The 144,179-nt window shown below is 44.9% G+C and overlaps 1 protein-coding gene across 3 annotated transcripts; it reads left to right on the top strand.

Moving 5' to 3' along the window:
- Window positions 1-25,882: 25,882 nt before the first annotated feature.
- GOLM1 (golgi membrane protein 1) lies at window positions 25,883-130,235 on the top strand. Of its 3 annotated transcripts, none has more exons than XM_073670947.1 (11): window positions 25,885-26,038; window positions 59,418-59,555; window positions 69,085-69,234; window positions 83,610-83,789; window positions 88,780-88,834; window positions 98,461-98,554; window positions 102,681-102,807; window positions 110,391-110,529; window positions 127,697-127,948; window positions 128,535-128,655; window positions 129,746-130,235. In XM_073670947.1, the coding sequence occupies exons 2-11, from the start codon at window positions 59,535-59,537 to the stop codon at window positions 129,750-129,752; spliced, it is 1,146 nt and encodes a 381-aa protein (XP_073527048.1). In that variant the 5' UTR covers window positions 25,885-26,038; window positions 59,418-59,534; the 3' UTR covers window positions 129,753-130,235. The 3 variants fall into 3 exon arrangements, with proteins under 3 accessions (XP_073527047.1, XP_073527048.1, XP_073527046.1); XM_073670945.1 differs by having other exon boundaries at window positions 25,886-26,038; window positions 128,535-128,651; XM_073670946.1 differs by lacking the exon at window positions 59,418-59,555 and having other exon boundaries at window positions 25,883-26,038; window positions 128,535-128,651.
- The last annotated feature ends 13,944 nt before the right edge of the window (window positions 130,236-144,179 follow it).

Raw genomic sequence — 144,179 nt, 5'->3', positions numbered from 1 at the left:
GTCACCGTGCTGGCCACACGAATTTCCCGCATGTGCTCCTGAACTCTCACTCTTAGCTCCCTTGTGGTCAAGCCCACATAAATTAGTTGGCAACCACAAGTCGCATAGTAGATGACGTGAGTAGAACCACACAAAATGTATTTCAAGATCTTAAACTCACGGGAGCCATCAGAGGAGGAGAAGGAAGCACAACGCAGGACATTCGCGCTGGCAGCACAGTGACCGCATGGAAAGAAATCCACTGTGGATTTGCGGGAGCCAAAAGGATTAGTCAGGGGAGGAATATAGTGACTTGTCACCAATAAATCACTCAGGTTTTTTGCCCATCGGGCCATCATGAGCGGGTATCCACCTAGGTAGTCACGCAGGAAGGATTACGGGGAGGTAATGGCAAACAAATTCTGGACCAAAAAGAGGCCAGATGGATTGTGACCCTAGACATTGTGGCTACGCGGGGCCTGAATGAGAGTCTGGTCTTTTCGTCATTCTTATAATTGTGTTCGCTTGGAATGTTCTCCCGTATGTACAGTTAGGTCCATATATATTTGGACAGAGACAACATTTTTCTAATTTTGGTTCTAGACATTACCACAAAGAATTTTAAACAAAACAATTCAGATGCAGTTGAAGTTCAGACTTTCAGCTTTCATTTGAGGGTATCCACATTAAAATTGGATGATGGGTTTAGGAGTTTCAGCTCCTTAACATGTGCCACCCTGTTTTTAAATGGGCCAAAAGTAATTGGACAGATTAAATAATTGTAAATAAAATGTTCATTTCTAGTACTTGGTTGAAAACCCTTTGTTGGCAATGACTGCCTGAAGTCTTGAACTCATGGACATCACCAGACACTGTGTTTCCTTGTTTTTGATGCTCTACCAGGCCTTCACTGCCGTGGTTTTCAGTTGCTGTTTGTTTGTGGGCCTTTCTGTCTGAAGTTTAGTCTTTAACAAGTGAAATGCATGCTCAATTGGGTTGAGATCAGGTGACTGACTTGACCATTCAAGAATATTCCACTTCTTTGCTTTAATAAAGTCCTGGGTTGCTTTGGCTTTATGTTTTGGGTCATTGTCCATCTGTAGTATGAAACGTCGACCAATCAGTTTGGCTGCATTTGGCTGGATCTGAGCACACAGTATGGCTCTGACTACATCAGAATTCATTTGGCTGCTTCTGTCCTGTGTCACATCATCAATAAACTCTAGTGACCCAGTGCCACTGGCAGCCATGCATGCCCAAGCCATCACACTGCCTCTGCCGTGTTTTACAGATGATGTGGTATGCTTTGGATCATGAGCTGTACCACGCCTTCGCCATACTTTTCTCTTTCCATCATTCTGGTAGAGGTTGATTTTGGTTTAATCTGTCCAAAGAATGTTCTTCCAGAACTGTGCTGGCTTTTTTAGATGTTTTTTAACAAAGTCCAGTCTAGCCTTTTTATTCTTGATGCTTATGAGTGTCTTGCACCGTGCAGTGAACCCTCTGTATTTACTTTCATGCAGTCTTCTCTTTATGGTAGATTTGGATATTGATACGCCTACCTCCTGGAGAGTGTTGTTCACTTGGTTGGCTGTTGTGAAGGGGTTTCTCTTCACCATGGAGATTATTCTGCGATCATCCACCACTGTTGTCTTCCGTGGGAGCCCAGGTCTTTTTGCATTGATGAGTTCACCAGTGCTTTCTTTCTTTCTCAGGATGTACCAAACTGTAGATTTTGCCACTCCGAATATTGTAGCAATTTCTCGGATGGTTTTTTTCTGTTTTTGCAGCTTAAGGTTGGCTTGTTTCACCTGCATGGAGAGCTCCTTTGACTGCATGTTTACTTCAAAGCAAAACCTTCCAAATGCAAGCACCACACCTCAAATCAACTCCAGGCCTTTTATCTGCTTAATTGAGAATGACATAACGAAGGGATTGCCCACACCTGTCCAGGAAATAGCCTTGGAGTCAATTGTCCAATTACTTTTGGTCCCTTTAAAAACAGGGTGGCACATGTTAAGGAGCTGAAACTCCTAAACCTTTCATCCAATTTTAATGTGGATACCCTCAAATGAAAGCTGAAAGTCTGAACTTCAACTGCATCTGAATTGTTTTGTTTAAAATTCATTGTGGTAATGTCTAGAACCAAAATTAGAAAAATGTTGTCTCTGTCCAAATATATATGGACCTAACTGTATCATGTTTGTATTCATCTAAGTTTTTATAAATTGACTAAATAAAATTTATCTTTTTTATGCCATTTTTACTCATGGTTCCTTTTGTTCTGAATATGACACGAGTAGGCTCTTCTGGCTGGTCTCAGTTATACAGTTGATCCAGCCTATTTTTTGTATGGATTATGTTGGTCGTTGTTTATATACTCATTTGTGTCTGTGCTTTCACAGCAGCTCTTTGGCTGACAATGGACTTCCATGCCTAGCACACTTCCTGGCTCGCTCAATTGAATGATATTTCTGGTGATAATGGTGCTAATGGACTGGGAGTGTTATGATCTGCTACAAGCACTAAGGAAAGAAAGGAGATCTGTCCCTACAATAGAACTAAGCTAGATCCCTACCATGTAACAGGGAACCTGATCCTGCGATCAGACCCGCTAAAGTCCTCGGCTAGTCTGTACGAAGACCTATAGATGCAAGGGAGGGATCCCTACAAGAACTAGGGACTGGGATAAAGTTGGGCACCTCCTAGCAGAAATTGTAGCAGTAAAAGACAAACACACAACATAAAACATAAAGGTCCGAAGACCAAGCTAAACTGACTGAGAAAGGTAACTAAGCAACAGGCTAACTTAAGAGTAGAAATTACAATGAAGTCCAGCAAGGCCAGGAGGGCGGAGCAGGATTAAATAGGCAAACAAGGTCATGTGACCAGCAAGATAGAAAAAACCTAACAGGAGAGTTCTAACAGGGAGGAGATCCGGACTTATGGGAGAGAATTCTATAGTTTAAAACTCTTCTCAGACGTAGAACACATATGTGGTGGAACCACGCTTTCCTTACAAAATATATTGACCAGGCCCTCATTCCTAGAGGTTTGAGGATTCAAATCTTCCCATACTTCAGTATTGAGGATAATGATTTTAAAATTAAGTGGGAGACTTTGGCTAACACCTGCTCACTTGGATTTCTTAAACTCCTGAGGGAATCTAATGCGGTATCCCTTAAAGAGATGGAGACGGAGATTGAGGTACTCCAGACTCAACTCAAAAAAGATCTAAATAATGATGACCTGAGTAAACTTAATGAGGAAGTGGATCTTGAATCTCAGAAGCTTGTGAGGGATATTCAACTAAATAAAATTAAGAGATTTCAGCGCGACATTCGTGACAGACAAATGAATGCGGTATATAAATGGAAGTTTCCATCTACAAGATCAAGATCTAGATCACGTCGCACCTCTGCTTCTCGGTCAAGGTCCACTTCCATCACATCTATTGTCTCTAATGATGATGCTATACCTTTGGAAAATCGTGGTTTGGGATTGGGGGTGCATAATCAGTCTGCACCCAAAACCCAGTCAAAACCCAACACATGCAGGAGGCTCAACAATCCATCCCAGGTTAGTATTGCCCAGGGGGGGCTCCATGTTATCAATCTCTCTAATCATGTACTGACAAAGAGACAGGTGGAGGTCCTGGGGCTTGGTTTATCCTTTGCTCCCACCAATGGGTTTGATTTCTTCACCGCCCTTAAGGACCTCCACCTGTTTTCTCGCAAACTAATTTTAAAAAAACTTCACTCTAGGCCACGCTGTGAGGATGCCCTCATGACAACGGCAGAGAGGGAGGCCCTACGTAATTTGGAGGATCTCCTCATGGAACAAGAACCGACTCCCACAGGTGGGTCACTAACACCTTGGGTCCCTATGTCAACTAAATCCCCCCCCTTCCCTGTCTCTGTGCCTGGCAGTGGAGATTTTTGTCCGCCTCGTCACGGAAGATTTGAAACACCTCTCCACATGGAGAAGAGGGGACAATCTCTCCTCTGCCCAGCGTATGGCAATACAACAGCTAATATTGATTGTTTTGTGACCCTGTGTGATGTATGAGAGGGAGGCCTTGCACCATTTGAGGAATCGGTATACCTACTCCAAACTTTCTTACAATCCTACAGCCTCCTTCTCTGACGCACTACGGGGCATCCTTGCCCGTGCATGTGATCAAGGTATCATCAATAAGAAAACTGTGAATGCCTTGACAGTTCGCTTTCCGAAGATGGCCACATTTTATTTATTACCCAAAATCCACAAGGACGCCCTCAACCCACCAGGGCGTCTGATCATGTCTGGTCTGGGTGGTCTGTGTGGACCAATTTGTCGATACATTGACAGCCACCTTATACCTTTAGTAGCAACATTGCCATCCTATATCAAAGACACGACGGACATCCTTGCACGGGTTGATGGCGTCCTTGTGATAACGATACTCTCATGGACACGGCTGATGTTGAGAGCCTTTATACATGCATCAGCCATGATCTGGGCCCGTCTGCGATCCGCCTCTTCCTCGGGATGTCCGACCTGTCGCATAATTATTTTTTGTTTAAAGATAATGTGTATCTGTAGAGGCGCGGCACGACCATGTGGGCGGCCTGTACGCCCTCTTACGCCAACCTCTTGCTGGGTGCGTGAGAGCGGGAGTTGCTTGGCAATGGGGGCGCGCCGGGAGCCACACGGGTCATGTCGTGACTCAGAAACATTGACGATATTTTGTTTTGTTAGCACGGGACGGTGAGGGAGCTCGAGGAATTTATGCTGCAGCTCAATTTTAACACCAGGGGCATTAGACTTACATATGTTTATCATCACAGACGCATTGAATTTCTGGAGTTCGCTCTGGAGGTGGATTCCACTTCCTTTCTCCAGACTGATGTCTTTAGAAAGCCAACTGCGGTCAATGCCCTCCTACATTCTGAGTCTGCGCATAATTCCTCCATGATTCGGGCCGTCTTGGTTGGTCAGCTCCTGTGGATGAGTCGCATCTGCTGTACGGATCTATCCTTTGAGAAACAAGCTGCAGATCTGGCTGAACACTTCCGACATCAGGGGCTATAGCAACAGATCCATCAGGCGTGGCTATGAGTGGGCGAGGAGAACTCCTCGTGGCCGTCTTCTTTACCCAACCTCTCTCAAAGCTGGAGAGGAGACAGAGAGGGTCCGCTATATATCCACTTTTAACCACCAGTGGGGAGAGATGCGGAAGATTTTTTCCAAACATTGGGATGTTTTTGGCACAGAGCCCTCCCTGCGCGACTACCTGGGTGGATACCCACTCATGACAGCCCGACAGGCATAAAACCTGAGTGATTTATTGGTGACAAGTCACTATATTCCTCCCCTGACTAATCCTTTTGGCTCCCGTGAACCCACGGTGGATTCCTTTCCATGCGGTCACTGTGCTGCCTGCGCGAATGTCCTGCGCTGTGCTTCCTTCTCCTCCTCTGATGGCTCCCGTGAGTTTAAGATCTTGAAATACATTTCGTGTGGTTCTACTCACGTCATCTACTATGCGACTTGTGGTTGCCAACTAATTTATGTGGGCTTGACCACAAGGGAGCTAAGAGTGAGAGTGACATTCACTTCCTCGTTACTCACCTGCCTCTTGACAAAGCTCCTGCAAGCGAAACGCACGTCGAGGTGCGTCCGCTACCATCTGTCCTCCGCGGCCTCCTTTGGTATTGGTGTCCACTTGTGGTAAGCACTTCTTCTATTCAGGGTATTGTCCACTTGGAATGTATGGCTTGATTTCATTAATAATATTTTACTAGACCTCTGGATGTGCCATGCACAATTTCTACATGGACTCCAATTGCCCATATTGGGTATAGTACATTTTTCCTTTGTGGGGCAGCGGTTTTCCCAGCACATAGCACTTTTTGTCCCATTTATATACAGTATGTAGCATGTTTGTATTAATGTAAGTTTTTATAAATTGACTTAATAAAATGTATCTTTTTTATGTCATTTTTACTCATGGTTTCTTTTGTTCTGAATGTGACACGAGTAGGCTCTTCTGGCTGGTCTTGGTTATACCGGTGATCCAGCCTATTTATTGTATGGATTATGTTGGTTGTTGTTTATATATACATCTTCATATACAATGTCCTGTCTCTGCCCCGACCCTTCAGGTCAGCCTGAATATGGTAATGAATCAGTGATTTAATTCTGTATTATCAGCTGAGGTAAGAAAGGCATCAGAGCTATCACCCTGTGGGAGGAGGGGGAGACCCTATTCAGCTAGGAGGCAGCACTATCCTTTGTTGTGGTAGTGTAAATAAACATGAATGGGATGGCTAGTAATAAACCAATTGTTCCATTCTGTCATATCAGCTGAAGTACAGGTAGTCGGTCACAGCACTCAGTCAGACAGGATCCAGACCCCATACCTGTCACTGCACACAGCCCCATTTCTGTTGAGTTGCTGGGTTTAGAAAGCCCAAGAGCATCCATCTGAACTCCAGCCCCATTGCAGAATTCCTCCTGTGACCGGACAAGCAATCGCAGACCTTCCCTGAAATACTTCCCCTACCTCGCTGAATATCCACTTAACCCCTGGTTCCTCTTATTCCTCTCATCCTCTAAATCCCAAGGTTTATTCCCCCTGTATCAACCTTTCTCCCTACACTAATCCCTCCCTCCTCCGCCTATAATCACATTTTATACCTCTCTGATAATCCCTATATCCTTAGTTCCCTTCTAGAGATAGGGATAGTCTGCATCGTTAAGTGATGCGAGAAGAAACGAGTGTTTGTGTGTGTTTCTGTGTGCATCTTTATAAGTGGGTGGGTGAAAGTACTTTTACTATACTGATTTTAATATACTGCAATTGTAAATAATTTTAGTATATAGATTTTATATTGATTCTTAAATGTATTGGCATGTGCTACTAAAAGTCAATATAAAGTCTTTTACGATCCTTGCCATATGATTTACGATAAAAGCCAAACCAGAATCTCAAATGGCAGACACATATTTTGTACTATTGCCTCTCCTCAATGCAAAGCATGAGATCTGATTTGGCTGTAAGGGAAGCCTTAAACTGGGGTCTAAAGGGTATTATCTCTCCTCGTGGAGAGTGACATTTATCCTAAGTCGTATGGCAAGGCTCGCTAAAGAATTGATATTGACATTTAGAATTGCTTTTTCCTATAGGTGGCACTAGAGATCAAGTCCTCTTCCTCTCTGGAGAGGTAATACTAAATTTCCCAGAAAAGCATTGCGTGCCCTATTAGTCTCCTTACACTGGTATGCCAAGCAGGTCATTCTCGACAAGGAGAGAAGTTACGCCTTAAACCTAAGTCAGAGGCCTCTCATACAGCCAAATCAGATCTCATGCTTTGCATTAAGGAGGGCCAACACCCCAAAACACGACTGAAAACTGAGATTCTGGTTTGGCTTTATCCTAAGTCATATGGCAAGGCTCATTAAAAGGTCGATATTGACTTTAAGGATTGTTACTTCCAGTAGATGGCACTGGAGTTCAAGTACTCTCCCTCTCTGAAGAGGCAATTTGCATAGACGATACTTTGGCACATTGCAAGAGGAAAATATGCCAAGGATGTCCAAGCTCATATAGACTAGGAACTACTGCTCTCTGAAGAGTCAAAGCCTGCTCATTTGGCAAAGTCAAGCCAGCCAGCAATCAGATCAAGCCTTAAGTTGTCCTCCTCCCCCTTCTTGCCAGACTGAACCTTGTCAGCCAAGCCGCTGGTAGGTGTCTTCATCACCACCACCAACCTCGTCATCCAAACTAATGCATGTTGTACGCTAAGCATGCCTCTCCCTCCTTCTCTGGCACAACAGTAAATATCCATCCCTGATTGAGTATTGAGGAAACAAAATTACTTTTTTTTTAGAACTTTTAAGTTACGAAAGTGATACGCTGCTTACTGGACAACTCTTAGATATGCGATAAGCTTAAAATTGTTACTATAATATTATATAAGGGTTTGTCATAAAAGTTTAGATTTGAGTTGCTGGAGAGCCAATAGGAGTCTAACTAGAAATTATCTTTCAGAGAGCAACATAAACATAGTTAGGGAGTTGGATAGTTCTGACAGATCAGCTTAAAAGGAAACGTTTCATGTAAAAAGCCGCTATCAACCTGCATATATGGGGTTAATCTGCAGGCTAATAGCGCTCTGAAGCTGAGCCGAATGTCATTCAGTGTTAGGGCGCAGTCAACACTGCTGCTCACTATGCACTGAGCGGTGACTGAAGCCAAGTCGACACGCCTATATGACTAAAAGCCAGAGCCGCAGTAGCTGGGTTCTCAGTGCAGGCACCAGGCAGCTTCAGAACGCTATTAGCCAGCAGATCAACCCCATATCTGCAGGTTAATAGCGTTTTTTTTACATGACAGGTTCCCTTTAAATTTACTGAATATTTACTCAACAATCTCACAACACTTCTTTAAATATAGAATCCATATGCCCTCTAGAGTTCAACCGCGGTATTACATATTCATGAGTATCAGATCTGCTGCAAAGAAACACAGCTCCAATTGTTTGTGTACACAAGGCTATCTTCACATCTGTGTCAGACAAAAAAATACTGCGCAGTGCTGAATCAGTCACACAACAGACATCAGGTGCCTGGTGGACTTCACTGCTTCAGAGAGGTGCCTATTAATACGGACTTTAACCCATTAAAGATGGAGCCAATTATGTCCTTAATGACCGAGCCAAATTTTACAATTCTGACCACTGTCACTTTATGAGGTAATAACTCTGGAACGCTTCAACGGATCCCACTGATTCTGAGAGTTTGAGAGTGTTTTTTTTTGTGACATATTGTTCTTAATGAAAGTGGTACATTTTTTTCGATATCACTTTTACTTTAGACCCCAATTTTTTATTTTCACAAGGGTAAAAAGAGAAAATGGACCACAAAATTTGTTGCGCAAATTCTCCTGAGCACACCGTTACCCCATATGTGGGGGAAAACCCCTGTATGGGTGCAAAGCAGGACTCGGAAGGGAGGAGCACCGTTTGATTTTTTGAACACAAAATTGGCTGTCGCGTTTTCAGAGCCCCTGATGTGCTTAAACAGTGGAAATCCCCCAAAGGTGACCCCATTTTGGAAAACAGAGCCCTCAAGGGATTTATCTAGATGTGTGGTGAGCACCTTGAACCCCTATGTGCTTCACAGAAGTTTATAACGTAGAGCCATGAAAATAAAAGATCAAACAAAAATTATGTTTTAGCCTCAATTTTTTTATGTTCACAAGGGTAAGAGGAGAAAATGGACCCTAAAAATTATTGTGCAATTTCACCTGAGTGTGCCGATACGCCATATGTGGGGAAAAACCACTGTTTGGGCGCATGGCAGGGCTCGGAAATGAAGGAGCACATGTGACTTTTTGAAAGCAAAATTGGCTGGAATTAAGAGTGGACGCCATGTCGCGTTTGGAGTACCCCTGATGTGCCTAAACAGTAGATATCCCCCACATGTGACCCCATTTGGGAAACTACACCCTTCAAGAATTTTATCAAGAGGCAAAGAGCATTTTGAACCCAGAGGTACGACACAGAATTTGATAACATTAGGTCATCATATTGAATAAATTGTCATTAGTGTTGAGCGCAAGTGCTTGCTACTTGAGTTTGCATCGGGTACTCGGGTATGCACCAAGTATCACGGGGGCTCAAGTGAGATGCTCGAGTCCCCGCCCCGCATGTTTCACCGCTGTTAGTCACCCAAAAAAAACATGCTGGGATTGCCTGGGTATGGCAACCCTAACACAACCCTAATCCTAACCCCAACCCCAACGGCAAAGAATGGGAAAAATATATATTTTTATTTTATCATTTTTATCTAGCTAAGGGGATGACAAAGGGGATTTGATTTACTATTTTTTTGCGCCTGTCATTTTTTTTTTTTTTTACAGGAAGATGACAGAGGGCCAGATCAGGAGATCCGGGAGACGGCGGAGGTACCGGGTGGGATTGGGGGGGCATTATTTTTCTCTCTTCTGACTTGTATATCATGTCAGAGGAGAGAGAAATTATTGTAACCGCGTGCACACTTTTTATTGTGAATGCCGTTATTCACTGCATAACGGCGATCATGTGATCGGGGGCCGGAAAAACTAGCCCTGATCATGTTCTCCAGGGTCTCTGCTACTCCCAGTAGCTGAGGCCCTGGATAATTTCGGACTCCTGGGGCCGCTACAGCTGTTAGAACCCTCCTGTTAGTTTTTTCTATTTTGCTGGTCACATGACTTTTTGCCTATTTAATCCAGCTCCACCCTCCTGGCCTTGCTGGACTTCAGTGTTACATTTACTCTTAAGCTAGCCAGGTGCCTTGTACCTTACTCTGTAGTTTGCTTGGTCTTTTGACTACTAGTACTTCTGTTTGTTTGCTTGTCTTTGCTCTGCTACAATTTCTGCTAGGAGGTGTCCAACTATATCTCAGTCCTTAGTTCTTGTAGGGACCCCTCCCTTATATCTATAGGTCTGCGTTCAGACTAGACGAGGACTTGGCGGGTCTGTTCACAAGGAACAGGTCCCCCGCTGCATCGTAGGGAATCAGCTTAGTCCTATTGTAGGGACAGTTTACCTATCTTTCCTTAGTGTTTGTAGCAGTTCATAACAGTATGTCCAGCCCAAAAATAAAACTCTCTAAGGAAAGAAATCCTGATTTCAGCATGGTGTCGGTTCAGGAGTTGGCTCAACGCCTGCAGGGACTGTCTTTGGAGGTGGCCGAGCTCCAACAACATGTGAGTAGCTGCCCTGGAGCGCATTTTGTCAAACCGAAGGTAGGACTGCCAGATTTTTTTTATGGTAAACGTCAAGATTTTTTTTCCTTTAAAAACGCTTGTTTATTATATTTTCGTTTAAGACCTAGATCCTCAGGGAATGAATCACAGCGCATTGGGTTTATAATGTCACTTTTGCGCAAAGAACCACAGGGATGGGCCTTTTCTCTACAACCTAATGATCCGTGTTTTAGATCTGTGGAAGATTTTTTTTCTGCTATGGGGTTGTTGTATGATGATCCTGATCGAGTCTCATCTGCTGAAACTGAATTAAGACGTTTGAAGCAGGGATCAGGTGATGTGGAAAATTATTGTACATACTTCAGAAGATGGTCAGCTGAAGTGGAATGGAATGACTCAGCATTAAAATGTTTGTTTCTTGATGGTCTAGGTGAAAGGGTTAAGGATCTGCTGATTGCCTTCCCAAAACCTGGAACCTTGCAGGAGGCAATGCAATTAGCCATACGTGTGGACAGGAGACTGCGTGCTAGGAGTAAGGAAGAGAAATCTACTGCTATGGCAGCTCCTAGTTTTCAGAGGGTCTCTTCGGAGGGTGGAGAACCGATGGAGATTGGGGCGATGTCACCCCACCCTCAGGAAAAAGACCTCAGGTTTGCTAAAGGATTGTGTTTTTATTGCGGTAAATCTGACCACTTTATTAAGAACTGTGTGCTTCGTTTGAACAAAGAAAAAAAAAAAGAGGTCAGTTACGCCCGCATAGCTTGTTTAAACTCAAAAGGAGTATTTCTTTCTGGAAGCACCTCATTCCAGGAGGAGTTGATTGAATTTCGGGTATTTGTGGATTGTGGTTCTACACTCAATGTGATTGATGAGGGTTTTTTGGAAAAATGTAAATTAGAATCCAAACTTTTGTCATCTCCTATTTCTGTGGTTGCTGTTGATGGCTCTCCCTTGAAAGGTATTACTCACAAGGTTTTTGAATTTCCCCTCACCATTAATGGTATCCACCGAGAGAATTTGGATTTGGCGGTATTAAATAATTTGCCTGCTCCAGTGGTTTTGGGGTTACCTTGGTTAAAATTGCACAATCCTGTACTGGACTGGTCTACCAATGAAATTAAGTCTTGGAGTCCTAAGTGTTATGATAGATGTTGCAACGGTCGCATTGCTGCTGTGGAAAGAGGGGAATTACCTGTACCTATTCAGGATTTTTGGAAGGTTTTTCTGAGGAGGAGTCGCAAGTTTTGCCTCCTCATAGGGACTATGATTGTACTATTGAGTTTGTCCCTGGAGCAACTCTTCCCAAGAGTCGCTTATTTAATCTTACTATCCCTGAGAGAAAGGCCTTGGAGGAATACATACAGACAAGCTTGGCCGCCGGTCACATTAGACCTTCTAAGTCACCTGTGGCTGTTGGATTCTTTTTTGTAAAAAAAAAGGACAGTGGTTTATGTCCATGTCTGGACTTTCGCGAAATTAATAAAATTACAGTACGCAATTCCTACCCACTGCCTTTAATTCCTGACTTGTTCAACCAGTTAGTGGGGTCCAAGTGGTTCTCTAAGATTGATCTCCGGGGGGCATACAATTTGTTACGTATGAAGGAAGGTGATGAGTGGAAAACTGCTTTTAACACTCCAGTGGGTCATTTTGAGAATCTGGTTATGCCCTTTGGTCTTACCAACGCACCAGCGTTTTTTCAGAACCTTATTAATGACATCCTAAGACCGTTGATCAGTAAGAATGTGGTGGTGTATTTGGATGACATTTTGATTTTTGCGCCGGATCTGGAGTCTCATTGGCAGAGCGTACGTGAGGTATTGCAGTTGTTAAGCGACAATTCACTTTTTGCTAAGCTGGAGAAATGTGAGTTCGCTGTGCAGAGAATTAGTTTTTTGGGCTACATTATCTCCAGCGAGGGATTTGAGAAGGACCCGGTCAAGGTTCAGGCGGTTCAGGAATGGCCTAGACCTATTGGTTTGAAACCAATACAGAGATTTTTGGGTTTCGCCAATTATTACAGAAAATTCATTAATAATTTTTCTATAATTGTTAAGTCGCTGACCGATCTCACTAGGAAAGGTGCGAATACGGTCCAGTGGACTACTGAGGCCATTGAAGCTTTTGTGTATCTCAAGGAGAGGTTCAGTTCTGCCCCCATCCTTATGCAGCCTGATGAGACCAAGCCTTTTTTGGTCGAGGTTGATGCTTCTTCGGTGGGGGTCGGTGCTGTTTTGTCTCAGGAAAACAAGGATGGAGTACATCCCTGTGCTTCTTTTTTAAAAAAAATTTCTGAGACCGAACTTAATTACGATGTCGGTAATCGGGAATTGCTGGCGATTAAACTCGCATTTGAACATTGGCGTCATCTCTTGGAAGGTGCTAAATTTCCCATTCAGGTTTTTACTGATCATAAGAATCTGATCTATCTTGATGCTGCCAAGCGCTTGAATGCCCGTCAAGCTAGGTGGGTACTTTTTTTTTCGCGGTTTAATTTTTCTGTTACTTACATTCCGGGTACCAAGAATGTAAAAGCTGATGCTTTATCTCGCAGTTTTTCTCCCATGGTTGGTACCGAGGAGGAGGAGAGCATTTTACAGGAAGGTGTTGTGATAGCAGCATTGGACTCCGTTTTGGAAGAATGTATTCTGAAAGCCCAGGAGGATGCCCCATCTAACACTCCCCATGGGAGGTTGTTTGTGCCTAGGAACTTTAGGAGAGATTTGTTTGTGGAGTGTCATGAGTCTCGGTTGGCAGGTCATCCAGGAATTTCGGAGACTAAGAGACTTGTAGGTCGCAGTTTTTAGTGGCCTGGGTGGCAGAAGGAAGTCATTAAGTGGGTGCGTCAATGTACTGTGTGTGCTAGATCTAAGTCTTCACATGCTCCTGCTGCGGGGTTGCTTTGCCCTCTGGAGGTTCCTAGTGCTCCTTGGACGCATCTTGCTATGTATTTTATTACTGACCTTCCTGCCTCTGAGGGTTTCACTGTTATCTGGGTGGTCGTGGACCGTTTTAGCAAGATGTGTCACTTGGTTCCCTTCATCAAACTGCCCTGCGCCAAGACACTCGCTAAGGCTTTTGTTAAAGAAATTGTCAGGCTCCATGGCGTTCCTACCGACATTGTTTCCGATAGGGTACCTCAGTTCGTGGCTCGTTTTTGGCGTGCCTTTTGTGACAGGTTGGGAGTCCATTTATCATTTTCATCTGGTTATCATCCTGAGTCTAATGGACAGACAGAAAGAAAGAACCAGGATGTTGAACAGTTTTTGCGTTGTTTTGTGGCTGACAATCAAGAGGGGTGGTCTGAGTTTCTGCCACTGGCTGAATTTGCTCTTAACAACCATACATCCTCTTCTGCTGGGTGTTCTCCTTTTTTTTGTTGTACTGGGAGACATCCGTCGTTTGGGTCATTCTCCAAATTGGTATCGGCTGTGCCGGAGGAGGAGAATTTTTCTGGTGATTTGGAGAGAGTTTGGACTGATGTACGTCGTAACCTTCAAGAGGCTAACAAAAAATCCAAGAGGTACTTTAACAGGAAACGTCAAGAGGTTTTGTTTACTGTTGGTGACATGGTTTGGTTGTCCTCTAGGAATCTGCGGTTGAGGATTCCTTCTAAGAAATTGGGCCCGAAGTTTGTGGGTCCGTTTAAGGTGCTTCAGGTAGTTAACCAATCTGCTGTTAGGTTGAAGGTTCCTACCTCCTGGAAGATTAATCCGTTGTTTCATGTTTCCTTATTGAAAAAAGCTCATGTTTCTGATAGGGACGCCACTGTCTCTGTTCCTCCGGTGGAGGAAGACGGTGAATATGAAATTTCTCGCATTCTTAATTCTAGATGGCATAGAGGGAGATTGCAGTATCTCGTCGCTTGGAAAGGTTTCGGTCCAGAGGATAAAACCTGGGTAAGGGCGGATGATGTCTCTGCTCCTAGACTTGTCGGAGCGTTTCACAGGAGGTTTCCAGATAGACCTGGGCCTGGAGGATCCGGAGGATCCTCATAGAAGAGGGGGTACTGTTAGAACCCTCCTGTTAGTTTTTTCTATTTTGCTGGTCACATGACTTTTTGCCTATTTAATCCAGCTCCGCCCTCCTGGCCTTGCTGGACTTCAGTGTTACATTTACTCTTAAGCTAGCCAGGTGCCTTGTACCTTACTCTGTAGTTTGCTTGGTCTTTTGACCACTAGTACTTCTGTTTGTTTGTTTGTTTGTCTTTGCTGTGCTACAATTTCTGCTAGGAGGTGTCCAACTATATCCCAGTCCTTAGTTCTTGTAGGGACCCCTCCCTTATATCTATAGGTCTGCGTTCAGACTAGCCAAGGACTTGGCGGGTCTGTTCACAAGGAACAGGTCCCCCGCTACATCGTAGGGAATCAGCTTAGCCCTATTGTATTTACCTATCTTTCCTTAGTGTTTGTAGCAGTTCATAACAACAGCCTTATTTCTGATTGCCGTTTTAAAACGGCAATGAGGGAATAAGGCCCCTTAACGGCCGCCGTTTTAATGCGTATCGGCAGTCGTTAAAGGGTTAAATGGGCCTATCGTACAGTACAGACCAAAAGTTTGGACACACCTTCTCATTTAAAGATTTTTCTGTATTTTCATGACTATGAAAATTGTACATTCACACTGAAGGCATCAAAACTATGAATTAACACATGTGGAATTATATTCTTAACAAAAAAGTGTGAAACAACTGAAAATATGTCTTATATTCTAGGTTCTTCAAAGTAGCCACCTTTGGCTTTGATGACTGCTTGGCATTCTCTTGATGAGCTTCAAGAGGTAGTCACCGGAAATGATTTTCACTTCACAGGTGTGCCCTGACAGGTTTAATAAGTGGGATTTCTTGCCTTATAAATGGGGTTGGGACCATCAGTTGTGTTGTGCAGAAGTCTGGTGGATACACAGCTGATAGTCCTACTGAATAGACTGTTAGAATTTGTATTATGGCAAGAAAAAAGCAGCTAAGTAAAGAAAAACGAGTGGCCATCATTACTTTAAGAAATGAAGGTCAGTCAGTCCGAAAAATTGGGCAAATTTTGAAAGTGTCCCCAAGTGCAGTTGCAAAAACCATCAAGCGCTACAAAGAAACTGGCTCACATGAGGACCGCCCCAGGAAAGGAAGACCAAGAGTCACCTCTGCTTTTGAGGATAAGTTTATCCGAGTCACCAGCCTCAGAAATCGCAGGTTAACAGCAGCTCAGATTAGAGACCAGGTCAATGCCACACAGAGTTCTAGCAGCAGACACATCTGTACAACAACTGTAAAGAGGAGACTTTTTGCAGCAGGCCTTCATGGTAAAATAGCTGCTAGGAAACCACTGCTAAGGACAGGCAACAAGTAGAAGAGACTTGTTTGGGCTAAAGAACACAAGGAATGGACATTAGACCAGTGGAAATCTGTGCTTTGGCCTGATGAGTTCAAATTTGAGATCTTTGGTTCCAATCACCGTGTCTTTGTGCGACGCAGAAAAGGTGAACGGATGGATTCTACATGCCTGGTTCCCACCGTGAAGCATGGAGGAGGAGGTGTGATGGTGTGGGGGTGCTTTGCTGGTGACACTGTTGGGTATTTATTCAAAATTGAAGGCATACTGAACCAGCATGGCTACCACAGCATCTTGCAGCGGCATGCTATTCCATCCAGTTTGCGTTTAGTTGGACCATCATTTATTTTTCAACAGGACAATGACCCCAAACACACCTCCAGGCTGTGTATGGGCTATTTGACCAAGAAGGAGAGTGATGGGGTGCTACGCCAGATGACCTGGCCCCAATCGAGATGGTTTGGGGTGAGCTGGACCGCAGAGTGAAGGCAAAAGGGCCAACAAGTGCTAAGCATCTCTGGGAACTCCTTCAAGATTGTTGGAAGACCATTTCCGGTGACTACCTCTTGAAGCTCATCAAGAGAATGCCAAAAATGTGCAAAGCAGTCATCAAAGCAAAAGGTCGCTACTTTGAAGAACCTAGAATATAAGACATATTTTCAGTTGTTTCACACTTTTTTGTTAAGTATATAATTCCACATGTGTTAATTCATAGTCTTGATGCCTTCAGTGTGAATGTACAATTTTCATAGTCATGAAAATACAGAAAAATCTTTAAATGAGAAGGTGTGTCCAAACTTTTGGTCTGTACTGTACATCTGACATATTGAAGATTGCACACTGTGCATGTAATGAAGTAAATAACATTAGTTGTGTTATAATTAATATAGGTGTTGATGTTATATAGATTTGCTGTGACTGAAGAAGTAGAAGTTTTGGTATTATACATATGTTTGCAACAGGTGCATACTGTATGACCACATTTAAAAGATCCCTTAGTTGATAACCATGTTTGATCCGGATTTAAGGTTTTATTTAAATATAGGCTAGGTGAGACCACGTCCATGATAGTTGGTGCTTTTTTAGCTACAAACCGCACAGGTTGGGACAAAATCTATTACTGACTGCTGAGAATTGTGAGCTATACGTAGAATTAAAAGTAAGTTGATTGTTATTCTTTTTCTGATTATGATCGGTTTCCGGTAACATATCATTGCAGCTTTTATTGTGGACAATAGTGTCGGCCCTTGTAATCATTGTGGATAGTTGCGTTCTCGCAATCTGGTATTTATTTTATAAGCTTCTTGTTGATATTGTGTATCTAAGGACATGCGTTTACTCTGATTTTTAAATGTTTTTATAATGGTGTGGTGGAGGGGTTTGCGTTTTTTGATTACCTTTTTGTACAATAAAATTATGGCTTTTCATAGAAGACCCTGATGCTGGAACCTATTTTTCCCTTTACATTTCCTGGTACATCGCAAATTTCCGTACAGTGGATCTCCATTTTGGTGAGCTGATGAATTTTTTCTCCTTTTTCTATGATGGAATATGAGCGCAATCTTGCTCCCCATATTCATGCAATATCTCATTTATAATATTTGAGATACCTATTGGCTGCCATATACACTGACCAGCAAAAGGTTAACAATAGACATGAGTGAGCACTAAAACACTCGGGTGCTCGTTACTCAGAGCGAGCAATTCGAAATGCTCTTTTTGAGTAACGAGAATAATGGGAGTCCATGGGAAATTTGAGAATTTTTCCGGCAGACCCTTCAAGGATGTCTGTGGGGCAGTGAAAATGTTCAAATGGATAGGAAAAGTGCTGAATGGAAGGAGAACAGCATGGGGAAGACTCCTGGAAGCATTTCTGACTCCCAGATCACTGCGGAGAACAATGCTGTCATACGTTTACTCCACTTTAGGGACAGACAATAAAACATTCCAAATCGACGAGAAATTGGAGCTTACAGGAAAAAAATGTTAGGAAACATTTTTCCTGTATAATGACTTGTATATAAGGCAAAATTTAAAAAGGATTTAAAAAAATTATAATTTAAGTAAATCAAAATTGATTTTTTTATGAAACAATGGGAAATTTCAGTGTGATTTATGAAGGAAGCAAGAAGTGCCAACAATTAGGGACTCAGAAGGACTCATATACACCCTGTATTAGACATAAAGGAAGGTCTCATACACATTCTGTTTAAATTGTCATGTACTGGTACTCCTAGATTTATAAAGGCTATGCAGTAAGTGCAAATCCTGCCAAAAATTACAAACAGGGTCATCCATACACCCTTGAAAGCACCAATTGTAGTGCCTCATTCAAATATTGTGAACAAAGTGCAGTTGTGGTACTCCTGCACTCAAAAAGGCTTTACATAAAATGCAAAGCCAGGAAAAAAATTATAAGTAGGGTCCTCCATAGACCCTAGAAGGCAACACTGGCGGGCCTCATTCAAATATAACATTATGCAAATTGTCTCTTCAGAGAGGAAGAGGACCGGAACTGTAGTGCCACCTACAGAAAGTAGCAAGAGTCAATAGTGACCCTTTAACGAGCCTTATCACATGACTTGGGATATAAGCCAGAACCAGAAACTCAATTTGCAGACACTGTATTTCGGGGTACTGCCCCTCATCAGTGCAAAGTGTGAGTTCTGGTTTGGCTGAGTGAGGGCATATTTACTATATACAGTCATATGAAAAAGTTTGGGCACCCCTATTAATCTTAAGCTTATTGTTTTATATAAATTGGTGTTTTTGCACCAGCTATTTCAGCTTGATATATGTAATAACTGTTGGACACAGTAATGTTTCTGCCTTGAAATGAGGTTTATTGTACTAACAGAAAATGTGCAATCTGCATTCAAACAAAATTTGACAGGTGCATAAGTATGGGCACCTCACCAGAAAAGTGACATTAATATTTAGTAGATCCTCCTTTAGCAAAAATAACAGCCTCTAGTCGCTTCCTGTAGCTTTTAATGAGTTCCTGGATCCTGGATTAAGGTATTTTTGACCATTCCTCTTTACAAAACAATTCCAGTTCAGATAAGTTTGATGGTCGCCGAGCATGGACAGCCCTCTTCAAATGATCCCACAGATGTTCAATGATATTCAGGTCTGGGGACTGGGATGGCCATTCCAAAACATTGACATTGTTCCTCTGCATGAATGCCTGAGTAGATTTGGAGCGGTGTTTTGGATCATTGTCTTGCTGAAAGATCCATCCCCTGCGTAACTTCAACTTTATCACCGATTCTTGAACATTATCGTCAAGAATCTGCTGATACTGAGTGGAATCCATGCGTCCCTCAACTTTAACAAGATTCCCGGTGCCGGCATTGGCCACACAGCCCCAAAGCATGATGGAACCTCCACCAAATTTTACTGTGGGTAGCAAGTGTTTTTCTTGGAATGCTGTGTTTTTTTGCCGCCATGCATAACACCTTTTTGTATGACCAAACAACTTAATCTTGGTTTCATCAGTCCACAGGACCTTCTTCCAAAAAGAAATTGGCTTCTCCAAATGTGCTTTTGCATACCTCAGCCGACTCTGTTTGTGGCGTGCTTGCAGAAACGGCTTCTTTTGCATCACTCTCCCACACAGCTTCTCCTTGTGCAAAGTGCGTTATATAGTTGACCGATGCACAGTGACACCATCTGCAGCAAGTTGATGCTGCAGCTCTCTGGAGGTGGTCTGAGGATTGTCCTTGACTGATCTCACCATTCTTCTTCTCTGCCTTTCTGATGTTTTTCTTGGCCTGCCACTTCTGGCCTTAACAAGAACTGTCCCTGTGTTCTTCCATTTCCTTACTATGTTCCTCACAGTGGAAACTGACAGGTTAAATCTCTGAGACAGCTTTTTGTATCCTTCCCCTGAACAACTATGTTGAATAACCTTTGTTTTCAGATCATTTGACAGTTGTTTTGAGGAGCCCATGATGCCACTCTTCAGAGGAGATTCAAACAGGAGAACAACTTGCAAGTGGCCACTTTAAGTAGCTTTTCTCATGATTGCATACACCTGGCTATGAAGTTCAAAGCTCAATGAGGTTACAAAACCAAAAAAGGTGCTTTAGTAAGTCAGTAAAAAGTAGGTAGGAGTATTTAAAACAAGAAAATGATAAGGGTGCCCATACTTATGCACCTGGCAAATTTTGTTTGAATGCAGATTGCACATTTTCTGTTAGTACAATAAACCTCATTTCAAGGCAGAACCATTACTGTGTCCAACAGTTATTACATATATCAAACTGAAATAGCTGTTGCAAAAACACCAATTTTTATAAAACATTAAGCTTAAGATTAATAGGGGTGCCCAAACTTTTTCATATAACTGTAGTAAATAGTGTAGGGATGTGCCAGTGTATATTGTATTGATTCCACACTATATACACTGCACACAACTCTACATTATAATTAAGACTGAATTATACTGTATACTATATTATTCTGCATGCATCACATAGGAGACACACATATATATATCACATAGGAGACACTGAGGCTGATGTACGAGTGGGGGGAACCAAAAGTTAGGGGAACCATGTAGTGGGTGGAGGGTAGAACACACTTTTAGTTTACACACATAGTTTCATATATAATTGCCAGCCATCTTAAGCACAAGGTTCTTGATTCCTGGTTCTTGGAGTGTGATCTTGACAGCTGGCAGCGGCCATGTGTTGGAGCCTGCAGCATGTTGAAGATGCACGGTCCTCATGCTCTGACCTTGACACGAGGAGCGGGTATGAGTTAACAGTGTCTCTACCCCGGTCAAGTTCCCTTGCTTAAGAAGGTCGGGAGCTATGGTGACAGCTCCACAAGCAAAAGGATCCCAGGGAGCACGGACGGAGCGGCGTACGCCACCTGTACTCTCCATTCTGGCCCAGCCAGAGGGACTCCTGCTGCAAGAGGGGTACCGGCCCCCGACATCTGACTTTGCCACTTCATGTCTCTGTCAGAGAAGCCCGGTAGGCTACAGTGGATCCCGTCGGGTGACGGGCAGAACGGAATTGCCGCCTTACCCTATATCTGTGCATAGTCCAGAGGGAGACCCAGCCTTTGCTCGCACACACAGGAGAGGTTCAAAAGGGACTGTTAGGAACACTCTGAGGGTCCTGATCCAGGCACCTGAAGCACCTGGGTGCGCTGAGCCCTCATCCCTGGTGGCCACAGTGATCCGTGAGGAGCAGGGAGAAGCCTTGCGGCTGAGCCAAAAGAACTGTGAGTAAAAACCCTGGAAGACTATCCCTATGGCCTCCGGACGCTTTATTACACACTGTACCACACTGCGCCTAGGTGACCAGGACTACTCCCCCCATCCTCTTGCCCCATCTGCCCTGAGGCACAGCTCCGCCTGTGGGGAGTTATACCATCGCAAGCTGCCACAACACCCGGCCTCAGAGGACTGCTAGCAGCGCTGGTGGCTCATCACCAGACACCGCAGGTGGCGTAGTCGTCAAAACCACTCAAGCCTGAATGCCCTAACATCATTTTTAATGTGACGGCCCTGGGCACGGGACGGGTCCGGTCCACGACTGCATCCCCCAAACATCTGACCCGGTTCCGAGTACCCCCACCATCTTTTCCCAGGGCAGGGCTGCGAGCGTCACAAATACACTGTGTTCCAAATTATTATGCAAATAATATTTTCTCAGATTTTCCCAAATTACCTATATGAATTGCAGTCATTGTCATTTTCCAGTCAAATAACTATTAGAGTACAATTGAAAGGTTTTTGTACAAACTGCCTAAGATAACAGTATATTTTTAAAAAAATAAAAAACTCAAACTGCACTCAAAGTGCATGTTCCAAATTATTATGCACAGCAGAGTTTTCAACCTTTTCATTTTAATAAAGAACAAAAAAATGGTCATTTTTGAAATTATAAGCATTAGCAGGTTATTACAAACTGAAATCAAACAGTTTTCAACTCAAAACTTTATTCTAGGTGATGTTACATTTGCACATAGGACCCCTTGTTCGAAAGGAGCTTCTGAACTCTCTCGTCCATTGAATTTGTCAGGTTTTGGATGGTTTCTGCTTCAATTGTTTTGCATGAGGACAGAATACCCTCCCAGAGCTGTTGCTTAGATGTGAACTACCTCCCGCCATCATAGACATTCCTTTTGATGATGCTCCAAAGGTTCTCAATGGGGTTGAGGTCAGGGGAGCATGGGTGCCACACCATAAGTTTGTCCCCTTTTATGCCCATAGCAGCCAGAGATGCAGATGTGTTATGTGCAGCATGTGTATACTGCAGTCGCTGCATCACCTATATAGTGTGTATACTGCAGTCGCAGCATCACCTATATAGTGTATATACTGCAGTTGCAGCATCACCTATATAATGTATATACTGCAGTCTATATACATTATACAGGTGATACTGTGACTGCTGTATATACATTATATAGGTGATACTGCTACTTCTATGTATAATCACAGTATCACCTATATATTTTATATACAGTAGTCTCAATGTGATATATACACTGTGTTCCAAATTATTATGCAAATAATATTTTCTCAGATTTTCCCAAATTGAGACGGGGCATTATCATGCATGAAAATGATCTTGCTGAGGAATGCACGGTTCTTCTTCTTGAACCATGGAAGGAAGTGCTGTTTGAGAAACTCAACGTACATTATGGAGTTCATCTTTACCCCTTCAGGGATCCTAAAAGGGCCAACAATCTCTCTCCCCATGATTCCAGCCCAAAACATTACTCCACCTCCTCTTTGTTAGCGCCGTAGCCGTGTTTGCGTGGGGTGTCCATTAACCAGCCATCCTCCACTCCATCTATCTGGACCATCGAGATCATTTCATGCATGATAATGCCCCGTCTCAATTTGGGAAAATCTGAGAAAATATTATTTGCATAATAATTTGGAACACAGTGTATATATCACATTGAGACTACTGTATATAAAATATATAGGTGATACTGTGATTATACATAGAAGTAGCAGTATCACCTATATAATGTATATACAGCAGTCACAGTATCACCTGTATAATGTATATAGACTGCAGTATATACATTATATAGGTGATGCTGTAACTGCAGTATATACACTATATAGGTGATGCTGCGACTGCAGTATACACACTATATAGGTGATGCTGCGACTGCAGTATACACACTATATAGGTGATGCTGCGACTGCAGTATACACACTATATAGGTGATGCTGCGACTGCAGTATACACATTATATAGGTGAGGCTGCGACTACAGTATATACATTATATAGGTGAGGCTGCGACTGCAGTATATACATTATATAGGTGATGCTGTGACTGCAGTTTATACATTATATGGGTGATGCTGTGTATATAATATATAGGTGATGCTGCATCTGCTTTGTATACATTATATAGATGATGCTGCGACTGATGTGTTTAAATAACATAGGTGATACTTAGATTGCACCTGGGCCTGGACGCAGGACACTGTTTACAATACACAATATTGATGCGATTGGTGACTTCAGGGAAAGGAATGCGATAGTCATTGTCCACACCTCTTACATAATCAAAAACTATACAGTCATTTTTTAAACAATGGTCTGCAGTACTGCAAGTGTGGTTGTAAATATGGCCACATTAAGGCTATGTGCCCAAGATGCAGAAATGAAGCAGAAAATTTCTGCAGCATTTCTGCATCTCCCTGGCAGAAAAAACGCATGCAGATTGTGCATGCGTTTTTCCTGCAGAATACATGCGGATTCACATGCGTATCCACATGCGTTAACGCATGTGTTTCCACATGCGGACTGACAAGCGCTTTCCAGGCGATAGCATCACTTGGAAAGTGCTTGACAACTAGGTCACACTATATAAATCCATGCAAACGGCATGCATTTATACAGTGTGACCGAAAAAATAAAAAAATAAAGCTATACTTACCTCCGATGCCGCCGCGTGAGCTGTCGCGCTCCTTCCTGGTTCCATCCTGGCTTGCCGGCATCTCGCGAGACAGCCTGCGGTCACATGACCGCGACGTCATCTCAGGTCCTGGAAGGAGAAGTGCTGCTGGGGCCGCCAGACAGGTGAATATAAACTTTATTTATTATTTTATTCTTTTTTTTACAGGTACAATGGTACCCAGGTCTGGATGAGAGTCTCCTCTCCTCCAGAACTGGGTACCATTCGCACAATGAGACGCATATTATCCGCTTGTACAAATGTACAGACACGGATTCTATGCGTCTCAATGCAAGTCAATGGCGGTGCTTCCGCTGCGCTTCCGCAAAATTAATGAACATGCTGCGGATTTATGAGCGCTGCAGAAACGCTGCGGAAAAATCCGCAGCATGTGCATTGACATTGCGGAATGCCATTGGGGACCATGGGGTGCGGATTACCATGCGTTTTTGATGCGTTTCCGCTGCGGAAACGCATGAAAAACGCATTGTGTGCACGCAGCCTATAGGTCTCAGGAGTAAGGAAGTGACTTTTAGAGCACAAATCTTGCTGGAATGGTATTAGTACAGTGCAAATCTTCCATAAGTGACCCTAGCATAGCTGGCTGACCCAAAGACCACTGTCAGGCCTTCAGCTGCCATAGCAACAATTGGTACCCCGTAATGCTATTGGGAGTACCCTGGCCATGGTATCTATGGGATTAAAAAAAAATCAAAGCATGTATAGGGTTACAACTGAAGCACTTCTGATGGAACTGCTCAGCTCCTTAGCTTATACAGCAGAGTACAGTAATAATACAACATTTTGGCCCACCCACCTGTGATATATTAGAATGTAATGGGATGAGAAGCGCATAATGAAGGTTTTGTTTATAACCAACTCTATAACAAATGCATTGCCAAGGGTTCATAATTGCAGTGTGTACAATACCTTGCAATTTGAAATTGGCTGAATTTTCAAGGTTTTTAACTGGATGAGTCTTACATAGGCAGAGACACAGATAACAGCTCTCAGCCTTTGTCATCTCAGTCCCTGACTATGAAGAGCGCAGCAGCTGATGACAAACTCTCCTGGACTGCTGCGCTCTGCATGGGCAGCAACTGAGATGACAAAGGCTGCACTGCGCTCTCCAGCATCTCCCTCCTGTCACTTGTCATTTTGTAAAGGGAGAGCCAGGGATCTGTCTGGGGGATCTGTCTGCTGGATTGGTCCTCAATGTAAAAAAACAACAACCCACTAATGTTATAATAAATCTTAATTTTTACATACGTTTCTTACCCTAAGTAGGTTTTCCACTAGAGTTAGACCCCGGCCCCACTATCAGTATTTGGTCAGTATTCAGTCAGTATTTTTTCTCAGGAGTGGGAGCCAAAACCAGGTGAGGAACAGAGAAAAGGTATAATAGAAACAAGTCACCAATTCTGCATTTATCACCCACTCCTGGTTTTGTCTCCCACTCCTGAGAAAAAATACTGACCGAATACTGATAGTGGGGCCGTGGCTTAAAAGAGAAATACAACAACGTAATACAAATATATATATGTAGTTATAAACATTTTAAACTTTATTTTTAATATATTTTATCTCAAGCTCCACGGCTTAGGGGGCAAGAAACACAACCGAGTTCAATGTGATTTTGGTGTCAGTTTCCTAAAAACTTTCCAGAAAATAACGACTGTGCCCCGACCCCTCTCCTGTACTACCTACTGCCTGTCAGAAGGGGGCGCAGCTGAGTATTACTCTGTGCAGCACTGACTCCGGAGCAGCGCAGACTCCTGCTTTCCTGCCTGTCCGGGCACATATGACGTGGCCGTCCCCTGCCATGGCCTCTCCCTGCCTCGTACCTGAGCTCGCACCTACCGCCCGGCTCCCCGCCCTCCTCCAGCACCATTACTTCCTCTTCCTCCCCTGCCCGCACAGCTCTGGCTGGTTGACTGCTGGTTGCCTGGCAACGAAGTCAGCAGCCGCTGCTGGCGCGGAGTACACGTTTACATTGGTGTTGTCACTGAGGGAGCCGGTGGTGCAGAGAGCTGGGCGCCGAGGACGTCGGCGGAGGTGAGTGCTGCGGACTCTCCTGGCACAAGTGCGGCCATTGGGGGTAATAGGCGGCCTGTGAGAGATACAGAAGCGGCGTAACCCCCTCCTCATTACTGTGTGCCCCCCCCCGTCCTCCTCATTACTGTGTGCCCCCCCCCGTCCTCCTCATTACTGTGTGCCCCCCCCCGTCCTCCTCATTACTGTGTGCCCCCCCCCGTCCTCCCCATTACTGTGTGCCCCCCCCCGTCCTCCCCATTACTGTGTGCCCCCCCCCGTCCTCCTCATTACTGTGTGCCCCCCCCCGTCCTCCTCATTACTGTGTGCCCCCCCCCGTCCTCCTCATTACTGTGTGCCCCCCCCCGTCCTCCCCATTACTGTGTGCCCCCCCCCGTCCTCCTCATTACTGTGTGCCCCCCCCGTCCTCCTCATTACTGTGTGCCCCCCCCGTCCTCCTCATTACTGTGTGCCCCCCCCCGTCCTCCTCATTACTGTGTGCCCCCCCCGTCCTCCTCATTACTGTGTGCCCCCCCGTCCTCCTCATTACTGTGTGCCCCCCCCCGTCCTCCTCATTACTGTGTGCCCCCCCTCCTCCTCCTCATTCCTCCTCCTCCTCATTACTGTGTGCCCCCCTCCTCCTCATTACTGTGTGCCCCCCTCCTCCTCATTACTGTGTGCCCCCCTCCTCCTCATTACTGTGTGCCCCCCTCCTCCTCATTACTGTGTGCCCCCCCGTCCTCCTCATTACTGTGTGCCCCCCCCGTCCTCCTCATTACTGTGTGCCCCCCTCCTCCTCATTACTGTGTGCCCCCCTCCTCCTCATTACTGTGTGCCCCCCTCCTCCTCATTACTGTGTGCCCCCCTCCTCCTCATTACTGTGTGCCCCCCTCCTCCTCATTACTGTGTGCCCCCCCTCCTCCTCCTCATTACTGTGTGCCCCCCCTGTCCTCCTCATTACTGTGTGCCCCCCTCCTCTTCATTACTGTGTGCCCCCCCTCCTCTTCATTACTGTGTGCCCCCCCTCCTCCTCCTCCTCATTACTGTGTGCCCCCCCTGTCCTCCTCATTACTGTGTGCCCCCCCTGTCCTCCTCATTACTGTGTGCCCCCCCCGTCCTCCTCATTACTGTGTGCCCCCCCGTCCTCCTCATTACTGTGTGCCCCCCCGTCCTCCTCATTACTGTGTGCCCCCCCGTCCTCCTCATTACTGTGTGCCCCCCCGTCCTCCTCATTACTGTGTGCCCCCCCCGTCCTCCTCATTACTGTGTGCCCCCCCCCGTCCTCCTCATTACTGTGTGCCCCCCCCGTCCTCCTCATTACTGTGTGCCCCCCCCGTCCTCCTCATTACTGTGTGCCCCCCCCCGTCCTCCTCATTACTGTGTGCCCCCCCGTCCTCCTCATTACTGTGTGCCCCCCCCCCGTCCTCCTCATTACTGTGTGCCCCCCCCGTCCTCCTCATTACTGTGTGCCCCCCCCGTCCTCCTCATTACTGTGTGCCCCCCCCGTCCTCCTCATTACTGTGTGCCCCCCCCGTCCTCCTCATTACTGTGTGCCCCCCCCGTCCTCCTCATTACTGTGTGCCCCCCCCGTCCTCCTCATTACTGTGTGCCCCCCCCGTCCTCCTCATTACTGTGTGCCCCCCCCGTCCTCCTCATTACTGTGTGCCCCCCCGTCCTCCTCATTACTGTGTGCCCCCCCCGTCCTCCTCATTACTGTGTGCCCCCCCCCGTCCTCCTCATTACTGTGTGCCCCCCCCCGTCCTCCTCATTACTGTGTGCCCCCCCCGTCCTCCTCATTACTGTGTGCCCCCCCGTCCTCCTCATTACTGTGTGCCCCCCCCGTCCTCCTCATTACTGTGTGCCCCCCCCGTCCTCCTCATTACTGTGTGCCCCCCCCGTCCTCCTCATTACTGTGTGCCCCCCCCCGTCCTCCTCATTACTGTGTGCCCCCCCCCGTCCTCCTCATTACTGTGTGCCCCCCCGTCCTCCTCATTACTGTGTGCCCCCCCCGTCCTCCTCATTACTGTGTGCCCCCCCGTCCTCCTCATTACTGTGTGCCCCCCCGTCCTCCTCATTACTGTGTGCCCCCCCGTCCTCCTCATTACTGTGTGCCCCCCCGTCCTCCTCATTACTGTGTGCCCCCCCCCGTCCTCCTCATTACTGTGTGCCCCCCCCCGTCCTCCTCATTACTGTGTGCCCCCCCCGTCCTCCTCATTACTGTGTGCCCCCCCGTCCTCCTCATTACTGTGTGCCCCCCCCGTCCTCCTCATTACTGTGTGCCCCCCCCGTCCTCCTCATTACTGTGTGCCCCCCCCGTCCTCCTCATTACTGTGTGCCCCCCCCGTCCTCCTCATTACTGTGTGCCCCCCCCGTCCTCCTCATTACTGTGTGCCCCCCCCGTCCTCCTCATTACTGTGTGCCCCCCCGTCCTCCTCATTACTGTGTGCCCCCCCCGTCCTCCTCATTACTGTGTGCCCCCCCCGTCCTCCTCATTACTGTGTGCCCCCCCGTCCTCCTCATTACTGTGTGCCCCCCCGTCCTCCTCATTACTGTGTGCCCCCCCGTCCTCCTCATTACTGTGTGCCCCCCCGTCCTCCTCATTACTGTGTGCCCCCCCGTCCTCCTCATTACTGTGTGCCCCCCCGTCCTCCTCATTACTGTGTGCCCCCCCGTCCTCCTCATTACTGTGTGCCCCCCCGTCCTCCTCATTACTGTGTGCCCCCCCGTCCTCCTCATTACTGTGTGCCCCCCCGTCCTCCTCATTACTGTGTGCCCCCCCGTCCTCCTCATTACTGTGTGCCCCCCCGTCCTCCTCATTACTGTGTGCCCCCCCGTCCTCCTCATTACTGTGTGCCCCCCCGTCCTCCTCATTACTGTGTGCCCCCCCGTCCTCCTCATTACTGTGTGCCCCCCCGTCCTCCTCATTACTGTGTGCCCCCCCGTCCTCCTCATTACTGTGTGCCCCCCCGTCCTCCTCATTACTGTGTGCCGCCCCCCGTCCTCATTACTGTGTGCCGCCCCCCCGTCCTCCTCATTACTGTGCCGCCCCCCCCGTCCTCCTCATTACTGTGCCGCCCCCCCGTCCTCCTCATTACTGTGCCGCCCCCCCCGTTCTCCTCATTACTGTGCCGCCCCCCCCGTCGTCCTCATTACTGTGCCGCCCCCCCTTCCTCCTCCTCATTACTGTGCCGCCCCCCCTTCCTCCTCCTCATTACTGTGTGCCCCCCCGTCCTCCTCATTACTGTGTGCCCCCCCGTCCTCCTCATTACTGTGTGCCCCCCCGTCCTCCTCATTACTGTGTGCCCCCCCGTCCTCCTCATTACTGTGTGCCCCCCCGTCCTCCTCATTACTGTGTGCCCCCCCGTCCTCCTCATTACTGTGTGCCCCCCCGTCCTCCTCATTACTGTGTGCCCCCCCGTCCTCCTCATTACTGTGTGCCCCCCCGTCCTCCTCATTACTGTGTGCCCCCCCGTCCTCCTCATTACTGTGTGCCCCCCCCGTCCTCCTCATTACTGTGTGCCCCCCCGTCCTCCTCATTACTGTGTGCCCCCCCGTCCTCCTCATTACTGTGTGCCCCCCCGTCCTCCTCATTACTGTGTGCCCCCCCTCCTCCTCCTCATTACTGTGTGCCCCCCCTCCTCCTCCTCATTACTGTGTGCCCCCCCTCCTCCTCCTCATTACTGTGTGCCCCCCCTCCTCCTCCTCATTACTGTGTGCCCCCCCTCCTCCTCCTCATTACTGTGTGCCCCCCCTCCTCCTCCTCATTACTGTGTGCCCCCCCTCCTCCTCCTCATTACTGTGTGCCCCCCCTCCTCCTCCTCATTACTGTGTGCCCCCCCGTCCTCCTCATTACTGTGTGCCCCCCCCGTCCTCCTCATTACTGTGTGCCCCCCCGTCCTCCTCATTACTGTGTGCCCCCCCGTCCTCCTCATTACTGTGTGCCCCCCCGTCCTCCTCATTACTGTGTGCCCCCCCGTCCTCCTCATTACTGTGTGCCCCCCCGTCCTCCTCATTACTGTGTGCCCCCCCCCGTCCTCCTCATTACTGTGTGCCCCCCCCCGTCCTCCTCATTACTGTGTGCCGCCCCCCCGTCCTCCTCATTACTGTGTGCCGCCCCCCCGTCCTCCTCATTACTGTGTGCCGCCCCCCCGTCCTCCTCATTACTGTGTGCCGCCCCCCTTCCTCCTCCTCATTACTGTGTGCCGCCCCCCTTCCTCCTCCTCATTACTGTGTGCCGCCCCCCTTCCTCCTCATTACTGTGTGCCCCCCCGTCCTCCTCATTACTGTGTGCCCCCCCGTCCTCCTCATTACTTTGTTCCCCCCCCGTCCTCCTCCTCATTACTGTGTGCCCCCCCCGTCCTCCTCCTCATTACTGTGTGCCCCCCCCGTCCTCCTCCTCATTACTGTGTGCCCCCCCCGTCCTCCTCCTCATTACTGTGTGCCCCCCCGTCCTCCTCCTCATTACTGTGTGCCCCCCCGTCCTCCTCCTCATTACTGTGTGCCCCCCCCGTCCTCCTCCTCATTACTGTGCCCCCCCTCCTCCTCCTCATTACTGTGTGCCCCCCCTCCTCCTCCTCATTACTGTGTGCCCCCCCTCCTCCTCCTCATTACTGTGTGCCCCCCCTCCTCCTCCTCATTACTGTGTGCCCCCCCTCCTCCTCCTCATTACTGTGTGCCCCCCCTCGTCCTCCTCATTACTGTGTGCCCCCCCGTCCTCCTCATTACTGTGTGCCCCCCCGTCCTCCTCATTACTGTGTGCCCCCCCGTCCTCCTCATTACTGTGTGCCCCCCCCGTCCTCCTCATTACTGTGTGCCCCCCCGTCCTCCTCATTACTGTGTGCCCCCCCCGTCCTCCTCATTACTGTGTGCCCCCCCCGTCCTCCTCATTACTGTGTGCCCCCCCCCGTCCTCCTCATTACTGTGTGCCCCCCCCCGTCCTCCTCATTACTGTGTGCCCCCCCCGTCCTCCTCATTACTGTGTGCCCCCCCCGTCCTCCTCATTACTGTGTGCCCCCCCGTCCTCCTCCTCATTACTGTGTGCCCCCCCCGTCCTCCTCCTCATTACTGTGTGCCCTCCTGTCCTCCTCCTCATTACTGTGTGCCCCCCCCCCGTCCTCCTCCTCATTACTGTGTGCCCCCCCCCCGTCCTCCTCCTCATTACTGTGCCCCCTCCCCCTCTCATACTCTGTGACTCTTATGTGCTGTGCCTGGAAGGGTGGGCTATTGTTCCCTGTTATCAGCCACTTCGGTGGGGGTTGCTGACAATAAGGCTCAGCCATTAGCGGCTCTATATTAGCTGGTGTATGTGTAGGTGTGTCAGGTGCAGGTGATATATAGGGAGCCTCTGCTGGAGCCATATATACAGGTAAGGGTTTGAGTGGTTGTCCCAGTTTACAGCCAGTTAATGTTTAACCAGGATATGTGCTGTCCGCCTGTTATGTCGCTGGTGTTTAGACACTTACATTCTGTTTCCACAATAACACCCTCTGTGCTCCTAATCTGGCCGTGGAAGGATCACGATTTAAAGGGGTTGTGTGGGATTAGAGGAATTGTAAAAAAAAAATTCTCATTGGCTAATTCCCCCGCTGCTTTAGCGGTTCCGCACCTCTGGTGTCAATGGTCTTGGTTTACTTTCTTGATGCAATGACGTGCCGTACATCAATATGACCGCTTTGCCAATCACTGAGGGGTGAGGCTGGCACGTGTAAAACCTGCGTTAAAGATCAGCTGGAGGTTTGCCAGAGGATTGTGGGTTTTTTTGCCGTTCCTTCTGTTGGATTACATTTTTCAAATCTCAGACAACCTCTGTAATGAATGCCTGATACTAGGTCAAAAGTGGCCAGTCTTAGCTCTTATATCCTCGCTGTACCCCTGAATATTCAGTTTTGGGTTTTTATTTTGTATCCACCCTAAGGTGCAAGTGCTATTTATTATTTAGTGCTTAGTTTATGGTATTTACCAGGAGGGGTGGCTCACAGGATTCTCTGGGGGAGTCTTTGGGCTGTTCTACATTTTTAACCTGTTAGCCACACTCCCACAATCCTCGCATCACATGATTCTCCGCTGCCGGTGGTGAGACAGAGCAGTCATATGATGGTAAGTATGCAATACGCACACTTCCGGCCACATTCCGAATAGACGTGAGCTCAATTCACTGCAAACTTTTGTGATAAGCATGGACAACCCCTTTAAGTAGTGATCATCTGATTTTATACCTACTTGGGTACATTGGTATATGTTAGTGGGTGCTACACAGCAACTTGGTCTGGGACATAGGTCGCACAGCCATAGATCACTGCAAGGTACTGCAACAAGCAAGTCAGAAAAAATCCATCTTGTTCTGACTTTTTGCGACTTTGTTGTGTTACCTGCACTTGCATTATGCTGAGATGTGGCAGAGGAATACAGCGAACTTTGGCCACACTACCTCTGTTGCTGCCCAAGACACCATGTTGCCCCAGCCTAAATATTAAATAGTAACTAGGAACAGACATCTGCTGAACTAATGTCAGTAATTATTACATTAAAGGGGTTGTCCAGGCAAAATTAAAATGTTACCAGTGGCTTGGTAAGTTAAAAAAAAAAAAAATAAAAGCCATACTCTCCTACTGGCACTTACTTGGCCGGCTGCTCCGTGGTCCAAGTTTACACCGGAAGATAGTAGTCGCTGTTCAAGCAGCTTCAGGACTGATGTGGCATCTGATTGGCTGAGGTCAATGGCGCGTCATCACTGACGTTATCGATCACGCGCTTCTGAACTCACTTTTATGGGGTTGCGTATGCAAAATTGAAATTATGTTCTCGCATGATGGCAAATATCTGTGTGGTTTTGCTGTAGATTTCACCCTATGCAATGCAAAAGGTCAAATCCATAGAAAAAGTTGACGTGCTGCATATTTAAGATTCCCCCGCTCAGGTTCTGCACATGTCCCCCCGGCAGGTGCAGTGGTGCAGACATGACGTCATCGATGCGGCTCACTTCATAGTAACATAGGTTGAATAAAGACCTAGGTCCATCCAGTTCAACCTTTCTCCCCCCATTGTAGTCCCTACACTACACTTACTGGGACTAGGCCTCACAAATGTATTATCATTTTTATTATTGCTGCACTATTACAATTAAAAATGAACCAGTTTATGATTTTTTAATTCGTTTTATATTTTGTTTTACTCTTGTGATTCTAATAATGGTATTACTAAAATCCCTATGCCTAAATCTGTTGATCCAGAAGAAGACAAAAAAAAACAGGACACATTCAGCCAATTTGCATCACGGGAAAAAAGTCCTTCTTGACCCCGAGAAAAGGTGAACAGTCCTAGAACCCTGTATCAAACCTAATTATGATATTAGTTATGTAAATACTATTATCATATTAAATGTACTACTATAGGTGTAACATTTTATCTAATTTAACTGTAACCCACAATGTTATTTGTATCGAGGAAATCATCCAGTCCTTTTTTGAAAGCTGTTAGTGTCGGCCATTACTACCTCTTGTGGTAGAGCATTCCACAGTCTGACTGCTCTGACTGTAAAGAACCCTTTCCTGTTTAGCTGCCGGAATCACCTTTATTCCACCCGTAATGAGTGCCCCCTGGTACTTAGCTAAACAGACTAAACTTTTTCAACCTCTCCTCATATGAGAGGCCTTCCATCCCTTGTAATAATCTAGTTGCCAGCCTTTGAACTGACTCTAACTTCTGAATATCCTTTTTTACAATATGGAGCCCAAAACTGGATCCCATATTCCAGATGTGGCCTCACCAGTGATTTATAAAGGGGTAACAGTACATTGGGATCACGGGATTTTAGTTCTCTTTTTATACATCCTAAAATCTTGTTTGCTTTTGCGGCTGCTGCTTGACATTGAGTACTGCTGCTCAGTTTACTTGTAACCGGAATACCCAAGTCCTTCTCCTGTTCTGTAGTCCTGAGTATACTCCTATTTAATGTATATGCAGCAATAGGATTACTCTACATTTATTTACATTAAACCTCATTTGCCAAGTGTTTGCCCATTCAGTCATCTTATCCAGATCGTTCTGCAATATCGTAATGTTAATATCCTACATAGTTCAGTGTCGTCAGCAAAAACTGACACTTTACTCTCAATCCCATCCCCCAGTTCATTAATAAAGAGGTTAAAGAGAATCGGTCCTAGCACAGATCCCTGCGGTCCCCACTGCTGACTATATCCCATTTAGAGAACGTTCCGTTTATGACTACTCTTTGCTTACTGTCATTTAGCAAATTCCTTACCCATCTACATATAGTTCCCCAAGTGCTTGCTTCAGTATAAGGCTGCTATGTGGTACAGTATCAAATGCCTTTGCAAAGTCCAGATAAATCACATCAGCCGCATTACCAACATCCAGATTTGCACTTACCTCCTCATAGAACCCCAACATGTTGGTTAGACCTCTTGATGATGGAGGCCCCCATTACACTACACATTAGATAACTATTGGCAAAACTGCGTTATCAGGATCAGTTAACCATCTAATGTGCTTATGGGGGGGGGGGGTGTCACCAGATAGGATGGGGTAGATTGGATTTCAACATGCCAATGGATCTGTTAAAAATGGCTGGCAAAAATCGATGGAATTCTTAACTGGTCTCTATAAACCTGAATTATCGATTCTGATCCACAATAACGGATGTGAATAGAACATACTGAACCAGCACATTGGTTCCAATAAACTGTAAGGGTCAGTGTGCTGTCTGTTTTAAAAATGGGCATCACACAAGTGTGAGAAATTGTGTCCATAGGCTATGCTGACACACAGTCTTTTTCAGGAATCTTTGAAGCCAAAGAACTCCAAAACCACGAGAGAGTTAAAAACCCCTAATTTTGATCGGAGACTTTCTGCTCCATACACTCCTGTAAAAACTGTGTGAACATAACCTTCCACATGTTGACACTTTGGCTGCTATAAGTGTCCTGTATTTTAAGGGTAGGGATAAATAGTGCGGCTGGCCGCATGTAGCTGGAACTGCCCACCGTGATGGCCACTTTCCCTATGGATCTTGCTTCACAATAGTGCGGCCAATGACACGTCGCAGAGCTCCAACTGCCTATACATTTAATTTGACCCTAGGCTTATTGATCTAATAGAAAAGAATTTTGTGTTCTGCTGTTTGTCTGCCAGTTACCATCTAGCTGGTAGACCGCGTCTGAAAGATAATCCGTTATAGAGGTTAGACGCAATTCTTGTCTCTTGTAACTAAGTATAGGTTTGTGGAAACTTCTGACTGACTGTTAGGGCTTGTTTATTCGAGCAGATAATCGTATGAACAATGTGATCATAACTAGCAAACAATATCAAAGTGTTTATACAGGACGAGAATTGTGAATGAAATGACTGACTAACATCGTGCACTGTGATCACGCAGACAGATGCCTATTTAGGACTCAAATTTCCACTTCTCTTTTCTGTCAGTCCATTGAACGAGCAAGCAATATTCACTTACCGTATATACTCATATATAAGCTGAGACACCTAATTTTACCACAAAAAAATGGGAAAACTTATTGACTCGAGTATAAGCCTAGGGTGGGAAATGCAGCACCTACTGGTAAATTTCCCCAATCCTGGTATGTGTGGCACCCCTCACCCCCCTCCCCAATCCTGGTATGTATGGCACCCCTCACCCACCTCCCCAATCCTGGTATGTATGGCACCCGACCTCCCCAATCCTGCTATGTATGGCACCCCTCACCCCCCCCACAATCCTGGTATGTATGGCACCCCTCATCCCTGTCCTGGTATGTATGGCACCCCTCATCCCTATCCTGGTATGCATGGTCCCCTCATCCCCCAATCCTGGTATGCATGGCCCCATCAACAGGCATGGCACTGAGTATGATTTTTTAATGTGTGGGGGATCTCCAATCCTGGTATGTATGGCCCTCCTATCCTGGTTTGCATGTTCCCCCCCCATCACTGCACACATTAAAAAATAAACACTCATACTCGCGTTCCTCCTGTTCTGCCAGCAGCAGCTCGCCTCCGCATCTGAGCAGCGCATGACGTCACTGCCATGTGCCCTCAGACGCCGAAGTGAGCTGCAGGGATATTCACATATTCATTCCTCTCCACACCGGTCTATTTGCATGGAGAAGAGTGAATATCCCTGTTCTTTAATGGCGTGCACACAGTGTCAGCAGCGCCGCAGCTTCCGCTGCGGCTCAGCTATCTTGTGTGCCCGCTACTAAAGAGAATGCATATCCACCCTTCTCCACACGGTAGCTGTGGCGCTGCTGACACTGTGCGCACACAATTAAAGAAGTGAATATTCACCCCTCTCTACTCCCATGGGCGTGGAGAAGCATGAATATTCACTTCCCTTTAGCAGCAGGCACATGTTGTAGCTACAGCATCCTGCTACTGCGTGTGCTCCGCTCCTCCGCCGCAACCCCCCCCTCCCCCCACTATCCACCACCGGACTATGTATATAAGCCAAGGGGGCTTATTCAGCCTAAAAAATGGGCTGATAAAGTCGGCTTAGACTCGAGTGTATACGGTACATTACACAATTTTCAAAGTTTGAATGAAAATTTTTTTTGCTTGTCTAAACGATTTCATTCACAATTGGGTGTAATTACTCTTCTGTCCCTGCTATTGACATCTGACCATCATTGATGTGTGATTATGTAAATGTCTGAGGTTATTTGTTCAGAAGGAGCTAGAAGTGAAAGGAAATTGAGTATAAAATGACCTCTGTGGCCCTACAAGGTGTGACTAACAGATAACGTGGAGTTCAGCGACCTTGGATAGTGCTTCTGAGTAGGGAGCTATGTAGTGGCCCTCTTCCTTTTGCCCAGTTCACACACTGTATACAATGTGCACAGTGAAAGTCTGAAGTTCTGATATACAACCAGGTGATACAGAGAAAGTTCTTGATTTCATAGTACAGTGTTTTCTTAAAGGGGAACCTGAGACATTGAACATGCCATGTATGGCAGGAGTGGGAAGAGTTGAGCAGATTATCCACTGCTAGGACAACCCCTTTTTGAACTAAATGTTTGGCCCCGATAAAATAAAAAAACCTATACTCTGTTCAAGAATCAGTGATAAAGTTGAAGTTACGCAGGGGATGGATCTTTCAGCAAGACAATGATCCAAAACACCGCTCCAAATCTACTCAGGCATTCATGCAGAGGAACAATTACAATGTTCTGGAATGGCCATCCCAGTCCCCAGACCTGAATATCATTGAACATCTGTGGGATCATTTGAAGAGGGCTGTCCATGCTCGGCGACCATCAAACTTAACTGAACTGGAATTGTTTTGTAAAGAGGAATGGTCAAAAATACCTTCATCCAGGATCCAGGAACTCCTTAAGGCTGAGTTCACACGATGTGTTTTTCATGCGTTTCCGCGGCGTTTTTGCAGTTGCGTAAACGCCGCGGAAACGCATGAAAAACGCATGGTAGAAGGGCAGCAATGTTCCCCAATGGAAATCCGCATGTGCTGTGCCCATGATGCGGATTTTTCCGCAGCGTAAACAAGTTGACAAGCACTTTCCAAGTGATGCTAAAATCGCTTGGGAAGCGCTTGTCAACCCGCATGCGGAAATGAAAGTGAAGACCGCTTCATTTCCGCATGTCCCTGGCAGGAAACCGCATGTACAATCCGCATGCGTTTTTTCCTGCCAGAGAGATGCAGAAACGCTCAGGAAAAAATCCTGAGCATTTCTGCATCGTGTGCACATACCCTAAAAGCTACAGGAAGCGACTAGAGGCTGTTAGGCTATGTGCCCACGTTGCAGAAATGAAGCAGAAAATTTCTGCTTCATTTCTGCAAGTCCTCTCCCGGAAAAACGCATGCGGAATTCCGCACGCGTTTATCGCGCGTTTATCACGCGTTTTCCACATGCGGAATTGCCTTGCGTTTTTTATGCATTGGACAAAGGCAATTCTGCTTGCGGAAACGCAAAATTAATTGACATGCTGCGGATTTTTGAACGCAGCATAAACGCTGCGGAAAAATCCGCAGCATGTGCATAGAATTTGCGGAATCCTATTGGGGACCATGGGGTGCGGGTTACCAAGCGTTTTACAAGCGTTTCCGCTGCGGAAATTCCGCATCAAAAACGCTTGAAAAACGCTACGTGGGCACACAGCCTCAGGCTATGTGCCCACGATGCAGAAATGAAGCAGAAAATGTCTGCAGCATTTCTGCATCTCCCTGGCAGAAAAAACGCATGCAGATTGTGCATGCGTTTTTCCTGCAGAATACATGCGGATCCACATGCGGATTCACATGCGTTTCTGCATGCAGATTGACAAGCGCTTTCCAGGCGATAGCATCACTTGGAAAGTGCTTGACAACTAGGTCACACTGTATAAATCCATGCAAACAGCATGGATTTATACAGTGTGAACCGTAAAAATGAAAACAAATAAAGCTATACTCACCCCCGAGGCCCCGGCGTGGCTGCAGCGCTCTTTCCTGTCTGGTTCCTGGATGCCAGCATATCGCGAGACAGAGCGGTGAAGGGCCTGCGGTCACATGACTGTGACGTCACCGCAGGTCCTCAAGCGATGCCGGCATTCAGAGCGAAGCCGCCGGACAGGTGAATATAACTTTATTTGTTATTTTATTCTTTTTTTTACAGGTACAATGGTACCCAGGTCTGGATGAGAGTCTTCTCTCCTCCAGAACTGGGTACCATCCGCACATAGAGACGCATAGAAGCCGCTTGTACAAATGTACAGTCGCGGTTTCTATGCATTTCAATGCAAGTCAATGGCCGGAGTTCCGCCGCGCTTCCGCAAAATTAAATGACATGCTGCGGATTTTTGTACGCAGCATAAACGCTGCGGAAAAATCCGCAGCATGTGCATAGAACATGCGGAATCCCATTGGGGACCATGGGGTGCGGATTACCTAGCGTTTAACAAGCGTTTCCGCTGCGGAAATTCCGCAGCATAAACGCTTGAAAAACGCTACGTGGACACCCAGCCTTATTTTTGTAAAAGGAGGATCTACTAAATATTAATGTCACTTTTCATACTTATGCACCTGTCAAATTTTGTTTGAATGCAGATTGCACATTTTCTGTTAGTACAATAAACCTCATTTCAAGGCAGAAACATTACTGTGTCCAACAGTTATTACATATATCAAACTGAAATAGCTGTTGCAAAAACACCAATTTTTATAAAACATTAAGCTTAAGATTAATAGGGGTGCCCAAACTTTTTCATATAACTGTACATGCTATTCTTCTTTAACTGGGTATCCACGATTGCCCCGTCCGCACTGGACAACGTATTTTATTATACATTATGCACAGCATCATGTCTCCTCCTATCAGCTGTGACCCTGGGTCCACAAGCAGATCAGAGTAGTTGGAGGAGACCATGGGAAGAGCAAGGAGCCTGGAGAAGAAGCAGGTGGTTGTGGGAAATTGTGTTTACAGTGGTTACATGGGCAGGACTTAAGGATTCGTCCACTTTACACTGCACACAGCAATAAAATAATAGAGGAGCTGTAAGATGGTTTGAAAAAATAATTGATTCTGCTATATCTTTTACATTTTTAATGGTATCATTTTAGGATAAATATGACGTTTTGATCGCTTTTAAATTTTTTAGGGGGGCTGGAATAAAAATATAGCAATTCTAGCATTGCTTTCAATTTTCTTCTTTCACTCAAACATAAAATTTATACCATGCATTATTTGTGCAAAATAAGCTTTGTTTTTGTGGTCTTTTAGTTTAGGGGAGGATACTTAGAATAGTTTTTTGTTAATTTTTAATTATTGCAAGTTTTTAAGAGGTGGGATAAGAAAAAGCAGCAATTCTGGATTTGTTCATTCATTATTGTGTTGGTGGTCACAGCAACCCTTTGGCATCCAGTGTTATTTCAGAGCTGATGGGTGACCCAGAGCTCCCTCTCCTTAACTACAGTGCCGGCAAAAAAAATCTTTACAAGTTCAATGAAACAACAAAATCTTAATATTCAAGTGGATTCAAGTGTTTTATTTTGGATATTTTATTACAATTAGTATTTTGTCATGTCACCCTTACATTTTATCACCATCTGCAGTTGTTTTGGCATGGACTCATCAAGGCTGGCTAAGTAGGTGGAGTCCATGTTTACCCATAGTGTCTTCAGCACCTCCTTTAGATTGTTGATGTTGCTGGGTCGTGTCTCTTGAACCTTGTTTTTCATTAAATTCCAGGCATTTTCTATGGGGTTAAGGTCAGGGGAATTACCTGGCCACTCTAAAATGTTAATGTTATGGTCACTGAGAAACTTTCTCACGGCCTTGGCTTTGTGGACCGGGGCTCCATCATGCATAAAGTAATCACACTGATGTATGACCCAAAAAGTAAGCATGTGTTCTTCCAAAACAGTAATATAATTGCTTGCTTTCATAGTTATAATCTTGGGAAGGAAGTACAAACCTGCCCTGCCCATGCTTCCACTGAATGCACCCCACACCATCACACTGTCAGGGTGTTTAACAGTCTTAACTGTATATTTTGGGTCATAACGTGACACTGTACTCGGGCGACGCACAACCTTTGAGCCTCCCCTGACCAGCCTGAAAGTGCTCTCATCACTAAACATCACTTTCTTCCACTCTTCAGATGTCCAATCTTGATATTTCTTACAAAAGGCAAGCCTTTTCTTCTTCATTGCTGCTGTGAGCAGGGGCTTCTTTGCGGCACGGCAACTTGGTAGACCCAGGTCCTGCAGGTGGTGATGAATTGTCCTAGTTGCGATGTTCTGGAGGAGCATAGGGTACTTATTTTTTATTTCAACGGCAGTTATAGAAGGATGTGACATCACTTCACGCTCCAGAAGCTTATCAGTCCTTGGTGAAGTCTTCTTAGGTGCGCCAGAGCCTGATTTCCTCTGCGGTACCATCCCAGGAGGCAATAATGCCGCCAACCGCTTCAGTTGAAAATTGCTTCTCTTGACACTCCCAGATCTCTAGCTACAGCAATCACTGAATCCCCCTTCTCGAGCAGAGTCAAGGCACGGGATTTCTCTTCCATTTTAAGCTTCTTTCGACCCATTGTGGGAGATAATATAAAACTGAGGGAGATAATAAAAGACTGCCTAATAGCAAAACTGGCTGAGCTGCACATAACAACCAATCAGAGTGCAGCTTTCGCTTGACCAGAGAAGTGAAAACTGAGCATTGATTGGTTGATATTTGCAACAAAGCCAGCTTTAATATTAGACAGTTTATTATCTCCCCCATTGTGTACACTTTTAAAAAGTGAAATTATGATGTGGATTTTATATGTAAAGTTTTTTTTTGCTGCGCAAGTGTAAAGATTTTTTTTTGCCGGCACTGTACCTTGATTCCATGGTTGTAGTGGGGCTTTGACTGATTTCATATCCATGGCTCCTTTGCGTCTATAGCACACATGTGCCAAATCTGGCTCGCAGAGTGGTTATATTTGGCCTCCGACACCAGAACCGTCACCCCTATGTGGTGCCATTATTTTGTATGGATGGCTATGTGGGGCCCCTTATACTATATGGAGGACTATGTGGGGCCAATTATTCTGTATACTGGTTGGCCCGCGACTTTGCCCAAGTTTTTCATTTTGGCCCTCTGTGTTTAAGTTTGACATCCCTGGTCTATAGAGTAGGAGATGTAAAGGGTGTATGTGTGTGTGTGTGTGTGTGTATAAATATAAATTTTGTCTTCTGTAAATGATCATGGGGTGACCACCTTGCTTAATCTGTTTAGAGATCATCTTTAGCACAGTCACATGGACCATAGGAAGTTGTAGTCTGGAGATGTAAACTGACCTGTGCAGATAGGGAGGAGCACATATCTGCTTACACTATATATGACATGTCATCAATACTAAAGGTTATTTATGTATAAGAACAAACAACCAGCTGAACAAACGAGAATGGAGAGTCTTCTGCCAAGATCTGTCAAATGGCAGTTTGACTTGTCCATTTAGCCCTGTAAATATGGCATTGTGTTGTCAAACCACATTCCTGGCAAGTATTTGTTACAATAAATGAGCTTTATACAGACCAGACCTGCTTGTTCTGTCGTTGGGTGGTTTAGTGACTATGCGTATAGGAGCACATTGTCTCTAATGGCCTATTATTTCTAGTTTATTATTGCGCACCCTCCAATTTGCTTGTGTGTCACTTTGACCTACACATTGAGCCATTCTCTCTGTGCTCTCTGCATCAGTTTACGTCCAGCTAGTTTGCTTGATGAGTTACCAGTAATTGATTTTGAAGGTACCTTAGACTAATGGCCCTAATGCACATTAGACTATCGTCATCCAAACTGCCAATATGGAAGGGTTCTGCTAACAGTTTAATGTACAGGGTTGGCCATTTATATGGATACACCTAAATTAAATGGGAATGGTTGGTGATATCAACTTCCTGTTTGTGGCACATTAGTATATGGGAGGGGGAAAACTTTTCCAAACGGGTGGTGACCATGGTGGCCATTTTGAAGTCGGCCATTTTGGATCCAACTTTATTTTTTTCAATGGGAAGAGGGTCATGTGATACATAAAACTTATTGAGAATTTCACAAGAAAAACAATGGTGTGCTTGGTTTTAACATAACTTTATTCTTTCATGAGTTTTTTACAAGTTTATGACCACTTATAAAATGTGTTCAAAGTCCTGCCCATTGTGTTGGATTGTCAATGCAACCCTCTTCTCCCACTCTTGACACACTGATAGCAACACAGCAGAAGAAATGCTAGCACAGGCTTCCAGTATCCGTTGTTTTTCTTCCGTTGTGATCTGGCCTAGAGCACCAGGATAAGACCCTGCCTACAGTCCCGCCCCGGAGCACGGGCATATCATTAACTCAAAAGTCCAAACACTTATTACACAAGAACCACAAGATGGATTTCTTCACCTCGGGTATCATATTAATCAGTGCAGCTGCCCCAACATGACACTGCCTGTAGTTTACTTACCAAAATCCCACTGACCAGTTCTCTTTAATGAACTACTTGTGGAAAATGAGACTGGTACCCTGATGTGCACGGGTCCTTTTATCCCTTTAAATACTAAATCACATTCTACCCCTTCCTTCTCCATGTATCCATCTATTGCGAAATTTGTAGATTCTGTAACAAGAGACTTGGAAAACATGTGTTACTACTCTACAAATCAAACCGTAAATGTTTTCCCTGATGAATAGAAAGAAATTGAAACCCTTTGTAATAATAACATAATTAAGGCGGCGGACAAAGGGAATAACATTGTCATCATGGATGAAGAGTTTTATATTCTCATGGTAGAAAGCTAAATAAAATGATACTTTATCTATGATCTAATCTTTTATTCCTGGAATATCCACATATTCCTTAATATTTAAACTAGCTGTTAAGGTCTGACATGGAGAATCTGCCTCCAGAGCTTATTTTTAAATAAAGGGGGCATTACCAGTGTGAGGTATGTAATCACTGACGATCTGCTTTCCTGATCTCACTGCAGACCTGTGTGTGACTAACACAGTACAGCAGATTTTAACCTTGTCTCTTTATAAATACATTTGCAGTTGTCATCTCAGTGCTGCCCTTACTCCACACACTCGCTGTCTGTGAGATGAAATCTGAAACACTATGAGGGGACCTGCAGAGGCAAATGTGTTTGTAATGAGACAAAGTTCAGCTCCACTGTATTGTTAGTTATAATTACACACAGCTCTGCAGAGAGATCAGAAGTAGCAGTCTGTCAGTCATTACATAATAATAAAGACCGTCTCACTTCACTATGTCAATACAGGAAAGAATATCTGTTACAGTGGTGGCCAAAAGTATTGGCACCTCTGCAATTCTGTCAGATAATACTCAGTTTCTTCCTGAAAATGATTGCAATCACAAATTCTTTGGTCTTATTATCTTCATTTAATTTGCTTGCAAGGAAAAAACACAAAAGAGAATGAAGCAAAAATCAAATCATTGATCATTTCACACAAAACTCCAAAAATGGGCCAGACAAAAGTATTGGCACCCTCAGCCTAATACTTGGTTGCACAACCTTTAGCCAAAATAACTGCTAACAACCGCTTCCTTTAACCATCAATGAGTTTCTTACAATGCTCTGCTGGAATTGTAGACCATTCTTCTTTGGCAAACTGCTCCAGGTCCCTGATATTTGAAGGGTGCCTTCTCCAAACTGCCATTTTGAGATCTCTCCACATGTGTTCTATGGGATTCAGGTCTGGACTCATTGCTGGCCACCTTTAGAAGTCTCCAGTGCTTTCTCTCAAACCATTTTATAGTGCTTTTGGAAGTGTGTTTTGGGTCATTGTCCTGCTGGAAGACCCATGACCTCTGAGGGAGACCCAGCTTTCTCACACTGTGCCCTACAGTATGGTGCAAAATTTATTGGTAGTCTTCAGACTTCATAATGCCATGCACACGGTCAAGCAGTCCAGTGCCAGAGGTAGCAAAGCAACGCCAAAACATCAGGGAACCTCCGCCATGTTTGACTGTAGGGACAGTGTTCTTTTCTTTGAATGCCTCTTTTTTTTTTTCCCTGTACACTCTATGTTGATGCTTTTTCCCAAAAAGCTCTACTTTTGTCTCATCTGACCAGAGAACATTCTTCCAAAACGTTTTAGGCTTTCTCAAGTAAGTTTTGGCAAACTCCAGCCTGGCTTTTTTATGTCTCGGGGTAAGAAGTGGGGTCTTCCTGGGTATCCTACCATACACTCCCTTTTCATTCAGACGCCGACGGATAGTACGGGTTGACACTGTTGTACCCTCGGACTGCAGGGCAGCTTGAACTTGTTTGGATGTTAGTCGAGGTTCTTTATCCACCATCCGCACAATCTTGCGTTGAAATCTCTCGTAAATTTTTCTTTTCCGTCCACATCTAGGGAGGTTAGCCACAGTGCCATGGGCTTTAAACTTCTTGATGACACTGCGCACGGAAGACACAGGAACATTCAGGTCTTTGGAGATGGACTTGTAGCCTTGAGATTGCTCATGCTTCCTCACAATTTGGTTTCTCAAGTCCTCAGACAGTTCTTTGGTCTTCTTTCTTTTCTCCATGCTCAATGTGGTACACACAAGGACACAGGACAGAGGTTGAGTCAACTTTAATCCATGTTATCTGGCTGCAAGTGTGATTTAGTTATTGCCAACACCTGTTAGGTGCCACAGGTAAGTTACAGGTGCTGTTAATTACACGAATTAGAGAAGCATCACATGATTTTTCAAACAGTGCCAATACTTTTGTCCACCCCCTTTTTTAGGTTTGGTGTGGAATTATATCCAATTTGGCTTTAGGACAATCCTTTTTGTGTTTTTTCATTGAAGACAAATTAAATGAAGATAATAATACCAAAGAATTTGTGATTGCAATCATTTTCAGGAAGAAACTGAGTATTATCTGACAGAATTGCAGGGGTGCCAATACTTTTGGCCACAACTGTATGTGTATATCACACGGTTTTTTTAGTCATACTTTCGACCTACCGTGATGTGCACCAATGCATTTACAAACTGCTTTTTTCTTTAGTTGCACATATTTGATAAATGCTTGTCCTAAATTTGCTTATTAGAAATTATATATATTTTTATTTGTCTTGTTTTATGAAATGCTGATTGCTCATTAATATCCGACCAGTGAGGGGGCGACAGCCAGACGTTCTCAGATGCTCCATCAAAGCTATAGTAGCCATGGCCATGAACTGTGTATCCACCCCCTATTTATTTGATTAAGGTGTGCATCTGCAGTACATGGCCACGACTACCGTATATTCCGGCGTATAAGACGACCTGGTGTATAAGACGACCCCCCTACTTTCCTGTTAAAATATAGAGTTTAGGATATATTCACCGTATAAGACTACCCCTTTTCCAACGCATACCAAACACCGGTAAAAATAAAAAAAAAACAGATATGAATTTAACATGGTCCTTTTTTAATTTAAATTCTTATGACATGCAGTTATATAGCAGGAAAACTGTCACTCATAAACATATTAAAATAGGGGGGACCCCACGTCATTTTTTGGGGGGGTCCCCCATTCTAATAGCTAGTAAAGGCTAGGTATTCAGCTGGGGGCTGATATTAGTAGCCTGGGAAGCTCCGTGGGTATTACCCCCTTCCCAGACTTCAAACATCTGCCCCAGCCGTCTGCTTAACCTCCGCTAGAGACTATAATGATGGTGGATCCCACGCCAATTTTCTTTTTAAAAAATCCTTTATTTTAACACTAAATGACAGTTGAGGGGTTAATAAAGATGCAGTCCCTAAATTATTATTAATTTTGTAATTAATTTTTCCCAAAAATGTTGACGTGGGCTTCGCCATATTTTTGTGTCCAGCCAGGTACAGCAGGCAGGAACGGGCTGCCCCCAACCACCAGCTGCCTATTTGTACCTGGCCGGACACAACAATATAGGGAAGCCCTTTTTTTCTTAATTATTTCATGAATTAATTAAAAAAAAAAAGACGTGGGGCTTCGCCCTATTTTTGTGTCCAGCCAGGTACAACTAGGCAGCTGGGGGCTGGAATCTGCAGCGCAGGGAGGCCCAAGCTTTCTGCCTCCCCCCCCCCCCCCCCCGCTGCAAATTGCAGTCCGCAGCCACCCCGGAAAATGGCGCGTTCATAGAAGCGCCATCTTCTGGCGCTGTACCCAACTCATCCAGGGCCCTGGTGCGGTGGCTCACTGGGTAATAAAGGGGTTAGGGCCAGCTTGGCATTATCAGCTGGCCCTAAGCCCGAAATTCATGGGGTCACGCCAATATTAGACATGACCGCCATGAATTTCTAGTAAAGTAATTAAAAAAAACACAAACACCCAGAATAAAGTCCTTTAATTGAAATAAAGACACAATTTTTTAATGTTCTAAATTAAACCATACTTACAGTCACGCCCATTCCAGCTGAAGCCAACGATCTCCTGCAATAAAAGTAAAATAATAAAGCAACCTCATCCTTACCTCTCCATGGTTCCCAGGACCGGTCCAGCTCTGCTACATTCACATGACAGGCTGCACCGCAGCAGAACGCTGCCGTTCAGCTTGCCATGCGGCAGACACTGAGAAGCGCAGGCATGCTTGTGCTCCTCAGTGTCTGACTGTGACGGCATCCAGATGAGCCGAGATCATGTCCAATGAACTCGGCTCACCTCATGCACGTCACTGACAGCGTGGGAAAATTCTCCTGCTCCCCGCATGCGCAGTAGAAGTTTCCCACGCTGTCAGTGACGGACGTCCAGGAGGTGAGCTGAGTTCATTGTCGGCTCATCTGGATGCCGTCACAGAGAGACACTGAGGAGCGCAAGCATGCCTGCGCTTCTCAGTGTCTGCGGGATGACAGGCTGGATGGCAGCGTTCTGCTGCGGTCCCGCTTGTCATCTCGATGTAGCAGAGCTGAAGCTGTCCTGGGAACCATGGAGAGGTAAGGATGAGGTTGCTTTATTATTTTACTTTTATTGCAGGAGATCGTTGGCTTCAGCTGGAATGGGCGTGATGGTAAGTATGGTTTAATTTAGAACAATAAAGAATTGTGTGTTTATTTCAATTAAAGGACTTTATTCTGGGTGTTTGTGTTTTTTTTAACTTTTACTATGGGGTTAGTAATGGGGGTGTCTTATAGACGTCTCTCCATTACTAACCTGGGCTTGATGTCAGCTGGCATTATAAGCTGACATCAACCCCAGCCCTATTGCCCTACTGCCACCGCTACAGGGCAGTGGGAAGAGCGAGGCTAAGTGCCAGAATTGGCACATCCTATGCATGCGCCATTTCTGGGGCGGCTGACGGCTGGTGTTTCTAGCCTTGGAGGGGGCCAATATTCATGGCACCCTTCCTGGGCTATTAATATCAGCCTCCAGCTGTCTGCCTAGCCTTTGCTAGCTATTAAAATAGGGGGGACCCCACGTCATTTTTTTGGGATCCCCCATTTTAATAGCTAGTAAAGGCTAGGTATTCAGCTGGGGGCTGATATTAGTAGCCTGGGAAGCTCCGTGGGTATTACCCCCTTCCCAGGCTTCAAACATCTGCCCCAGCCGTCTGCTTAACCTCCGCTAGAGCCTAAAATTAAGGGGAACCCCACGCCAATTTTTTTTTAAATAAATCCTTTATTTTAACACTAAATGACAAGTACAGTAATCAACACTGTCACTGTACTTCATATATATGTGACTGACATGTTTCTATCTATCTAATCTATGTGTGAAGCTCTATTCCTTCTATTCTAAATTGTCGGGTACAGATGCTGAAATGCCGGCCGGCTTTTTTAAAGAGACGGTGCATGAAAACACTAATATTTGTTTTAATAAATCCTTTACACTAAATGACAAGTACAGTAAGCAATACTGTCACTGTACTTCATATATATGTGACTGACATGTTTCTATCTATCTAATCTATGTGTGATGCTCTATTCTTACTATTCTAAATTGTCGGGTGCCGGCTTATGCCGCTGCTGAATTGCCGGCTTTTCATATATTGTCACAGAAGCGATGCGAACTTCCCTGCTCCGGACACAGCGCAGCGCTTCTGTGACAAGTGAAAGCTGTCGGCACAGAAGCCCTGCGCTGTGTCCGGAGCTGGGAATACGCAGCGATGTGTCAGTTTCAGCACAGAAGCGCTGACTGTCTGGACCTACCGCCGCCGTATTTTAACTCCCTCCACCTTATATTAACTCCGACATGGCAGGGATACGGCCACGGCAGCTTATTAACACCCCCAGAGTATCCCCGCATGTCAATTTCTGAAAGTTCAAAAGCATTACCGGCGTATAAGACGACCCCAGACTAGACAGAAGATTTTTCAGTCTTCAAAAGTCGTCTTATACGCCGGAATATACGGTACTTAGAAATGGTGGAGCTGCTGTGTTCCTGCAGCATCTGAGAACTTAGGCCGGCGCTGGTAACAGCTGATTGACGTGGGTGCTGTGTAGCGTACCCACACCGATCAGTTATTGATGGCCTATCCTAATGAAATTAATTAATAAAAAAAAGTCGTGGCCAAACCCTTTTAAGCCAGAAAAAAGAATCTTGGAAATGTCCTCATGGTCTACTTCACTATATGCGGAATATGAATCTGCTGAGTACAAACACTGGCTGGGTTATAAGCGAGAGGTCATGGATTATTTTCAGATGAGGTGCATTGTGGCTTCAATAGACATTAATATTGTGAATTAAAGAATATTTGAAATGTTGACCTAAGTAGTTTGGATCATGTTGATTAACAGTTATTATTGTGGTCACAGATGCTATTTCATTCACTGCAGGGAAGCACATTTGTAGGGGTTTGTTGCCTGGGCACATTTGAAGTGGAGAGCACTAACTTGAGAAATTTCTACTTGTCTTTTACATTTATTATTGCAGTATACACATATTTGAAGCTGCCTTCAGCTATTTCTAAGGTAAGCTTGTAGTTTGCATGTATGAGGAAATACATACTCCAATATTCATGCTCAGGTCCCTACTTTTATGTAATTAGCTTTCTATGCAAAACCTAAAACTGGTCATATGCGGTAGATGGACAAAAGCTATTCTTTGTTTGAGCGTAGGTGTTTTTCAGTGGTGAGGGGGACATACGATGTGGAGATTTACCCTAAGGCCACGGCCCCACTATCAGTATTCGGTCAGTATTTTTTCTCAGGAGCGGGGGCCAAAACCAGGTGAGGAACAATCAGAGAAAAGGTATAATAGAAACAAGTCACCAATTCTGCATTTATCACCCACTCCTGGTTTTGGCTCCCACTCCTGAGAAAAAATACTGACCAAATACTGATACTGGGGCCATGGCCTAAAGATATGCATCATGTCTCCTAACACTGGGTACACAAAGGTAGACACTAAGTAAAAGAATCATCCAAAATGCTAGATGTCCTCTGTACAACTATGTATCTTCAAAAGGGCCGAGAATTAATGAATAGCGTTTGTAAGACTGATTCATTATTGGCTTGTGTAATATGCCAGCAATCACCTGACAAACAAGCGATACGCTTATTCTTCGATTTGGATCATTTATGCCTCTATGAAAAGAATCATTATTTCTTGCGTATATAGTAGATCTAGCTCTGGGGTCTCAAACTCGGCTGGGTATATGGGCCGCATTCTTTGTTCAAAGTGACATTTTTAGTGATGCCATATTTTTTTGTATATGTTACTGTAAAAGTCAGAAGGCCGGTAAAACCTAGGATTTACCGGTCAATCTGGACATTTACCGAGGCCGTCGGTAAAAGCTCAAAATGAAAAGTACAATTGGACTTTTACCAGTGAAGTCTTGGTAAATCTTAACATTTCTCAACAGCGTTGGTAAAAGTCAGATGTATTCCATATAAACGAACGATTTTGGACTTTTACCTGGGCGAATTGGTAAATCTTTACATTTACCAGCATGTGTTGGTAAAAGTAACTACCAGCATATGTTGGTAAAAGTAACTTTGAGTCACAGAATTCTGACTCTTACCAGCAGATGATGGTGGTAAAAGTTAACTAAACGCAATTTCCGACTGATGAAGGCCTTAATCGTTAGAAATATTTTTATTCTTCAAAATGCAAATGAAAATGAACAAATACAAATAGGAAAATGCAAATAGGAAACATTTATGTAGGAAAATACTTCTCAAAAATGTCAAATTAACGCAAATACAAGAATAATGCAACTTCAAAACTATGTAATTCTGTAATTGTGACTAGGGATAAGCGGATAGATCCGTCCAGACCCATTATCCGAGCGGATAACTAGCTGTACGGATACGGATAATCCCGATATCTGTCGGATATATCCGTGCCTTCCGATAATGCATGTTTCATGCATCATCGGAAGGCATGGATGGTGCGAGGGCAGACAGGTATAAAGCTAAATTGCTACTTACCGGAGGTTTCCCAGGTCTCGTCGTCCGCGTTCTCCTTCCGGGTCACATGACTGCATACGTCACCACACAAGTGACGCATGCGTAAGTCATGTGACACAACTCCTGTCGCATGACTTATGCACCTGTCACTTTCGTGGTGACGTAATGTGCACATTTACCAACTGCGCTTGGTTAAAGTCAGATGTTCCATCTTCACACCTGATATTTCTGACTTTTACCACGCTGGACGGTAAATGTTATCATTTACCAAGACTTCACAGGTAAAAGTCCAATTTTACTTTTCATTTTGAGCTTTTACCGACGGCGTCTGTAAATGTCCAGATTGACCGGTAAATCCTAGGTTTTACCGGCCTTCTGACTTTTACAGTAACATATACACCTTTTGAACATTTTTGCCGTGTTTATTTTTTTATAGCTTGGGTCATAACGAATGTGGCGATAATAAATGTGCACTTTTTTGTGTTTACTTTAGTTTATATATAAAACAGCATTTTTAGTACCAAATATTTTTTCATGCTTTTATTTATTTATTTTTTTTAATTTTTACAATTTTGTTTCCTCCAATTGGCCACATACAGTAATATTGTCTTACAATTAGCACGATATAGTAATAATGGCAAACATCTTGTAGTAATGTTCCCCATCCAGGTCCTCATCTTGTACTAATGTTCCCCATTCAGGTCCCCATCCTGTTGCTATGTGCCCCATTCTGTGGCTATGTGCCCCATCCTGGTCCCCATTCTGTGGCTATGTGCCCCATCCTGGTCCCCATCCTGTGGCTATGTGCCCCATCCTGTGGCTATGTGCCCCATCCTGTGGTTATGTGCCCCATCTTTGTCCCCTTCCTGTGGCTATGTGCCCCCTGTGCTGTTCTTCACAAACATAAGAGAAAAAAAATAGATTCCTATCACCTGATCTCCGTTCCCTCGGGGTCCTTCCTGCAGATGTGGCCCTGCAGACACCGACCCCTTGACGATCCCAACCTGGTCCAGGAGGAGCCGCTGACAGCAGCGCTGCATTGCCGCACAGAGACTGTCTTCCAGCACAGCATTTCCAGTGCCAGCCGCCGGCCAACCAGAGGCCAGCTGCTGACATCTGCGCATGGCAGTGACGTCATACTCGCGCTGGCACGCTGATATCAGCTGCTGGCCTCTGATTGGTCGGCGGCTGGCATTGGAAATGCTGTGCTGGGAGACGGTCTCTGCGCGGCAATGCAGCGCTGCTGTCAGCGGCTCCAGGTCGGGATCATCAAGGGGTTGGTGCCTGCGTGCCGCATAAAGCAGCCTCAGGGGCCCCGTGTTTGAGACCTCTGATCTAGCTGAACTGATATGGCTTGTTTGTGGCCACCTATTATACGCTTCCCTGCTGTACACTTGCCTGACAACTCTAGCTACTGGTATTTGCTGTTGGTTTATTCAAAAGAAGTCGCACTTAAACATACAGACAATACAAGTCTGCATTTCCTTCACTGACTCACTTGTATTACATTGTATTTAGTTTGAAACGTCTTTTTTTTTTTTTACTTAGGCTATGTGCCCACGATGCAGAAATGCTCAGGATTTTTTCCTAAGCGTTTCTGCATCTCCCTGGCAGAAAACACGCATGCGAATTGTACATGCGGATTGTACATGCTTTTTTCCTGCTAGGGACATGCGGATGTGAAGCGAAGCGTTCTTCACATGCATTTCCGCATGCGGGTTGACAAGCGCTTTCCAAGCGATTTTAGCATCACTTGGAAAGTGCTTGTCAACTTGGTCACACTCTATAAATCCATGCAAGCAGCATGGATTTATATACTGTGACCTTAAAGAATGGTAAAAAATAAATCTATACTTGCCTTCCGATGGCCCCCAGAGTCTTTATTCGCTCCGTCCTGGCTTGCCGGCAGCTCGCGGTACACTGAAGGACCTGCCGTCACATGACTATGACGTCAACGCAGGTCCTTCAGTCCACCGAGAGCTGCCGGCAAGTGAAGACAAGGAGACCGGGGGCCATCAGGAGGTAAATATAATATTTATTTTTTATTTTATTCTTTTTTTCACAGGTACTATGGTACCCGGGCCTGGAGGAGAGTCTCCTCTCCTCCATACCCGGGTACCATCCGCATATTGAAACGCATGTAATCCGCATCTACAGATGCAGTGATGCGGAATCCAAGCGTTCCAATGCAAGTCAATGGCGGCGAAAACGCAGCGCTTCCGCAAAATTATTGGTAATGCTGCGTTTTTTTCCACAATGATAATCCGCAGCGGAAATTTCCGCAGCATGTGCACAGCACATGCGGATTATCATTGGGGAACATGGCAGGCCTTCTACCATACGTTTTTTAAGCGTTTCTGCAGCGTTTTTGCCGCTGCGGAAACGCTTAAAAAACACATCGTGGGCACCAGCCTTATACTGTTTTGAAAGACTGAGCCTGAACTTGATTCAGCAAAAAAAGAGAAGTTTTAGAGTATGTGTAAAAGGTGTTTTTGGAGCTGGTCCGCTCTGAAAAATCGCTCAAAAAAAGAAAACCCTTTGCTGGTCAAAGTTGGTTCAATGTTTTGGGTGTTTTTCTTCAGGTTATGAAAAGCATCTTGTGAAGGCATGTCACTTCTTTGAAGTATTTCCTACAAACTATGCCCTGTCCAATCACAAGACTGCAAAAAAAAAAACTTGCTGAAAAATCTCTGCCAAAACCTCTTCAAAGCTGCCTCAGGAAGCGACAAGCTCCCCCAAAAATTCTTAAAAATAGTGTTTCCTAAAGTGACTCCCTCGAGAAAACTTGTCATTTTTGAATACCTTGACGAAAAAGCACCCTGTGCACATACCCTATGTCTTTCATTTTTATACTCATGGCTTTTGCTTAAAAAAATTTAAACAAAAACTGCGCACGCATGTGATTCCTGCTTTAAAGGGGTTTTCCCAAGAGCAACGTTTATTTTAATCAATAGATAAAAAAAATTTTGTGAGGTAAAACATTGCTTAAAAACACTCAGTGAAACGTTTTGCCTCGCAAAAAATCAGCTGTGATCCCATGCTGTAATATCTGTATACTCTTTTGCGTGCCCAGGAGCTGTGGTATGATCAGACCATGTTCCGTACACAATCAGACACAACCATTACACAGTACACAGCAGAGGTACATTTATAAGATTATCTCAGCACAGGAACATTTTATTTAACACATCCAATTGTGGAACTTATTATTATACCAAGATATATTGATTAAAATGTACTTTGTTTGTGGGAAAACCCATTTAATGTGCCCTAACTCCATGATATAAGAGTTTTTAAATAATGAAAAATTGCTACTTGATTGCAGTCACCTAGATCTGATGTCTATAGCTTTCTATGTTAATCTGGTGCAACAATTATTTTCATTTTTCACTTTTTTAATGCCTTGAGTAAAGTAATTTTTGTGTGTTTTTTATTTGCTTTTGTTTTTCTGCATTCAAAGAAACATTGTTTTACATTGTCCCACAATGACAACATGCATGAGATTGAATCCTGTTCCTATTAAGACAAGTGGACAGGCAGAAGTAAAAAAAACAAACACAATTTGAGCTTGGTTTAAGTTGGTATACACCAGGGGTCTCAAACACGAAGCCCGAGGGCCGCATGCGGCCCCTGAGGGTGCTTAATGCGGCCCGCAGGCACCGGCCTGGTCTTGAGGGTCGCCAAAGTCAGTGATTCTTTTCAGTCGAATGTTCTACAAGTTAGGCACCAGCATGGGCCATTACTACAAGATGGAGACCTGGATGGGCACAATGCTACAAGATGGGAACCAGCATGGGCACATTACTGCAAGATGGGGACCAGGATGGGCACATTACTGCAAGATGGGGACCAGGATGGGCACATTACTGCAAGATGGGGACCAGGATGGGCACATTACTGCAAGATGGGGTCCAGGATGGGCACATTACTGCAAGATGGGGTCCAGGATGGGCACATTACTGCAAGATGGGGTCCAGGATGGGCACATTACTACAAGATGAGGACCAGGATGGGCACATTACTGCAAGATGGGGAAACTACTATAAGAAGTTGGTCAGAATTACTATATGGTGCTAATTGTAAGAAAAAAAATCACTGTAAATGGCCAATTAGAGGAGTCAAAAAGGAAATAAAAATTGTAAAAACTGTAAACTTGTAAAACACTATAAAATTGTACCATAGCCCATAAAATGAATGCCATTTAAAAGAATAAGATAAAAAAGCCAAAAATGTTAACAAAAAATATCCAAAAGGTGTATAGAAAAAACAATATGGTATCATTAAAAATTTCATATTACCCTGCAAAGAATGCGGCCCTTCAAATTCACATTTTTTCTATGTGCGGCCCATATACTTAGCCGAGTTTGAGACCCCTGATATACACGCTGCACATAAGTGCATGTTTCACAATGGCCATGAATCAGAAAAACCTACAAGAAGCCAAATGAACATAAACCCTGCTGTAAATAAATAAAAGGCAAGTGCATTTAAATAAAATAGGGTCCTTAGTAACACTGTTTTTGATCAAAAATAGTATAAAAGCTATCCCACCACGATAAGGTGAACCCGTTCGGGATACTCCTACACTGTCTTAATATTAAAAGCCCATCCTCCCCTTCAACAATTTTTTTCCTGTTCCTATTAGGATAGGGACTGAAGAGGTGGTTTCTACCTTAGTCCTGTGTCTGATAGCAGGCTTAATCTCTTTAGCCAGGTGGACCTGGATCGATTAGCAGTGCTTTTCCATCCTGACATGGTCTGTGATGGATCTCTGCGGGACAGATGAGTTCTGGCCATGCTGGTAAACTGTGCTTTTATGAGAATATAAGTTCATTGCTGAGTTCTTCCTGCATCTAGCCTCCCGTTGAGGTCAACAGTCAGTGGCACTTACTAGCTCCTGGGCTCCTCCTGGAAGTTACCTTGTGGGGTCACGCAATTGCACATGTTATGTCTTGAGGTCACGTGGTTCGCTGTGGTGATTGCATACACTGCCACAACTTCCAAATCTCTTTTCTTCATGCTGTTATTTTGAACTTGTTGCTGGGAGGAGCCTTACATGGGGAGTTTTTAATCGGACTGCCCTTCACTGTCTCTTCTGGGGTCTTCTATTTAAATCAGGAGATGATATTTTTGCTGCCTCTACTAATTAGGAAGTCAGTTGTTTACGACACTCTGGGAAAGCTAACACTATCTTTCTTCAATGTAAAGGTCCAAATGAAGGACACAAAGCTGCTATTTCTAGGTGTCTGAAATCTGCATTTGTGGAGCCTACAAGCTTAGGGATGAATCACTTCCTGAAGGCACATGCCACAAGAACAATTTTGGTATCCTGGGCAGAGGTCATAGGCATCATTAGAACAGATATGTGGAGCTGCAACCTGGCCAAGCCCTCACACCTTCCTGAAGCATTAAACTTTAGATGTTGCTAGTCAGGCTTTAGCTTTTGACAGATAAGTTTTGCATGCCATTGTCCCTCCCTAAATCTATCTTTAACCTGACATTTTTCATGTGCGCTTTCATGGTAGTGTTATATAAAGGTAGGACTATACCTACCGATAATTCCCTTTTTTCTTAAGCCCAACATGACAACACCATTATATTCCCTTCCTTGTTGCCTCTATTCGTCAATTAGGCTATGTGCCCACGATGCAGAAATACTCAGGATTTTTTCCTGAGCGTTTCTGCATCTCCCTGGCAGAAAAAACGCATGCGGATTGTACATGCGGATCGTACATGCTTTTTTCCTGCCAGGGACAAGCAGATGTGAAGCGTTCTTCACATGTCAACCCGCATGCCGAAATGCAAGTGCTTTCCAAGCAATTTTAGCATCACTTGGAAAGTGCTTGACAACTTGGTCACACTATATAAATCCATGCAACCGGCATGGATTTATATAGTGTGACCGAGAGAATGGTAAAAAATAAATCTATACTTACCTTCTAATGGCCCCCGGAGTCTTGCTTCGCTCCGTCCTGGCTTGCCGGCAGCTCGCGGTACACTACACCGATATGCGCAAGGGAAGACAAAGAGACCGTGGGCCATCAGAAGGTAAATATAATATTTATTTTTTATTTTATTCTTTTTTTTTTTTTTTTACAGGTTCTATGGTACCCAGGTCCAGAGGAGAGTCTCCTCTCCTCCAGACCCGGGTACCATCCGCACATTGAAACGCTTGGATTCCGCATGTACAGATGCAGTGATGCAGAATCCAAGCGAATCAATGCAAGTCAATGGCAGCGAAAACGCAGCGCTTCTGCAAAATAATTGGTAGTGCTGTGTTTTTTTTCCGCAATGATAACCCGCAGCGGAAATTTCCGCAGCATGTGCACAGCACATGCGGATTATCATTGGGGAACATGGCAGACCTTCTACCATGCATTTTTTAAGATTTTCCGCAGCGGAATTGCTGCTACGGAAACGCTTAAAAAACGCATCGTGGGCACACAGCCGCTGCGGGTTATCATTGCGGAAAAAAACGCAGCACTACCAATTATTTTGCAGAAGCGCTGCGTTTTCGCCGCCATTGACTTGCATTGGAACGCATGGATTCCGCATCACTGGATCTGTAGATGCGGAATCCAAACGTTTCAATGTGCGGATGGTACCCGGGTCTGGAGGAGAGGAGACTCTCCTCCAGACCTGGATACCATAGAACCTGTAAAAAAAAAAAGAATAAAATTAAATATTCTATTTACCTTCTGATGACCCGCGCTGCGCTTGTCCTCCCTTGCCGGCAGATCGCGGTGGACTGAAGGACCTGTGTTGACGTCATAGTCATGTGACGGCAGGTCCTTCAGTGTACCGGGATCTGCCGGCAAGCCAGGACGGAGCGAAGCAAGACTCCGGAGGCCATCAGAAGGTAAGTATAGATTTATTTTTTACCATTCTTTAAGGTCACAGAATATAAATCCATGCCGTTTGCATGGATTTATATAGTGTGACCAAGTTGTCAAGCACTTTCCAAGTGATGCTAAAATCGCTTGGAAAGCGCTTGTCAACCCGCATGCGGAAATGCATGTGAAGAACGCTTCACATCCGCATGTCCCTGGCAGGAAAACGCATGTACAATCCGCATGCGTTTTTTCTGCCAGAGAGATGCAGAAACGCTCAGGAAAAAATCCGAAGCATTTCTGCATCGTGGGCACATAGCCTTTAAACTTATTTTATTTGGGATTCTCTGGTATGTGTGATATATTTAGAAAAACACTCTGTTTCCTACCTCTGTTAGGACAAGTGGACAATCTCGTGTGCTGTCATGATGGCTTATCAAAACTGACTCAGTGGTTGATATAGTTCTACCTAGCGAGTGACACTTTGGGGACTTTGCCCCTAAATTATGTGAATCTTAGATGGGGTAGCAAAAATCTGATGACAGATTTTCTTAAGTCGCTGGTCTGTCTACAAACAGCTAAGAAAATAAAATAATTGCCCCCTAAACAAGATGAACATTAGATAGATGCATATATAAAAAGTAAGTTTTTGTTACTAAATATTAAATTTTTTTTTGCATTTTCTATTTCCCAGAGAACTATTATAACATTCTACTGTTGCTAAAATGAAGTTTAGTGTAGCACATTTCTGCCAGCATGAACATACATCAGAAAAGCCTTTTTCCCCGATATTGTTAATGTGTATTTACCTTTTAATGAGGCAAACAAAAATTATTCTCTTCTAAAATGATAGCAATATCTCGTAGCCATGCTTAAGTTTCCTTTTTTCAGTTTGTGGCTTACAAGTAATCCCGAATACTTGTTACTTACTAATCTTAAACCAGAAGTATTAGCTTTTCCGAATACATGATGCGACTTACAACAAATGTAAAAAGGTAAACAGCGTCCTGCATGGGTAATAGAAGAAAAAACGTTGTTTATTATGCCAAACACATCACAGCTATGTTACGACACGCCATTGTTCTTTATCAAGCGACTATTGATTGTTCTTTGAGAATATGGATTTGTTCACATTGGCTGATTTAAAACTATCTTTCTATGAACACTCGTTTCCCGATAATCTGCCAGTGTAAAATGGCTGCTAATCACCAAGTGAATGAGCAACATACTCGTTCGTCTGGTGAGATGCTTAAAAATCAGCGGTACACAGAATGATGTACTCCCCAAAATTAACAATCCATTACCAATTGTTCTTTGCACATGGGTACTGTAAGGTAAGTGCAATTGTACACTCCTAATGGGCTATTAAAAGGCCACCAATTGGCAAACATGTGGCTGATTGCCAGTGATTTAAGCCTAGTATAAACCCAGCCTAATCCCTTAATTCAAGGTCACTGTCATTTACTCCTATGCATTTAACACATTAATATTTTGACTGCATAGCATAAAGTAGTTAAGAAAAACAATTAACATGGAAAGTACCTATTTAGCTCATGTGTATTTGGCTCCAGAAGAATTTGAAAACTCTGGCATTGGACATCGGTGTAAAGCCTCCTTCAGACATCCGTTTTTCACGTATGCGTTCTGTCTGTACTTTTCATGGATAGAACACATACTTATTATAGTCTACGGAACTATTCACATGTCTGTTTTGTTTTTCACGGACCGTGTGTCTATGCAAAACTCAGTGACATGTCCGTTTTCTTTCCAGCATCGCAGGTGAAAAGTGCCAATACAACTCTATGGATCCGTGAAAAACATATACCGCACACTGCAAAGAATAGGAGAAGCTTTGTAATTTATCTATCCATATGTGAAACACTGACACATGGATCCAGAATACTTACCGGTACCTTTTTTTTTTTTGCATACATGAAAAACACTGACGACTGAATGAAGCCTAACGGAGCTGGAAACAAAAGTTCTCAAGATGAGAATGATTTGTTGACTTTTAGCTTTACTTCAAGGGGTTTTTAGAAAAATACAGTATTAACTATGCAGGAATTCTCGTCTTCTGTTACATAGTCCACTATTGACACAGCATCAAAAGTAATTGGACAATTGACTAGTAGACCATTTCATGATCACTTTCTGCCTGATACCTCATTTCATGACAGATTAGGAGAGTTGTCCAGGCTAATGATTTTGAGGACCTATAGTTAAACCCTTCATACACATTAGATGGCCATTGGCAGATCCTTTGTACCAAAAGCTATCTGTCACATACACCAGAGCACTTAGGTCCTCAGGGGAGTAAAAAACGATTGGCCACTGAAATTTAGCAGGCCGGACTTTTTGTCTTTAACGACATCGTTTGTCGGGAGAGAGAGTCGAGATTCCCCCATACACAGTAAGCTTTCAGCTGATCTCACCAATAATAAACCAGGGATTGAGGCTTGAAGAGGACAATTTGCATATTCCAGGTGCCTTCTGGGAAAAGCGAAGAGTCTCCTTCAGCTAGAAGATCGTTGGGTACAGCCGGGACCAGCTGCTTGGAAAGCATCGCCAAACCAGGGATTGAGGCTTGAAGAGGACAATTTGCATATTCCAGGTGCCTTCTGGGAAAAGCGAAGAGTCTCCTTCAGCTAGAAGATCGTTGGGTACAGCCGGGACCAGCTGCTTGGAAAGCATCGCCAAACCGCGCGCCGTACGGCGCGCGATTTTGTTTAATTCGTTTATCCTAGGGCAGGGGTGTCCAAACTTTTTTCTAAGAGTGCCAAATTTGATGAAGTGAACATGTGCGAGGGCCGATCATTTTGCTTGACGTTCTTTGGACCATTAAAATGAATGCAAATAAACTTTTTTTGCAAAGTTTATTGAAAACGGCATACTTTTTATTTTGTGACTTGGATGACAAATCTAAACAGGTATTTAATCAATCTGCCTTAAAGGGGTTAACCCAGACATACCCCCATTCTCACCCAGGAAGCCCCTCCCCGACTTGAGCATCGAAGCAGTTTATGCTCCAATGTCCTACTTTTGCCCTGCACTAAATTGCGCAGAGGAAAGGCATTTTCTGGAGTTCTAGTGACATACCCGGCTCTCCACGGGGCTGGCAGAAAGCCCAGTGACGTCACCGGCACTGATGGGCGGGCTTTATCACCAGTAAACCAGCTAGAGCAGCGCTAAAGCCTGCACATTAGAGCCGGTGAAGCCTCCTACCGGCAGTGTGTCATTGTAAATAGCACAGGGCAAGGGAGCACATCGGAGCATGAGATGCTTTGATGCCCATGGCAGGGGGGCTGCCTGGGTGAAAAAGGGGGTATGTCTGGGTTCTGAACTTGGACAACCCCTTTTAATATAATAAAAACAGGAAACTGAGATATCTCAGGAACATTTTAAAGTACATTACACAAAGTAATGTAAGGTTGTCTGTCAACTTATAAGTTCAAAAAATGTGAACAGGAACATAACAGCAAGTATACATGTGTTCAAATATATAACTGTCTATCCAACTGACATTAATTGAGATTTTACAACATATTAATCTCAATTAAAAAAAAGAAACTAGCCTGCACTAATGTGAAGGGTGAAACTGGGATCTGGACTGCAGCACATAGACTAGGTCTGGTTCAATGGCCGTGGTTTTGATGCGCAAAATGTCACGCAGGTGAGAGTCACTTAGTCTTGTCCTCACGCGGTTCTTGTTAAAGTTCATAACAGAGAATGTCTTCTCACACAAATATGTTGAGCCAAACAAGCTCAGGGTTTTCTTAGCCAATGTTCGAATCTCTTGAAACCGGCTCTTATCCAGTTGGCGGTAAAAGTTAACAAGAGAGAGCTGTTGATGACGACTGCGTAACTCGCTGTCACAATGTAGCTCAATGAGCTCGAGCTGCAACTGATCAGGAGCATTGTCGGGGTCAACAGAGAATGGAGAGGAGAAAATGCTGATCTCCTTTTCAATAGCTGCAAAATCTTGAAAGCGCCGTTGAAACTCCCCAGCCAGAGATGTGACGTCTGCTGCATACCTGCTTATTTGCGCATGGATATCATCCTGTGGAAAACTGTTAATTATTTCCTGTAGCGCTGAAAAATGGATGGTATTGGGCGGTGTTTGTGACAACTGCCTTAGGAAAAGTTGCAGCTTTGTTCCAAAGGCTTTGAGGTGTGAATAAAGTTGGTTCACCGCTGCATCTTTGCCCTGAAGATTCATGTTCAGTACATTCAGATGCTTTGTTAGGTCGACTAGAAACCCCAAATCAGCCAGCCAAATTGGATCAGATAGTTCTCGCATCGTTTGTCCCTTTGTTTCCAAGAATTCTCCTATTTCCTTTCTGAGAGAGTAGAAACGTTGCAGTGCAGACCCCCGACTGAGCCATCTTACATCGTTATGATATGAAACATCTTCATATTCAGCCTGGATATCCAGTAGAAACTGTTTAAACTGGCGGTGGCACAGGGCTTTAGAGCGGATAAAATTAATGGTCTTTAGTACCGGTTTCATAACATGATCATATTGGAGATGTTTAGCACAGAGAACTTGTTGATGAATGATGCAATGAAGTTTAATAGCTTTGCCTCCTTCTTCGCTCACCTTGTTACAGATTAGGGTTGATAATCCACTTCGTTCACCAGTCATGGCAGGTGCCCCATCAGTAATAATCCCAGTAACTTTGTTCCAAGGCAGTTTCATGTCATCTATGGCAGAACTAACAGAATCAAATAAATCTTTCCCTCTTGTTTGATCCTTGAGGCTCTGGAGGTCAAGTAGCTCTTCAGTCACATTCATTTCATCGTCCACCCCTCTTAAAAAAATCAGCAACTGAGCCGTGTCAGATAGGTCCGTGCTTTCATCACAGGCTATTGAAAAGAAGTCAAAATCAGCTCCTTTTGACATTAACTGTCTCTTAATATCCGATGAAATTTCTTCAATTCTCCGTGCTACAGTGTTACGAGCCAGGCAAATGTTGGAAAACTCTTGCTTCTTCTCGGGACAGACATTCTCTACCATTTTCATAACACATTCTTTGATAAAGTCACCCTCTGCAAAAGATTTGCAATTTTTAGCAATTAACGCTGCCACCTCATAGCTCGCCTTTGTGGCATTTTCATTTGACTCACGGGCTCTTGTAAAAAATCGCTGTTGTGACAATAAAACAGCTTCAAGTTGCTTATACTTTTCACTTCGGTCGTGCCCTGTTAGCTTGTCGTATGTGCTATGTCTCGTCTGATAGTGTCGCTTGACATTAAATTCTTTATAAACAGCAACGGTCTCTTGGCATATCAGACAAACACAGTGATTCTTTATTTCAGTGAAAAAATATTCTACTTTCCACTTGTCCTGGAAGCGGCGGCCCTCACTGTCAACTTTTCGTTTCTTATTTGTAGTTGCCATTATAAAAATTGGCCAGAAGGGGAGAGATTAAAAGGCGCAGAGGGTGGAACAGCAAAAATAAGATACTGCTATATGCTTTATAACACAGGCAGAGAATAGCAAGCTGTGCAACAGTCGCACATCAGATAATGGAATTATAGCACAGTGACAGGCAGTCAGGGGTTAATGAAGGGTATGACAGCTTGCTACCACAAGCTTGTGTGAGAGCCCTGCTGGCCTAACCTTTCTGGAGGTGTAAGGTGGCGCAGGGACTTATATATAACTTAATATATATATTATTTATATAATTTTACACAACTAAGCTGAGGTCTTCAGCCTATCTGACCTCTGAACGTCTTACAACCCCTGGGGGCTGGAGATCTCGCACGTCGCGAGATCTTGGCTGGCCGGTTGCCGCCGCTCAGTACTCCGGCGCAGGGAGAAGGAAAGCCGAAATCTCGCGATGTCCGAGATTTCGGCTCTTCTCCCTGCGCCGGAGTACTGAGCGGCGGTGGCGACGAGAGCGGCGGTGGCGACGAGAGCGGCAGCGGCCGCAAGGTACATGCTGCTGGATACCTGGGGGCCTTATTAGTCCGGACCGCGGGCCGCAAATGGCCCGCGGGCCGGACTTTGGACATGCCTGTCCTAGGGTATCACGAGAAAGAAGACAGACATCAAGTCAGCAGGGACAAGGAGCAGCATGGCAGATGTGACAACCTACATGGTGAGCTGCAACATGTGCTACATGTTCACAGATCGACCAGAAGCTGAAACCAACTTCACCTGCCAGAAGTGTAGACTACTGGCTCTTTTAGAAGAAAAGGTGCGGGGACTGGAAGAAAGAATTGCGACATTAAAACTAATCAAGGAAAATGAAGACTTCCTGGACAGAACAGAAGCGTCACTACTGGTCACGGAAAGTGAAGGAAGCGTCAGAGAACCTCCAGAGGCAGACAAGTGGAGGCAAGTGACCAAAAGAAGCAAGAAGACCATGGAGACACCACCAACCACACAACTGAGAAACAGATTCCAAGGACTTGTGGAGGACGAAGATGGCACACCTAAGGATGAGGAACTACCAGCAAGCAAAAAAGAAAAGAGCACCCAGAAGCGACAAGAAAAAGGACAGCCAAGAAGGGAAGAAGAGTGGTGGTGGTTGGAGACTCACTACTGAGAGGAACAGAAGCAGCTATCTGCAGACCGGACATAACCGCAAGAGAAGTATGCTGCCTCCCAGGGGCGAAGATCAAGGATGTTACCGATAGGATACCGAAGCTCATCAGTTCCAAGGATGTCCACCCATTTCTTTTGATACATGTTGGCACCAATGACACAGCAAAGAAGGACCTACCGACAATCTGCAAGGACTTTGAAGCATTGGGGAAGAAAGTAAAAGAACTGGATGCGCAGGTAGTTTTTTCTTCTATCCTTCCAGTAGACGGGCATGGCGTCAGGAGATGGAACAGGATCCTTGATGTGAACAACTGGCTGAGACGATGGTGCAGACAACAAGGATTTGGATTCCTGGACCACGGTGTGAATTACCTCTATGACGGACTCCTTGCCAGAGACAGACTACACCTCAACAAACCCGGGAAACACACATTCGCCAGGAGACTCGCAACACTCATCAGGAGGGCGTTAAACTAGAAGAAGAGGGGATGGGAAGAAAAACGCAGAACACGAACATGCAACCAGAGAACATACAATGAAAGATATGAAGTGCGACAAAGAAGGTCCAAGACAAGATACTTGGAAGGGAGGTAAGAAAATTTCTAATACAATCCACAGGGAGAAGATTGGAACAAAACAAAATCGTGTAAACTGCGTGCTAGCAAATGCCAGGAGCCTGACAAACAAGATGGATGAACTGGAAGCAGAAATATCTACAGGTAACTGACATAGTGGGAATAACGGAGACATGGTTAGATGAAAGCTATGACTGGGCAGTTAACTTACAGGGTTACAGTCTGTTTAGAAGGGATCGAAGAAGTCGGAAAGGGGGTGGAGTCTGTCTATATGTAAAGACGTGTCTAAAGCCTACAATACGGGAGGATGTATGGGAGGGAAATGAGGAAGTCGAGTCCTTATGGGTGGAGATACATGGGGCAAAAAACAATAATAAAATTATCATAGGAGTCTGTTATAAACCACCAAATATAACAGAAGCCACGGAAAGTCTATTAATGAGACAAATAGACGAAGTAGCAAAAAATAACGAGGTGATTATTATGGGGGACTTCAACTACCCCGATATAGACTGGGAAACCGAAAGCTGTAGATCTCAGAAAGGAAACATGTTTCTGTCAATTATCAAAGACAATTATTTGTCACAACTTGTGCAGGAACCAACTAGAGGGACGGCCCTTTTAGACTTAATATTAACTAACAGGCCAGACAGAATAACTGAGGTGCAGGTCGGGGGGCACCTGGGAAATAGTGACCACAACATTATACAATTCCACATGTGCTTCAGTAGGGTGCCCAGCAAGGGAGTCACAAAAACACTGAACTTCAGGAGGGCAAAGTTTGATCAGCTAAGAGATGCCCTTCACCTTATAGACTGGGATAGTATCTTTAGTAATAGGAGCACGGATAGAAAATGGGAAATTTTCAAAACAGTCCTACATAGTCACTGTAGAAGGTACATACCTTATGGGAATAAAAGGGCTAGGAATAGGAGGAAGCCAATATGGCTAAATAAGGAAGTCAAGAGGGCAATGGAAAACAAAAAAAGGGCTTTCGGTAAACTTAAACAAGAAGGCAGCGAGGAAGCGCTAATATCTTATAGGGAAAAAAACAAAATCTGTAAGAAACAAATAAGAATAGCAAAAGAGGAGACAGAGAGACTAATTGCCAAAGAAAGTAAAACGAATCCCAAACTGTTCTTTAACTATATAAACAGTAAAAGGATTAAAACTGATGGCGTTGGCCCATTGAAAAATAACCTGGGTAAAATCATAGAGGGCGATGAGGGTAAAGCAAACCTACTCAATAGCTTCTTCTCCACTGTTTTCACAAAAGAAAACAATTTATCGGAGGAAATGCAGAGTGATAAAGTAAACCCTCCGCTAAATATCACCCACCTAACCCAGGAGGAAGTTCAGAAACGCCTAAATAATATCAAAATAGACAAGTCACCAGGCCCAGATGGCATACACCCCCGGGTACTAAAAGAATTAAGTAATGTGATAGACAGACCGCTGTATCTTATATTCAAGCACTCTTTATGGACAGGGTCTGTCCCACTAGACTGGCGCCAAGCAAATGTGGTACCAATATTCAAAAAGGGGTCTAAAAGTGACCCTGGGAACTATAGACCAGTCAGCTTAACGTCTGTTGTGGGTAAATTGTTTGAAGGATTTCTTAGAGATGCTATTGTAGAATATCTTAATGATAATAACTGTCTAACTGCATATCAACATGGATTCATGAGGGATCGCTCCTGCCAAACAAACCTGATCGCCTTCTACGAGGAGGTGAGCTCACAGCTGGACCGGGGAAAGTCAGTGGATGTTGTATACCTTGACTTCTCCAAAGCGTTTGATACCGTGCCACACAAAAGGTTGGTATATAAAATGAGAATGCTTGGTCTGGGGGATAATGTGTGCAAGTGGGTAAATAGCTGGCTGAGTGATAGAAAGCAGAGGGTGGTTATCAATGGAGTAAGCTCAGGGTGTGTCAGGGTTACTAGCGGGGTGCCTCAAGGGTCTGTCTTGGTCCCTATATTATTTAATATATTTATTAATGATCTAGTGGAAGGGTTGCATAGTAAAATAGCAATATTTGCAGATGATACTAAACTTTGTAAAGTAGTTAATACAGATGAGGATAGGGCACAGCTACAGGAGGATTTAGATAAATTGGGGAGTTGGGCCAAAAAATGGCAAATGGGGTTCAATGCCGATAAATGTAAGGTCATGCACATGGGAAAGAAAAACAGCAGTCACCCATACATATTAAATGGGAAACCGTTGGGGAAATCTGACATGGAGAAGGACCTGGGCGTCTTGGTTAATAGCAAATTAAATTGGAGTGCCCAGTGTCAGGCAGCAGCTGCGAAGGCAAATAGAGTCATGGCATGCATCAGAAGAGGAATAGGAGCATGTGATGAGAACATTGTTCTTCCTCTGTATAAAGCGCTGGTAAGGCCGCACTTAGAATATTGTGCACAGTTCTGGGCTCCGGTGCTCAGAAAAGACATATTGGAGCTAGAGAGGGTACAAAGGAGGGCGACTAAGGTAATAAAGGGAATGGAGGGACTAGAATACCCAGAGAGGTTGTCAAAATTAGGCCTATTTACATTGGAAAAGAGAAGGCTTAGGGGAGACCTCATAAACATGTATAAATACATCAGGGGGCAGTACAGAGATCTCTCCCATGACCTGTTTATACCAAGGATGGTGACAAAGACGAGAGGGCACACTATGCGTCTGGAGGAAAGGAGGTTCCTGCACCAGCATAGAAGGGGATTCTTTACGGTCAGAGCCGTGAGACTCTGGAACTCTCTGGGAGAGGAAGTGGTGATGTCCAACTCACTTAACGAGTTCAAGAGAGGCCTGGACGCCTTTCTTGAGAACAATAAAATTACATTTTATGCTTCGTTAATTAATCCAGGGATTTAATCTGACTGCCAGATTGGTGTCGGGAAGTGAATTTTTCCTCAGTGATGTAAATTGGCCTATACCGCATGTTTTTTTGTTGCCTTCCCCTGGATCAACGCTGCGGAATAGCTGCAGTGCACAAGAAATAGGCTGAACTGGATGGACGATTGTCTTTTTTCGGCCTTATAAACTATGAAACTGAAATATTGTCAGGTTCATCTGACCTTAGTCTAATGCATATGGTGGCCTTTAGAATAAGTCATCAATATCAGATCGATGGTCGGAGTGCTGGATGTTGGACCTCCAATCAGCTGCTATGAGCTCTGATAGCGTCGGTATGATAACAGTAAATGGAGTGGACAACCCTGTTAAGGAGATGAAGGGTCTAAAGTTGAATTTGCATTATAAATGCTAATTTTTAGTATGTGATCCATAAAAGTGTTAAAGTTAGTAATATGTTCTAATTATACTTGGGGGGGGGGGGGGGAGTGAAAAAAGTTAGGAGTAGTCAAATCAACAATAGCATATTTTTTTAAAGGGTTATTCCCAACCTAGCCATTCGTGTCTCTTTGTGACGGACAGAGGTGGCCTGGATTATGGGAACAGCTGAGCAGGCTGCTACACAGTTCCCCAACTCTCATTCAGTTGTAGAGGAATTGGAGAAACCGTGTAACAGGGTTTCCATAATCGCGGCCAGCTCTGGTTGTCGCATATAGAAAGTTATTCCCATTCCAGCCATGAATGGCTGAGATAGAAATACCCCTTTAAAGAAAAAGAATGGATGCACTGTCAAACTCAGCATCACCAAGTGGAAAAGCAAACAAAACACTAATATGTATATGTGCAGAATATTTCTTTAGTGAAGGAAAACCCCATCACAGCATTTTAACAAAGTCGCTCACACTTTCAAGGAAGGGGATGTATGGTCTACAATCAAGAAACTCCTTCATGAATGTAAACCCAGTGGGTTATCTCAAGATGTCAACCACAAGTATTGCTTAATAACAGAGAAGTCAAATTAACCCTTTACCGACATATAACTGACTGGTAAGTATGCTGAAGACCCCGGTCATGGCTGTGCTCCTAGGAATGCCCGACTGAGGGGCGAGCGTTTCTTGGCAGACCGTGGTTTTTTTTGTTTTTTATTTGCTCTATACAGCAATACTTCATATTTGGGATCATAGATTATGGGGGTTCATTTTGTTACTTGCCTGTTCTGTACAGTTTACAAAATGTTGAGTTTTTAACTATAAGTAAGGAAAGAAGAAAGGCCAGCTTTTTTCTGAGTAGGATCCTGGAAACCTAAAGAGACTTTGCGGAAAGCTGTTGTCATCACCATGTGAATAATATCCCTGCCCCTGTACTGTAGATCTGTTCTGAAAGGACTGATGGGTTTTTGTTCTAGTTGTTTCATCTCCCTATATGTGTTTCATACACTGTTTTTAATTTTGCTGCAGGTTTTATCAACTGTACTTCATATTATGGGATTGGGGAGTGGCCGCAGAGCAATGAAGTCTCCATCACTTCTTCTTGCCGTGCTTCTAGCATGTGTGTTTGTCCTGGGAATAAACTACTGGATTACAAGCACTCGATGTGTGGAATTACAGGTAGGATACCTTTTTCCTTATGTGTTTTTTTTTATCTTGTACTGTGCAAATTATAGTCAGTTATTTCATCTGCCCATGGCAAACATGTTTTCTTCAAATAACCACATATCCTCTTTAGCTTTCCTGCCAACTGATGATGTGGCATCTGCTGCTTGGTACCATGGAACAGTTTGGCTCAGTAGCTACATTCATTGGAGTGGACATCAAAGAATATTGTACATGTGAAGGGATATAGATCTTTGTACTGTAGAGCACAGGGCTTGCTAACATACAAAGCAGTGAAATGCAAGATGTTTTTTCTACTGTCATGAAAATAAGTGTAATAATTTAATAATTAATTAGGAAAGTTATATTTAGCCTTTTCAAATATTATGGTACACTTTTATCAATACTGTCTAAGGCTATGTGCCCACGATGCAGAAATGCTCCAGATTTTTCCTGAGCGTTTCTGCATCTCCCTGGCAGAAAAAACGGATGCGGATTGTACATACGTTTTTCCTGCCAGTGGAAGTGAAGCGGAAGTGAAGCGTTCTTCACAAGCTCCCAGTGTTATGTTTAACCCCATTCTGACATTGTCAGTAATAGTACATCCCTGGGCCCTGGGCCTATTGGACCAGGTACGTACTATTACGCACAATGCCATCGTACCCGCACAGAAGCTGTGTGCAGCAATCGCCGCCAGGTGTCAGCTGATTCTCATAACCACACCTGACACCTAGTGCTATGTGCCAGGAGCGCTGCTGCACTGCTCCCGGCACATTAACCCCCGAAATGCTGCGATCAAAGTCGATCGCAGGATTTCGGGAGCAAGGGGAGGTAAGCGTGAGCCTCTTACCTTGTCTCTGGCGTCCTGCGCTGTTTGTGCTGGGCCCTGGTAGTTGCCATGGTGACCCGATGTCGTCATGATGCCGGGTCACAAGGCATCAACAAGTTACTTTGATCATGCACGGTGCAGGATCAAAGTAACTTGTGCCTGTGCAGGGGCTGACAGCCTGCATAACATAGAGATGCTGCATATCAGCCTGCAAAAAAATGAAAGTCCCATAGTGCGACAAAGTTTAAAAGTCAAAAAAGTGTCAAAGTGGGAAAAAATAAAAAAAATTGTAAAAATTAAAAAATAATCCAAAAAAAATAAAAAATATATTGTACTCAATAAATATTATGAAAAAATAAAAAACAATAAAAGTACACATTTGGTATCTCCGCATCCGGAACGATCTGATCTATAAGGGTATGTGCACACGTTCAGGATTTGAAACAGAAATTTCCTGAGCGTTTTTGCCCCTCCCTGGCAGAAAAAAACGGATGCGTTTTTATACATCAATGAATGCTTTTTGGCAAAAACGCTGCAGAAACACTTAAAAAACGCTTGGTAGAAGGTCTGCCATGTTCCCCAATGATAATCCGCATGTGCTGTGCACATGCTGCCGAAATTTCTGCTGCAGATTATCATTGCGGGGAAAAAAAGCAGCACTACCAATTATTTTGCGGAAGCGCTGCGTTTTCGCCGCCATTGACTTTCATTGGAACGCATGGAATCCGCATCACTGGATCTATACATGCGGAATCCAAACGTTTCAATGTGCGGATGGTACCCAGGTCTGGAGGACAGGAGACTCTCTCCTCCGGACCCGGGTACCATAGAACCTGTATAAAAAAAATATATATATATATTATATTTACCTTCTGATGGCCCCCGGTCTCCTTGTCTTCACTGCCGGCAAGACTCCGGGGGCCATCGGATAGTCAGTATAGATTTATTTTTTTATTTTTTACCATCCTTTAAGGTCACAGTATATAAATCCATGCCGTTTGCATGGATTTATATAGTGTGACCAAGTTGTCAAGCACTTTCCAAGTGATGCTAAAATCGCTTGGAAAGCGCTTGTCAACCCGCATGCGGAAATGCATGTGAAGAACGCTTCACATCCGCATGCCTCTGGCAGGAAAAAACGCATGTACGATCCGCATGTACAATTCGCATGCGGTTTTTCTGCCAGGGAGATGCAGAAACGCTCAGGAAAAATCCGGAGCATTTCTGCATCGTGGGCACATAGCCTAAGGCACATGCGGATTATCATTGGGGAACATGGCAGGCCTTCTACCAAGCGGCAGAATTGCCGCTGCAAAAACGCTTAAAAAACGCATTTTGGGCAAATAGCCTTACATGGCTCTGTCAGCTGAAATATGGAAAAATGATTGCAAAAACAAGTCTTTAGCAAAAAAAAAAAAAAAAAAAGAGTCTTAGTGTGTGACAGCTGCCAAACATAAAAACCCGATATGAATCTGACATCGCTGAAAACACACTGACCCGAAGAATAAAGTCGTCTAATCACTTATATCGTTCGAGGACCGGCGTAAAAAATAAACGTTGGGGTTGTGCTAGGGTTGGGATTTTTTTCAAAAGTAGTGGTGACTAGTGTTGAGCGCAAGTCCTCGCTACTTGAGTTTGCATCTGGTGCTCTGGTATGCACTGAGTATCGTGGGTGCTTGAGTGACATGTTCGAGTCTCTGCCTCATATGCTTCGTGGCCAAAAAAAACACTCTGCACGAGCGATCCCTGCATGTTTTATTCTGGGTGTCTAACAACCGTGAAACATGCGGGGCGTAATTTTGCGAAATTTCTGATTTTTCCGTGACTGAAAAGATAAATTGCCACACCTATGACTGAAGCTAAAAGGTATGTGAGGGAATGCCCCAATGATATAAAGTGTTTTTAACCCCTCTATCCCTGAAGGTGGTTTGCTTGTGCCAATTTTTACAATTCTGACCAGTGTCACTTTGAGGTAATACCTCTGGAACGCTTCAACGGATCCCACTGATTCTGAGATTTATTTTTTCGTGACATATTGTACTTCATGATTGTGGTAAAATTTCATCGATATCACTTGCGTTTATTTGTGAAAGAAACGGAAATTTGGCGAAAAGTTAAATTCTGCAATTTTCAAAATTTGAATTTACTCTGTCGCCTCATTGGGGGACACAGGACCATGGGTGTTATGCTGCTGTCCACTAGGAGGCGACACTATGCATAATCTGAAAAAGATTAACCGTGGCTCCTCCTCTGCAGTATACACCCCTGGACGGCATCAGCCTTCTCCAGTTTTTGCTTAGTGTCGCATAGGAGGCACACCTAAAACTTTTACTCCTTTTTCACCGACGGGATTGCAGATGAAGAAAAGTGGGTCTACTGCAAGACTCCCGGCATGGCTCCTTCCTCGGCCCCTTATTACGGGGTGCACTGTTGAAGTCGAGATGGCTATTCCCCATGTCGCTCCTTCCCCAGCCTCTCGGGTGCTGGTCCGAAGTCAAGACCCCCCTCCTTCCCCAATTCCTTTTGGTCTCTGGGTTGAGGTCGAGGCGAGGATATAGCCCACTGATGGTGACAACAGCACCTCCCTAATCCCCCCCCCTGGGGGTATTAGGTTGAAACTCTTCAGGTAGGGCCTGTACAGGCAGCAGCTCCCAGCAGCCAGCACACTACGGCTGAATCCAGGGACCCCAGCCCTGCTGCGGGCTCCTGTCGGGGCCAGGGGGAGTGCAGGCAGGCATGACACAACAGAGGCACAGTCCTCCCTGTTTCTGCGGCAGCACCAGCTCTACAGTGCCTCAGGGGGACTCTTCACAGGGCCCCCCCTTCCGCTTATACCCCACCGCTATCCTGCCTTTAAATCCGGGGGGGTTCGGTTCAGATCCGGCTCCCTCCCGGACTTACGCGCTGGCCTGCAGTCCCTTTGGGCATCAGGCCCGCCCCCCCGGATGACAAATATGACACTCTACAGTGTCATAGAGGGGGCGGATCGAGACTGAAAGGGCGCGATTTCACAGTTCTGCCGCCCTTTTCAGCTCTCCGCCCCCCTTCTTTCTTAACTTTAGTCCGGCCGCCATTATCTGCTGCAGGATAAGGGAAGACCAGCCAGTCTCCGGGGGGCACAGGACTGTGGATCTTTGGCGCTGGACCTAGGGGCACACTGGTGGGATAAGATCACAGCTGGAGTTCTTCCTCGGCTGTGAGTCCATTATTCCTTATAAGCTCCTCTGCATAGCCACCCCTGTAGGGCCCTCTGCATAGCCACCCCAGTGCACTATGCCGGGCTCAAGGTCCAAGAGAACCAGGCAGGACTGCTATTATGCACTCTATACAGCCTGCAGCAATACTCTCCCAAGTGGCAGCACGTACCCGCACTGCCAGGACTGCATCCAGACTGCTGTGCCAGAGCCCCAAGAAGCCCCTGCCAATGCTTCGGTGTCTAATGCCACGCCGGAATGGGTCACTCAGATGTCGCAATCTATGACGCAGTCTATAGATAACCTAACCTCCACATTGCTTCAGGCTCTGCAGAGTCATGCCTCAACTATGAACGCTACCCAGCAAAGGGAAGGCTCGACTCAGGGGCATGACGACCCGGGCACATCCACGGCTAGGTCAGGACGCAAGCGGACCAACAGGTCACGTTCATCTGCGCCATCCCATAGCACACGGTCATCCCCTTCTAGGGAGAGACACCGTAGTTCCAGGTCATCTAGACCGTCCCCTACCAGGGACAGACACTGCAGTCTCCACAGCGTTCCCCGACCAGAGAAGGCCTCCACCTTGGTTCACCCAGCAGGAGATGCCTTAGCAATACACAGGATTCGGAAGGCATCTGTGATTCCGACCCTAGCAATACAGCGCTAGTTGAGGATGTAATCTCGTCCATCCATCGGGTGCTGGACATTTCTGATCCGCCCCCGGAGGCACCACAACACAAGATTTCCTTTGAAGGACTTCTGAAGCCTACTAAGGTCTTCTTTGACCACCCAGAGTTTGTCGATCCTTAAAAAGCATTTCTCACAGCCTGAGAAGAAGTTTACCAATCGCAAATATCTGGAGGCGCGGTACCCCTTCCCACAGGAGACCACCAAGGAATGGACAGATCCACCCGAAGTGGATCCCCCAGTCTCTAGGCTAGCAGCACAGTCACTCCTTTCACTGCCAGATAGCTCAACCCTCAGGGACACAGTAGACCAGCAGGTAGAACGCATGGCTCGTTCAATTTTTGAGGCCGCAGGGGCCTCCCTGGCTCCCGCGTTCGCTTCAGTTTGTGCTGCCAAGGCCATCCTGGCTTGGGCCCAAAATTTACAAGCTGGCCTCCAAGTATCTGCTCCTGAGCTGTCGGACCAAGCGGTTCAAATAGCAGTTGTAGCAGATTACATGCTTCATGCAGCTCTGGATTCTGCAAGGGGTGCAGCGGGGATAGCATCAAACGCCATCACGATTCGGCGTATCCTCTGGCTGCAGGAATGGAAAGCAAACGCAGCCTCAAAGAAGTCCCTCACGCACCTCCCGTATCTCAGTGGTCGACTTTTTGGTGAACAGTTGGACACGATGATATCCAACGCCACCGGGGGTAAGAGTACCTCTCTCCCCCAACTGAAACCCAAACGCACTTACAAGAAGCGTAACCAAACTCTATTCCGATCCTTTCGGAACTCTTCGGGCTGGTCCGTCTCTCGACCAGTACAAAATGGCAACCGCTCCCTACGCAGGGACAACTCGCGGTCAACGCAAAAGTCTGACAAGACCTGGCAGTCAAAAGCAGGCCAGTCAAATTTTAAAGGAGGAAAATCTCAGACTTCCTCCTCATCATGACTCACAGACTCCGGAAGACACCCCACCTGTAGGCGGCCGACTTTTGCTCTTTCATCAAGTCTGGCTGCCTATTACAGAAGACAGGTGGGTCAGGGAACTGGTGTCTTCGGGATACAAGATAGAGTTCACTTCCAACCCACCAAACAGACTTTCTTTCTGTTCCCCCAAAACCGCCATTTTATTCGTAGTCCCCAAGAAAGGAGGCGGCGTACGGCCCATACTGGACCTAAAACAGCTCAACAAATATGTATGGGTACGTCACTTCCGCATGGAGTCCCTTCGGTCCATCATTTTGTCCATGGAAAAGGGAGAATTTCTCGCCTCCATAGACATACAAGACTCATACCTGCATATACCAATTGCACCCGCCCATCAGAGATTTCTCAGGTTCGCAATCGACCAGGACCACTACCAGTTCATGGCTCTCCCGTTCGGACTCGCCACGGCTCCCAGAGTGTTTACCAAAGTCATGGCAGCCACCATGGACGTCCTGTACTCCAGAGGCATAGTAGTCGTTCCATACCTGGACGATCTCCTTATCAAGGCTCCCACCTTCAAGGACTGCGAGCTCAGTGTCTCAATCACAATCGACACTGAGTCGCCTGGGCTGGTTAGTCAACCTACAAAAGTCATCACCAACCCCGAGTCAGTCTCTGACCTTCCTGGGAATGCTATTCAACACCTTCAGGGGTCTAGTGCTCCTTCCCAAGGACAAGGCACTGCCTCTCCGTCTAGGAGTTCGCACTCTCCTCAGCAAACCCCCTCAATCTCTCCGGTTTGCCATGAGAGTCCTCGGCAGGATGGTGGCCGCAATAGAAGCAGTCCCATTTGCCCAGCTTCACCTCAGGCCCCTTCAACTAGCCATCCTCAAGTCATGAGACAGGAACCCTTTTTCTCTCTACAGGGAGTTCCAGCTGACATCGTCAACCAGGAGGTTCTTGCACTGGTGGCTCAAGCCAACCTCACTAACAAAGGGGAAATCCTTTCTCACGGGTAAATGGAAGGTTCTGACCACCGACGCGAGCCTGACGGGTTGGGGTGCGGTGCACCTACACCACAGAGCACAGGGCAAGTGGTCCCCAGCGGAAGCGACCATGCCCATCAACATCTTGGAAATTTGTGCCATCCTCCTGGCATTGAGAGCCTTCCATCACTTACTGGCAGCCTCTCACATGAGAGTACAGTTGGACAATGCCACGGCTGTGGCATATGTGAATCACCAAGGGGGTACCCGCAGTGCCCAGGCGATGCGAGAAGTGACACACATTCTCCACTGGGCGGAAGACACAGGTTTGGTTCTCTCTGCGGTTCACATTCCGGGTGTGGACAACTGGGAAGCAGACTTCCTCAGCCGGCAAGGAATGGACTCGGGAGAGTGGTCTCTCCATCCCGAAGTTTTTCAACAGATCTGTCATCGCTGGGGGACTCCGGACGTAGACCTAATGGCATCCCACTTCAATGCCAAGGTCTCCAACTTCATGGCCAGAACTCACGACCCGCGGGTGCTAGGAGCGGATGCCCTGGTTCAGGACTGGACCCAGTTCCAGCTCCTGTACATTTTTTCCACCTCTCCCCCTGCTATCCAGAGTGGTGAGGAAGATCAAGCAAGAGGGAGTTCCAACCATCCTAATCGCACCGGACTGGCCCAGACGTACATGGTATGCCGACATCGTACAGCTCACAGCAGACGTACCCTGGCGTCTCCCCGACCGCCCGGATCTTCAGTCACAAGGCCCGTTCTACCACCAGAACTCAGGGGCCCTCAATTTGACGGCGTGACCATTGAGACCTGGGTTCTAACCCAGTCAGGGTTCTCGCCGGACGTCATTGGAACCATGATCAGGGCACGGAAGCCAACCTCTGCTAAGATTTATTACCGTAGCTGGAAAGCCTTCTTTACCTGGCGCGAATCTCGTGGCCAGACCCCATTCCCTTATTCCCTCCCCATCGTACTTGGGTTTCTCCAATCTGGTCTGGAGGCCAGACTGTCCCTGGCCTCCCTTAAGAGCCAGGTGTCAGCTCTCTCAGTGCTTTTTCAGAGGTGTATTGCTAACAAGCCGCAAGTAAGGACATTTCTTCAGGGGGTTTCCCGGTTGGTTCCCCCCTGCAGACGACCACTAGAAACGTGGGACCTCAACCTGGTGCTGACAGCATTGCAGGAAACACCCTTTGAACCCCTTAGGGAAGTCCCACTCCGCCTTCTATCCCAGAAAGTGGTTTTCCTGGTGGCAATCACCTCACTACGCAGGGTGTCTGAACTGACAGCACTCTCCTGCAGACGGCCCTGCCTGGCTTTTTACCAGGACAAGGTAGTTCTCCGTACGGTCCCATCCTTCCTTCCGAAGGTTGTGTCCAACTTCCACCTCAATGAGGAAATTTCACTGCCATCCCTCTGTCCGGTCCCTGTTCATAGAGTGGAGAAGGGTCTGCATACGCTTGACCTTGTCAGGGCATTGCGTATCTATGTGTCTAGGACTGCGCCCTTCCGGAAGTCTGATTCTCTTTTCCTTCTTCTGGAAGGCGGCCGCAATGGTCTGCCAGCTTCCAAAGCTACCCTTGCCAGGTGGATCAAATCCACCATACAAGAGGCCTACCGCCTCAAAAATTCTCCCCTTCCAGCAGGTATTACAGCACACTCTACACGTGCGGTAGGGGCCTCCTGGGCAATTCGGCACAACAAGTGTGTAAGGCAGCCACCTGGACTAGCCTACACACGTTTACCAAACACTACAAGGTTCATACCCAGTCCTCAGCAGACGCGAGCCTGGGTAGACGTGTTCTGCAGGCGGCAGTACCCCAATTGTAGGGGCCTGGCTACACAATATTCGTCCATTGCTTCCCACCCAGGGACTGCTTTGGGACGTCCCATGGTTCTGTGTCCCCCAATGAGGCGACAGAGTACAGGAGATTTTTGTGTACTCACCGTAAAATCTCTTTCTCTTAGCCTCTAATTGGGGGACACAGCACCCACCCTGTTGCCCCTTTCCGGGCCGTTATGTTGAGTTCTCTTTTTTTTTTTTTTTTTTTTTCTTTTTTTTTTTTGAGCTCGTACATAGTTGCCTTCTTATAGGCATGGTTATGTTATCCATGTTACGTTCCTCCTAATGCTTTTGCACAAAACTGGAGAAGGCTGATGCCGTCCAGGGGTGTATACTGCAGAGGAGGAGCCACGGTTAATCTTTTTCAGATTATGCATAGTGTCGCCTCCTAGTGGACAGCAGCATAACACCCATGGTCCTGTGTCCCCCAATTAGAGGCTAAGAGAAAGAGATTTTATTGTGAGTACACAAAAATCTCCTTTTTATGCTCTTAAATCAGAGAGATATGTCGCACAAAATGGTTAACAAATAATATTTCCCACATGTCTACTTTACATCAGCACAATTTTGTAACCAAAATTTTTTTTTATTAGGGAGCTATAAGGGTTAAAAGTTAACCAGCAATTTCTCATTTTTCCAACAAAATTTACAAAACCTTTTTTTTTTTTTAGGGACCACATCACATTTGAAGTCACTTTGAGGGGTCTTTATGACAGAAAATACCCAAAAGTGACACCATTCTAAAAACTGCACCCCTCAAGGTGCTCAAAACCACATTCAAGAACTTTATTAACCCTTCAGGTGCTTCACAGGAATTTTTGGAATGTGGAAGAAAAAAATGAACATTTAACTTTTTTCACAAAAATGTTACTTTAGACCCAATTTTTTTTTATTTTCGCAGGGGTAACAGGAAAAAATGAACCCCAAAATTTGTTGTGCAATTTCCCCTGAGCACGCAGATACCCCATATGTGGGGGAAAACCACTGTTTGAGCACACGGCAGAGCTCGGAAGGGAAGGAGCGCCATTTGACTTTTTGAATGTAAAATTTGCTTGAATAATTAGCGGACGCCATGTTGCGTTTGGAGAGTCCCTGATGTGCCTAAACAGTGGAAATCACCCACAAGTGACAGCATTTTGGAAACTAGACCCCTCAGGGAACTTATCTAGATGTGTGGTGAGCACCCTGAACCTCCAAGTGCTTTACAGAAGTTTATAACATGGAGCCGTGAAAATAAAAAAATCAAACTTTTTCTACAAAAATGATGTTTTAGCCCCAATTTTTTTATTTTTTACAAGGATAAGAGGAGAAAATGGACCCCAAAAACTTTTGTGCAATTTCTCCTGTGTACGCCAATACTCCATATGTGGGGAAAATACAGTGTTTGGGCGCCCGGTAGAGTTCAGAAGGGAAGGAGCACTGTGTGACTTTTTGAAAGCAAAATTGGTTGAAATTGAAAGCGGACGCCATTTCGCATTTGGAGAGCCCCTGATGTGCCTAAATAGTGGGAACCCCCCACAAGTGGCCCCATTTTGGAAACTACACCCCTCAAGGATTTTATCAAGGGGTATAGTGAACATGTTGAATCCAAAGGTACGACGGAATTTGATAACATTAAGTCATCATATTGAATAAGTTGTCATTAGTCTTGAGCGCAAGTGTTCGCTATTTGAGTTTGCATCAGGTGCTCGGGTATGCACCATGTATCGCGCGTGCTCGAGTGACCTGCTCGAGTCCCCGCCCGCATGTTTCATGGTTATTAGACACCCCAAAAGAACCACACGGGGATCGCTCGTGCATGGCAAGCAATCCCCGCAAGGTTTTTTTGGCCGCGAAGCATATGGGGTGGAGACTCGAGCATGTCACTCGAGCACCCGCGATACTCAGTGCATACCCGAGCACCAGATGCAAACTCAAGTAGCGAGCACTTGCGCTCAACACTAGTCGCCATATTGTCATCTTTTTTTTTTTTTTACTTTTGAAAAGAATCCCAAGCCCAACCCTAACACTAGCCCAACTGTTTATTTTTTATGCCGTTTCATGTGCAGTGTAAGTGATTAGATGACTTTATTCTTCGGGACAGTGCGATTACAGCGATACCAGAATCCTATCGGGTTTTTATGATTGACAGCTGTCACACACTAAAAGACGCTTTTTTTTTTGTAAAATCTAGTTTTTGCATCGTCATATTTTGAGAGCTATAATTTTTCCATATTTTGGCAGACAGAGTCACGTGAGGGCTTGTTTTTTGCTAAACAAGTTGACGTTTCTATTGGTACCATTTTCAGACACGTGACATTTTTTGATCGCTTTCTATTCAGATTTTTGGAAGGCAGAATAAACAAAAAACAGCAATTCCGGAATTGGTTGTGTGTGTTTTTTTTTTATTCTGTTCCGCGTGTGGTAAAATTGATGAGGTAGGTTTATTCTTCGGGTCAGTATGTTTACAGCGGTACCACATTTATATTGTTTTTCTATGTTTTGGCGCTTTTACACAATAAAAGCTATTTTATAGAAAAAAATATTTTTTTGCATTGCTTTTTATTCTGAGAGCTATAAGTTTTTTATTTTTGGGCTGATGGAGCTGTATGGCGGTTTGTATTTTGCGAGACAAGATGACGTTTTCAGCAGTACCATTTTTATTTATATTAGTCTTTTTGATCGCGTGTTATTCCATTTTTTGTTTGGCGGTATGATGATAAAGCATTGTTTTTTTGCTTAGTTTTTTATTTTTATTTTTTACCGTGTTCACTAAAGGGGTTAACTAGTGGGACAGTTTTATAGGTCAGGTCGTTCCGGACACGGTGATACCAAATGTGTACTTTTTTTTTTTTTTTTTTCCTTTCATAATAATATTTATTGATGGGTACATTATATTTTTATTTTTGATGGATTATTTTTTTCATTTTGTAACACTTTTTTTTACTTTCATACTTTGTCCCACTATAGGACTTTCACTTTTTTTACTCTGATCACCTGTATAGCATAGGGATAGAGCACCATCCCTGTGTTATACAGGCTGTCAGCGCAGCAGATGCAGAAGATACTTTGGTCATGCACCGTGCATGACCAAAGTATCTTCCTGCTGTATGGTGACACGGATGTTGTCATGACGACATCGGGTCGTCATGACAACATCTGGGAAGCCGCGGCAGACAGCGTTGGACCGCTCCCAGCACATAGCACTGGGTGTCAGCTGTGAAATCAACAGGGCTTACTAATACGTACCTGGCTCTTAAAGCCCAGGGTGCAGGTATGTATTAGTACGTCTTGGGCTTTTAAGGGGTTAATACGTATCTGGTCCAATAGGCCCAGGGCACAGATGCATATTAATACGCCCCATGTTAGAAAGGGGTTAAATTAAACAGGATTCTAATTGTCCTCACTGTTTGCATTTTCTGCATGATCCTAAAATAGTGAGTTTTGTAGAAATCCTGTAAAAAATAGTGGAGTTAATCTCCTGCTGCTCAGTTCAATCTTTAGCTGTTAAGCGATTTGGCTGAAGGGGCATCACAATTTATAGGGAATGTATCATCAGAAATATTGTTTAAATCAAATTTTTCGTAATATCTTGCAATTTTCTTATCGGCTACTGGGGCTATTTCAACTCATACTTTGTCCTAAATTTTGGAGGAAAGTGGGGGATGCGTCTTATAGTCCGGATAATACATATTCTGGCTGTGGATGGAGGGGAAGTTGAGCGGCAGCAGAAGAGCGGGTGACAGGCAGTAGCCGCTGCTGCAGCTATCACGTGTACCCGCTGTTAAAGAAAATGAATAATCACTCCTCTCCACGGAATATTCAATATTCCGGAACTATGGGAGTGGAGAGGAGTAAATATTAATTTTCTTTAATAGCCGGCACAATGTCAGCCACAGCCAGCGGCTTCCTGCAGCTGCTGTGCGATCACGTGTGCCCGTTATTAAAGAGAATGCATATTCATTGCTCTCCACTCCCATGGGCGTGGGGAGCAATTAAAATTCATTATCTTTAATAGCAGGCACACGTGATCACTGAGCCACTGCAGGAATCACAGCTGCGGCCAACAGTGTGCCAGCTATTAAAGAAAATGAATATTCACTCCTATCCACACCCATAGTCCCGGAATATTGAAGAATGAATATTCCGGCAGCTTACCTCAGCGTGTGAGGACGCATGTCAGTGACGTCATGCACTACTTACAGGCTGAGATCTGCTGCTGGCAGCAGAGCAGGACGTAGCGCTGGAGTAGAGGGAAGGAAGGTGAGTAGAATCCTTATATTTATTTATTTATTTATTTTTTATGTCTGCAGCGTGTTGAGGGGCATGCATGCATGGATTTTCTTGCCATAGTACAAATTGTAACAGTCTATTCAGTAGGACTATCAGCTGTGTATCCACCTGACTTCTGCACAACACAACTGAAGGTCCCAACCCCATTTATAAGGCAAGAAATCCCACTTATTAAACCTGACAGGGCACACCTGCAAAGTGAAAACGATTTCCGGTGACTACCTCTTGAAGCTCATCAAGAGAATGCCAAGAGTGCGCAAAGCAGTCATCAAAGCAAAAGGTGGCTACTTTGAAGAACCTAGAATATAAGACATATTTTCAGTTGTTTCACACTTTTTTGTTAAGTATATAATTCCACATGTGTTAATTCATAGTTTTGATGCCTTCATTGTGAATGTACAATTTTCATAGTCATGAAAATACAGAAAAATCTTTAAATGAGAAGGTGTGTCCAAACTTTTGGTCTGTACTGTATAATCTGATAACACAGGATCCATCAATCACAATAAGTTATGTTACAGCTGCCCATTCTTCCCTTCCCAAAAAAAATGACCTTTGCACATGCTCATTAGATGCTTCTATATAGAATCATAGAATGGTAGAGTTGGAGGGGACCTCTAGGGTCATCGTGTCCAACCCCCTGCTCAATGCAGGATTCACTAAACCATCTCAGACAGATGTCTGTGCAGTCTCTGTTTGAAGACTTCCATTGAAGGAGAACTCGCCACGGTTTGTGGCAGCCTATTCCACTCATTGATCACTCTCGCTGTCGAAAAGGTTTTTTCTTATATCTAATAGTCTTCCTTTCAGTTTCATTCCATTGCTATAGAAAGATAGGGTCTGAGTCAGTCTCTTACTAGTAATACACATGCGCATTTCCTGGAACAATGAGCCTAGCTAAGTCCCTGTGGCACATATGAAAATTGCAAGTGTTTTTTTTTTTCATACAGATTATGATTTGAATAAAATTGCCAATATTTAAAAAAAAAATACATTCCACATAAAAAGATGACACATTCCCTTTGACAGTCTTCAGCTGTTTGCTGATCTATCAGCATCAGGCAACAAGCTGTTCTTTTGACGCATATGGCGGAAGATAATCCTCTGCAAAAAGCTGCTGTTAATGCATATGACAGTTTTACATTACAAATGTTGTTCTTTTGATGCATATGGAAGAAGATAATCCTCTGCCATATGCATCAACAGAACAGCTTTTTGCAGTTTCACATTACTGATCTGTTAGCACCAGGCAACAAACTCTGTTCATCTCTGCACTGCCTAGTAATTACAAGCTCTGTTGTGGAGGAGAGCAGTAGAGTTGAGCTTTGAGATAAACCAACTAACAATATTGTAAAAACAATCAGGCAGCCATATTTATATAGATGGCAGAAGACAAAATTAGTCAAGCATGGTAGTGTACAGTAGTGTAGAGTGAATTCTAAAGTTAGAATACACTGTTATTGGTCAAGGCTGAGCAGCACTATGCTGGCAGAATTCTAGCTGGGAGAAACTACATTGCTTATAATTGACCAGGACAGTTCCAATGCCACCTGGAAGGTAAATAGCACTATGGGGTGATATGTACATTATGATTAGAGCGCTGATCCAAAAATCACAATGTGGTCTTATAATAATCTGTTTCATTATCTCAGAGCCGAGTGATGGAGCTGGAGGGCAGGATTCGACGGGCAGCAGCAGAGAGAGGAGCCGTTGAAATGAAAAAGAATGAATATGAAGACATGTTGGCAAAACAGAAAAAGCAGATTGACACTATCCAGTCTTTGCACAGCTCTCAGATGCAGAATGTGCAGCTGATGTGTAAAAGTGAAAAGGTCGGAAGATCTCCACTTATGTTATCTATACTCTTTCGCACTTCGTCATCTACACTCCCATTATGTGAACTCAGATGAATTGTATTGCAGCATTTGCTTTACTGTTGTATACGTATTACTCCTACTTTTCAAGAGCATGAAAATTCACAAAAAATACATTAGGAAATTCGATAAATATAGTTTCATTTTCAAAGCCCAAGTTTGGTGAAACTTCACATTGGATAATTTTTCCACTTTATTAGCACTTTGTTAAAGTGGTTGGTATATTTTACCTTCCTTTTTTTCTTTATTTGGTGTATTTACAGTGCTCAGCATAAATAAGCGCATACCCTCAAAAGTAAGATTTTTATGTATCTCATTGAACGCAGGAACAATTTACAAAATTTTGACAAGACTTGAGTTTCATAGAACTTTTTTTTTAACCCATAGCATGAAAGTAAGGTTAATATAAATTTCACTACAAATTTTTCCATTTTTACTCAAATTAGTTGATACAAAACTGAATGCACCCCGCATAAAAACTGCAACATCTAGTATTAATAAATACCACATATTAGTAAATGACCACTGATCGGTTTGTACCGTATTTTTCGCTTTATAAGATGCACTTTTTTTTCCCCCCATATTTGTCTTAGAAAGCGAAATCACCCTACCGGCTGCCGTGGAGCAGGTCCCGGAGATGCTGCATGGTCAGGACGGATTGTTCGGAGGGGCTGCAGGCCCCATGCTGTCTCCCAAGTTCTGCGCTGTAGGTGTCCAATGGTGCGGGGGCTCCGCAGGCATCTTGTGCAGCCGGAGCCCTGCACCTTCCATACTGTCCTATGCAATGGACTTCGGGAAAATGGCCGCCGGAGGCGGCGCATGCTCAGATTGAGATCTCTGCGCTGAGATCTCGTCTCCAGAAAAGATGCCGGCGGAGCCCCCGCACCACCGGACACCTCCAGCGCAGAACTTGGGAGACAGCATGGGGCCCGCAGCCGCCTCCGAACACTCCGTCCTGTCCCTGTCTGTATCTCGGGCACACCGTCTGCATCTCGGGCCTCAGCCAGCGGCAACCCTGGGACCCCGCTCTACCAACGCCGCCCCCCAGGTAAGCTGATTATAATACGCAACGGTTTACTAAAAAACATTTTTTTCCTATTTTCCTCCCCAAAATTTGGGGTCTGTCTTATAAACCGGTGCGTCTTATAATCTGGAAAATATGGTATATAGCAGATCCAGTCATTTAACGACCTTGATCAATTTGTTTAAATGGTCCATAAAAGAGAGCAAAGAACAAAGAGGTGATGATCAATTTTCTATCACCGCTAGATAATACTTAAAGTATCTAGACACTCCTAAATTCATTTGAAAGTAAATATGCAACAAGCTATGTGCTTAATAAATTACTAACATATCACTTTAATTTTGAAATTAAAATGCATTTTTCTTGCGTCTTGCAAAACTGACTCTTCATTCCATGACTCCACAGCCCTGGATCAGTGGAACAGAGTTCCCAACAAGTCAATGTCATAGCTTACTACAGTGTCAAGGAATTGATGGATTACAGCCCCATACTATAAAGACCAGGCAGTATCGGAGGATGGATACAGAGCCATATCAGTGTTGGCTAGTGTACCTATCCTGAGAGGGTGCAAATCGGTGTGCAGGACCCAGTCCAGCGGTAAGGTCAGTAATCTCTAACTGCTGGATGGGAGCCCTGAGAACCACCTCCTACCTCCCCGGCATCTGCTTCTTTTCTTTTTATTAGCCTGCCTGGTGTGATGTCACATGTACTCCCGTTCAGCACACAGAGATTACTGACCTGGCTGCTGGACTAGGTCATATGAATCGATTACCACCAACTCTACTACTGTAATTTATGTAATCCTTAGCAGTGTATCAACAGCTTTCATTAAATTCCTCAAGCTCTACTGACCTGTCCAAGTCCACACAGCAAAGCTAATTAGGCAGAAAAGTCAGCTTAATGTGTTTGCTGTAGTAGCCAGTGTGAAATAAAAAATATTTCAAGATTTCAGGATCACCAAAAAATGTTTAAATATGTAAATGGTGTCTTTAAAGTAGAAGAGGACTGAAAGTTTTATTCAGTTGGGCAAAAATTTTGCAACTCTTGAGGCCTGATTCTTCAAATCGTTTACACCAATATTCTAGCTTAAAAAGCTTTGAAACGTCTCATAATTTTGGCGCAGCTCGAGGCTGTGCTGAAATGTAGCGACTTTTAGTGTTCTCATGCCATTTTAATTCAACTGGGACATGGTGACCACCACTAGTCCAGTAGGGACTAGAGTAGGATTTGTGGCGAGGTGAACAAAGAGGTGTCCCCTACTCGTCTGATGCTCCTGATTTATGAAGAGATGTGCTCTTCCTGAATCAGGAGCATCTGACTCCAGCACATCTACATATCCAGACCAGCGTGAACACCAGCATGTTTTCATATCGGTTTGAAGCAGCTCTTCCAAATCGAACTGTACTTGAGAGGAGCCAAGGCGGGAGGGGTCGAGGCTATGTCTGCCCATCAAATTCCACAAATGTGCTGACGTTTTTTTACACCAGAAATGCTTAATTTCTAGAAAGGCTCAACAGAGGCACCCGCCACTGAAGATGCATCGAATTCATTTAAGTGAACTAAAGTGAAACTCCAGTTTTAATGAAGAGGCCTCTTAGAATAAAAACAACCTTTTAAAGGGGTTGGCCACTTATGTTGGGGACATAATTTTGTGGTATTACCGGTCCACCTTCCTCACTTGTTAGTACAGCCTTTCTTACAAACTGCACAGCTCTCCAGTCCACAAGTGGCTGTTGGTGGAGAAGCGTGTGGACAGACCTGTCTGTCAGCCTCCTCCAATTGAAAACCAATTTTTCCCATCCGTAGTGTTTTTTCAATTGGAGGAGAGTGATGGACAGGTCTGGTCACATGCTTCTCTATTCATGGACATTTTGTGAACGGAAGAACTGCGAGGAAGGCTGCACTAATAATAAGTAGAACTAATAAGTGCAGGATTAGAATTTGTGATACTTAGTAAAGCCATAACATCTTGTCCCCAACATCTGTTTCATTCACCTTTAGCTAATGGCCTCATGCCCACTCTATAGGCTTACCACTTTCCATATATTTCATGTATCCCAGCATCTCTCAGTCTTCTATTTATTTTACTGAATATTTCATTACAGCATAATCAATAATCAGAAACGCTGATTCCAGACCTTAGTATTTCATCAGTCTCTAGTTGTAGTATGAGCCAAGGTATCCTACGTCTCTTTGCAGACCTCAGTTAACGCACAAACACTTTTCCCTCCATTGATATTAAAAAGCTTCGTAATTGCTGTGTTTTCTTGCATTTTTTTATTTATTTTTTTAAACCTGGTAAAATAGTTATGATTTCACCATGTGAAGAAACCTGAAGGAATAACTGAAGTAACTTTTTGAGGTTGTCATTTATTTTTCCTCCACTCCTGTGTTGTATCATCCATTCTTTCTGTAAGGCGCTCCTCATAAATCCTGTGTAGTTTTATTATCTATTTCATAAAGAAACAGAATTGGAGTTTGGACTTTACCAATTCATGAATGCATGTCTTCACTACTTGTGTACAGCATTATTGCTAGTGACGTTGATCAGGAATGTACTGAGGATGGGTTAGCCTGTCACCTTTGAACAACTTTTTACAGTTTTATATATCAATAAACAAAATATAAAATGTTATCTTTGTAATAATAATTCAACATTTCACATACATTCCTTTCCTTAGCTAATTAACCTTTTCACGATCCACTGTGGCAGCCAGCACTGTAGTCCAGAGCTACAGTCATAGTTTTGCAGGGTTGAGAGCTCAATTTTTATATTGTACTAAACTTCTAATGTTTTCTATTTATTTGTTTTAAAGGAAATTTGTCAACAGGTTTTTGCTATGTAATCTGACAGCACCATGAGGTAGGGTCCGAGAGACCCGGATTACAGTGATATATCACTTAGGTATGATGATCACAGTTTTCTCTTCTGTAGATCTAGCAGAGCTCAGCTGTTGAGCTGTGTATAATGTCAGCCACACCACAGCTTCCTGTGTACATTGTATAGTGACAAAACTGCTAATCAGTGGTGGGGGTGTGGATGGACTAGGATGCACAAAGCCAGTCGTCCTGTAGATCTCCTGCTGATAAAACACTGATTGTATTGGAACAGCAATATACAGCCCAATAAGTGGCACTGTAATCGGGCTCTCTGCTACTACATCATGGTGTGCTCAGATTACATATAAACCTGCTGACAAATTCCCTTAAATATATTGGCTGAGCATACATGTGATGGTTTTGGCACAACTGATGCCATCTATTTTCCTATCTAGAGATCACAATGCAAACTGTCCAATCTCTTCACAAACATGAGATATAAAAGCAGAGCTAAAAAAAAGAGTTAATGTTTTTTGTTTGTTTGTTTGTTTTTTTAAACTATTATACTAAAATAGAATATATCATGTACTATATATAAATATTCTGAAAAATACTTTTTGGGATAGCTGGCCCCTTAGTTATATTATTTCCCCTGCTGAACATAATTTTTATGGTTATGGGCTTGTATAATGAAGTGCCCTCTCTAAATAAGAACGTATACAGGATGGACCTCTTATAGTTAGTGCAAGTCTCATGAACTTTCCACATACACCCAAAAGTGGTAGACCTGGATCGCTTCCGATAAACACATACATTTGACTCCTCAACACCACCATGTACCCTCCCTAAGTCTTATTTCTGTGCCCATCTGGCAGATGATAAATGTTCCATCTTAGTCTGTGCCCGGAATCACTTTGCAGTCATGGTGAGGCGTAGAATGGGGACAACACTAGCCACAACAAACGAGTGACAGAGTGCATCACCACACATTAGAAGCGTAGCATGTTACAGCAAGATTTTTTGGCAGGGCTTACAGTATTATTCTTGCATTTTATCTTTTTATTCTTGAGAATTCATTTTGTCTTTTTTTTTTTTTTTTTACAGGAGAATTTACAGAACAATGTAACTGCTAAAGACTACTTTCTTCAGATCCTTCAAGGTAAATAGATTTTTATACTTTGTAGTTGTCTTTGTTTGCATGTTGTCTTGTATGATCCATATAGCTACACTGCCATGAACTCCTATAAAAAAAAAAAAAAACTGACAGTCACAACACCTAAATTGGGGTCCTCAATTTAGGTGCGAGACCCATGATTATCAAACATGGATATGCAATAAATGGTGAAAATAATATCCTTTTAAAGAGACTAGAAAGTAAAAGTAGGCTGTTCCTTGGCAGCATTACACTTCAACCATTTAATAGTGTAACAATTTAAGCTACAGATGAATGAGAAGAAGCTCTGAAGGTGGTGTGTTTCTGAACCCCTTTCTGACATGCTACGTAATAATACGTACCTGTGCCCTGGACCTTTTGGACCAAATACGTATTATTACGGCAAAGCAATCGCGCCCTCACAGAAGCTGTGCAGGTGCGATCGCCATCGGGTGTCAGCTGATTCTGACAGCTGACACCCGGCACTTTAACCCCCTAAATGCTGCGATCAGGCACTAGCAAACTATTCCTGAATTGTTGGTTTTTGTTTATTCTGCCTCCCAAAAATCGGAATAGAAAGCTATCACGTTCTCGAAAATGGTACCAATAAAAGCGTCAAGTTGTCCCGCAAAAAATAAGCCCTTACATGTCGGCCGAAATATGGAAAAATTATAGGTCTCAAAATATGTCGATGCAAAAAAGTCTTTCACCGTATGGCAGTTGCCAAACATAAAAACGTGATATAAATCTGGTATCGCTGTAATCGCACCAACCCAAAGAATAAAGTCGTCTAATCACTTATACCGCATGAGGAATGGCATAAAAAATAAATAAAACCAATTCTTCACATGCTGCTGATTTGTTCATTCTATTTCGCTAAGATTGCTCTGTGGCTCGGCTCACATTTATCCTGCGCTCTAGGCTGAGCACTTACACCGGTGTTTCCGTGTAAATCTCTGAAATACTTGATTCAGACGGAATCCCCTGGCAGAAGATTCCCTCTAATGAGGAAGACTGAGGCACCATGGACGCCATCTGGCCTGTGGTCCCACATTGTCCGTCTTTCTATCAGGCGTGCATCGGCCACAGTTTTTTGAACCTCTGAAAAAAAGGACACTACTAAACAGAGGCTAGACAGAGTCCAGTGTAAGGCCGGTTTCACTCGTCTTGATATTTGTGTCCGTGTGTAACCGTGTGCCACATCAGGAGCACATGTACCAGCACCTGGGAATCCATGCCGGGTGCTGAATGCTGCCCTCATCATTGTCCCCTGCAAGCGCTGTGAACAGTGCGAGCAAGGGACTATGTTGAGAGTAGTATTCTGCTCCCACTGTGTCCTGGTGTAAAAATAAGAATAAAATAAAAAAATCCTTATCCTGTCCGAAGATGTCCCTTGCTGTAACCCATCTGACTGCTCACGCCGAGGAGCCTGGGAGAATGACTGACTCGCTTTAGCGAGCAGGCCTCGGATCTGCGCTCATTGAGTGGTGTCCTGTCACTCACTGAGCTCAGTGCAGCTCCGGGACTCGCTCGCTGGAGCGAGTCATTCTCCCCGGCACCTCTGTGTGGATTACAGCGGGGGTCATCTTCGGACAGGTGAATATAAGGATTTTTTTTATTTTATTCTTATTTTTACACCAGGACACAGCGGAAGCAGAATACTACTCTTATCATTGTCCCTTGCTCGCGCTGATCGCAGCTTGGGAACACCGCTAACTGTACACTGATTCCCAGGTGCCGGTATGTGTCACACTGATGACACACAGATGTCACCCGTGTCATCAGTGTGGGATGTTTTGCGGCCAGTGCAGCGCGAAAAAAACGGGCATGTCAACGTGTTTTGCCCACAGACACACAATTTGTGGAAACACTGACATGTGCACAGACCCATTCATTTGAATGGGCCTGCATGTGTCTCCAGTATGTGTGGTACCAGACACACTGACTTGTGAAAGAGGCCTAAGCCTGCTGCCTCATTATAGTGAATTGATCCCTCGGGGGTTTCCTCTGAATTATGTAGGACCTGTGTATATGGAGTCTGCATACTATTCTCGGAAAATCTGCGATAGTATACAAGAGCCAAGAAAAGATATACTCAACAGGGCATGTCTCAAAAAAATCTAAATTATTTTTATTAACACATGAGATCTACAAATAACAAAACAAATTTAAAAACCATTAAAACAAACCAAAGGCCCATGATTTTAACTCAGACTCCAAATGTAGAGTCATGGTAATACCCACACTAACAACAGGTACGGTGGCAGGTAAATATATGTATAAGCCAATAGTATATGAAAAGCTCATAAACATGATATAAAGACTGTAACAGGCCTAAAATTTGTTCAGAGAAAATTATCATATGGTACAAATAAGGTGTAAAATACACTACAAATAAAGTGAAAATGCATATAAGGATTATTCATATAATCAATGTATTTAAAGTGCCATAGGAAAATAATGTTAAGCGTAAATTTGCCTGAAAAGCAAGCCATACACTGAACCAAGAATAATGAGCTCTATCCTAAAAAATAGTAAAGACAGATGTCCTATACATAGGACCCCATATTCTGAAAATGTCCAAAGGGAATAATCATATGAGCTTAAGAATCCATGGAAAAGCATGAGCTAATAAAACACCTGCATGATAAAGTTAGGGATGATACTGGTAACCCCACGTGTATCACTAATGTAGCTTCCTCAGGGGCAATAGTGCAAATGTCAGATGTCCTGTTGCTGGTATATATACATGGCAATAATTAATTGAAATAATTTCAATAATTACCAGCTGGTGGCGGGCAAACCCAGTAGTCCCGGCATCACGGCATTACAGGAAGTAAGCAAAATAACACATAATACAGATAATAGACGGCGATGGTATTAGGGAGACTGGTGGAAATTATCCGCAAAAGGCATACCGCGCATGCGCACCCAGCCAAAGGGTAAACCGCAAATCAATTTTTGGGAAAAGAAACAGACTGATAAGTTCCTCAAGAAAGATACAACACATGCGTGTCTGGTCATGGCATATAACGGAGGTCTGTTTCAAGAATAAAGGTAAGTATTGTAAGAAAATGCACAATAATATGACATGGCATTTATCAAAAGTCCATTTCAAGAGCAAAGGTGAGTATTATAAGTGAGTACACCATAAATCACAAACCCGGCGCAAAATATACACTGGTCAGAAGCGGCCTCACAATCCATCATGGAATCATACTATGCACCAAAACCTGGCATCGGGTAAAATGAACCTGAGTCCCAATATAGCTAGGGTGCGTGTATGCTCCACACAAACACCAATGATCAATCATCATGTCACATTGTTATTATCTTATGATATTACTCAAGAGGAGATGCATTATCTTGCCCCTGCGCTACTTGCAACAGGGAAATTAGTCATTATTACTAGGAGCTCAAGACTGATGCAAACCTGGAAAAGCTATTGAGTAGGAACATCAATATCGCCTAACATCACATGCCTCACCAAAGATGATAAGCTCCAGCCATCACATTAAATGTTTGACCAAATATAGTAAAATAATTTTTCCATTGCCAATTTTGTACAGCCCTCGAGTGAGGTTATAAATATCCAAATGGCACTTGGTAGAAAAAAAAGGTTCCCCACCACTGATATCGTGGGTGGTCTGTTGTTCATCTGCAGAAAGACACAACAGTGCATTTCGGCTTCCTTACATAGGAGAAATGTATTTTGCCATGGCCTTGTTAACCTATAAATCACAAATGTGGTTTTATAAGTTATGAAGTCCCCAATAGTGTACTTCCTCTTGTTCATGACCGGGATCATAACGGCTTCTCAGAATCTAGACATATGCCATAAGCACATCTGTAGGGTATTTTATCTGACCTGAATGACTTTGAAGTATACACTGTGACAAGTTTCATATACAGTTGAAGGTTGTTTTTTTTCCAACAATCATTGTGTAACAAGTTTGGAATATATAATAACTTAATTTTGCCCAACATTTACCCTTTTCTCATACAGTTTAATCAAATCATATCAGATAAAGGTATCTTTTTCTGAATGGACAAAGGTGTATTCTTACCAGAATGATTTATCTATCTATCTTTAGGCTTCATACTTGCCACTTTCCATCTTGCACCCAATCACAACCCTATGGCAGCTGTATGTTGCTAATCTGAGTGCTGTGCTACACACTGCCAAAATTAAAGCTGCGTAAAACTTGGCTTTAGACTAGTCAGCCAATTACATTATTTCTGTTTTGGGTTATATTATAAGAAAATGAGAGTGAAACTGAGGTACTTTGGCGTATTATACACCCCTGATGGTTTACCTATTGTAATGACCCGTGTTTTGGAGATTTGTTTTTTTTGACTAATTGTAGCAGTATCCAGACTATCCTTTTCCTAGAGAGGTTTGGTATAATGTACAGCAGCGGTGGGGAACTTCAGGCCCGCGGGCTGTTTACGGCCCTCGATGACCTTTTATCCGACCTCCAGGTAGAGACCGCAGTGCTTGGGCCGCCAGCTGTGTTTTGACGGCTGCCGGCCCTTTAGTTTCTCCTGGCTCTGAGAGCACATGCGCACAGTGTTCACTACTGAGAGCTGAGGCACGTGCAGTGAAAGGTTATGTCCTGACACCAGTGCCAGCGTCAGCACGTACTTTGTTGGTGGAGTTAGTGCACAATTTGTGCAGCCCCGAAGGATGGCATAAATATCCAACTGGCCCTTGGCAGACAAAAGGTTCCCCCACCCTGATGTACAGAGAAGACCTTGAACGCTGTTTCAGACAAATTTTTTTTGTATAGACCTAAATTGTTCATACATAACATGAGAAACACTGGTCCAAATCAACCATTGTAGTTTAACCCCTTAATGACCGCCAATACGACTTAAAAGTGACCTGCAATATAAGAGACTAGCATCCTCTGACAGGTGACAATCCAGCAGCTATCCGCTGTACACTATAGCTGACAATTTGCTGCATCAGCCACAATCTGTGTTGGCACCGACCATGGCCATTTTACCCCTTAAATACTGCTGGCAATAGGGACTACAGCATCTAGATGGTTTACAGAGTGTGGGGGCTTCCTCTTTAACCCCATCGGCACCTTGAGATCTTGATCATGTGGTTCTGATGTTTGCCATGGTAATTCATAGCCAAATAACGGCCTTAAAGTCTTTCAGCTATATAGTGGCCTGTTCAGAAGTTAGAAACATTTAGGTGTTAAAAATAAAAATAAATGTTTTCATTCCTGTCATGTCACTTTGCATTAATTCCTGAAAAGCGCCTGAAGGGTTAATAAACTACGGTACCTGGAAACCATTTTGAATATGTTGAGGGGAGCTGTTTTTAAAATGCTATTACTTTTGGAGATTTCCAATATATAGGACCCCTGAAGTCATTTCAAAACTGAATTGGTCCCTAAAAAAATAAGTTTTGTAAATTTCCTTGAAAAAAATTAAAAATTACTGCTACATCTTTAAATCTTGTAAAACGTTAAAATAAAACATTTTACAAATTGTGCTGATGCAAATCTGACATGAGGGAAATGTTATTTATTAATGTTTTTGTGTGGTATGACTAGCTGGATTAAAGGGAGAATCATTTAAAGTTTGAAAATTATTTTGAAATTTGTCACATTTCTGATATTTTTAAAAATAAACACAACATATAAATATAAATTTACTATTATCATAAACTATTATGTGTCACGAAAAAACAATCTCAAAATCAATGAGATATGTTGAAGCATTCTAGAGTTCTTACTACATAAATGTCAGATTTATCGCAGTGGTGTTAGGAAAATTGTTGTAATGTTCATAAAAATTCTTCATTCATTATTTTAGCAGTTTCTGTCCTCTTAGAAAAGTACCAGAAGCTTTATACTTTCTGTAGTCTTAACACAGGAGGAAACACTCTGTGTTTAGATGTCGCTGTACCATGTTTCTGGCCCCCAAAGGTTCACAGAATGGCACTGATCAGTTTTGGGGAAGGGGGAGACCTCCCCACTTTATCCTTGTCCCCCTTGCCCCTCACACTGCTAGCAGCACTATGTAGTCACATGACTGCAGCGTTGTAAACCTAGAATTGTTATTCAACGTATAGGAGAACCACACTCTAGTGGTCAAGGAGGAGCCGCTGACAGCAGCGCTGCATTGGCGCGCAGAGACCGTCTCCCAGCACAGCATTTCCAGTGCCAGCCGCCGGCCAATGAGAGGCCAGCAGCTGATATCTGCGTCCCAGCGCAGCGGCGTATGACGTCACTGCCATGCGCAGATGTCAGCTGCTGGCCTCTGACTGGCCGGCATTGGTAATGCTGTACTGGGAGACGGTCTCTGCGCGGCAATGCTGCGCTGCTGTCAGCGGCTCCTCCTGGACCAGGTCAGGATCATCAAAGGGTCGTGCCTGTGGGCCACATGTGCACAAAGGACGCCGAGGGAACGGAGGACAGGTAAGAGGAATCCTTTTTTATTTTATTTTTTGTGTGTGTGAAGAACAGCGCAGGGGACATATCTATGTGACGCTCACAGCCCACCCTGGGAGATGGGGGGTACTCGGAGCCGGGTCAGATGTTGGGGGTTGCAGTCGTGGCCTGGACCCGTTCCGTGCCCAGGGCCGTCACAATAAAAGATGTAATGGGCTTTCAGTGTTGGTGTTAATCGAGTGGATGTAATGACTACGCCACCTGTGGTTTCTGGTGATCCTCCACCAGCGCTGCGTTCAGTCCTCTGAGGCGGGATGTAGTGGCAGCAGCAGATGGTACTACTCTCCACAGGCGGAGCAGGGCCTCAGGGCAGAGAGAACAGGAGGATGGGAGTTGTAGTGGAAGATGTGGTGCGGTGCCGCGTTGCAATAAGGAACCGGAGGCCATAGGGGTAGTCTTCCAAGCTTTACTCACGGTAGAATGCACAGCTGCAAGGCTTCTCCCTGCTCCTCACGGCGCGCTGCGGCCACCAGGACCGGGGGTCCAACAACCTCCGGGGTAGTTCAGGTGCTTTGGTCAGGACCCCGCACCAGAGTGTTCCTAGACTTCTCCCACTAGGTCCTCTGCTGTCCGCGTATGTGGTGCGTGTACTAAGGCCGGGTCTCCCTCTGGACTATGCACAGAACAAGGGTACGGGTGGCGACTCCGCTCCGTCCGTTACCCGGTGGGATCCACTGAGCCTCCGGGCTTCTCCGACTAAGACTTAAAGTGGCAGAGTCAGATATCGGGGGGCCGGTACCCCTTTTGCAGCAGGAATCCCTCTGACTAGGCCAGAATAGCGAGGACAGGTGGCGTATACCGCTCCGTCTGCATCCCCCTGGGATCCTTTTGCCTGCAGAGCTCTACTCCTCCGCTCCCCTCCAGGCCTTCTTAAGTAAGGACCTTGACCGGGTAGAGACAGCCGTTAACTCTTGCCCTTTCCTCGACTCAAGGCCAGAGTACGAGGACCGTGTCCCCTTCAACTGCAGGTTCACACAGAAAGCCACGTTCAGCGATGCAGATCACAATCAAAGACCTTGAACTTAAGATGGCTGGCTATTAAATTTGAATTTAGTACGTGTAACCTCTAAGTGTGTCCTCCACCCTCACCCACTACTAGGTTCCCCCTTCTTTGGTTCCCCCATCTCCACTTATCCCGGCTGGGGCAGCACCCTGGTGCCTATAAGCCCCCCCTACAGGTGGGAGAGATGTAGTGTTGCATGCAAAGGTGGGGTCCTGACAGCTGCACCATCCTTACCTCGAAGGAGAGATACCACACCTCATTAAAGAGATGCAGTACCCCTGTGGCGACCAAACCCTCAGGGGCGCCACATCTACCAGATGGGGACCTGGATGGGGCATTACTACCGGATGGGGGACATTACTCCAAGACGAGGACCTGGATGAGGCACATTACTGCAAGATGGGGACCACCAGGATGGGGCATATTACTGCAAGATGGGGACCACCAGGATGGGGCATATTACTGCAAGATGGGGACCACCAGGATGGGGCATATTACTGCAAGATGGGGACCACCAGGATGGGGCATATTACTGCAAGATGGGGACCAGCAGGATGGGGCACATTACTGCAAGATGGGGACCAGCAGGATGGAGCACATTACTGAAACATGGGGACCACCAGGATGGAGCACATTACTGCAAGATGGGGACCAGCAGGATGGAGCACATTACTGCAAGATGGGGACCAGCAGGATGGAGCACATTACTGAAACATGGGGACCACCAGGATGGAGCACATTACTGCAAGATGGGGACCACCAGGATGGGGCATATTACTGCAAGATGGGGACCACCAGGATGGAGCACATTACTGCAAGATGGGGACCACCAGGATGGGGCACATTACTGCAAGATGGGGGCCACCAGGATGGGGCATATTACTGCAAGATTGGGACCACCAGGATGGGGCATATTACTAGATGTTTGCCAGAATTACTATATGGTGCGAATTGTAAAACAATATTACTGTATGTGGCCAATTAAAGGAAACAAAATTGTAAAATTTAAAAAAAAAAAAAAAATTAAAAATAAAGCATAAAAAAAAAATATTTTGCTACTAAAAATGCTGTTTTATATATAAACTAAACACAAAAAGTGCAGTTTATTATTACCACATCCGTAACGACCCAAGCTATAAATTAAAATAAACACAGCAAAAATGTTCAGACGGTGTATACAAAAAAAAAAAATGGTATCACTAAAATTGTCACTTTGACCTGCAAAGAATGCGCCCCGCCCCCCCCCCAAAATTCAAATTTCTTCCATGTGCGGCCCATATACCCAGCTGAGTTTGAGACCCCTGCTCTAGTGACAATATAATGTTGAAAGTGTGAGATGCAATGCAGGAATATTGTGGGTAGGACTGTCTTCCCACAGTGAACAGCGCCGTCTGGGGGCCTGAGACCTACTGGATCCAGGTTACATGGTGATCTCTGTCTTAATTTCTGGTGTTTTTCTAAGCTATTTATATTCCACAGAAATTCCATGCCTTTGGCAATGTAAAAGACATTTATTGGTGGTATTTGAGCAACACTTTGTGTGTTATTTATAAAATGTGTCTTCTCTATATAGAAATTATATATTCTTACTGTTCAGTTGTTAAAGGGAATCTGTTTTCAGGTTTCTAGCTACATCATCTGCAAGCAGCATAATGTAGGGCCTCATTCCAGTGATTTATCACTTACTGGGCTCCTTGCTGCAGTTTATCAATATCACTTTTATCTGCTGCAGATCTAGCAGTTCTCTGAATACTGAGGTCGGTATAACCCCGCCCACACCACTGATTGGCAGCTTTATGTGTACACTGTGCATAGGCTGAAAGCTGCCAATCAGTGGGGGGGGGGGGGCGGTTGGACTACTTGGCAGCAGGTTTACTAGTCCTCTATTGATGATAATCTGCTGATAAAACAGTGAGTTTATCAAAACAACTGTGCGCAGCCCAGTAAGTGATACATCGCTGGAATCGAGGTCTCTGTCTCTACATCATACTGCTCTCAGATTAGGTGGCAAAAATCTAGTGACAGACTTCCTTTATTGAAAATCAAAGAGAAAGCACTGTAAGCATCTTTGTAATCTAGAATCTGCCTCTCTGAGTCCTGTTAATGATTACTGACATTTGGCTTTATATGTCAGTTTGTAACCTTCATTCTTCTTGCAGCTGAAATAGTAGAAGTTCAGAAACTGTTAGAAGACTCCAAGCTAGAACTAAAGGAATTACAAGAAAACCAGGCCAAAAAGTCAACTTTCGAATTGTAAGTAAAATTAATTTGGCCTGTTTTGAGAATATTGGTTGCTCTGAGGGATTATACACTGCTCAAAAAAATAAAGGGAACACTCCAATAACACATCCTAGATCTGAATGAATGAAATATTCTCATTGAATACTTTGTTCTGTACAAAGTTGAATGTGTTGACAACAAAATCACGCAAAAATCATCAATGGAAATCAAATTTATTAACCAATGGAGGCATGGATTTGGAGTCACCCCCAAAATTAAAGTGGAAAAACACACTACAGGCTGATCCAACTTTGATGTAATGTCCTTAAAACAAGTCAAAATGAGGCTCAGTATTGTGTGTGGCCTCCACGTGCCTGTATGACCTCCCTACAACGCATGGGTATGCTCCTGATGAGGTTCCGGATGGTCTCCTGTGGGATCTCCTCCCAGACCTGGACTAAAGCATCCACCAACTCCTGGACAGTCTGTGGTGCAATGTGACGTTGGTGGATGGAGCGAGACATGAGCACATCTGGGACATCAATCAGATTCAGGTCTGGGGAACGGGCGGGCCAGTCCATAGCTTCATTGCCTTCATCTTGCAGGAACTGCTGACACACTCCACCCACATGAGGTCTGGCATTGTCCTGCATTAGGAGGAACCCAGGGCCAACCGCACCAGCATATGGTCTCACAAGGGGTCTGAGGATCTCATCTCGGTACCTAATGACAGTCAGGCTACCTCTGGCGAGTACATGGAGGGCTGAGCGGCCCTCCAAAGAAATGCCACCCCACACCATTACTGACCCACTGCCAAACCGGTCATGCTGAAGGATGTTGCAGGCAGCAGATCGCTCTCCACGGCGTCTCCAGACTCTGTCACGTCTGTCACATGTGCTCAGTGTGAACCTGCTTTCATCTGTGAAGAGCACAGGGCGCCAGTGGCGACTTTGCCAATCCTGGTGTTCTGTGGCTAATGCCAAGCGTCCTGCACGGTGTTGGGCTGTGAGCACAACCTCCATCTGTGGATGTCGGGCCCTCATACCACCCTCATGGAGTTGGTTTCTAACCGTTTGTGCAGACACATGCACATTTGTGGTCTGCTGGAGGTGATTTTGCAGGGCTCTGGCAGTGCTCCTCCTGTTCCTCCTTGCACAAAGGCGGAGATAGCGATCCTCCTGCTGGGTTGTTGCCCTCCTACTGCCCCTTACATTTTCGAAATGTTATACTTTTTTTTTTTTTCTAAAACCTTTTTTACATTTTTTGAGAAATTTTAAGATATTGAATAGGATGGTGTCATTTCATTTGCCCTCCTGATTTTCATGTATGGATGTAAGTCCATGGTAGCTATGTGCATGCGAAAGGTGTAAACTTCAGTTTCATTGGGCTACACATCCATCAATTTTCCACAATTAGTGGAATGTTTTGTATTTTTTTCTATTTCAGTTCATAAACAGACCTGCTTGTTCTGTGTTCCATGGACTTCTGTCATACCATTCAGTGTTCACTGGGAGCCTATTTCTTTCAGATGATGTGAAATATGAACCTTTTTTCTAACGTTTCAACATACAACTTGTGTGCAATTAAATTAACTAGTGTTAATGAAATCTTTATAACAAGTTATTAGTTAAAAATGCCCTTAGATGAGCATGAGTAGCTTAGCTAAAATGTGGCTTTAGGTCATTGTCTAAATTATATATTCCTGTACCTCTGGTTTAAAGAGAACTTGTCAGCTGATACATGCTGCCCAATCTGTGGCCAACATGTATCAGGTACTGGCTGTATAATCTCAGCCAGGTATGATTGACATACTTTAAAAGCTGCACATAGGCAGAGGCCTGTTAGTCCAGAGCAGCATATACAGTGCATTGTGAAAGTATTTGGCCCCCTTGAACTTTTCTACCTTTTGCCACATTTCAGTTTTTAATTTGTTAAAAAAGTTTAAAATATCCAATAAATTTCATTCCACTTCACGATTGTGTCCCACTTGTTGATTCTTCCCAAAAAATGTAGAATTTTATATCTTTATGTTTGAAGCCAGAAATGTGGCAAAAGGTAGAAAAGTTTGAGGGGGCCAAATACTTTCACAATGCACTGTATATATAGGCAGAGGCCTGTTAGAAAATTGGTGACATGTACAATTCTTATTTCACCGGCTGTATATGGACTAAGTAAACATAGGTGCTATTGACATGAACTTCTCTCAACCCCTCCAATCCTCACAGGCAAAGAAATCAAACCATAGATAACTATAAATTAAGTGGTGTAATAATGAGAAATGACACCCGGAAAAATTATTGAACACTCTTCAGAAATGTAATTTATACTTCGTACAAAAGCCTTTGTTGGTGAGGACAGCTTCAAACCACCTGTATTGCGATAGTTGCATGCATTGCTCAGGTGTGATTTTGGCCCATTCTTCCACACAAACACTCTTCGAATTCTGAAGTGTCAGTGAGCTCCTTCTATTAACTCTGAGCTTTAGTTCCTTCCATAAATTGTCTATTGGATTCAGGTCAGGTGATTGGCTGGGCCATTCTAGAAGCTTTATTTTCTTTCTATGAAACGAGTTGAAAGTTTCCTTGGCTGTGTGTTTGGGATCATTATCTTGCTGAAATGTCCACCCTCATTTCATCTTCATCATCCTGATAGATGTCAACAGATTTTTAGTAAGAATGTCTCTGTAGATTTGTCCATTCATCCTTCCTTCAATTATATAAAGTTTGCCAGTGCCGTATGCTGAAAAACAGTCCCACAGCATGATGTTCCCACCTCCAAACTTCACATTGTGTTTTTGGCCTCCAAATATTGTGGTATAATTTGACATTCAAAGAGTTCAATTTTGGTCTCCTCTGACCAGATTAGATTTGCTCTTTCCTTGTGTATATATGCACATATGTGTGTATGTGAGAGAGAGATACACACCGTTAAATCCAGAAATATTTGGACAGTGTTCGCATCTTTGCGATTCAACCTCTACATGCCGCTATTTTGTATTTAAAATAAAACAGCTGAGATTAAATTGAAGTGTAGGCGTTCAGGTTTAGTTAAGGGGGTTGAACAAAAATATCCTGTGAAATGTTTTGGCAATTGCAACCATTTTTCTACAAAGCCTCCTCATTTAAGGGGTGCCAAAGTAAAATGTTCATTTTTAATGCTTAGAAGAGAATCCTTTGCAGGCAACGATTGACTGAAGTCTGGAAGTCATGGACGTCACCGAACACTGGGTTTCCTCCCTTGTGATGCTTTGCCAGGTCTTTACCGCTGATGACTTCAGTTGTTGCTTGTTTGTGGGTCTTTCTGCCTTATGTTTTGTCTTAAAGGGATTTTCCCACGAACAAAGTACATTAAGTAATAGATCTTGGAATAATAATAAGTTCCACAATTGGATGTGTTTAAATAAAATATTCCTGTGCTGAGATAATCTTATAAATGTGTCCCTGCTGTGTACTGTGTAATGGCTGTGTCTGACTGTGCAGGAACATGGTCTGATCATACCACAGCTCCTGGGCAGGGAAGGAAGCAAAAGAGTATAGAGACATTAGAGCAGGGGATCACAGCTGATTCTGTTTGTGAGGCAAAACATTTCACTGCCTGTGTTTTAAGCAATGTTTTATCTCAAAGATAGAAAAGCTGTGATCCCCTGCTGTAATGTCTGTATTTTCTTTTGCTTCCTCCCCTGCCAAGGAGCTGAGAGGGAGACCTGAATAACTTGTGAAGTGTGCAGTTTATATGACCTATTTAGGTGACATGTGTTTCTGACATATTAGCTAACATGTCCATTCTCTAAAAATAATGTATATCTGCTTTTATCCATATTGATTGATGTTGTATTTCAATTTAATTCTGTTTTACTAATGGGGTTGTTGAGAACTGTATATACATGCACCTACATTTTCCGCATAGCTTCAGCAACGCTTTTCAAATATGTACTTCAGTCGTGTTCCATAGATGTGATCGCTATACAAAATATTTCATAAAACGACCATACGTGATGGTGTTAGGATCGGTATTTGAGTAGATAACCTCATATCTGATGTTTTATCCAGCTTAAATCTCCCATCCATGTGTTTAATATTATTATATTCGAGTTTGTTATCTTTTTTCCTTAACTGCAGTATTTCTACCTTGTTAATGATTTTACTATTGTTATTTAAAGGGCACAGTGCAGTAATAAGATAGCGGAGGTTAATGAGCAGTGTGAGGAAAAGATCCGCAGATTGATGGGAAGGAATATGAAGCCAGAGAATGAGGATGAAGAAAAGGACACAATTAAGTTTGAGAAGGTAAAGATGGGATGGAATTTTCTTTGAGTGATTTCTACACATAGATATGCCCAGTTTATGCTCCTTCCAACTGCTCCTCGGCAAGATCCATACACTCGGTGGCGTACTGCAAATTGCCACTATGGGGCTCATAAGCCGAGGGGGCCCAGTGCTGGCTCCAGACCTCCCACCCGGCATCGTACTTTCAACTGTAACTCCCTCTTCTATCATTCTTCCCTTGCGTCTGAGTGTTGACTCTCGGCGCAGCAGGTGTGATGACCTCACTATAGTGTACCTGTTGCACATAGATATATAGATCTCTATCTATATCTCTTCCCTTGAGAAAGTAGGACCCGCTCCATGCAAAACGCGCGTCGGGAAGCGGAACGGAGCTTACCCACCACCGTGGGCTTCAGTCTCTCTCAGGGTGAGCCTTTGCACTATTTTGAGATATCCTTTCAGGTCTTCCCCTCAAATGTCTCATCAATTCCAGACCCCGGCATATCATTTATCTCAGCCATTAACCTTTTGGGCCATGGGATTTTGCTTAAATATTAATTAACTCTCTGTGGGGGTTTTTTCTGTTCAATACTCAGATTACCTTACCTTATAACCCCCTAATGGGTTTGATAGGTTTCCTGGGTTGCTGATGTCCTGGCTGCCTTTTTGTGACTATTCTTCCCCGTCCCACGACACATGTCTGTTATTTATATATTGTACTTTTATGAATTTATATGTGATTAACCCTAGAACGCATACCTGGGGCCTCGCAGGCCCGCCCTGTTAATTGTTTTCTATTTTCTGCAAGATTACTTTAGTTAGAATTTTGAAACTCTAGGTATTCCTCTGGTATATAGTTGTTTGTCATTTTTGTTTGAGTTATTCCATGTTATTTGCACACGGGCCTAAAAGGCCCCAGGTATGAGAAAAAGTAGATTTTTATGGTCATGCGTTCTAGGGTTAATAAAATTATTGATTTTATCCATCTTTCCAACAAAACTCCATTTTTTCTTTTGTTGTTCTATATGCTTTGGAGTGGTTTCTTAGTAGTGGCTCATATCCACAGTACGGATTGATGTGCCTGCTATTATTACAATTTTTTTTTTTTGTACTATATATAATATATATAGCTCTATCTATTTTTTTTCTTTTTAATCATTGAGTACATTGTGGAGGTATTATACTGTTTATGGGGGGTGTTCAGGGTGTGGGGTACATTATGTTATATGGAAGGCAATGTGAGGCCCTTTATACTATACGAAAGGCTATTTGGGGGACCATTCTAATATATGGAGTGCTATGTTGGGGCCATTATACTATTTAAATGGCTATGTGGGGCCACTATAATATTTGGAGGGTTATCTGGGGGCCGTTACAGTATTTGAAGGGGTATGGGGGGCATTATACTATATGGGAACCTTTATACTTTATGGAGGGCTATTTGGGGTGTCATAATGTTTGCAGGTACTATGTGGGGGGCCATTATACTGTTTGCAGGTACTATGTGGGGGGTCATTATATGGTTTGCAGGGCCATGTGGAGGCCGATTATACTGTATGGAGGGCTGTGTGGGGGGTCACAATTGGGGCATCATACTGTGTTGGGGTCACCATATTTTGCCCGGGGGGAGAGCGGAGGTTTGCTGTAGGGTCATCATACTTTGTGTGTGGAGGGTACTTTGGAGGAATTCACTGTGGGGATATGATGCTGTATATGGGGGCACTTACTCTGTAAGGGCTGCAAGGTTGTGAGGGATGCTCTTCTGTGACGAATATTATTTATTCATTTTCTGGGGCCCAATTAAAACTTCTGCTATTGGGCGCTGTGATTTCTATGTACGTCTCTGCATACACTTTATTCCCAGTGTACATGACTTTCCCTGTCTGGGCCTTTATATCCCCCACACCCGGATTCAGACAGGGATATTCCTGTACTCTGTTTGGCTATAGTGGCCAGATATGCACAGTATATCCTAGAAATATTCTGCAAATAAAAGGGTTCTGTTGTTCCCTTTTGATCAAGCTCTTTTTCTCATAATTGAAGCCATCTGTAGATTGGAAACCTAATTATTTTGGTGTCTTATCATTTGCAGTAGTATACCAATGGATGGATGTGTTTTTTTGTTTTTAAACTTCATTTTTATTGAAAGTTTTAGTACATACACATCAAGAGTAACATCTCAAAATGACAAAAGTTCAAACTTTTTTTATTCCAAAAAATGCAAAATAAGAATGTTAAGGGCGATGGCTAAAGGAAGAGGAGGTAGGGTGGGGGTGGAAGGGAAGTGTGCCCAGAGGTAGAAAAATCCCATATAATGGATGGGGTTTGTTAAGAAGAATTGGAAGCTATAGATAATTGTAAACACAGAGGTGGTATAGTGGAGGGAGGATGGCTGCTGTATTTTGCCCAGGGCGACTAGATTTTTTTTCCGAATGTATCCATTTTGTCAAATAATTTCAAAAAATTTCACATGCTCATATACCAGGAGATCTGTTTCTTCACTTCATTGAGGTGCAGACCTGGTTTTCTCCAGGTATCGATGTTTTAATAAGCCACTCTAAGGACACTTTGGCCCCAATTCTTCTTTTGCCTATTCTTTTTTTTCTTTTCAATATTTTTCATTTTTTGTCTTGTGGTATTGGTTGCCGTGTTTGGTGCCAAATCTATCAAAATGGTGCACGCGATTCATAAAAGTCAAAAATTAGTCTGTCTTCCTGTCTTGAATTTTTTATACCAAAAGCCTCAAAAATTTGCGCATACTCAAAAATACACCTTGGGGGACTGGAGTGAAGTTGTGGCAAATTTTATGACTTTTTAAAAAGTCACAGTTGATGAATCAGACGAAACATCTAAAATTGCTAAACAGCGAGCACATATAAAATAGACTTAAAAAAAGGAGCAAAAAGAATAAGGCATTGAGTGGAAACAAAAAAATGGCACAAAACTAGATAAAAACAGGCACAAAGGCAATGATGAATCAGGGCAAGTATGTAGTACCTTGAGTCATTCTTGGAGCCTTAAAAGATGGTCCGACATGTAAGTTAATTTTCTTACGAAATCTCTAATTATTTAATGCAGTAATCTAAACTATTTTCTCTATCGCTTCATTGGGGGACACCAGAAACCATGGGTGTATACTGCTGCCACTGCGTTCAGACCCGTCTCTACCATCTTGTTGTGTTTTACTAATTCTTTCCCTTTTTTCTTTCAGATACAGCTTTGGGCAACAGGGCGTAACTGCTGACACTGATTTCCTACCTTTAGGGACCGAGAGAACAGTGTGGTGTCACCCACATCGTCCACTCTCTTGTCTAACAAGCAGGACCCTTTTTTTGCCACCCAACACTTCAAGCGTGTCTTGGGGCGGCTCATGGCGGACGGTGTTGCCTTCCCCCCGCCAGCCATCTCATCGGAGCGGGCCGGGAGGAAGACTGTGGTCACTGGCCCAGGGTTGACAGTCTTCTGCACCGTCTGGGACCAAAGGCGGTGCGGGAAGGAAGACGCAAAGATTCCAGTGACCCCCCCCCCCCCCCCCCACTCTCTCATCCTCGGGGGCTCCTGATGCCGTCTTCAGAACCGTGAAGGAGTCGGGACCACGTCTGGATGCAAGTATCCCTTCCTTCCATAGTTCCCTGTAACTGGGAACGGGGCTCCACAGACGAAGAGACATGTGTTAGCAAGAGGTGTTATATGCGCTCCCAAGCGCATATAGCTCCTCCGTTTCTGCAATAGTTTCTGCCACGACATCCATGCGTCTGCGGGCGCTCGCGGCTTCTAGCTTGCTCGCCGCTCCATAAATACGGCTGTCTGTGGCTCTCAGCATTTCACCACCCGTCTAACTGCAGATGCCTTCGGCCCCGGCGTAGCTCCAGCCACATGTTCGTGCATGCACTGCGGACGCCTACAGCGCCCGGCATATTTCCAGCTGCAATATTTGTGGATCTCTATCTTAGCAACACCGGGGTCTCCACACAGGACCAGGTAGGCCCATTCCATTCTGACCGACCATCAGGCTTTACTTCCCTTACCAGGGGTCCCCAGGTTTTTACCCAAGAGGAGCGTCCCCCTTTTTTCTCCCCTCACCCCATTGGTTCTGGCCATTACTATAGTCAGCTCATTCGAAAACCATAGTGTTTGTGTGGCATCTCTTTCCAAACCCATAGTGTTTGTGGGCCATCCCACTCCAAAGCCATAGCTCTTGTAGGGCATCTCATCCCAAACCTATAGTGTTTGTAGGGCATCCCACTCCAAAGCCATAGCTCTTGTAGGGCATCTCATCCCAAACCTATAGTGTTTGTGGGGCATCCCACTCCAAAGCCATAGCGCTTGTGGGGCATCTCATCCCAAACCCAGAGTGTTTGTGGGGCATCTCCTTCCAAAACCATTGTGTTAGAGACAATATAGTTTGGGAGACACCTCGTTCCAGAGCCATAGAGTCTATGGTCACAACTTTTCTTTTTTTTTTTTTTTTTTTTTTAAAAAAGGGTGCTTTCTCTCGTCAGGATCTTACTACAGAACCATAAGGTTTGGAACATCCCTGGCTATGAACTGTATGGGTTTATGGACTTCATCATTCCAGACCAAGCATCGCTGCTCTGACCACAGATTCATACAAGTCTCTCGGGAGCCTCCCGCCGCCAGGGATGAGAGCGCACCCCCTCCACCGAGTAGGTTGCCTCTCTATTTCTGTCAATACCGACCTAACCAACAAATCTCAGTCATTGGTTGAGGTCCACTTGCGGCTATCTAATAATCCATCCGCCTCTGCAGCTCTGATCAGTTCCTCCTGAATCAGATACACGCAACCATGACAGACCTTATATAGAAGCCGGTTCACTCCCACTCAACGTCTGGACCACCATCCAGGTTCACTTCCATGATTCCCATTCCTCTCTCCCAAAGGCAGTCCTGGGGTCTGTCCCTAATCCCCTGTCACTTAAATCTCAACTCTAAGTTACAGGATATGATGCACAGCTGGACAACAGTTATCAGCAATGAAAGACTGAAACACAAATGCAAACAACACAGTAAAGATAAATCCTATCCCAATGGACCCATGTTATTGCATATAAGACTCATGAAAAGAACGGGCCATCGTCTTGTAACAGTAAAGGGAAGGAGGGGTTTGTTCCTCTGTGAAGCAGAGAAACAAATAGATGGCCACACAAGTTCAAAATGGTAAAGAGGTAAGAAAATTCCTTTATTAACACATGTAGTAAACACAAATTACAGAGATAAATGCGGACAACAGAGTGGACACAGAGTGCTGGATCCACATGGTTAAAACAATGTTAAAAACCGTGACACAGCACCCGAAAGGTCAGCCTATATAGCAAATGGGACTATAAGGGGGACAGCAACAGGGTCACATGTATTAATAAATATATACACACATATAGAATACCCTTTCCCAAATAATACCCCCAATACAATAATATCCCATCACAATCAAAATACCCAGCAACAAAAGGGGTTAAAACCCTTATATAGATAGAAGTAATGTAAACAATAGATCATAAATAAGCTGAAATAGCTGTGTACCTGGGTAAGGCCACCAGACAGGCTCTGCTACCATCACCCCGACGCACTTTTCGGTAGGAAAACCTTTTTCAAGGGGTTCAGTTATCAGCAGACTGAATCAAGAAGACTATCCCTCTCCCATGGAGCCCTCTGTCTCCCTCAAGAAGACTAGACGCTCAATTCATGTTGTTCCTCCATCCACGAAGATTCCATCGGAGAGTCCCTACAGACAGGGGGAACTTTCAGGATAAGGTATTAAGATCAGGTAACATTCTGAGATCTTTGTTCCTGCTGCCCAGTTCCTCTAATGGATTCCTCGGATATTGCCACATCGCATGGCACTCCCTTCTAGGTATATACAGGAGCCGCACTGCCTGTCCCTAGGGATAGGATTCGCTAGGTATGTACTATAACCCGTCCTATTCGGACAGCGCCTCTGCAGTCTATAGTAGGACTCAGGAGCAGGGTGCTATATCACCACTGCTATTTATGGGCAGACAGGCCATCATCCACCCTTACCTCTGCTACAGAGAGTTACTTATGCGTCAACTGTCTGATACTTTCTCAACATCCTTCTGTAGGTCAGACCCAATAGCTTTTTTTCCCTATGGCAGACATCCACTTGGTGTCCACAGCCACGTCTAGGGAAAGGTTCCTTATGTTAACTGTTACTGGCTCTCTGGCTGTTATCCATAGCGGATCGGAACTACTACCTCCCTTATCCGCAGCTATAGTGCGGTGGCCTGCTTATACCTACTGTATAGTAATCCATCCACAATCCACAGCCTGTTTGTTTGTCGGTACTCATCTCCCTTGTTTCCTCAGGAACTCGCCACATCAAGTCTTCTTGTACTACACGGTATCTCCGCTCGGCCTCAGCAACGTCAATCTGAATAGGAAGGTCCCTCGTGCAGCAGTGGGCCGACCTTACCTTTTGAGTACTTGTCTCTTCCCACCCTAGGGACTGCTTTAGGAAGTCCCATGGTTTCCTGTGTCCCCCAATGAAGCGATAGAGGAAAGAGGATTTTTGGTACTCACCGTAAAATCCCTTTCTCGGAGCCTTCATTGGGGGACATCACACCCGCCCTTATTTGTGCCATTGTTGGTTCATCTCAAGGTAATCTCTTTATACCTCCTTTTCCTACTGCTTTCTTACAAACTAGTTAGTTCTCTCCTAGTCAGTTGGTGCAGTCTGCTGGAGAGGAGTTAGCCTTTTTTTCTGCCTAGTGTTAGCCTCCTAGTGGCAGCAGCATACACCCATGGTTTCCTGTGTCCCCCAATGAAGGCTCAGAGAAAGGGATTTTATGGTGAGTACCAAAAATCCTCTTTTCTAAGATACTTGAATTGAAAATTTTCTATCCTTCCTTAACTACGCTATCTGTTTTTCTTTTGTTTGATTTTTTTCCCCTACTTACTTTTTGATGACACTTCGTTTGTTTGAGTATCCCAGCATAACCTGGGATTCTCAAAGCATTATCAAGGCCCCTGCGCCCTCCCTGAAACAAAGAGTCAGCAGTCATTTTCGTTTCAAAGGCTGGACTCGTTCCTGCGAGATGTGCACAATAACAGCACACTCTCTCGCCAGCTCAGATTACAGCCAGCAACAAAGCGCAGGGTCAGTGGGTGTGGTCAGAAAACACAGCATGGAAAGACCAGCGCCACCCCCGAAAGTGCGGAGCTGGTTTCTGCATGCCAGGTAGTCGGACAACGCCAACCGACAATGCGCTCCGTTGCTGGCTGTTTACTTCTGATCTGAGTCGGCGAGAGAACGCTCTGTCATTGTGCACAGTGCACAGGAAGTAGCCCTCCCCCTGAAATGAAGGTCACTGTTGACGCATGTACTGGGATTCTTAAATGAAGCATCATCAAAAAGGAAGTAGGGGGTAAAAAAGCAGTTGGTGTAGTTGAGGAAGGATTGGGAATTGTTAAAGTATATTAGAAAATAGTTTCGATTATGACATTAATAGAATTTACGATAAAAATTAGTTTGTATGTCGCACCACCTCTTTAAGAGGAACTAGAGTGTGGCAATAGATGTGTATTGTTATTTTTAATCTTGCTCTTAGTATATGTTTGTCTTTTAGGTTGTGACATCAAAGCAAGATATTAACTTGAAAGCCATTGATAGCAAGGAGGAACCAAAATATAAGACTGTTTTACCAACAGCTGAGAGGCCTTCAGAAAATGCCATTAAAGAGGGTGCTTCACCACCAGAAAATAAAGGTATGCTTCTATTAAGAAAGAAAAATGGTGGCTATATGAACTTAAGTTCAATGGTTGGCCATAGTGAAACTTTAGACACCCACTGCACTGAGGCTTATTGAGATTGGTTTGTTGGCAATTTTTTCCCTGTGGTTTAGTTACTTAGATCCTGCCTCCTGTAATAAGGGACATTTTCTCAAAAAGTAGTGACATTCTAGTATGCTTGTACTTATGTACAGCAGCCAATCTAAAGAGACACAGGTGCTCTGTGAAGGGTGAGGCTAGCATCAAGCAGCAGCCTGAGCCTCTGAGACAGGAGATGCTGATCGGCCGATCACTGAAGATAAGAAATCTTCTGTCACTGGAATAGGGAATTAACTGTAATGTTATCTATACTTTATCTGAAATTTAGATATAGTAGAAGGACGTTTGTCTCGAGAATAGATGGTGATTCTTAGACATTAAAGAGGATATTTCACAATATTTTTTATTGTAAATTGTATATATCACTAAAAAAGAGGCTGCTTAAGATATTTTTTATCTCCAGTGCATTGCGAATATATGAGCTGTTGACTTTTAAGCTGCCCAATATGCAAAATTCGCCATCGACTAAGGGATGCGTTAACAGGTTTTTTTTCCCTCTAGGGGCATTTACTTTTTCCCCTGCATGAGATTCCTAATCATAAGAGGGCAACATGTTACAGGGTAAAAACAAAAGGGCAAACTCTCCCAGAGAACAGGCTTTCCTGCATAATCTGGTGAGATTTAATGTCTGTTCTGATGACTGTAGAACTCCTCACTCTTGTTACTTCCTGACATTACAGCGCCAGTAGGAGGAGAGCTGTGCTGTAATATCATAACTAGTGTTGAGCGATACCTTCCAATATCGGGAAATATCGGATCGGATTGGATCGGACCGATACCCAAAAAGTATCGGATATCGCTGATTCCGATACCGGAAACCAATGCAAGTCAATGGGACAGAAATATCGGAATAAAAATAAACCCTTTCTTTCCTTGTAGGTTAATTCAACATGAAGGAAAACAACTAAGAATAATGTAGAATGTATTGGGGGAGGTGGGGGAGACAATAAAGGCATAGAGGTTTAGCCCAATCAAATGGAATAGCAGGAATGAATATTTTTTTTAAGACGTTCTGAGTTACGGAAATATTGACTATGTTAAGCTTTTTTATATTCTGTCAGATATTTATGTTTCACTACTTCCATGCTCTTCACCTTCTTTTTTACTTCTCCCACACTTTCTCCTTCATCATCCTCAGCATCAGCATCTTTTTCATCAACTTCTTCTTCACCTTCTTCCTATTATTCTTTTTTTTTTTTTACATTCTTCATATTCTTCTTATTCAACTATTATTCTTCTTCATATTCTACTTCTTCATCTTCTTCGTATTCTTCTTCTTCATCATATTCTTATTTGTGACAGGCATTCCTGTAGTTATCTATAAAAGTTTGAACATTACACCTTTCGTTCTGCCCGTCACAAAAGATTTACAACAGGATTTGTCCGCGTTCAGTTTGGCCTGCAGCAGCAGGTCTTTTCCACGGGCACCACGAGGAGGAACGGACTCACCCCGATACACTGCTTAGTCATCTTCTGCTTATAATTTAGATAATATCTTTTGCTCTGATTTTTAGTCTTATGCTTAATGTTCTTCCGCTTTTTGTTCTGCAGCTTCTTGTACTTCTGCTTCTTGGTTTTCTGTCTCTTGTTCTTCTGTATCTTGGTGGTTGTCTTCTTGTTCTTTGTCCTCTTGGTCAGCTTCTTCAGGGTCATCTTCTTGGTCATCTTCGGGGTGGTCTTCGGGGTCCTCGTCTTCTTCGGGGTGGTCTTCGGGGTCCTCGTCGTCTTCGGGGTCCTCGTCTAATTCAGGTTGGTCTTCAGGGTCCTCGTCAGGAAGATCCAGAGTGATTACCAAGAACCATTTCAAAAAGCTTGAACTTGGAAATGTAGCAGAAGGTACAAGAAGGCTGAGGAACTGCCGAGAACCAGCTGATGGTACTGGAACCCGGATGGGTAGCAGAAGGTACAAGAGCCAATGGAACTACCGAGGACCAGCTGACGGTACTGGAACTCTGTTACTAAGCAGGAGGTATCTGTGCCAGAAAGCACTACCAAGGACCAGCAGACGTTGGTGGAACTTGGATACCGCGAAGGAGGCACCTAAGCCAAAGGCGCTGCCGAGAACCAGCTGACGGTACTGGAACCCGGATGGGTAGCAGAAGGTACCCATGTAAAAAAAAGTTGCAAGGCCGCGAGCCGGCCGCAGTTACCAAAACCCACAGTCCTACAGGGGGTGCTTTTCCTATTGGCACTATGGAACCAGCCTTCATTGCCAGATCCCGCAGCCCACATATGAGTCACCTAAACTGCAGGCACCATAGAGTCGGCTAACCCGACCGCAACACGACAGGACAACGCATTGGAGGCAAAGTGACGTTGACACTACCCGGAAACAGCTGGCGTGCTGGAACCAGGCTGGGCAGGAGGGAGTACCCGTGCCAAAGACACTGCTGGGAAACAGCTGGCGGTGCTGGAACCCAGGGTAAATACTAAAAACAGAGTAGAGCAACTGTAAAATCTGTAGTAGTGTGAATGTGGACAGAGCAGGAGAATTTGCCGGACACACAGCAGGGGAACAGCTGACGTTACTGAACCCCAATAACACTGGAGCAAGCGTTGACTGTGCAGACGGCACTTCTGAGCAGCAACTAGCGGTATTGGAGCCCAGGGTAAATACTAAAAACAGAGGAGCCAGAGGTGTAATTGGAGCAAGTTTTAAATCAGTAGTACAGTGGATGTGTACAAAGCAGGAGAATTTGCCGGACACTCAGCTGACGTTACTGAACCCCAATAACACGGCAGCAAGTGTTGACTGTGCAGACAGCACTTCTGAGCGCCAACTGGTGGTGTTGGAGCTCAGGGATAATACTGAAAACAGAGGAGCCAGAGGTGTAATTGGAGCAACTTTAAAATCTGTAGTAGTGTGAATGTGGACAGAGCAGGAGAAATTGCCGTCCGCACAGCAGGGGAACAGCTGACGTTACTGAACCCCAATAACACGGCAGCAAGTGTTGACTGTGCAGACGGCACTTCTGAGCGCCAACTGGCGGTGTTGGAGCTCAGGGATTACAGTTCAGGTGGTAGAAACATGAACACAACAGGAGACCTGGATACTGTTGCCAACCAATTATTTATTCTGGAAGAGGACTGGCAAATTCATGCGAGATCCAGGCCTTGTTCATTTTGAGAAAAGTAAGCCGGTCAACGTTATCGGAGGATAGTCGCATGCGACGGTCTGTTAGTACACCACCTGCGGCACTAAAGACGCGTTCCGATAATACACTAGCAGCAGGGCAAGCTAGCACCTCCAATGCATACTGGCTAAGCTCTGGCCATGTATCCAGCTTACAGACCCAAAACTTGAAGGGAGAAGAGCCGTCTGGGAGTACACTGAGAGGGCAAGACATGTAGTCTGTCACCATCTGACGGAAACGTTGCCTCCTGCTGACTGGAGCCGTCTGTGATGGTGTAGACATTTGTGGCGGCGGGGACACAAAACTTTGCCACATTTGGACCATACTGGTCTTGCCTTGTGCTGAGGCGCTGCTTCTGCTCCCTCTTTGTGCAGAGCTTCCTCCACTGCCTTTATGCACTGAGCTGCTTTGTAAAGCACTAGCAGCACTGCTCTCGGTTGGAATGCAGAACATGATGGAATGCACCAGTGCGTCTTGGTACTCCTGAATTTTACGCTCCCAGTTCAACGGTGTTATGAGGCTTTGTAAGTTGTCCCGGTAGCGAGGATCTAGGAGGGTGGACACCCAATAATCAGCCGTGTTGAGAATGTGGGCGATGCGGCGGTCGTTTCTCAGGCACTGCAGCATGAAATCAACCATGTGCTGCAGACTGCCAACTGGCCAAGAAACGCTGTCCCCTGCTTGAGGCGTGATCTCTGCCTGCTCTGCATCACCCCACCCTCGCTCTAGATACTGACTACTAGAGCATTGTGTACCTCCCTCCTCTGGACAGATGTCTTCCTCCTCCATTGACTCATCCTCCTCACAAAGTGTCCCCTGCCTAGGCCTTTGTGAGGAACCACGTTGCGCAGACTGTAGAGAAGCAGATGGCATTTGTGACTCCTCATCCTCCACCTCTTCCAAAACCTCCTCCCTTAGTGCTTGCAGTGTTTTTTCAAGCAGGCAGATAAGGGGGATAGTCATGCTGACTAGTGCATCATCTGCACTCGCCATCCGCGTGGAATAATCGAAGGCACGCAAAACGTGGCAAATGTCCTTCATAGAGGCCCACTCAGTGGTGGTGAAGTGTGAACTGCGCGCACTGCGACTTGTTTGCGCCTGCAGCAGCTGGTACTCCATTACTGCTGCCTGCTGCTCACACAACCTCTCCAACATGTGTAACGTTGAATTCCACCTGGTGGGTAGGTCACATATGATGCGATGTTCCGGAAGACGTAATCGGCGCTGCAGAGCTGCAATGCGCGATCTTGCGTTGCTGGAACGCCACAAGTGAGCGCACTCTATGCGGACCTTGTGAAGCAGTGCATCAAGATCCGGATAGTCCCTCAAAAAACTCTGCACGACCAAGTTGAGCACATGTGCCAGACATGGGATGTGAGTGAGGTTGCCTAGGCCCAGAGCTGCCACCAGATTTCGGCCATTGTCACACACTACCATGCCTGGCTGGAGATTCGCTGGCACAAACCACACGTCGCTCTGCTGCTTGATGGCATTCCAGAGCTCCTGCGCTGTGTGGCTTCGATTCCCCAAAGAAATTAATTTTAATACGGCCTGTTGACGTTTGGCCACGGCTGTGCTCATATCGGTCACCATAACAGGTAACCGTTCACGGGTCGATGTGGAGGTAGACCGTGACGGCTCCTGCAGCGCTGATTCAGAGGAACTGGAGTATGAGGAGGAGTCAATGTGTACAGACTGGATTCCTGCAATCCTTGGAGTTGGCAGAACACGTACAGCGCCACTCTCAAGATCTGTACCCGGCTCCACAACATTTACCCAATGGGCAGTGAGGGAAAGGTATCGTCCCTGTCCATGCTTACTGGTCCACGCATCGGTGGTTAGGTGGACCTTGCTACTGACGGCGTTTTGTAGTGCATGTTTAATTTTTCCCTCCACATGCTGTTGCAGGGCAGGGACGGCTTGCCTGCTGAAATAAAAGTGGCTGGGCACGTTGTCTTGTGGGCCTGCCAATGCCATAAAGTTACGAAAGGTGTCAGTCTCCACCAGCCTGAATGATAGCATTTCAAGGGCCAGTAGTTTAGCAATGCCAGCATTCCGAGCCTGTGCTCGGGGGTGGTTTGCCGAGTATGGGCGCCTTTTCTCCCATGCCTGTGCTAACGATGGCTGTAGACTGGCCTGGGAGTGTGAGGATGACAGGGAAAGTGGTGCTGTGGGTGGAATTACACTGTGTCTCTGTACAACAGTGCCAGAGATTCTTCCATGGCGATCCTGTGAGGAAGCCGAACCAGCTGTGTGTGAGCTGGAGGAAGAGGCTACAACACGAGCTGAAGAGGTGGTAGGTGGCGCTGTAGGTTGGCCTAGGTCTTCAGTGTGTTTTTGTAACTCCACCACGTGCTTGGTCCGCACAGGTTTCCACATATTTGTGGTATTGAGGTTGCTGACACTTTTCCCTCTTTTCACCTTCTGATTACACAGCTTGCATTTGACAAAGCAAATGTCATCTGCAACTGTGTCAAAAAAGGACCAGGCACTGCAAGTCTTGGGAGCGCCCGCTTTGGATTTTGGAAGAGCCATGCACCTAATGGGTGCCGAAGTGGAGGCTACAGGCAACCAAGTCTGCCCCCTCCCTCTCCCTCCTTTTTGGGCCGTTCGGGGAATCTATTCCTCAGAGCTGCTCCCACCACCTTCCTGTCCCTCACGTCATGATGGGTCAAGGACCTCATCATCTACACCACCCTCTTCAAACAACTTCTTCTCCTGGGTAGTCTCGACAGCACAGTACGCACCAGAAAGTGGCACCTGAGTCTCATCATCAGATGCATGCTGAGGTGTGCTGCTGACCATAGGCACTGGCCCACCCGCCTCTTCAGATTCAGAGAGACAAAACGGTTGCGCATCACTGCATACTACCTCTTCTTCAAATTCTCGAATTCTGCTTGGCTGGCCCCCTCTTTCCAAGCCAAAAGATTCAGAGAACAGAAGTAGAGATGGCTCCTGTCCAGGGCTCTCTGACTGCCTGGGCAATTTGGCAGGTGGTGAAGAGACAGATACCCATCTTCAGTGCTCAGGACCTGAGAGGATCTGGAACTAATTGAAGTCGATGCGTTAGCTGCCATCCATTCGACAACGGCTTCAATTTGGTCCTCCCGCAGCAGTGGGGTACGGCTAGCTCCTACAAAGCTGCGCATAAAGGACTGTTCCCTGGTAAAACTGGGGGATGCTGAGTCACTGGTGCCCGCAGCAGGCACAGAATCCCCACGTCCTCTCCCTGCAGGCACAGAATCCTCACGACCACATGCCTTACTCCCTGCCTTCTTCATCTTGGTAGACTGATAAAGATAGGCAGAAAAGTACTAAGGGCTTAGTGTGCTTATTCCTGAACAGCTGCTAACAGGTATAAGAAACACTAATTTTATAAAGTGTGGACTAGACTTTAATATGAGCTAATGTGGCCTACACAACTGTAAAGTGGAGTGTTTGGTGAACTTTATTTAGGTTTTTTTTGTCACAAAAAGACACTGGATGTGCCCAAAGATGTAATACCGATAGTATCACAAACTTTTTGTAGCTATTACAATGTAGGAAGGTAACCTACAATGCAATAGATGAGGCTACAAAAAATAGGCTAATACTAATCTGGCTGGGGCTGCAGGGCACAATGCTGCAGAAAGGCTCCTCTATCTACTCCTATATAGTGTGTTTGGAACCAATGTAGCTGAATACGGATGGAACCACCACACTAATAGGAGAAATCAGGAAAAATGTTCAATTAGCGAAAAAGGACAATGTATGAGGCAGTGACGCACGCTGAGTGCACTACAACCAGACGTGGCTGAAGCACACACTACAGCGTGAGCTGCACTCACACACACACAGACCTTGCAGACAGTCGTGAACAGTGCAGATGCAGAGCACTGTGCACTAGCGCTGCAAGACAAAAAAAAAATTCTCTATCTACTCCTATATAGTGTGTTTGGAACCAATTTAGCTGAATACGGATGGAACCACCACACTAATAGGAGAAATCAGGAAAAATGTTCAATTAGCAAAAAAGGACAATGTTTGAGGCAGTGACGCACGCTGAGCGCACTACAACCAGACGTGGCTGAAGCACACACTACAGCGTGAGCTGCACTCACACACAGAGACCTTGCAGACAGCGGTGAACAGCACAGAGAACTGTGCACTAGCGCTGCAAGGCACAGCGATTTATAAAGTAGCTTGGGTAAAGCAGAATAGACCAAATAGGTAGCTAAAACTGTCCCTCAGAACAACAGTATCCTATCCCTAACTGAATTCACAGCAGAGTGAGCTCAAAATGGCGGCGGCGGCTTTTATAGTGCATCATGACATCATTTCAGCAGCCAATCACAGCCATGCCATTCGTTAAGATGCCTACATGCTTAACAGGATGTGCCCACACTTCTTAGGATCCTCATTGGCTGAATAAAATGAAACTGGCTCATTGCATTATGGGAACTTCCGATTCCGGTATACGATATTGTAAAAGTATCGGAATTCCGATACTGCGAATATCGGCCGATACCCGATATTTCAGTATCGGAATGCTCAACACTAATCATAACATAAACCGCTCTGGATCTAGCCCAGGTATGAGGGGAATGATGCCCCGATACCTGATACCTGGGTTAGATCCAGAGATTTGTATGTGACAAATGTTGCTTGCACACTGCAGCTTTACTCCTTTCCTGCCGCTGCAATGACTGCATAGCTCTCCTTTCCCAGAGAAGAAACTATGTAAACCCCACTTTGTTGCAGGGGAACCTTGTATATTGGGCACCTTAAATTTTAAAAAGTCAATATAAATGTTTTAATCAGCTCCTCTCTCATTTTTTAGTGATAAATACAGTTTAATCCCTTAACATAGTATCACGTACATGCACACCAACATGGCATATTTTGGGTATATTAAATATCCATCATCTGTCTCTAAAAGAGAAGATCTAGTTGTTAACCATTTAAACAATCGCAAGTTCAGGTTCCCTAAGGGACAAAAAAAAAGTTCAAATAGTTTTTGCTTTTAACTAGTGATGAGCGAGTACCATAATATTCGTAATCACTATACTCGTAACGAGTACTTTGTAATAATCACGTATTCATTCCAAATAGCGAGTACATTGTAAGTCAATGGGAAATGCGAGCAATTTTCTGCTGGACCCTACAAAAGGGTCTGGGGGCCCGAGGAAAAGGCTGAAATGGATGGGAAAGTGATGAAACAGAATGGGAAGAGCCTGAAGAATATGCCTGCATGCATTTCTGACTCACATATGGTTTCTGGGAATAATTTTGGCGCTGTATTGCGCCACTTTTACAGACACACAACTACCAAACCTAACCTAAATTGCATTTAACAGGCTAAAAAGGTTAAGAAACAGTTTTTCCTGCACAATCACTTGTATATAAGGCAAAATAAACCAGAGAAACTAAAAAATATCCCTTTTAGCGTTTGTTCACACATACTGTTGTGGCTTTTTTTACAATCGCCTTTTACAATTGGGAGGGCCCTGACTTATACATTTTGTAGGTCCCTCTGTCATACATCATTTTTAGTTCGCTATTCCCCAGCACTTTACAAGCACAGCTAGAACGTACTAGTAGGTATGTTGATCTTTGACCTGAGAGGCCTCAGGTGGCTCTGTAACATGCGTTTTGGAGGGACAGCTGTTACTTTAACATTTTGGCGGTCCCTCCATCATTGAGACTCAGCTAGTGGAATACATATTCCATAGCATTTTACAATGTGCCCATTGTAGCGTTGGGCTTGACCCTCCTCCTTCTCCACCACCATGTGATACTGCGGCCCTAAATTCAAATGTTCAGAGGCCTTGCAGGAGGCAGGAAAGCTGAGTTTTGTGAGAGCCCTCGTGTGGCCCTGTAACATACATTTTGAAGTGCCCTCCTCTAGAAATTTTGGAGGTGCCTCTTGTGTACATTTGAGAGTGCCCTAACTTATTCATATTGTAGGGCCCTCAATATTATTTAACTCATTTAAGGGCAGAGACAACAGAGAAAATGGCCAAGAGACATGGAGTACTAGAAGGTAGCAGTGAGTGCGGTCTGCGATCCTCAGGTATGGCTGAACTCTGTGAACCAGAAAAATAAACCTGCAATAGTCAACTGGATGACGAGCTCAAATATATCACTTGTGCAACTCAATGGACAAAGGATATATGGTGCCCCCCCTCCAGGATGGATTGGTGAAGCTTCTCCAAATGGCTTAGAGATTTTGATTGTCAATATTTCCCAGATTATATAGCAAGAGAAAACTTCTTGATACTGTACTACTTGGTCCAGTGCAGAATGTTCATCGTATTTCCAAAAATTACTCCTGGGGCTGGGGGCTGTGTCATAGGTGCAGGAAGATTCCATGACAAGGGCCTCCCTTGACAAACATTATCTACGATGGAGTACTGTAGTAGTTGTGGCCCTCAATTCAAGTTTTCAGAGGGCCATCAGTACATTCCAGATTTGTCCACTGCACAATGTGCATAGGGTTTGTGAAAATTAGCCCTATGGGCGGAGTCATGGTTGACGCAGGAAGCCACCATCCCAAGGGCCTCCAATCACAAAGAGTAGTTAGGCTGGAGTAGGAATACTGTCCTGATTTGTCCACTGCACAGTGTGCATAGGATTTTTAAAAATTAGCCCTATGGGCTGTGTCATGGTTGACCCAGTATTTTGGCTGTGCCTGTGACAGGTAGCTTGGCTTGTGCCATCAACATCTGAAAATCTGTCAACAAAACCCAAAATACCAAAAAAGCCTGTTGTTAAGGGACGTGGATGTGGTGTTGTCAGTGGTGTGCGATAAGGCACTCAGTCTGTGTCAGGTCAGAAGAAGCTTGATGCATCCACTATGTTCCTGGAAAAAGTTCTCGGTCTGGAACGTAAAAGTGTGTGGAAGCCAGAAGAGAGAGAGCAGATTCTGCCTTGGATAGCAGACAAGGCCTCTACTCATTTGTAAAGTAGCAACAAATCTTCCATGACCACACAGTCTACTGTGGATACACAGAATGCTGGCCCTTCCAATCCTGAAGCTTGTTCTCCTTCCTCCCGCCATTATCAGTCACAGGAGACATATGACCCCAAGCTTGGCCACTCCGAGGATCTGTTTGGTACGTATCCTTTGGTTGGCTCTGGCCTATCACCGTGCAGCATTGAAGAGGGACAAGAGGAGGTGGCGTGCATTGATGCTCAAGCATTTGAGGACCTACGGCCAGAAGAAAGCCACTTGGTGGAATGTCATTTACTGTCTCCAGAGGTGGAGGCTGATGATGATGAGACACAGTTGCCATCAGGTCAGCCTACAATGTCAACTGGGAAGGAGGATGAGATAGAAGACGAGGTGGTCGATGATGAGTCCACTGATCCGACCTGGACTGTAGGCACGCATAGCCATGACAGCCACACAGAGGAAGATGGATATGTAGCACCAAACAGGCACCAAGGGGTCATGGTTTGCCCAGAGTGTGAACTGGGTCAACTGGTCCCAAGAGCACCCCCGCTGTACACCAAATTAGGGCTAGGGAGCGTTCAGCTGCTGTGTGGAATTTTTTTTCTGAAAGTCCTTCAGAGAAAAACATTGTTCTCTGTAGCATCTGCCTTACCAAGTTGAGCAGAGGCCAGGGCAAAGGCAACCTGAGCACCACCAGTATGAGAAACCACATGGCAGCCAAGCACCCTAGTAAGTGAGCGGAAAATCAGGGTACCAAATCTGCGTCTGAGGGTCAAACCAATAATAATACTCTATTTATAAAGCTCCAACCTATTCCGCAGCGCTTTACAATTCAGCGGTTCATATTCAACAGTCATAAGTAACATAACTAAAGATCATACAATAATTAAAGCAAAAATAATGACGACCCTGCTCGTAAAAGCTTACGATCTACAATGAGGTGGGGGTGACACAAAGGACAGGAGCTTATTTACAATGATGGTCCAGCCATCTTGAGGGGATGAGGGATAGATGAAGGCTGCATGAGCTCCTCACCAGCCAGTATCTGTAGTGCTTTTGGCTTCGGTGGAGACTCATGTCAGGTCGCCTGGGCTATGTCCTTCAGAATCTGCTGTTCAAGAAGCAGGCGCTCATACCTCCTGCCCACAAGCTGCGGTTGCTCACACACAACAAATATCAACCACATCCACTTCCTTGTGCCAGCATAGCGTCCAATTGTCCGTGCCTGAGAGCTTGGAAAGAAAGCGTAAATACCCAGCCACGCACCCACAGGCCCAAATACTAAACTCACACATTGCCAAATTGCTAGCTGTGGAGATTTTGCCGTTTAGGCTTGTGGGAGCACAGTCTTCCGTGATCTCTTGGCTGTGGCTGCCCCAGTGTTCCCAGCCCCGCCACTATTTTGCCCGGTTTGCCGTCCCTGCGTTACACAAGCACGTGTTAAACAATCTGAACTATGCTCTCACCAAAGCCGTAACCCGGAAGGTCCACCTAACAGACACCTGGACAAATTGTTGTGTACAGGGATGATACATTTCTGTCATGGCACACTGGGGGAACCTGGTGGAGGGTGGGACAAAGGCGCAAACTGGAACATCAAATATCCCACCCACGCTAAGGAGAGAGGGCCCAACTTCTGTCAGGGTTTCCACATCTTCATATTCCACTTCCTCTCTCCCCTTCTGCTCCTCATCCTCTGCTGAATTACCTTCCCCATCACTGCCAAGCTGGGACCTGTGCAGCAGCGCGTTGGCAAAGTGGCAAGACGCTCTGCTGAAGGTGATCTGTTTAGGTCAGAAAGCACACACTGCAACAGAGCTGTGGCAAGCTTTAAAACAGACCAATCAGTGGCTCTTCCCGCTGCACCTCCAACCCGGTCTGGTCGTCTGCGATAATGGGCGTAACCTGGTGACGGCTTTAAAGATCGGCAAGCTGGTACACGTGCCATGCATGGCTCACGTGCTGAACCTAGTTGTTTAGAAGTTTCTGAAAACATTCTGTGACTTGCCATACCTACTTGAGAAGGTGCGCCGTATTAGCGCCCATTTCCACCATTCCTCTACTGCTTTTACAGCGCTGCAAAAGCACTTGAATTTGCCAAGTCACCGACTCATTTGCGACCTGCCCACGCGGTGGAACTCCACCTACCATATGTTGGCGAGGATTAGTGAACAGCAGAGGGCAGTAGCTGAATACCAGCTTCAGCATGTCAGACTGAGAGTCAGCCACCACAGCGTAACAACAGTCGAGTGGGTGTGGATCGCTGACATTTGAGGTTCTTGAGAACTTGGAGTACTGCACCAATCTTGTGAGCGATGATCAGGCTATTATCAGCGTAACCATCCCGCTGCTGTGTCTCTTGAAACAATCACTGCATAATCTCAAAGAGGAAGCTTTGAGTGCTCAGCATGTTGGTATGGAGCCAGATTTCCCAATGTGTGATACTACCCAGCCTAGCCAATCTTCTGAGGCAACAATTGGTGATGAGGAGGGAGAGGACTTGTTTTTCTGTGCTACCGAGGGGACTCGTAATGCTACAGAGGTGACACCTAACCCAAGTTTTATGTCTGTCCAGCCTGGATGGCCTGCAGAGGAGGAGGAGGAGGCGGCGGCGGCGAGTCAGCGTGAAGAGAGGATGGGTACTGTTTCTACTGTTGGAGACGCAGGACATTTGCCTTTTTGCAGCTTGGCCCACATAGCACCGTTCATGTGTAAGTGTCTGTGGCAAGACCCTCGTGTGATACACCTTTTATCCGGCAGTAATAATAATAATAATAATAATTTTTATTTATATAGTGCCAACATAATCCGCAGCACTTTACGATTAAGCGGAGACATGTACATTCAATAAATTAAAAAAAAACAAAAACAAAGAATAAGTCTTAAAGGTTTGTACAAAGGTATAACTACTTTATTAGTACAAAATATACACATAGACTCTACAAATACAAAAATAGTGAATGGTATGTGTAAGAGGGTGGAGATATAAAATAGCAGCACGGGCACAAAGATACCAAGACCCAAATGGCAATGATTAAAATAAATTGATGTTAATATGAGACAATAGGGGAAAAACAAGGGAAATAGTTGTCAGACAGTGCTGTGGAGCTCTATAGTGCCCATTAACCTAGTGATACAGCACAAAGATTAGGGCTACAGAGCCACTCTCAATAGCCTTGTGCACAGTGGCAGGGACAAAGGGAGGGAAGAGGCGCTTGCCTTCCTCACCACTAGTGTTAAGCGAACATGCTCGACACTGCTCGGTACTCGCCCGAGCATCACGCTACTCGGGATGTTCGGCGAGCACCGAGCATTTCCGGGTTACTCGGGCGGGAGCTCGGGTCTCCGCCCTGCATGTTTGGTGCTCTTTACAGAGCCAATGAACATGCAGGGATTGCCAGCCAGTCACTGTAATGCCGCAGCCATGTTGTTTGTGGGCATTACAGTGATTGGCTGGCCGCACAGCGTCACCTCCCAGACGATCAGCCCGTCATGATTGGTGTGTGTGGGTGTCTGTGCGTGTGTCTGCGAGTGTCTGCGAGTGTGTGCGGTGTCTGTGCGATGTCTGCGAGTGTGTGCGGTGTCTGTGCGATGTGTGCGGGTGTGTGCGTGCAGGCAGACATAGGCCGATGTGACACTACTACTCCCATCGGCCTATGTCTGTCCCCGGTCCACTCGTGCCAGCAGGATCAGCTCGATGGGAGCAGTAGTTCCCATCAGCCTGATCCTGCTATATAAATTGCCCTACTGTGTCCCCAATAAATTTTAAATACATGTCATTGGTGGCCAGTGGTTACCTACAATAAATTAGTTCATACATTACCTGTCCCCGCCGATCGCCACCTAAAATAAAGTAAAAAATAAAAAACTACACCTATACTCACCTAGACACCTAATTCCCCGAAGCCATCGATCTCCTGTAATAAAATATAAAATAATAAACCACAACCTTATCCTTACCCCTCCGTAGTAGTCCACGAGTGTCCCACGATGATCTCCAGTTCAGAGCAGTCACATAGAATGTGACCGCTCTGAACCGCTGCCGCCGCTAGAATGATGGGGCCGTAAGGGTTCGCCGGAGTTCAGGCAGCGCTGCTCCGGTTAGCTCCTTTACGGCCCTGCTGTATCGTGAGAAATTCCCACGGTACAGCAGTGCCGTAAAGGAGGTCTCCGGAGCTGCGCTGCCTGAATGCACTCCGGTGACCTCAGTCAGTGGCTCCCGCTGCCGGGTGCGGACGTGTTCCCGGCAGTGTGAGCTTACAGCAGCCATGCACAGCTGTCACCATCTCCAGATGTGACAGCTGTGCATGGGAGATCAGCTCAGGAACGTGGACAGGTAACTATTTTTTTTTTTAGTAAACTAAGAATTAAATAAAATTGTGTGTTTTATTTCAAATAAATTATTTTTTTCTGGGTGTAGTGTGTGTTTTTTCTTTTTAACACTTTGTAGGTTAGTAATGGGGGTGTCTTATAGACGCCCATCATTACTAACCTGGGCTTCATAGCAGCTGGCGCTGACATGAACCCCAACCCTATTACCCCCTGCCACCGCACCAGGGCAGCGTGGAAGAGCGAGGCTAAGTGCCAGAGTTGGCGCATCCTATGGATGCGCCATTTCTGGGGCAGCTGACGGCTGGTGTTTCTAGCCTGGCAGGGGGCCAATATTCATGGCACCCTTTCTGGGCTATTAATATCAGCCCCCAGCTGTCTGCCTAGCCTTTGCTAGCTATTAAATAGGGGGTACCCCACTTCATTTTTTTGGGGGGGTCCCCCATTTTAATAGCTAGTAAAGGCTAGGTATTCAGCTGGGGGCTCATATTAGTAGTCTGGGAAGCTCCGTGGGTATTACCCACTTCCCAGGCTTCAAACATCTGCCCCAGCCATCTGCTTAACCTCCGCTAGAGCCTAAAATTATGGGGGATCCCACGCCAATTTTTTTTTAAATAAATCCTTTATTTTAACACTAAATGACATTTGAGGAGTTAATAAAGATGCAGTCCCTAAATTATTATTTATTTTTTAATTAATTTTTCCCAAAAATTTTGACGTGGGCTTTGCCATATTTTTGTATGCCAGCCAGGTACAGCATCCAGCTTCTATGAACGCGCCATTTTCCGGGGTGGCTGCGGACTGCAATTTGCACCGGGGGGGGGGGCGGCAGAAAGCTTGGGCCTCCCTGCGCTGCAGATTCCATCCCCCAGCTGCCTAGTTGTACCTGGCTGGACACACAAATAGGGAGAAGCCCCACGTATTTTTTTTTTTTAATTATTTCATGAAATAATAAAGAAAAAAAGGCCTTCCCTATATTGTTGTCTCTGGCCAGGTACAAATAGGCAGCTGGTGGTTGGGGGCAGCCCGTTCCTGCCTGCTGTACCTGGCTGGACACAAATATAGTGCGAAGCCCCAAGTCAATTTTTTTTTTAATTATTTCAGGAAATTCATGAAATAATTAAAAAAAAATTGATGTGGGGCTTCGCCCTATATTTGTGTCCAGCCAGGTACAGCAGGCAGGAACGGGCTGCGCCCAACCACCAGCTGCCTATTTGTACCTGGCCGGACACAACAATATAGGGAAGGCCTTTTTTTCTTAATTATTTCATGAATTTCATGAAATAATTTAAAAAAAAAAATACGTGGGGCTTCGCCCTATTTTTGTGTCCAGCCAGGTACAACTAGGCAGCTGGGGGCTGGAATCCGCAGCGCAGGGAGGCCCAAGCTTTCTGGGCCCCACCCGCTGCAAATTGCAGTCCGCTGCCACCCCGGAAAATGGCGCGTTCATAGAAGCGCCATCTTCTGGCGCTGTACCCAACTCATCCAGGGCCCTGGTGCGGTGGCTCACTGGGTAATAAAGGGGTTAAGGCCAGCTTGGCATTATCAGCTGGCCCTAAGCCCGAAATTCATGGGGTCACGCCAATATTAGACATGACCACCATGAATTTCTAGTAAAGTATTTAAAAAAAACACAACACCAAGAAAAAAAGTCCTTTAATTGAAATAAACACACAATTCTTTATTGTTCTAAATTAAACTATACTTACCATCACGCCCATTCCAGCTGAAGCCAACGATCTCCTGCAATAAAAGAAAAATAATAAACCAACCTCATCCTTACCTTTCCATGGTTCCCACGACAGCTTCAGCTCTGCTACATCGAGATGACAGGCTGGACCGCAGCAGAACGCTGCCATCCAGCCTGTCATCCCGCAGACACTGAGAAGCGCAGGCTTGCTTGCGCTCCTCAGTGTCAGGCTGTGACGGCATCCAGATGAGCCGAGTTCATGTCCAATGAACTCGGCTCACCTCATGCACGTCACTGACAGCGTGGGAAAATTCTCCTGCACTCAGCGCTTCAGCGTGAGAATTTTCCCACGCTGTCAGTGACGTGAATGAGGTGAGGTCATGTCCAATATATATATCTATATATCAGGGGGAGGTTAGCTTGCCGTGGTTGATGGGCACACATGAATTGGCCAATTTATGCGCTAAAAACCTTCAGTGTTTTGTAAGTACTTGTTGCTAAGCAAAACAGTTTAGATCTAATATTTTCATTATTTTAATTGTTAAGACATATCTTGGCCATATGGAGTGCTGCTGCATTCTTTTGATATACTTTATAGTTACAGCAGCTGACACCAGTTCACACTAGGAGGTGCTGGTCAGGTTTCTCTGGTTTGTGTATATGTATGCGTGTGTGTGTGTGTGTGTGTGTGTGTGTGTGTGTGTGTGTGTGTGTATGTATGTATGTATATATGTATGTATATATATATGCACGTTTTGTATCCTCGTAATCGTATTTTACTGGAGAATCGGATTTCTGGACATTTTTATTACACAATGAATGTTATTAAAACAACCCCTCAAAAAACAATGTCTGAATTACAGATTTTTTGCCATTAAACCCAACTTGAATTTTTTTATTTTTGTTATTCAGGATTTCATGATCATACTTTATTCATACTTTATTCCTTATTTTCAGAACAAAGTAAGAAAGTTAATGCTGTGGATGAAAAAAAAACAAGTCCTTTTCCACAACAGCCCAAATTAGAAGAGGACAAGGACGAGAAAGAGGAGGAGGTCGGCAGTGATGTAAATCCTAACCTTCCAAATGATGAGGAGGACGATGAGCCCAAAGTAGAAGATGTTGAAGATCCTAATAAAGAACCTGAAAATGAAGAGGTCGAGAGGGAAAACCTAATAAACCTGGATGGTCTGCCTGAAGATGATAAAGGTTAATACCATAGTGCATCCATCCCATATATCGGTCAACAAAATGGACCCCATAAGTCAGCTACTATAGATAAACTGTAAATTGGAGTTTGAAAGTGAACATATGGTTACATTTCTTGTTGATTCACTGCCAAATTAAGGCCTGATTCAAAGATTTCACCCCAAAATTAAAAGCTTTGAAAAGAACCAAAATATAGGCGCAACTCAGAGTTGTGCGTAAATTTTCTGACTATTTGCATCCTTATGCCAATTTCTCCCAGCTCTGCCACAATGGTCCTGATTCATTCAGAGGCTTATGTCTCTTTAGGAATTGGGAGTATCCAACTCCAGCACGTTCCCTCATCAAGACCGGCGCGAACGACACCTGTCTTGACCAGTCGGGCCCTTAGAGTTTACCAGCCATCTTACTCTGCAAGTGTACACACCCACAGCTTCAAGATGTGTTAAGTCCACACAAATATTACGTTATGGTTGGTTATGAGCTGGTGTGAGATCCAGAAATTAGTATAAACCATCCTTCGACTCATTTCTAACTAAAAAAAATGTTACGTCTAGAAAGTGTTAACTGATTTTCTTTTCTTTTTAAGCTGCAAGACAAAGCCAGCAGGACGAAGAAAAACTGAATGATTATAATGGAGATGATGCAAATGAGGCCGAATCTGAGACCGACAAACAAGTGGAGCTGAGGGCTAATGATCAGAGAGGTAGGTGTGTATCCTGTTGTCTACTGGACTGGGCTACTGATGACTGAAATTGTTACATACACTTCTATCACTAGCAGAGCATATACATCCAGTCACACTGGCAACTTGCGGAGCAGAGCCGAATAGCAACAATTAATGAATAATTTAATAATTTTATGTTTAAAATATTAAAATGATACAATGTGGTATATATTGTATACTTGCACATACACTTTTAGATGCCGCAGGTAGTGCATTTCTCATCAAGCCTTTCTGATCCCCAGCCTGTTAAATATTATTATTACTACTACTTCTATTGAGCTGTACATGTGAAGAGGGTGTACAAATATACAAGTATAATAAATGACCTAATTGATAAACTGGTACAGAGAGAGAAACATCCCTGCCCACATGTGCTTACAAGCCAGTGGTCATGAAGAAAGTAGTTTAGGGGGTGGGGTGGTTAGAGCAGCCATTGTGGTAACACCGCTGCCACCTCATTATTACAGGTTGTAGTCTGTCCTGAAAAGGTGGGTGTTCAGGTTATGTCTGAAATCTTCAATTTATGGAATACAGTCTGAAGTGCTGAGGTTGTGATTGCCAGAGGATAGGAGGCCAATCAGGAGAAATCTTAGAGACTGTTGTAAGAGAGAAATAAAAGGGCAGAAGAAAAAGGAGGTCTTGTGAATTTCGGAGATCAGACCTTGATCACCACCCATTTCCTTTGGTTCATAGCGGGCAGCCTTGTATGTCATAGTTAGGACTTTAAACTGGATTCACTAGGTAATTGGAAGCCAGTGAAGGGATTGGCAGAGGATTAGGGAGAGGAGGATTGATTGCGTAGCATAGTTAAAGGTAGATTGGTGGAGTGAGAGTGTGTGAGGTGGGAGGCCACAGAGGAGGGTGTTGGAGTAGTAAAGGCGGGAGATGCAGGATATATCCTTAGTTTTGCTTACTCCAGGTTGAGAAAATGATGACATTTCCATCCTCACACTATAGTTTTTGGGTTGTTAGGACTTGCATATGTGTTTTCTAATCAGATTGCCCTGACAGAATAATCAAAAGTGCTCTGTTATTACTACAAAACTTTACTGATACTTTTTGCTTTTTAATAGAAGTTAAAAGCGGAATTGAATTGAATGAACTTGCAGTGAAGCAAAAGGCAGAGGAAGACGACAATCCAAGACTAAAATAACAACATACTGGCCCCACATAGTAAACAATTGACCACATTTGGATTGGTCCCCAACATGAGATGCCTTAAGATGGACCAGAATGCACGTGATGTTGGAGAACTGAAGATTGATTTAGCACATAGGTTTTTATTTTTTTAAATCCAAGACTTTGTAACCTTGTTCTCATACATATTAAAGCCTTACCACAGACTGAATAATAAATCACAGCAAGGGTATAAAGTGTAAAGGATCTTAGCACATTCAGATGGATATAAAGAGGACATAGCCGGACATCGGACTGAGAATTGTCTGCCTTCTTTAACTGTGGCTGATGGACCTTTGGTGATTGCTTCTGTTGTGTTTTAATTAAAGACCAGACAGGCCTGCAGATAATTCTGAATATATTATCAGTAACCTCAGGGCTAAGTGATGGGATAACGTCTGTTAGATGGGCTAATGAGTTAGAACACAAATGTAATTGGTTGCTTGTCATGTTCCTTTGTATGTGAACTGTATTGAGTCTTCCCAGGTACATTAGCAATAAACTTGCACATGGTGTTTCGGCCATCAAAGTAAAGAGAATCGATCACCTGTTTTCTGGTGGTAGTTTTAGTTTATACAAACCATACAACCCCTACCTTCAGCAGAACATAGAATGATACTAAAATAACCATGATTCGTATACTCAGTTTAAAGGGGTAACCCCATTTTTTACATTTATTGCATATCTTGTGAATATGCTATAATTTTCAGAAATATCTGGACCTGACTGTTTTCACAACTCACGGGGGAAAAAGAAAGACTCGAGCAAGCCCACTGTCCAAGATCCTAAAACTGGGGACTTGTGTTTATCACACATTTATGGCATATCCTAGGTGTAATATGGGAATCTCTTTTTAATCTTGGCATTTGCAAATATTGCTGCCGTGTAGATTTAGGTAAAGGTAGTGTCTGTTTATGCCCATTTGCACATGGAGGCGGAAAGTGACAGTATCATGTAGAAATTGTGGGCATATTTTGGCTGTGCAGAGCATTTAGTAAATTAGTGACGTTGCAAGAATCGCTCACTAACGCTGTCGAATGTGCCGGGTTCTAACATTTAGCTTTATAATTTGTAGCGGCGAAATTCAATTTGTTGAACAAATTTGCCTCTTCATTTCACATTGATAACTCCGTCAGACTAATATATTTAGGGCTCTTTTACATCAGTGCGATGTGCTGCTATATGGTGCTTTCATTGTGGTGAAATGTTTCAGTTGGAGAACATTACGTTATGACAACTGTTAGTGCATTGCACAAATGAATCAAACAGAAAACAACTGTGTGCCTCTCCTGTATGATAGCCGAAACATACGGTATTACCCTATAATGCTTTACAACCCTGAGCCCATGTGGAGGTGTCATACAGCAGTGTACATGAAGCATTGTGTATTTTAGCAGCTGAAGAGACATTATTCATACATTTTCAGCCTCCACTCTATTGTCATGCAGAAAAATAAATGCGAATAATCCCAGCGCCGACGTAGCCTTAATGTTTTAACAGTTGCACTCCACTTATATGATCCTGATCACTCGTGATCTCAAGATTACATGCAATATTGCTATATTGTGTATTCCTTTGTATCACATCTATACAGTACTGCTGTGCAGTGTTTTACCAAAATTACCAACTATGCTGTAATCCTGTAATTATTTACATGACTGTCGTTTGTATAAAATGTGAATGAAGGTTAAATCAAGCCATGAAAAAGGGGTTTAATTAAATAATACAAAGTGTGAAGGAAAATAAAGATCAATTTTTTTTCTTAGATTGCGCATAATAATTTTCTAACTGTAAAGGGAATATGGCAGCAGGACTTTAACCCCCGAACTATTTATACATGCATGAATCTTTTTCATAGACTAGTCTAACAATAACCTAAGCCGCCCATTCCTTTGTTAATGAGAAATATTCTTTTTATATGCAAATGAGGCTGAAGAGCTATTTGTAGATCTAAAGCCTCTGTCACTCCAGCTCTAGGCCCCGCCCTTGCTTGAATGACTGCTTCTTTGCATGAAATTACACCGCATAGAGGCTGTCAGTCAAGCATGAAGAGGAGTAGGCGCTGGCCAGGGAATAGACCTGGAGTGACAGAGGCTTCAAATTTACATATAACTCTTCAGCCTCAAATGCTGATATTTCCGTATAGAGGAAAGGACTGGCCATGTAAACATATAGCTGGATTTTGAATGAGCTGCACACACATATAAATAGTTTGTGGTTGAAATCTTGCTAGCAGCTTGCCTTTAACTGGGTTGGTACTATGTAATTATCTGCTGAGATGAAATTGTACAGCAATTTTTTAATTTATGACCTTTTATTAAAGTAGATTAAAAAAACAACAAAAATATCTTGTGTTTTTATTTTTTTTTAAAAAATTGATTGAAATTTGGATCACCCCCACAAAAAAGAACATGTTTCATGTTGAACTGGATGCACAATGTAATAATGGCTGCAGAACAGAATAAAGCATTTTTTCTTTTTGTTTTATATTTTGCCTCTCTGTTTCAAACATATTAGTGATCAAAGTAATTGGCACTTAAAGAGTTAACTTTTAAGTGTGTCTTATCAGTGTTTTTCCTGGGAGAATTAACTTCTCCCTGTATGATGTTGACCAATCATAAGCAGGCAGCAACACACACTGGAGAAAGAAGACCACGCCCCACGCAGGTTTCTCAGTGTGTGACATGTAATGACAGATGGCCTGATCTCTTGGACTAACCTCCTGCATAATTAGAAACACAAATTACTAACACATTTCAGATAAAATACCTGCGGGAGAAGAGACTGTACAGCAGAGTTTCGCTGTGTGGCATTACAAAACCTTTTATCAGCTCTACTCTACTAGCACTGTAAGCTATGCTGTACTGCCCATACTGCCTGTCCAGAGATGTGTCAATATTCACACTCATGTCTGTTATTTTCAGGGAAACTTGTAATCTGTTTGCAATGAGATTAGAGCAGGGTGTCATTACATCTCACAAATGAGTAGTGGAGAACAGGCAGGTTACTCCTGTGTGAGATGTAAAGACAGCCCTGATCTCACTGCAGAGCGATTTACACTTTGCTTGAGCACAGCAGACATTAGTGTGATTACTGATATACTTCGTAATCAGGAGAGCTGATAGAAGGGTTTGTAATGTGACACATCTAGACTCAGCTGCACTGCTCCTCCACACACTCACTCAGAGTTGTATCACTATATACAGGTGCATCTCACTAAATTAGAGCATCATCAAAAAGTTAATTTATTTCAGTTCTTCAATACAAAAAGTGAAACTCATATAGAGTCATTACAAACAGAGTGATCTATTTCAAGTGTTTATTTCTGTTAATGTTGATCATTATGGCTTACAGCCAATGAGAACACAAAAGTCATTATCTCAGTAAATTAGACTACTTTATAACAGCTTGATAAATGTATTTAAAATCCGAAATGTTGGCCTACTGAAATGTATGTTCAGTAAATGCACTCAATACTTGGTCAGGGCTCCTTTTGCATCAATTACTGCATCGATATGGCGTGAAATAGAGGTGATCAGCCTGTGGCACTGCTGAGGTGTAATGGAAGCCCAGGTTGCTTTGATAACAGCCTTCAGCTCGTCTGCATTGTTGGGTCTGGTGTCTCTCATCTTCCTCTTGACAATACCCCATAGATTCTCTATGGGGTTAAGGTCAGGCGAGTTTGCTGGCCAATCAAGCACAGTGATACTGTTGTTTTGAAACCAGGTATTAGTACTTTTGGCAGTGTGGACAGGTGCCAAGTACTGCTGGAGAATGGAATTTCCATCTCCAAAAAGCTTGTCGGCAGAGGGAAGCATGAAGTGCTCTAAAATTTCCTGGTAGACGGCTGCGCTGACTTTGGTCTTGATAAAACACAGTGGCCCTATACCAGCAGATGACATGGCTCCCCAAACCATCACTGATTGTGGAAACTTCACACTAGACCTCAAGCAGCTTGGATTGTGTGCCTCTCCACTCTTCCTCCAGACTCTGGGACCTTGATTTCCAAATGAAAATTGGAACTTTGGGACCTTGTGGAGTGTGTCAATGACTGCCTTCTGGACATCTGTCAAGTCCGCAGTCTTCCCCATGATTGTGGAGTCTACTGAAACAGACTAAGGGACCTTTTTAAACACTTAAGCCTTTGCAGGTGTTTTTTGTTAATTATTTTAATTTGCTGAGATAATGACTTTTGTGTTTTCATTGGCTGTAAGCCATAATCATCAACATTAACAGAAATAAACACTTGAAATAGATCACTCTGTTTGTAATGACTCTATATAATATGAGTTTCACTTTTTGTATTGAAGAACTGAAATAAATTAACTTTTTGAGGATATTCTAATTTAGTGAGATGCACCTACAGTATATCACAAGTTGAGAAACTTGCTCTAAGCTATTGTAAGGGAAGTGTTCTTTAAAGGGGTATTCCCATCTCCAATATCCTGTCCTAATATGTAGTAGGTGTAATAATAATAATAATAGCAAATATCTCCAATGAGAAATGTAGTATAGTATTTTTGATTCGCTATGTGTCTTTACTTATGTGCAGGCAATACAGGACCTTAGGTGTCCATGGTTATGACCACTAGCAACTAGCTAACTAACTGTGACTTTATCACTGGATGTAACCATGGATACCTAAGGACCTGTGATGCCTGCACATGAGGAAAGAGAGATAGTGAATCATAAAAAATATACTACATTTTTAATCGGAGATATTTGCTAATATTACTATTATTACACCTACTACATATTGGGATAGGATCTTAGAGATGGGAATACCCCTTTAAGTGTTGTTGCCTGCTTAGGATTGGTCATTATTATACCGGGATAAGAAGTACACACCCCCAGTGAAAACAGTCTGATAACACCCATTTGAACTTAAAAAAATATTTAAATCATTAGGTGCCAAATACCTTGACAATATCTCTACAATGGATAGGCAAATTAAAAGAAAAGAAGTTTTATTTTGGCGTGCAGCCACTATTATTTCATGTGTCAAGTTCACCATGAAAAATTTGGTGAAAAGGCCTATTTAATTAGTTATATTAAACATATTCTCAATGAAGTAGAGGCAACTGTTTACAAAAAGGGACACTTTTAGCAATGTGTCACTTAATGGGCTACTTACTGTAGTTTTGATAAAATCACTTATCAACAGATTAGACTAATAATTCTCCTGCTATATAGTCCTCTGTATTCATATTCCTGTCCCTACCACTGATTGTCAGCTTTCTGCCTATGCACAGAGTACACAGAAAGCGGTCATTCAGTGGTTTGGGGGTGGGTTTATACAGAGCTCAGCATTTAGAGAACTGGTAGATATGCAGTAGATAAATCTGTGATTTTATTAAATTGCTGCAAGTAGCCCAGTAAATGATACATTGCTGAAATGCGGGTCTCTGCCCCTACAGCATGCAGCTCCTAGATTTGGTAGCAAAAATCTAGAGACAGATTCACTTTAACTCCCAAGCCGGTTTTCACCTTTCTGACCAGGCCATATTTTTAAATTCTGACTATTGTCAATTTATGTGTTAATAACTCTGGAACGCTTCAACGTATCCCTGTGATTTTGAGATTGCTTTTTCGTGTACTTTTAGTGGTAAATTTAAGTTGATATTATGTGTTTATGAAAAAAATTGGAAATTTGTCAATTTTTTAAAAACCGCACCCTTCAAGGTATTCAAAACCACATTTATGAAGTTTGTTAATCGTTCAGGTTCTTCAAAAATATTAAAGCAAAGTGCAAAGAAAAAATGAAAAAAATAGTTTTTTTCCCTTCACCCATGGCAGCACCACCTGAGAGAGAATCCGCCCTTCCAGGACAGGAAACCCACTAAAATAAAAGGGCGGCACCTCTCCTCCGCATCAGTTCAGTTTCCTGTCCTTGATGGGAGACCTAAGAATGAAGGTGTGGCTGGAAGAAAGGTCCTAGGCATGAGCCAGTGCCTGAAAGAGCGGCATTCCTGGCCGTGGCTCCAGTGTGTTGGGTTTGGAAGCGCCACCTAGGGCTTGGTTGCTGATGCGGAGGAGAGCATGAGCAGCGGAGGGTTCAACATAATCCTCGGCTGTAGCGCCTGCCGTCTTCTGTCATTCTATGGGCACCAGCATCAAGTGCCTTCTATGCAGCTGCCTTTCCCAGTGTTCTTGGCACATGTGTCTAATCACGCTGGGAACTTTGGGAACAGAACCTGTGCAAAAGACACTTGATGCCTGTGCCCATAGAAGGATGCGGACGATACAGACTGCGGAGGAAAAACGAGAACAGTAATGCGCATGTGCGAGATTTCCTCTCGACCAAAGTGACGCTATTGGGAGGTGAGATATGTGGAGATAAAGAAGGAGGCAGTGTAATCTTCCAGGCAGCGTCCTCCCCATAGCCTGGAAGAGCTCATTTACATAAACTGATAAAAAGATGATTTATCAACAACAAGGCATCTGATAGGAGACATACAGGCATCACTCTCCTTAGCAGTCTATAGCTTGTATTCCCATATTACTAGTTTAGATAGGTAAAAAAAAAGTAGAGGAGGAAAATAGAAAATAAATTGAAGTAAAAAAATGCGGTCATGATGTACTGTTATGGGGGAGGGGGTCTGCTGCTGACACAGTAATAGGTGTAATGTCCCCCAATTTTGTAGTAGTATCCCTCATCCTGGTATATATGGCCCCCATTCCCCATCCTGGTATGTGTGGCACCCCATTACAATCCACATCCTGGTATGCATGGCATCCCTCATCTTCATCCTGGTATGCATGGCACCCCCATCCCGATCACACTGCACACAAAAAAAAATAAATGATTCTACTCACCTTCCTTCCGTCTGCTGCCAGCAGCTGATCTCGCCGTGTGAGCAGCGCATGATGTCACTGCCCTACGCCCTCACAGGCTGAGATGAGCTGCCGGAATAGTCACTGCTCTCCACGCTGGGACTATTGGTGTGGGGAGTAGTGACTATTCATTCTCCTTAATACAACACAATGTAGTCGCAGCCGCCTCTCCTGCAGCGGCTTGGCGATCGCATGTGCCCGCTATTAAAGAGCATGAATATTCACTACTCTCCATGCCCATGGGAGTGGGGAGTAGTGAATATTCATGCTCTTTAGCAGCGGGCACATGATAGCTGAGCCGCTGCAGGAGGCTGAGGATGACACTGTGCGTGCTATTAAGGAAAATGAATATTCAGTGCTCCACACGCCCATGGGTGTGGGGAGCAGTGAAGATTCATTTTCTTAACCAGCGGGCACAGTGTTAGCCGCAGCAGGCGGCTCCTGCTTCCTGTGCCCTGCTCCACTGTCGCTCCCCTCCAACCCCCATCCACAGCAACAAGGTACATTCCAAATTTTGGAGGAAAAAGTGCATCTTATAGTCCGAAAAATACGGTACTTAAATATCATTGTTCTCGGCAGCAGATCATCCTATATAAATGTGCTGCCGAGAACATTATTAATTTTATGCACACATAGCGATCATATTAAGGATGGCTTTCTGCGCATGAAAGTGCAGTTGGCCGGTCTAAACAGGCTAATAAACGACTGCCGATAGGCTTCAAAAAACTGGTCAGTGGTCATTTAAGTGCCACGATTGTCCAGTGTAAATTACTCTTTAGATCCAGGTAACCTCTAGGTGACATCTCCTCTTATTTAAGTTCTTCTCATCCTTTTCTTCTTCATCTGGTCCCGACGCTATAGCTCGTCTATGCAGACGACCCTCTTCTCCAGTCTTCTGCAGCACACCCGGACACAGTGCCCTTAAAAATAGTGTCATTATAATGCCACCTCAACAAAAATAGCTGCCCATGCTGTGCCCTAAATAAATAGTTACTCCTCACTGTGCTCTCTGCCCAAAAAAGTGACACCCACACACTCTCCCCTTATGATACATGACCTCCTCTTCTATAAAATATTGCCTCCACACTGTCCCCCCTTACATATTTTAATGCCACCCCATCCCTCCCGCATGAACTATGGCCGCCACACCGTCCTTCCTTACGAACAATAACGGTCAAACCATCCTCCCTTAACAACTATGGCCTATACACTATCCGCCCTACACACTGTACCTGCGTTATAAAATAGCCTAAAAAACTCTCCCCATCTTCAGTATCCCTCCCCACACTGCACTCCCTCTATATTGTGCCCTCAAATACCACTCCCTCTCGCTGTTTACAGTAAAAATTCCTTGCATCTTCAGCTCCACTAAGGAGTGCTTACCTTAGCCTTCTTTGTGGCACTCTATAACATACAGTCCGCACTCCATGTACCGCACACATACAGCACGCACTCCCCACACCATGTACTACGCACATACAGCCTGCACCCCTATGTACCCTCTACATACAGTCTATCCTATGTCCCTCCTACATACAGCCTGCACCCCCATGTAACCTCCATGCACAGCTTTCACCCCCATATGTAGCCCCCTCATACAGCCTGCTTCCCCATATAGACCCACACAAATAGCCTGCACCCCCACATATATTTTATTTATTCATTATGCATTGTTTCTACAGCGCCATAATTTTCCACAGCACTTTACAGACCTCATCATCACTGTCCCCATTGTGGCTCACAATCTAAATTCCCTATCAGTCTTTGAAGTGTGGGAAGAAATCAGAGAACCCACACAATCATGGGGAGAGCATACAAACTCCTTTCACATGTTGTCCTTGATGGGATTTGAATCCAGGACCCCAGTGCTGCAAAGCAACAATGCTAACCACTGAGCCACCTTGCTGCCAATATAGCCTGGACCCCCACATATAGCCTGCAAAGCAACAATGCTAACCACTAAGCCACATTGCTGCCCATATAGCCTGCATCCCCATATGTACCCCCACATATAGCCTGCACCCCTCATATGCACATGTACCCCCACATATAGCCTGCACTCCGATATGTACCCCACATATAGTTTGCACTCCCATATGTACCCCACATATAGCCTGTACTCCCATATGCACCCCCACATATAGCATGCACCCATATATGTATCCCCACATGTAGCCTGCACCCCCCTATATGTACCCCCACGTGTAGCTTGCACCCACCTATATGTACCCCCACATGTAGCCTGCCCCCCCATATGTTCCCCCCACATATAGCCAACACCCCCATATGTACCCCCACATATAGCCAGCACCCCCATATGCACCATCACATGTACCACATATAGCCTGCACCCCCATATGTACCCCACATATAGCCTGTACTCCCATATGCACCCTGTAACGGGTCTGGGAGGCGGAACCTCTGAGCAACTATACAAGGGGGCGGTCCTTGTAAGGAAGCGGGTGGCTCCCAGGGAAGACGGGCAGGTAGTCACGGCAAGTGACAGGGACAGTCTCTGGGTAGAAGGGCAGGTAGTCACGGCAAGTGACAGGGACAGTCTCTGAGTAGAAGGACGGGTACTCACGGCAAGTGACAGGGACAGTCTCTGGGTAGAAGGACGGGTACTCACGGCAAGTGACAGGGACAGTCTCTGGGTAGAAGGACGGGTTCTCACGGCAAGTGACAGGGACAGTCTCTGGGTAGAAGGACAGCAGGCAGGTGGCTGGTGAGCGCTCCCAGGTGAGCGGGCGAGAGTCTTTGGACAGGCGGGTGGTCACGGCAAGTGACGGCAGAGCCTCCAGGTAGGCTAGCAGGCAGGTAGCAGGTGAGCGCTCCCAGGTGAGCAGGCAAGAGTCTCTGGACAGGCAGGTGGTCACGGCAACTGACGGCAGAGCCTCCAGGTAGGCTAGCAGACAGGTAGCAGGTGAGCGCTCCCAGGTGAGCAGGCAAGAGTCTCTGGACAGGCAGGTGGTCACGGCAAGTGACGGCGGAGCCTCCAGGTAGGCTAGCAGACAGGTAGCAGGTGAGCGCTCCCAGGTGAGCATGCAAGAGTCTCTGGACAGGCAGGTGGTCACGGCAAGTGACGGCGGAGCCTCCAGGTAGGCTAGCAGACAGGTAGCAGGTGAGCGCTCCCAGGTGAGCAGGCAAGAGTCTCTGGACAGGCAGGTGGTCACGGCAAGTGACGGCGGAGCCGCCAGGTAGGCTAGCAGACAGGTAGCAGGCGAGCGCTCCCAGGTGAGCGGGCAGGCTGGTCCATAGACAGACTGACGGGTGTCGGAAGGCAGACCGTCGGACCGCAGGCTTGCAAGCAGGTAAACGGATATCAGGCAGGTATCAAGCAGGAATCTGGCAGGTGACTGGCAGGTAACTGGTAACGGGACCTGAGGGCTGAAGCAGAGTGAAGGCTTTGCAACAACATTGCTCGGGCACCTCCATTTTGGAGGAGGTGCCTTATATATGGTGAGGTCCTCCGGCCATTGGCCGGGGACTCCTTAGGACTGCGCGCGCGGCCCCTTTAAGAGAGGGGGAGCGAGCGCGCGCGCCCTAAGCACAGTGGCCGGGAAGCAGCGCGCGCTGCCAGCAGAGCGGGAGGAGGACGCCGGGCACGGAGTGGAGAGGTGAGGGGAACAGCGTCCCTGCCTAGCAGGAGGCAGGGACGCCGACGCTACAGTACCCCCCCCTTTAGGCCCCCCCCTTTTTAGGCCAGACAGAAATTTATCAAGGATGAGAGGGGCATGGATGTTCTCCCGGGGCTCCCACGTTCTCTCCTCAGGACCAAACCCCTTCCAATCTACCAGAAAAAAGGTTTTTCCTCTTACCCTTTTGGTGGCCAGAATGTTCTCTACCTCAAACTCGTTTTCAGCGGAAACCGGAGCAGGAGGCGTACCTGTAGACTTGGAAAAAGAGTTAAGTACCACGGGTTTGAGGAGAGATACATGGAAGGAGTTAGGGATCCGCAAGTTGGCCGGGAGTTTCAATTTATAGGCCACTGGGTTGATTTGTTTGATAACTTCTAGCGGGCCGATGAACCGAGGCCCCAATTTGTAGGAAGGAATCTTGAGCCGGACATACTTGGACGAGAGACAGACTTTATCTCCAGGACGGAATTGTGGAGGATCCAGGCGTTTTTTGTCATCCGCTCGGACGACTGAAGGAGTGCGGATCGGGTACTCTCCCAAATGGAGGAAAATTTGCTAACGAGAGATTCCGCAGCCGGATTGTCCACCAAGGTGGAGACAGGAAATGGGATCCGAGGATGCTGACCGAAGACTACAAAAAACGGGGATTTGGAGGAAGATTCGCTCTCGTGATTATTGTAAGAGCATTCGGCCCATGGCAGGAGATCCACCCAGTCTGAATGGTGGGCATTAACGAAGTGCCGGAGGTAACTGGTCAGGATCTGATTGATCCGCTCCACTTGACCATTGGACTGTGGATGGTATGCGCAGGAGAAGTCCAGGGTGACGTCTAGCAGCTTACATGTGGCTCTCCAGAAGCGTGAGGTGAACTGAACCCCACGATCCGACACGATGTGGAGGGGCAGGCCATGGAGACGGAAGATGTAGCGGATAAAGTCTTTAGCCAGCTCGGGTGCGGACGGGAGGCCTGGCAGGGGAATGAAATGAGCCATTTTGGAAAAGCGGTCAGCGACCACCCAAATGACCGTACAACCGGCAGAGACAGGGAGATCTGTTATGAAGTCCATAGCTATATGCTGCCAGGGGCAGCAGGTACTGGAAGAGGAAGGAGGCGACCGGCTGGCAGGTGTCTCGGAACCTTGTTGCGGGCGCAGGACACACAGGCAGAAACAAAGTCTATTACGTCCTTGTGCAGGGTGGGCCACCAGTAGTGCCGGGTGATAAGCTGGAGGGTCTTTTTCTGTCCGGCATGACCAGCAAGCTTAGACGAGTGACCCCAGTGTAGGATCTTCTCCCGATCAGGTACCGTTACGAACGTCTTACCGGGAGGGAGACGATTTAGACTCACGGGGGCCACCTGCATTACTCTGGCGGGATCGATGATGTGTTTAGGTTCCTCCTCAAGATCAGACACCAGGAAGGATCGGGACAAGGCGTCAGCTTTGATGTTTTTGTCAGCCGGGCGAAAATGAAGCACAAAATCAAAGCGAGCAAAAAACAAGGACCACCGGGCTTGGCGCGGGTTAAGTCTCTGGGCACTCTGGAGGTAAGCCAAGTTCTTGTGGTCCGTGTAAATTATTACCGGGTGAAGAGCCCCCTCGAGCAGGTAACGCCACTCCTCCAATGCCAGCTTAATGGCCAATAACTCTCGGTCTCCTATAGAATAGTTGCGCTCGGAAGAGGAGAAGAGTTTGGAGAAGAAGCCGCAAGTTACCATTCTCCCGGAAGACAATTTTTGGGTAAGTACCGCTCCGGCTCCAGAGGAGGAGGCGTCAACTTCCAGGAAGAATTGCTTGTTGCCATCCGGGCGATGCAGCACCGGGGCGGAAGAGAAAGCCTGTTTTAAGGAAAGAAAGGCTTCCTCAGCTTCGGGCGGCCATTCTCTGGGATTAGTGCCCTTACGGGTGAGCGCAGAGATTGGGGCAGTCCGGGAAGAGAAGTGCGGTATGAAGAGGCGGTAGTAGTTGGCGAAGCCCAGGAACCGCTGAATAGCCTTCAACCCCTCTGGTCGAGGCCACTTCTCGATGGCAGACAGTTTCTCAGGATCCATTCGTAGGCCGGTCTGAGAAATTATGTAGCCCAAAAATGGAAGCGAGGTCTGCTCAAAGAGGCACTTCTCATATTTAGCGTAGAGGTGGTTCTGCCTGAGCCTGAGCAGAACCTGACGAACATCCCTCCGGTGTGTGGGGAGATCCGGAGAGAAGACCAAGATGTCGTCCAGGTACACCACTACGCAGGAGTAGAGAAGGCCCGGGAAGATGTCATTGACCAACTCTTGAAAGACGGCGGGAGCGTTACAGAGACCGAAGGGCATTACCAGGTATTCATAGTGGCCGTCCCGGGTGTTGAATGCCGTCTTCCACTCATCCCCCTGACGGATACGGACCAGGTTATACGCCCCACGGAGGTCCAGCTTGGTGAAGATTCTAGCCCCCCTCAGACGGTCAAATAATTCCGGAATGAGCGGAAGGGGGTATTTATTCTTCACCGTGATCTGGTTAAGGCCTCTATAGTCTATACAGGGACGGAGTGAGCCATCCTTCTTTTTGACGAAGAAGAAGCCTGCTCCCGCCGGGGAAGTAGATTTCCGGATGAATCCCCGGGCCAGATTCTCCTCAATATATTCTGACATGGATCGGGTCTCAGCAGCGGACAAAGGGTAAATGCGCCCACGGGGAGGAGTAGCGCCGGGCATCAGGTCGATTGGGCAGTCGTATGGTCTATGAGGGGGTAATGTCTCTGCCTCCTTTTTATTAAAGACGTCCGCATACGACCAATAAGGAGCCGGAAGACCAGGTAGATTGGCTGGAGTAGGAGAAGGACGGACAGGATGGACGGGAACTAAACAAGTCTTATGGCAGTCCTGTCCCCAGCGAAGGACTTCTCCGGTCTGCCAATTAAGCATGGGTGCATGTCTCTGAAGCCAAGGTAGGCCTAGTAAGAGAGCGTGAGAGAGTCCAGGCAGAACATGAAAGAAGATGCTCTCAGAGTGCAGCATTCCCACCTGCAGGGTTATGGATTCGGTGATGAGTTGGATGGGATGTGGTAAGAGGCCCCCATCCACGGCAGCGACAGATAAGGGTACAGCTAGAGGTTTGGTGGGAATGCGGTATTTCTCTACCAGAGACTGAGAAATGAGATTTCCGGCAGCTCCAGAGTCAAGTTGGGCTAGTTCAAAATAATGGTTCTCCCCGCAGATGATAGAGACCGACAGCAACAGAGATGGAGAGGGTTTACTCTTGTCTAGGACGACCTCTCTGAGCGATCCTAGACACAGGCGTTTCCCGACCTCTCCGGGCAGGAACGGATCAGGTGCTCTTTACTGCCACAGTAGAAGCAGCTCCCCTCGGCACGGCGTAGCTCTTGACGGGTTTTGACCATCTTGGTCTGGTCGACCTGCATAGGCTCGGGTGAGTGCGCCTGGGGAGTAGCGGGAGAAGTGACAGGTTTCAGAAAGGTAGAGGCTAGACGTGGAAACCTCCTCTCACGGGTGACCTCTTTGGCGCGTTCCTGGAACCGGATGTCAATCCGGGTGGCAAGAGTTATTAATTCGTCGAGAGTGGTAGGTATGTCCCGACCGGCGAGTTCATCTTTAATACGGCCGGACAGACCCTCCCAAAAGACAGACACCAGGGCGTCGTTATCCCAGGCCAGCTCCGAAGCAAGGGTACGGAACCGTATGGCATATTGGCCCACGGTGAGATTTCCTTGATGGAGGCGTAGCAGAGATGATGCGGATGAGGTCTTCCGTCCGGGTTCGTCGAAGACTTTCCGGAAAGCCGTGAGAAAGGCTGGCAGGTTGGACACCAGGGGGTCTCCTCTCTCCCATAGAGGATTTAGCCAAGCCAGTGCCTCCCCC

The sequence above is a fragment of the Phyllobates terribilis genome, unplaced genomic scaffold (assembly GCF_046119375.1).
Source record: "Phyllobates terribilis strain yellow unplaced genomic scaffold, ASM4611937v1 Scaffold_1__5_contigs__length_1240528914, whole genome shotgun sequence".
In the NCBI taxonomy this organism is placed as follows: Eukaryota; Metazoa; Chordata; class Amphibia; order Anura; family Dendrobatidae; genus Phyllobates; species Phyllobates terribilis.
This window is presented reverse-complemented; position numbering and strand designations above follow the sequence as displayed.

Bases quoted from the DNA above. Each gene is read 5' to 3' on its own strand.
- GOLM1 (XM_073670945.1), top strand. From the start codon at position 59,535: ATGGATCCAGAATACTTACCG. The intron at 69,235-83,609 runs GTAGGATACCTT...TCATTATCTCAG, and splicing joins CTCGATGTGTGGAATTACAG to AGCCGAGTGATGGAGCTGGA. The intron at 110,530-127,696 runs GTATGCTTCTAT...CCTTATTTTCAG, and splicing joins TTCACCACCAGAAAATAAAG to AACAAAGTAAGAAAGTTAAT.